Source organism: Tachysurus vachellii, chromosome 21 (genome assembly GCF_030014155.1).
Source record: "Tachysurus vachellii isolate PV-2020 chromosome 21, HZAU_Pvac_v1, whole genome shotgun sequence".
Lineage (NCBI taxonomy): Eukaryota > Metazoa > Chordata > Actinopteri > Siluriformes > Bagridae > Tachysurus > Tachysurus vachellii.
In genome coordinates, this window is record NC_083480.1 from 8836855 (window position 1) to 8972603 (window position 135749).

General features: G+C 38.4%; 3 protein-coding genes across 3 annotated transcripts; 2 read left to right on the forward strand and 1 right to left on the reverse strand.

The window, feature by feature from the left end:
- Positions 1–14328: 14328 nt before the first annotated feature.
- hpcal4 (hippocalcin like 4) lies at positions 14329–32699 on the forward strand. The gene is made up of 4 exons (XM_060857353.1): positions 14329–14447; positions 28527–28698; positions 29094–29309; positions 29449–32699. Exons 2-4 carry the CDS (start codon positions 28537–28539, stop codon positions 29644–29646), a joined length of 576 nt encoding a protein of 191 aa, XP_060713336.1. The 5' UTR covers positions 14329–14447; positions 28527–28536; the 3' UTR covers positions 29647–32699.
- A 4552-nt stretch (positions 32700–37251) lies between these two features.
- On the forward strand, positions 37252–43396 carry ilf2 (interleukin enhancer binding factor 2). The gene is made up of 14 exons (XM_060857167.1): positions 37252–37389; positions 38144–38203; positions 38411–38453; positions 38858–38962; positions 39200–39277; positions 39361–39463; positions 39719–39784; positions 40570–40686; positions 40788–40866; positions 41085–41172; positions 41888–41949; positions 42037–42151; positions 42721–42811; positions 42908–43396. Exons 1-14 carry the CDS (start codon positions 37385–37387, stop codon positions 43057–43059), a joined length of 1164 nt encoding a protein of 387 aa, XP_060713150.1. The 5' UTR covers positions 37252–37384; the 3' UTR covers positions 43060–43396.
- Positions 43397–48355: 4959 nt separating this feature from the next.
- dlgap3 (discs, large (Drosophila) homolog-associated protein 3) lies at positions 48356–100568 on the reverse strand. Its single transcript, XM_060897276.1, has 11 exons — positions 100484–100568; positions 63306–64408; positions 59004–59221; positions 57684–57786; positions 57072–57288; positions 54976–55454; positions 54736–54830; positions 52376–52824; positions 50500–50591; positions 50189–50335; positions 48356–49767 (listed from the first exon to the last, which is right to left on the reverse strand). Exons 2-11 carry the CDS (start codon positions 64335–64337, stop codon positions 49450–49452), a joined length of 3150 nt encoding a protein of 1049 aa, XP_060753259.1. The 5' UTR covers positions 64338–64408; positions 100484–100568; the 3' UTR covers positions 48356–49449.
- Positions 100569–135749: the final 35181 nt, after the last annotated feature.

A 135749-nucleotide genomic window follows, 5' to 3' on the forward strand; every position in this document is an offset into this window, starting at 1 on the left:
AGGAACCAGACCCATACATCTGATATCTCTATACACTAATAGGGGTTCCTCCAGCTGTTCTATAGACAATTTCAGACTCTTAGATGAAACACTTTGAAACACTTTAAGTCAACCAACTAGTTCAAGATTTGACCTTATTTTTCATATCAGTACAAAATAGTGTAGTCGGTAGAACATGACAGAGAGGACACAGTGTAAACACTGATCTCTACCGCCCTCTAGTGCCTTTACAACACATTACCTTTTCTGCTATTCTGTCTGGGGGACAATAGATGACACCATGTCAACCATGTGCAGTGATTTGGCTTTGTGTTTGACATAAATTTATATGTTGTGTTCCTGCTCTTTAGAAAGTCCTATTTCCCAAAAAATAAAGCTTTTATTTGTACTAATAAAAAAAAAAAAAACTTGGACCATTTGAGCAAACCAGTACGTTTTCAGTACTATGATGGGCCTAAAATCCTTAAGTTTTCAAGGATCATGCAGTTTAAGTTTGCCATTCTTGTCTCGCCTCGTCTGCCATTCACTAGATTCCCAACAAATATGAGAACAAATAAATGACAAAGAATAAACAAATAAATAAATAGAAAAAGTACAAATAAATCCTTTTATGTAAAAAACAAACAAACAAAAAAAAAAAACATTTCTACTTGAACCATATTCTATACCTTTGCTTACACACTCTTTCATTTGGTTTATTTAGACAAATGCTCTAAATCATTCTCTCCCCTGATTGGCTGAGAGCTCCTGGGCAGACAGACTTCTTTTTTGCCCAGTTGATTGTGTTGGAGTTTGCTGACCTGGCATCAGACCTGCTGAATCCTTCATGGCACATGACACAGCACTGACTATTAATTAGTACTACATGATTATCAGGAGGACTCACAACACAGGAATATTTTTATATACACAATTGTAGCTCTATTATAATTGTACACGAATGTACATAATTGTACATTATGTTGCTGGGCAGTGAAAGATGTAAGAGGGCTGTATCTACAGCTGTTCACCAGGAGAGGGCAGTATTGTGCAATTGCTTAAACTCAATAATCCCTGTACCAATCAGAGTAAACGAGCCAATTGACGTCACTATCGTAAAATAAAAGTGCTGGTTAGTCACACGAATAATGCATTACTGAATAAATTATTTTGTTCTGCTTTTTTCTGTGTGTTGTGTGCGCAATATGTGTTGTAATGAGTTTGCCCACAGGTCTGTGTGATTGCTCAATGAAGCTATGAAGCGAGGGTTACTATAGCAACCATTGCCACTGATGCTAGAGTGATGCAGAGACATGGGTGAGCATGAATGAGGGAGACAGAGACAAGGAGTGGGAGTCACAGACAAAATATAGAAAGATAGCAGCAGAGAGATTCTTCTCAGGTTTTATGTTGCATCATGGTGCACTGTTGCATCATGCAGTGTCACTAAAGCTGCCAGTGAAACCAAACTCAGTTGAAAACATGGAGAATACATGGCAAGTGCAATGACTACAGATTATCAATAGCAGGGCATTCAGTAATGCAATCAACAGGCTCTTAGACGGTAAGACTGAAATGTTACATAAATGTTTCTGAATGATTATAAACATTATAATAACTAAAATGTTATAAACATGATTATAACTAAAATGTCACTAAAACTGATTAGAAATATTCAGACAATTAATCAGGGGTAATGTTTTAGGAACCGCATGTTTCCAGAATTGTACTATTATTTTGTCCAATTGCTCGTGGTTGAGTTTTACTAAGTAGTAATTATTAATTAAGATTCTTAAACAATCTTTTAAACCACAAAGGAATTAAATGAAAAATAACCCCAGCTGAACACACTGCCTCAAGTACACACAGATGGTGTCTGAGGCACAAAAGATGTGATGTTGTTAAGCATTGGCATTGGTCGATCTTTTCTTGGCCTTGATGAACATTCTTTCATCAGTATTTTTCCTTACTGTGGGAGTGTGGAAGGGAATCACAGTATATCCCACACTGTAATATTTCATTAAGGTTTGTACAAGAACGTGCCGCAGGATTGCAGAAGGTAGCATCCCTGACTTACAGCTGAAGGATCCCTGGATCAATTCTGAGCTCAGTTTGCTGTCTGTATGATGTCTGCCCATGTTCTACTTCTGTCCACAAGGGTTTACTATCTTCCCTAAAACATACAAGTAGGTTGCCCAGCTAAGATAAATCAACTCTAGGTGTTCACATGTTTGTTGAGAAGGGGCCAACACTGCAAGGATCCTGAAGCACAAAGAGATGTACCAGCTTCAGTTGAATTCCGCTTCATGAAGATTTTGAACATTCAAAAAGATGCCAACTACATGTGGTCTTTGAGGACAACAACCTGTCAATCAATACACAATTGTCGGACTTTATATGACTATAGAAAGGACATTTTTCATAATAACATCCTCTGGTGTTTATAACAAATTATAATCACACCCTCTAGTGTCTAAATGAGGATGAAGTTCCCGTTTGAGTCTGGTTTCTCTCAAGGTTTCTTCCACTTCCATTTAAGGGAGTTCTTCCTTACCACCATCATCATCTCAGGATTGCTCATTGGGTATTAATACAAACACATTTAAATATAAGTCTAATATTAATCTTGATATTTTTGTAAAAGCTGCTTTAAGACTATGTCTATTATTAAAAGCACTATACAAATAAACTGAATTGAATTGAATTGAATTGAATGTTTGTGTTTTTGAGTGTATTTGTGCCTCATGCCCAAAACAGATAACCCTGACTCGGATAAAGCATTTGCTGAAAATGAGTTTGAGATTGGATGAAATTACTCTTAAAATTTGGAAAATAATTTAATTCTTAAAAATACACAAAAAATAAAAGTCCCAAATATTTCAATTCAAAGCAACATGCATTGACCTTGGAACATTCACATTTCTTCTGAAATGTTCTATATAAAGTGGGCCACTGTGCTTCAGTGGTTTTAACAGCTGGGTGCCATGCAGCTGCTGTACATGGTGCTATAAAGTCTGTTATTAAATATACGCATATGTGCTGATGCATTCATGTAGAAATCCTTACCCATTCCAGCAGATACAGTGAATGCCTCAGGCCTGACTGTTAAGACTTTAGCACAAATGCACAAACATAATAAACAGGCGAGGCAGTGAAGCTCACGTCATCCAAAGACATACCGTTTTACTCTTATGCTCATTGTTTTCTCTAAATTTCTCTTTTGTCCTTTTTTATCTTCCATTCCAAAACCCATGGACTTGGCCTTCTTCATCCTCCCACTTCTGACTTTCACTCTCCAGCTAAAAATAGGAAATGGTGTTTGAAATTGAGCATTGCTGATATAGGAGCTTTCTCTCCTCTCCCCACTTCATTTCCTCTGCCCCCACCCTTTCTCTTTTTTCCTCTATTTTTTCTAGTTAGCCCAGCCTCACTCCCTCCACCTGTGGTTTATAGATCGATAGCTGAAATGCTCTGACTGCATGATGTATAAAATATTCTCTCAGGTGGATAGCTCTGTGAAGTGGGCTTGTGAGCATGGCATCACCCTGACAACAGTAGTCTGTGTTTGGTCTGGCTTTCCACTGCCATATTGGGACAGAATAAAAAAATAAAAAAATAAAAATGAACAATGAGCAACTTGAACTTTACTGAGTGCCCACATGCCCTTTTTTCTGTTGGCCATGGACTTCTCAAATAATTGTACAGAGTAGGGCTCTCTAGGTCTCTCTGTCTTAATAATAAATAGAAGAGCATGATGTTCTGATGGAGTACACGGTGGCTGAGTCACACGTCTGGATCTGTCGTGACATCCTCTTGGCACAGATTAAGTCCCACTTCTCCCCCACATGGACACATAGGTAGGTAGTTCTGTTTACTGAGGGCTGTATTCATAGTTGAGGTATATGCACATAGGGAGGAGTTTGTGTCGAGATTGCATACATCTGTTTAGACATCAGAATTATCTATGGACTTTCTGTACAAGATTTAACTAAAACAGAATGCCGTCTCAGTTTTTTTTTAAAAAATATACAAACAAATAAATCTTTGAACTTAAGTATTTTTTCCTGTGTCATATCCGTTCAGAAGAAGAGCTATAATAAGTCCAGTGTCACTGTGGAATACCAAATGGCTTTATGAAATAAATATTTGTATTAATTGTCCACTCTATTAATGGACATCTCAATAGCTCCCACAGAGTTTTTGCCTTCTCCTTGACACTACATGCACACCAGCAGCCTCTTATGATTCATATATGTGCTAAATTAATGCTGTGCAGTGTCATTTCCTGACTTTGCATGATTAATCACGTAGACATCATAAAACAGCCCACCAGCAATGAGCACAGAGGCGACAGGGAAGCAGCGCAACATAAAATGTGCAAGAGGACAGATGAGCTAACAGCTGAATAATGCAGAGAAATACACCATATTAGCTGCAACTAGCTGCTGTTTTGAAAGTGAACTATCGTCCATATATTGTTGAGTTCTGCTACAGGGTTATTAAAGAAATACATCGTAACATCCTTGTAGGTTTGTATATACTATTGTTCTACCCTAAATACATTAACTACCTTTCAATGTTCTACCCTAAATACATTAACTACCTTTCAATGTTCTACCCTAAATACATTAATTAGCAACATGAATTTCAGACATTTCTATGACTATGATGACTTCTGTGAGAAATTGTTCCCTTTACCACGAAAACTAGGGAAAGCTGATGTCTCAGGAAAATTCTTGTAATCTGGTGATTGAAGGTGTCTGATCAGAGCCATGTATTTTTATCTGGAGAGTTGCTTAATTATTAATTGTAGCTTACATGCTTACATGAAATGCCACTGCACATCAAAATTGAGCATTGGGAAAAAACAACGATCACACACACACACACACACACACACACACACACACACACAAAAACTGTGTGAGTGTGTGCGTGTTTGTGTGTGTGTGTGTGTGTTAGACTGTGATCGTTGTTTTTGCCCATTACACAGTCAGCTGTTTTGGTGTGTGTGTGAGACATATATGGCTTACTATCTAAGGTCTTATATTGACATAATTCAACTAATTAGCCTAAATTGACACCTTTTTTTAGCTGCTTCAAAAAATAAAAAATCAGCCTCACAGGGTCAGAACTGTCAGATATTGTTATCTTTAAGAGATTCTCATCTCAAGTTTTTAAAGACATAAAAAACTTGCTCCCAATTAACACACACACACACACACACACACACACACACACACACACACACACACACACACACACATATGCATATATTGAGTTGTGTAGGGTTCCTGTGTTGTTGGCCACCTGAGGGGCTTTGAATGCTGAGCTTTAATCTCCACACTGGGCTCCTGTGCCTTTGAAGTGTTAATCTGAGGCACTCATTCTTCTTCGTCATGACACACATACACACAAGCCAAATTTGTGTGAGGCTTGCCCTGAGACAGCTGGTTCCTTCTTGAAAACACACACACTGACACACACACACACACCACTTGTTATTGGCACAGAGAGGAAAACAAACCCAAACCCGTATTACACCTAATGGCCCATTTGAGGATCACTTGTGATTCATCTTATTCAAACTGCTTTGGTTTTTTTTTTGATGACTTGCCTGGAAGCAGAAGTGCTTTGGAATCCTCTAGCACCATTTGTAGTCAGTGCAACGTGTAGGGTTGGAGTATATAGTGTAGGTTTAGAAAACAAACTACAGAACTCTCTCTCTCTATCTCTCTCTCTCTCTTTCTCTCTCTCTCTCTCTCTCTCTCTCTCTCTCTCTCTCTCTCTCTCTCTCTCTCGCTCTCGCTCTCTCTCTCTCTCTCTACTGTGTATTTGTCTGTGTGTGTGTGTCTTTGTCTCTCTGACAATTAAGAGGAAGGAGGATGCGACCTATAGGTTGCTTGTATTGTTGCTATAGCAACTAGGTCACGACTGCCACATCCAGGGAGACAGAATGTGAGTGAGGATGTATCAAGGGAAACATAAAGGTAACGGTAGGACAGAAGGATGAGAGACTGGAAGGAAAGATAAGAGCATGTGTCATTGTGGAATTAGCCATGGGAGGTCAGGTTAAACACATCTGTTGATAACATGCAACACACACACACACACACACACACACACACACACACACACACACACACACACACACACACACACACACTAGTTTCAGCTTAATTAATGGATAAAATGCCACAAACAAGTCCTTCTTTACACTAGGGGAATGTATGGAGAAATAAATACTTATTATCACAAACAAAATTGCTAAACATAGTGAAATAGATTCACTCAAACAAAACGTGTACATTTTAAGCCTCTCTATAACAGGAGGAGAAAATAGTCTAAGTTCTTAAAAAAGCGGAAAAAAAACATTGCAGACCATTTCTGTTTAAGCACGCTACAAAAGGCAACTTATGTTCAGTCATTAATTCATTTTCCATACTGCTTATCCTACACAGGGTTTCAGGAAACCTGGAGCCTATCCCATGTGACTCTGGGACCAAGGCGGATGGACACCCAAGACAATGTGCCAACACATCCTAATGCACAAAAGATGTCAATCAGACTACAATGCATATATTTGTACTGAGAGAGGAAACCAGAATACCCAGAAGAAACCCCTGAAGCATAGTAGAACATGCCAACTGATGTATTTATCCTTAAACATATGCATGTGAATGCTTTAATGCAAAGAAGACCTGTTTTTATTTGGCCCTTGTTTGGTTTCTCATGTTTTCCATGGTTTTCCATACTTTACTTAATGTAGTGTGTGATACACAGAAAAAAGAAAAGCTAAAGTATTGCATTTGGAAAATGCACAGTGGACTCAGCCACACTGAGTCACTATTCTGTACAGAACACTTTCTCCCACCAGTGTTCAACACTGACAAGGATGAATTAGTGCCAACTGCTTGCTACACTGCAAGAAGTATGAGCGGGAGTCAGCTACTAATATTCAGCTACTAAAATGATTATGTTCTGTTTAAACAATCAATTATTCTGACCTGAGCATGTGCAGAAAATGGGGTTGCATAAACAGAAACATTATTCAAAGCAACCTTGAGGCCATAAGGATATTTTTCTGTCCATAAGAATGTTTCTAATATATTTTGCCAGTGGCACTGCAATTTTAGTTGTTTAGTGTAATCCCATGTCATCTTGTTTTAGCAGAACTTTGAACTTTTAATTAAACCATTTCTGATAATGGCAGAATGAAGTCAGCTGTTTTTGGTTGCAAGAGCACTTAATGTTTCTTGCTGGTCATACTACTCTAAGAACGCCCAATATCGTGTCATATTAGAAGCTAACCAGAGGTGGGCCTGGAAAGCACTTGTATGAGAGACCAACTGGGAATACCTGGCGCTGTAAGCTGTTATTGGTAATAATGGTAACTCAACTGTTTAAGGCTCTGAGTTGTTGTTCAGAATGGCAGGGTTCAAACACCAGTGTTGCCATTGCTGGACCCCTGAGTAAGGCCCCAATCCCCTTTGCTCCTGGGGTGCTCCCTCATGGCTAGCCCTGCACACTAACCACAACCTCCAAATATGGGATATGTGAAGTAAGAATTTTACTTTGCTATAATGTATATGAGATAAAACAAAGGCTACTTCTTAAATCAGCTACTGGTGAAGATGTTACTTTATGCATTCTATAAGACCACTAATCTCAACTCCTAACCAAAGACAATGAACATATTTCCACATATGTTTATTAAGTAAAACATGTTGTCATTTTGTTACTTATCACCACTTATCCTAGGAACAGCACAGACATATCAATCAGTTGTAAAGCTGTAAATAAACAGTGGCAGACTGGGTATAATTAGGGTGATGGGATTAGCATCCCTCAAAGAGGAATATCCTGTCTTTCCTGGGATTCACATTAATACCCCTCTGATTGCTGTACATGTTAACTCGTATCATGCTATACATGATAGCCTAATATTGCGCTTATTCTTTTTATAAATATGTCACGTTCATTTCCGGCAAAATTAGTTTTTGTCCTAAAAAATGAGAGCTTGCCATTAGAAACTGCTGTTGGACAATCAAGTCATGAAATTATGTGTCTGGACATGTAATCCAAATGGCAGATGGTGCCAGATAGAGAATAAATGAGCTGCTAACTCTTGAAATTTTGACGTCAGTGTCACTATCTGCAGTCGTCTGGCGCTAAGTAGGAATTGTTTCAATGTCATCAAAATGATTTACTGCTATTGTGTTGTCTGGTTATTTACAACGTGGGTTGGTATGGAATGGTCTAAAAGATTGACCAAATCACTGTACAAATACAACAAATCTATTTAAAGAAAATCATATGAAACACTAAATATGATGCTGTTTACACTTCAAGAGATAATGTTTTAATAACATTACCAATAATAATTTGTAATATTATGCAAAAGGGCTGTTCTCAGAAACTAGCACTACACATCCTCAAAATGCAAAAGCTGCATACAGTAGCATAATATTACACAAAGACAGTAGTAACTAAATGATCTACAGTTGTCTTATACACACGTGGACAAAATTGTTGGTACCCTTCGGTCAATGAAAGAAAAATTCACAATGGTCACAGAAAAAACTTTAATCTGACAAAAGTAATAATAAATAAAAATTCTATGAATGTTAACCAATGAAAGTCAGACATTGCTTTTCAACCATGCTTCAACGGAATTATTTAAAAAAATAAACTCATGGAACACACCTAGACAAAAATGATGGTACCCCTAACTTAATATTTTGTTGCACAACCTTTTGAGGCAATCAATGCAATCAGACGATTCCTGTAACTGTCACTGAGACTTCTGCACCTCTCAGCAGGTATTTTGGCCCACTCCTCATGAGCAAACTGCTCCAGTTGTTTCCGGTTTGAAGGGTGTCTTTTCCAGACGGCATGTTTCAGCTCCTTCCAAAGATGCTCAATAGGATTGAGGTCAGGGCTCATAGAAGGCCACTTTAGAATAGTCCACTGTTTTCCTCTTAGCCATTCTTGGGTGTTTTTAGCTGTGTGCTTTGGGTCATTGTCCTGTTGCAAGACCCATGACCTGTGACTGAGACCAAGCTTTCTGACACTGGCCAGCACATTTCTCACTAGAATCCCTTGATAGTCTTCAGATTTCATTGTTCCCTGCACAGATTCAAGACACCCTGTGCCAGATGCAGCAAGGCAGCCCCAGAACATAACAGACCCTCCTCCATGTTTCACACGTGTTTATCTCATACATTACTGTGTAAAACAAATAAACAATAAATCAATCAATGTGTAAAGAATTCTCTAAATCGAAAATGCCTTAAGAAATAATGCAATTTTAAGTAGGATAATAATAATAATAATAATAATAATAATAATAATAATAATAATAATAATAACAATACTACTACTACTACTACTACTACTACTACTACTACTACTAATAATAATAATAATAATAATAATAATAATATGCAATGTAATAATTAGAAAAAAATTAAAAGAAATAAAGAAAGTAAAATCATAATTTGCTTTTGTTTTTGTGCTAAGAAGAATTTGGTTGGTAGATTCTTTTAGTTTTTTTTGGAGAACTTCCTATTTATTCTCTGCACATAAAATCCCAGACAGCCTCTGTACTGATAAATACAATACAAAAAAGGAGTCCGATTGAATTAATCTTTCCCCTTTCTACCAAAACACTAATGTAGCAATCAGTAAATTAATAGTCAATTACGGCATAATGAATGTGGAAAAGTATATGTTGTTCTAACTGCTATTGTTAGAATAATGCGATTTATATACAATAAATATATAATACAACATGTATCCCAGAATAATTGTTGTGTAAATGGTGTGAAGACATGTCCCAGATAAGCCCTTTAGCAGACATGCATGCCTGTATATTTAGCTATAAGTGTAAGCTATGTCTCATGTTCCCTCTGAAAAATATTGCACAGTAATATTTATTCTCACATTCTTAAGTCTTAAGGTCTTTTGTTAACACCAGAATTATGGTAGAATGATGTTAACACCAGTGTCTTACACAACAATCTATTTACACGGTACAAAAAGCTAAAAGACGTCCATCGGTCCCATTATCTCAATCTCATTCTGTTGCACTGTCCTCATGTGATTAAGAGAGACAGCTCACAGTAATGGTAGAGCCATTCTTCTCTCAAAGACAGGCTGAATTCATTAATGCACTTAATATAGCTCATCATGGTACAGTACTGTATAGAATGGATGTGAACTACAGTCAGTATGTAGCACACTACACCGTGGCTGTCTGTTTCTCACTTACACATGAGTACAGGGCAAATTGTGATTACATGTTTTAGAGTTCTAACACACTAATATAAAAGTACATTATATATGAAAATCTTTCAGTAATGTTTGTTGTACCATACCCAACATACTGTACTGAACTATGATATAATTCAGAAGCTATGAGTTTTTTTCTACATGATAAACAATAGAGACTAATTCTAAATATCATGCATAATCAATAAAATAATTACTCTTTTCTCTTCTAAATTAATTGATTCGTGGTAGTTATAACAAGTAGTAGTTACAACAAGGGAATTGCTCATGATACTACAGAATCCAGAAGACCCGTAATGTTACTTATATTCGTCCAGTTTTCTGACCTTTTTTTGCCCCATCTTATGATTCAACTTAATGTCTTTGTACAGGATTAGACTCACATATCTAGCAATTACTCTGAGATATCAAAGCGTGTGTGTGTGTGTGTGTGTGTGTGTGTGTGTGTGTGTGTGTTGAGAAGAAACCCTAAAATACAGACTTCGGCAAAGTTTCAAAAGGCAAATTGAAAGCAATACATTTCATTGCTTATGTTATACATTGGCTTCTCCAGTTTTCTCCTGCCTTCTAAAACCATGGCAGGCATTGAATGATTACAATGAGTACAATTTTTAAACCATCAGTTTCAATCATCATTCCCAATTTGGGAATTAATTTAATCCTTCATACTTCCACTTTTCTATGTATCTCATGCTACATCACAGGGCAGCTGAACACACTCAGATAAAATCATACTCTGCCTTCAATAATGTGTGTGTAGAACAAAAACATTAAATATGTTCTTTTGATATTATTATTCAATTCTGAATAACCTTTCCTAACGACCTCTAACCAGACCTGGATAGGTTTGAGCTGACATATTTATCATGACGCTGGACAAAATGGCAAACTGTTACTCTGGCAGTAGGGTCAGATGCAGGCATTTGTCCTAAATTGATTAAAAGGACTCTGGTTTGAGATTGAATTCAAACATCTTGAATTATAAAAGGTCAGATAATGGAAGGATGAGAAATACCTCTGGCATCTGTCCAGCTTGGACTCTCTTGTGCATGCTTGTCCTTACTGCACCCATTTAATTATTTCCACTCGGAACAATCCAGCTTTCAAGACTGATTAATTTTCTCTGTTATGGGGACTGTTGCTGTAGGGTGGAAATGGAGCTGTAGCAAGAGAACAGAACAACAGTGAGAGAGGGAGAGAGAGAGAGCGAGAGAGAGAGAGAGAGAGAGAGAGAGAGAGAGAGAGAGAGAGAGAGAGAGAGAGAGAGAGAAATGCACAGAGAGGTCATTTAATCAAGAATACCTTCTTTTGGTCATGGCTTGTTATAGATGGAGACTGTGTAAGATTCTGTATGGAATATGAGATAGATTTTTGACATGGCATTGCAATAAATGACTCACAAGATGGTGCTGAGGCACAGTTTCCATGTTATTTCGTGATACTGTGTGACTTTTTTCTAGATTGTGAATCTAGATTGTTTTTTGTGTTTGGTCCTTCAATCGTGCTTATTTATCCAACAAACTGTTAATATTTATGCTGAAAGTTGTACTGTCACTTTTGTTACTATTATTGCTTTTAAGTCAATGAATCAGGTTAACAACAAATAATAAATACAATCAAATGATACAAATAAAAACACCAAACTTGGGATTACTGAACAATTGGTGTCACCAAGATGAAGATTTTGCCTAAGGAAGAAATTTAAAAGATAAAGCCTAATAAACATTGACATATCATCTAGAGTTTTCTTAGTCTCTGACATTTTGTATTATTGTGTGTTGTTTTTTATAGAAAGGTAATGTCCCATTAGTGGAGACCCTCCCTTCAAAATATATATAGCAGACCAGTGATCTGCATCCACTAGAAATCATATACAGGTAGGCTGTTGGTGTACAAGCTTCAGTATGAATCTAGCAATCTGTAACTGGTGCCATATACTGCAAGACATTAATTTAAGAAAGTATGGAGGACAAAACGCTTTCTACCCAAACAAAAAGTTTCATAAAAATACAGTGTATGTGATCAAGTGAAGCATCTGCTGAAGCTTCAGCAAAGAACAGATGAGCAATGGTCTGGTTACAGAATAATGTCTGTCTCCAAGGCTAAGGTCTCCTTCTACCAAGTGGAATGCAATTGGAGCTAGTTCTATATGTTGCCATATGAAAATGGAAGTCTCTTTCAGTAATTTGCAGTATATCACAGTATGTCTGATGGCCAAGAAAAAAATGGCCAGATTTGACTATTGATAAAGATCATGGGCAAAGTGAAGAACTCTCCATCATAACATGAAAGACTATTTCATGCAGAATAAGATGCAAAACAAGTGTAAAATGCTAAGAATATGTATTATAAGGCATGGAATCTTACTTAATGCAGCCAGTCACGGTCAGAATAATTCCACTTACCCTCTCAGTAGAGATTTATTTTATGATCAGTTTCCAACTGGTTAAATGTTACATTTATTATTCTTCCTATTTATTGGAGCTGTAGAGCTTCTTATTCCTTCTGACAAATCACATTATAATTAAACTGTTCATTACATTCAAGTAGGCGTGTTGTATTTATAGGCCAGATTTCTTTTGAGTTATTGAGTACTAGATAAAACCCATACAATTCATATCAAATAGGCTAATAATTTTAAGAATTCCAAATGAGTGTAAGGAATGGTTTTAATTAAGTAGGAATAATGCTGTATTGGCTTGTCTGAGTGAGGTATGTTACAGTAAGGATATAAAACAGGGTACGATACATAACAAAACATAATGAGACATAAGGAAGTAAAATCCGTCTGAGAAGTAGACATAAAAAACATCACTGCCTTCTCACGATGTGTCATGTTCTGCAATCTCTTCATATTTACTAATAATCCATCTTAATGCCACTCTGTGAAAGGACGCAAAACATAAAGACATATCTGCTAGAACGACACTGCAGAATGTGCATGAAGGTGAGGCCATGAACCAATTACACACTTCCTTTTGCTAACTGGCTCGAAGGACAGTGCAGTAGAAGGGTGACATACAGCACAGAGAGCAGCAGTAATCGATTTTGCACCATTAAATATTACGATTATTTAGTACATTGATCCTGGTGCCAGACTCAAGCAGATAATGTAGTTAGGTCATGTTTATACTATTAGAAAGATCAGGTTCAATGACCAAGAAGTTTTAAATTTATTTTCATAGCTAAAGAAATGGGCAATAACTGCAGAAGACCACATCAGGTTTTACTCAGGAACAGGGATCTGATTCACCTAAACTGTACAGTTGAAGATGAAAGTTCACTGGGATCATATTTTCCCTATTGTGATATTTGATGTACACATATAATGTAAATTAGGATCATACCTGTATCTGCATGTTTTCATGCTTTACTGCCACATAATTGGCTGAATGAGCAACTGCATGGCTTCCTAATAAAGTGGACGATGTGTGCATTTACTATATTGGTAGTGTGTGTATGATTACTATAGAAAAATAAATAAAAATCATAAATATAAAAATAAAATGAAATCACAATGTTTTTATTTATTCTATCTTGTATATTATTATAATAATCGCACCTCTAAAAGGACAAAATTACACATACTGACATCACACATGATACTGATTTTATATATAAAGATTATTTCTTTTGTTTTGCTTTCATCTGTAAAGCAGACAATGTTTTTTTTTTTTTTTTTTCATATTTTAGTTGGTTTTAAGTGGTGTTTAAGTTATATTTACAAGTCTATATTGACGTTAGTGCCAAATTGGTTGATATTACTTGTCCGTGCCTTTTACTTGACAATTGCGATGCAAATATCTAACACATCTGGACACATGTTCACCTGCCGTCATGCTGTTTATCCGCATGGCGGTCTGTTTAGACGCGCTGCACGCTTTTTAGAACCCTCTTTTTGATTGACATTCTGGATCGTCGAATCAAATTTACACAAAAATTAGCCAGCCGCCGAGCCTTGAATGCTGTCCAATCAGAGTAGGCTTTGGGTGTTACCTATGCAAATGTGGTAGCCAGGGAGATGCGTGCGCTCCATTCATTCCGTCCGAAAGAAGAAACGACTGCGCGCGTGCGGCTCCGCGATTCTGCACGGTTCCCCGCCGAGCGCCGTTCACGCGTTTGGCCGTTTACAGGAACACTTTGCGGACACACACACACGCAACACAAACATCTGGGTGAGTCATCCATGCGTCTACTTGCATCTGTACTAGCTTTTATAAAGGTGTGCGTAATGTTGTGATAAACGTAACAACCTTAAAGTGACACCACCTGTATGATTAAACTTGTTTAGATTATTTCCCTCTTATAATAAATGTGTCATTGTCTTCAGGTTGTCAGCAGTCACTTTTTTTTTTATAGAAAACGTCTGAGACCCTACCCAGCTGTTTTTGCTTGTTGTTTGTTGATATGAAAGCCTACAGTAATTTCTGGATTCTTATTTGAATATGAAAATTTGTCCTTGCACTTTTTTAGCCATCACAAACAATCCAGTCACAGCTAATGGTTGTATTTTCTAATCATTAAAATGCATGTCTGATTCCTGACTGCGGTGTTGCGTTGCTCTGCATGAGTGTGGTTATGTTCAGCAGTCTGTCCATGTTGACATGTATATGTGTTTGTGTCCTATTGTGTGTGTGTGTGTTCAAGTGCAACTGTGCAGTGTTGTACTACTCAAGAGAGCAGACTGTATAAGTGGTTTATTTACCCCATGCATGGGCAAATGTGTATCTAGACAAAGCTGTGAGCACCTATCCAGTCTGACTATCTGCAGTGAGATATTGCTGCATAACATCTTTCATCCTCCTCTCATTAGAAAGCTGATACTGGATAGAGTTGTTACAGTGTCAGTTTTGTGTGAGTCAAGTTTTATTGAGCCACTCAGCCATGCAGTGATACAGAGTAAATAAATAACTGTGTTGAGTGAAAGTGGAGAGGGACATGGAGATGATGCTGACCAGACAGACAAACCCTGACCACAGAGAAACTCCCAGAAGAATCTCAAAATCATCAAATAACAAGTATTTTTAGAAATGGTGATGAAATATCTGGTACTTGTGGAAAAGACAGGTGCTGATGTATCCCTAAGTAAACAGCAATTTAAAGTTCCTGTAATATTATTTAATGCATTAATTGTTCCTACAGTTCTCAGTCATTAAAAAGTGAATTGAATGACTATTTTTTCATGCGGTGTGAAACAAAGTTATCATCGTTGGACTGAGCCGGGGTTTTTTTGCTATGTTTATAAAATAAATTTCCTTCATGACAACGCTACTTGATATGGACATACCTCATTATTATTCACGTTATTCCCACAAACTGTCACACTTTAGCCCTCCTGTTAGATATATCACATGAAAGTTTCTTTTTTTCTCCAGTGTTTTCTGGCCCTGTGTTGCTGGTGACTAAATACAGGTGATAAGAATGGAGCCTAAACTCAGTCCCTCTTTGTTCAAACATCCTCCTTAATCTACTCTCCTGACTGAATCTCATGAATGCAAAAACAAAAAAAAAGAAAGAAAAGAAAAAATCCCATTCAAGGAAACACATGGCCACTGTCAGTATTCCGTTTTGTTCTAGACAAAAGAAGCCAGGCAGCGCCAGGTGTATCAAATTGTGCACGCAGAGCCGTTTGATCGATTGCCCACATGCTCTGTTTCTCATGGAGATGGATGGCAGTTCCAAAATGGCTGAACTCAAAAAGCCGTGGACAGTCACAAGCTCCATATCATAACTAATCAGCGCACCTCAAGGGAACTCAATGATTGGAAAACAAAAAGCATGCATGAGCAAAAAATGAGCAAATTACAGTTTTGTTTTTCTTACTTCCAAAAGATGCTATTGGTAGATGCCGTTGGTATTGTTACAGTATATTGTTCTCGTCTAAAAGAACCTGAAGATCCTTTTTATTTGCTTTGCACAACTGCCTGTTCTGAATGTGAATGAGAAATGTGTGTAGTGCTATAATGAGCAAGAAGGCTGTCAAACACATTTAGCAGCTCAAGTCATCGCATGATGCTACAGGCCATGTTTGGACATCACAGAGACATTGTTCCTCATGCTCACCCTAATGTTATAGTATTTGGATCTGACAGAATCTGGTAAATACAGGTTAACATAGCTAATGCAGAGAAATAAGATAATATATCACACCTTGCCAAACTTGCTGCTGGCATGAATTTCCACTGATATGCTACTAAGTCAGGTGGTATTTTCACTAAACCAGTGGGTGGCTTTCAGCTCTCCTTCTATTTACAGCATTTGATCTTTAACAGGAAACGATTTGATTTTGGGAGAGACAATTTCACTGAGAGTTTTATTTTATATAGACAGAAATCACCCACTTATCCTTCAGCTTAGTGCCAGAGATTTATCTTTAAGCAGGCTACTGAGTAGCCTTGGGAGAACTTGGCTATTGCTTCATATATTGAATCTGATGACTATTACTTATAGATTAATCACTATTCAGATATGATTAGTTATACATGGGGAGGTGGTTTAATTTTCAACAGTATTACTGGAAATGGAAACGGAATGTCTTTTTTACAGACTGCATAAGTATGGGTCTTAAAATGACCTATGCCATAAAATGACCAGTAGTAATAACTGTAGGTACTGTAATATATAACCTACCCAAGTTGATATAGATAGGATTCCATTGTTTCCTTCTGGAGACTCTTGACACTCCAGGACACACTCTTTTCTTTTGTCTCCCAGCAAATCCAAATTCTCCTTGTTTAAACTGCAGAAAGAAAACAGACAATGTTTAAAAGGACTTGTCAGAGAAGTGACAGGAAATTTTAAGTAAAGCTTACATGCTTATTAAGGTCAAGTAACCTACTAATGATCAAGTGCAATTTGTGTGGTCACAAGCACTACAGCTAGTGAATTAATGGACATAATAAGCACTTTACACTAAAAACAGGAGATGTGCATTGTACAGTATGCTTGGAGCACTTAGTGTGATGACCATCATTACGACTGTCCTATATCCTGTGCAAATCAATCATAAATGTTAGATACCTCCTCCAGCAATGGTACTAAATGATACGTCTAAAAAAACGCATTTCTTCTGAATACTGCTTTAAAGAAATTTGGAAAACAGCACAATATGTTCAATAAAATATAGGTACTATAAAGTATTGTAATTGCTATATTTATTGATTGATTGTCAAGACTAAGATAAAACTTGATCCAAAAGCAGTACAATGAATGTGTAGTGGCTTGAACATTAAATGTTGATTAAGTCCTAATTACATTACTAAGGCCTCTGAGTCTGAACTCTTTGCCAGAAGGGATTTTATAGTCATCAGGTGCAACCCACCTGTTCACTGAGATGTTATGAAATCATGGATGTTGTGCAAGCTCTCAGGTTAGTAAGTTAATTTAAATAATTATAAAGCACAAGCTGCAGCCACAGTCAGACTTTCCTTGTCTGGTTTTGTTGGTCTGTACAGCTACCCCTTACATTCACAAAATTTGCATTTCTCCAACAAGCAACCTATGCTGAAAGTTTTTCTTATTACCTACAGTCCCAAGGGTAAAACAGGAAGCTTCCTTACCAGTTGTCACCCTTGGGGGTCTGGGCTGTTGATGCAAGGATATCCTCATGAGCAGGTGGAGAATGCCTTGTTTTTTTCCCTGTGTATCTGAGATACTGTAAAAATAAGGCAAACATGTAGTTTTGAATATAAACAAGGCCTTTGAGATTCACACATTCTTAAATCTGTTTAATCCTTTAAATAGAGCACTGCGTTAGAAACACTAATGAATTCAGTACATTAAGGGATGTAGAGATGCACTAGTACAGTTGCTTGGTATCAAACAGAGTTTCCTTCTATACCCTTGGTGCTGCCACATGAGCATAATTTTGCTATAGAAACAACACCTGTTTCAGAGGTTCTCATTCCAAATGGTGCATTGGGACCAGGGCAATACCAAGAAGTCAGAAACTACGTGTGTTTTCTTTTCCATTAACCACAATTTTTCATCAACAAAACATGCAGGAAGGAATCTCTTGTAGCAGCTTCGCTCGAACCTGACTTAAAAAGTGTTCCAGTGGAGTCAGTGGGAGTTATTTGTTGGTTACTTGCTAACATCACTTAAAACCAGAAAAAGCAACCTTTTAATTATCGCTACTAAATTGTCTCTGATGCTTTGGCTTTTGTATGAAACATAAATATAGAGAAATAGAAAAGAGCTAAAATGCACCCAGGCATGCAAAATATTACCATTAGCAGCCATTATTATTGTTATTAGTCAGAACAAATAAATAAAATAATAAAAAATCTATTCTTTCACCTGGACCCAGTCATACATTATTTAGAAGCCCCTTTTGTATTGGGTCTGTCACCCCTAGGCAGTACACAAAAGCACTTCCAGTGGATGATGATGGTGTCTGACAGTTATGGATCTGCCTCTATTCCTTAGATAAGCATGGTTGACCTTTAGTGCTCAACAGCTGCATTATTTATGCCCACTACTGGTTGTTATGCCTTATGTGCCAGTGAGGAATTTAATGACTCACCTGTAATTGAGCAATATTTAAGGGAAAGGTCCCTAAGAAATTTCATATATTGACATTCTTTTGAATACACTGCATATTCCAGGGGAACACCATAGTGTGCAATGAAAAATAAAAGTTAGTTATTACTATTGTACACCATTTTAATTTCATTTTCAAAACTAAACCTACATTTTTTATTAAAATTTCTTGTTGAATGTAATGTTTAATTGATGATCTACCGATGGATGATTATGAAAATTACATTTGATAAAGTACACATCTACAAACAATTTAATAACAACTATTTTAATTGTTAGTAAATTACAACTTCCAACTATTTTAGTTATTAGTCCATGGTTTGAAGCATTAGCACTTTTCAGCAGTTCAATATTGGACCTTCTACTTCATCTGCCATAGTTGTTTGTGTACACATCAATTACTCCATGCACATACACACACACATTTATTAACACATACTTGCTATTTAGTGCATACTAAATGAATTATGAAAATCCATTAGTTCAATACATTAACAGTGCTACAGTGTGGTCTGAAGGCTTGTTTGCAATTTTTTCATTTTTGTTTTCATGTCAACTTCTTTTAGTTCCTCTTGACATGATCTTAAATCAAACAGCAGACAAGAATTAAACATGCAAATAATTGATTGTCTGTAGTAGGCCGTGTAAAAAGAGCAAGGCAGTTTTTACACCAAATTCTCAATAATTTCCAGTCAGTAAGATGCTTCCGCTGAGGTGGTTGGTGAAGCCAACCAAATACATCTTTTGTGAGCTTCTGCCCATGCAGAATCACAAACGCACTTTGGGGAATGGACTATCTGCCCTCTACCATAAACATGAACTCAAAAATGGCCACGATTAACTAGGGTCACTGTGATTGACAGGAAAGAAAGCGTATGACGTCCTGGCCACCTAAAGATTTGCTCCCTTGGCTCCAGGCCACAGATTGCTGTAGCAAAAAGAAAATGCAGTTGGGAGTAAAAAGGAATAAATATGCAACACCTATCTTGTATGTAAAAGCTAATGATGTAAATACGTATGAGTGTAGCTATAACATTTGTACCGATACTGGTGTCATTTTACTTTTTCATGGATTACTTTTTCAACTTAGACTGCATTAACACACACTAGGTTACTTTGGAATTTCCCATTTTGTTTGTGAAGATGCAACAGTAGCAATTTAATATGCCAGTCTTCTATATATCACTCTGTCCCAGTTACTCATTCCAAAGCTAGCTGGAACTTATTCTTCAGGTTAAATCCAATAAAAATCGGCAAACTGAGTCGTCTTGACTTTTATTTTTCAATCATACTCAGTGACTAGCTCAGAGTTCTCCACAAATGACAAAAATGTACTTTTTTTCCCTTTCACTGATCTATTCTTCACATTCCTCTGTCTCTGTCTCCTTTGTGTGTTGGAATTAATCCACTGCAATGTCCCACTGCAGAGTCCAGAGTTCCAGATCTCATTCAGCAGCTCTTAAAAGGACGAGACAGACGTGGCTGGAATGCCAAAGACATCACAGAGACCAGCAGCCTGCCAGCTGTGGTCTATTGATCTATCTGAGTGATAATGATCAGAGAGAGATGGAGGGGAAAAAGTGTAACAGCGATGATATGAAAGCTTAATAAACTGTCATGTGATTTTATCACAGCTTTACCTGGAGAACTCTCGACTGGAAGATCCTGTAAAATGTTGATATGGGCTTTAGACAAGTAGTGGAACATTCTCCAAGTCTATTTATCCCTCTTTCTGCAGTGACATACACCAACGTGCAGGCTTGATTGGGTTTGGGTTTGAGACATCGAAAGTGGGGTGGATCCAAAGAACTCTGGGGAGCTTGAGCTGGACTGCTACAGGGTTGATTAACATAGAGATGGGGAAAGGGCCGAAGTGTGGGGCAAGCTTCCTGTGGGTCGCCCTCAAGGGAAGGTTTCTGGGGATGGCATTTGTGGTTGGTGCAACGGGAGTAACTCTTGGAGACCTTGAATAGCATGGATCAGGCTCTACTCCAGACCCACCGACAGTGCTTGACAAAGGCCAGGATGGATGGGACCAGTGTCTCCAGTAACTGAGGGCAGAACAGTGGGGGCAGAACTCTTTTCAAAAGCGGAACTTTGGTCAGAAACAATGTTTCGGGGAATACATTTATGTATTTATGTGCAGGCGTAAAATATGCTGGAGGAGCTGGGTGGTTTGCTTGGTCAATGTTAACTTGGGTGGCGGTTCACCATGGAAAAAAACACAGTGATGCCAGATGAGGGCACCACTGACAATATCCAGAGCGATGTGAAACCAGGGACAATGGGGAGCTGGGAGAGGACGAAGGTAGCCAGTTGGTGAAGTCTTGGGGCTTTTCTTCTAAGTGCAGACAAGGCATGCCGCCATGAATGGTCCAGGATGGCCTTCTTGAGGTCTGGCTACTAGAATCTCTGCTTTAGGACAGACAATTGTCTCTTTTCTCAATGTCAAGGCGGAGGGCTCAGATGGTGACAGAGGACGAGAGGATGTGGTCTGAGGTGAGTTTCTCTGGGACAGGGCAATCTGGCAAGTTTAGGTGTTATAGGTGTGTAGCTGAGTTGGTAAGAAGGCAGCACACGCCTTGCTGAACACTTGGCTTAAGTCATGATAGGTGGCAGGAACAGAAGTGAGGTTGGTCAAAGGCTTGTCTGTTACTGGTGCTGGTTCAGGAGAGGCTGGTCGATATCCACTCCTGATGTTGCTTGGATCTGATTGGACCTGAGATGCTGTGAGCATTTACTGTGTCCATGTCTGGCCAGATGGTACTGTCAGAAATGGCAGGCAAAGACCCAAATACAGAACACAGATACAATTTTTAAAAATTGGTCTTTTATGAGGACAGGCACATTACAAGAAGGCTGAGCTCAAAGTAACAAACAGTCCAATATTCTAAGTAATGGGTAAACAGGGCAATGCAGGACAGGCAGGAATCAATGTCAAAAAACAGTCAAGTAATCCAAATCACAGGCAAACAGGGCAAAGCAGAGCAGAGAGAAATCAAGTTCTTATACAGTCCAATAATCCGAAACACAGGTAGACAGAACAATACAGGGCAGGCAGAGACAGTAAGGGTAGAACAGGCAGGGTCAATCCAGGCAGAATATGAACAGGAATAAAGGTGGGATGATTTGACAGAAGTGCTAGGCAAACTGAAAAGACAATCTGGCAAAGACAGTGAGTTTATGGTGTGCTGATGTAGTGTCGCATGGTACAAATGTGGCAGATTCTCCGGAAGTGTTTCCCCAAGATGCTCGCCAACACGGAAGTATTGTCAAAAAAGTGCACAAAGCACAAGCTGACAGTCCCTGTCTCCCAGGATGTCTGGATTTGTGTCACTTTTCAAGAAATCAATAATGCTTATCAGCTTAACAACTGACAGCCATCAGTCCTTGCACATGAAGATTTTAAAATGCCACAATTTCTTTGTTTACTTTCACTATTATTTTAAATATGTATTTTTTTTCTACCCAGTATAATCATACCGTGCTTCTTAATCTTAACCACAATTTTCATATACTTTTTTCTATGTTGTATATCTAACTTATATTTGTATTCATTTAATCATTTGTATATGCATAACTATGACTCTATGTACGTATACATGCAGTCAAAAATCATAGTAATCAGATTCTTTTGCCTTGATTGAAATGCCTTCATGTAAACAAATTAGATCCAACTGAACTTGATACAAATGAAATTTCTGATTGAAAGGAGGTGCTGTAAATTTAAAATAATCCGTTATACATAAAAAATAATCATGTAAATGCTTGAATTCAATTGTTTTCTCAGTTTATTTAAAAAAAAACCCTTGGGCTCATAGGCAGTACAGCGGTGTATATGTTTGTTTATGTTTTACGTTCACACAGAGGTTTTGTTCAGAATATATATAATGCACACGATCATGAATATTTTAATCGGTTTGTTGTATTCACGGTACATTTACACAGCACTTTCAGAATCTGCATTTAGATTAAATTCATTTGTATTGAGTTTAAAATGGCTGCATGTAATTAGACCTAGTGAATCTACTGCAGAGCCAAATACAAGCTTTATACCAGCCATGGTGGGGTTTTATGCCTCATCTGGCTTCTGTGCTTAACTTAACTTTTTGTCTAGGAATTATCTAGACAACTATGTCTTTAATTATATAATTATCTAATTATAACAGTATTAAGATTACTGCCCTCATTATTGCAACACAACCACTCACCTTTTCCAATAATAGAACCCACATTTCATTGACTTAATACATCTAATAATAAATTAAAGCAATAGCTACCACCATTAAATTGATAAGTGGGATGAAGCAAGTTTAGCCAACCTTCACTTAATTAAAGAGGGGAATGATATCCTTGCTCAAGGTGATTTTATAGATGTTAAAGCCTGTTTTACTGACTATTTTATTTAACTACACTCCCACTGTGGCAATATTTGTGGCATTCTTCAAGTCTGGCATTCATCTTTCACTGATCAGTGTCATGTTCTAGCAAAAACTAATGTCTCTTAAATAGAATCATAAATCAGAAGAAAAAAGGTTGTACTGCAGCCCATACTGATTTAGAAATGCTATGATACTGCTACAGGTTTGCTTTTTTTAAAAAGCATTGATGAAGAAATCTACTTGGAGATCTGTTAATAAGACCTGTACACATAAATATCTAAAAAGCACTTAGTTTTACTGTAACACGTTTTGAGTTTTGATTTAACTCTAAACAGCCCAAAACTGCTGAATCAGATTCAGAACACAGTACATGGTCTTAAAATCACACCCCAAACAGAAATGTGGTAGAAAACCACCAGAGGAAACCACATGAGAATCAAAGCATATTCTGCTTGGAGAGAAACAGCTAGGATTTTAAAAGAGAGAACCGCGGTGATGATACTGAGCCATCAGTTACAATGATTTGTCTATTTGATCTTATGGAGAAAATACTAGGGAACTTTTTCTTCACATTTTGGGAAAACAGGTATTGGACCTTACATTGAAACTAAAATATCTAAAATTAAATATAGTATATATTATTGGACTGGAGGTCTAAACCTTTCACTCATGAACATAATAATTTTTTTCATTGTTATGAATTGTTTAAGGCAGGGTTTCCCCAATGGAGCCCCAAATTGGTAGCCCTGCATTTTTGTTTTATTCCAGATTTATAATTTTGCAAATTGTTGTAGCAGTGGAACATTTTATCATAAGTAATATATGTGTTCCCTAAATGACAACTACAAACCTTGCAATAGGGATCATATTTAGTGCATATACAAAGACTTATGTAGATGCTCTGTTTAAATCAATTTTTAATTAATCTTTCCACATATATTTGTATTGGTTTTCTGGTCGTCCCACCGAAATGTTGCCAATGTAGATGGATGGAGATATTGTCTGCTTTTTACAAAACACCTTTGCAAGTGCAGTATGTCACCATAGCAAAAAGGAATAAAACACCATAAACACTTGTAATTTAAATGTGTGTTGTTTGAATGTGACTGTGTTGAATGTGTTGTTGGTAACAGTTCAAAATTGTATCCTACAAAAATGTATTCATAATTAATAATATTCCTCATAATCTTTAGTAAAAGAAATTTATTTAAAAAAAAAAAGGCTCCTCTCATAGCTTCATTTGTATTGTGTGACCTTACATGAGGTCACAAACACTAGTTTGGCAATCCCTGGTTTTAAATATCTCACATTTCATTACTGAAATATTTTAAACCAAGGGATTTAAACAAGAAATATTTTTTATTTAGCTGCATGCTTCCATTCTGTGATATTATGTTGGCTATTTTCATGAACCATTCTTTATTATCATAGCAGCTCTGCTGTTCTGCATCTGAAAAGCACTGTTCACACTAAGCAGCCCCCTAAAATACCATTTGCATCTTATACCAAGAGAGCCAAGAGTATTTTTTTTAAATGTATTTTTGTGAAAATATTTTTTTATGGTTGTTGGAATACAATCTATAAAATATATTAGAACAATAGAGTTCATTTTTACTTATATTTACTTGGATGGTGAGGCTGAGGGCCTCAAGGGCCTGTCATCTACTGTATGTAAACTAATAAATGCCTTTGTGTCTGGGCTCTAAGATTTTTATTAATAAAAGATTAAAAAGTCAGGGCATTATTTAATCAACAAAGGATACAGATGTTCTCATACACTGGATACAGTGTTCAAAGGTAAAAATCTACATAACTGGATAACCCTAATTAAATATTTATACTCCTTCAACAGAGTATTTGAGACGGATAAAAGCTGCTTAACTAGATGCTTAACTAGAACTGTTTATTAAATCACTTCAAACAGGAATACTGCCCAAGCCAAATAGAATAAGGGACATAAATAATTTGCAATAGCGCTTTTAGAGAGAACTGCGGAAATGTTGGGAACCTAATCATAACTAATCATAGCTCGTTGGGATCAGATCCAGGGTTTGCAATCTTTAGAATGATGGGAAATAAAATTAGCAGCACAAGTATTACTAAATACAAATAGTTTTGCTACAAGTAAAGATAAATATTGGAAATGAAAAAAGACCCACTGCAGAACAAGGCATTGTTGGTTATTCCAAAAGGACTGATGAATATCTTTCTAGAACTCTCTACACTGAACTACAAAATGGTTCAGAGCGAGCTCAGTGAGGAGACGTTTTTGATTCACAGTGTTGCCAGGTTTGTTTTACCATCATTTTTGTTCAATTCTGTGGTGCTGCCTGTGTCACCAACTGATTTTCTCATCATCCGTAGAACCCCAAATCTCTGGAGCTATTCCTTAACTAGCTATGATTATCCTGTGTCAGTTATAAACATTCATAGAGAAATACATGAAAGTGGCCTGACACAACATCAGAGACAACCCTTACCCCCTCTGCTTTAACACGCTTTTTTTTTTCCTGTCAGAGGAAGCTCTATATTTAAATACTGCATTGTTAAAATAAATTGTGTGGTGGTCCTTGTGTATAATACAATGCATTTTGCAGTGATGGCCATGGTTTTTAAGGTGATTATGGGACATTTATACTTCGAATATTGTTATTTTTGACATGAAAGAGGCACAGATGTCGCATAGCGCATTTGGCAGATGCCCTCATCCAGAGCGATTTACAGTTATAACTCTTTTTTACACAATTGAGCATTTGAGGGTTAAGGGCCTTACTTAAGGGCCCAACAGTGGCAGCTTGGTGAACCTGGGATGAATTTGAACTCATAACCTTCTAACCAGTATGCTAACACCTTAACCTCTGAGCTACCTCAGCCCCTTTGAAAACATTGCCCTTTTTCCCCCATGAAATCCCCCTTTTTTCCCTTGAACATGTTTTTGTTAAAACAACTGCTGCCTTGTGCAGTGCTGTAAGCAACCATGTGATCTTTTAAATGTATATGTCTCAGAAAAGAAATCTTTTTGCTTTTCTGTTTGAAGTATAAGACCAACATAATATCCGCTAAGGCCTTTGATGCTTAGTAGAGCTTGTAGTGGCACACAGGAGATGCTTGGTGCTTGTAACAGTAGTTGTTATCACTAGTGTTTGCTGCTCCTTCAGGGTGGATGAGTTTTAGTAGAGTGGTCTGATTACTGTCCCTTTATAGCAGTACTTTAATGCTAATCACACTCTTGTAAGTGGATTCTTTAGCTAACTATAGTGTACAATTTTAATAAACTTCAGCAGGTGTTGATTAGATCCACAATAAAAAAAGAAAGCTCTTTCAAGAACCCTTTTTATCCCTTATTTTTAGTTCTTTATGTGTAGTCCATAAACCTCTGTGCAGATTACATTATAGTTTTCTTTATTTAGCAACGCATCATGTACAGAAGTGATGTTGGTAATATTAAGTACTCTTACTGTTTCTGTTGCAATTAACGAGGGGATTTGCATCCTGGAGCTGATTTGACAATCATTAGGATGTGTGAGCACCTCTATAAAAGCAGAACTTTTAGGCAGTTTGGTTGTGTGGAATGATTGTTTGTTTCCAGGCCAAAAAGAAATGCCAATCAATATAGGAAGGCCATTTTCACACAATTTGAAAACATAATTCTACTGTGATAAGGTTTATTAAGTGACAAAATAGCTGCCAGTCTGTATAAGAGGGTTTTTCCCATCAAATTCGCCATAAGCTCAGAATGTCTGCTTGCCAAAGAATGTTGAATTCTAAAGTATGTGACACTCAAAAGAAAATTGACTAAACAGATCTTATACAGTATATGGGGTAGCCAAGCACAAGCCTCTGTTTTCCTATAACAACTTGTTACAATGGCCTAAACAAAATCTGAGAAAGTAGAGTGATGTCCATATAAGAGCAAAGTGAATCTCTCTGGTCATGATGCTTAGCTCAGTTTGGGGGAAACCTGGGTCATGCAACAATGATCCCAAGTGAGCCAGCCAAATTACTACACAATGGCAAAAAGAGAGAAAACTGAGTAGGTCAAGGTCCGTACTTCAGCCCCAACAAGGTACCACTGCAAGGAGAGCTATGCATAAGCAAATTCTATTAACTAAAAATAAATTTAATTAACGGCTTTAAAACAGGTTAGTAAATATTACAATATATTACAATACAATACAATACAATACAATACAATACAGATACATGCAATACAATACAAAAGGTAAATAAAGATTAATTGAGGGTACTTAAATTTGACCTGAACAGAAATGCTTATAATGCAAATGATATAATTGAGCAGTGGAGCTGTTCTTGTAAATATTTACTCAGTTTCTCGTTAGAGAAAGTAAGATAATGTTAGGTGTGTGTAATATAGGAAATATGACTCACATTAGGTATGCTTCAATGACCTTTGCATATTGTTAATGGTTTTCTGAGGGCTGTGATGAACACAGGCTAGCATACACTCCTACAAGGTACTAGAATATTTTAAATGCATTTAATATGAATGTGAATCATTTCATTGTCTGAAAAGTATCATGAATCCTATGCCATTAGTTTTAAAGTTCATTAACTGCTCAGATGTTCAATTAAAGCTTCCTGTCTAAAGCCTGCGAATGGGTGTGTTGCCTAGAGGAGCAGAAATTACCTGAAAATTCCAAAAAGGTCAAAGAGAGAGAGAATGAACAGAATAGAGCAAGTGATGGTGAAAGAATGGAGATGGAGATGAATGCTTACCTCTGATTAGTCATCATGATCACACATAAATGGCCTCCTGTCATGAGGAGAGAAATGTGCTGTGGGCGACTGGGCTCCAGCAGCTCTGGTGCATAACCGCTGATGCGTTTAGCCATTATAGCTCCTCGTCAAGTATTTAGACCTTTTAAATATTTAATCAACTTTAATAAGCTAAGAGTCCAGGTTATGACTCATTACAGTGGCACCCCATTTTTCATGTGTACCCAAATAACCATTTTTAAAGCTTATAGAAATGTGCACTTGCCAAATATATCCCAGGCTTCTGGGTGGGCAGATATGTGTCATGTTGTAAAACATAATGTCAGTACCAGGTTGAATAGACACGTTTCGAAGTCTCTAAAAGATCAGAAAGGCTTTAATAAATTGTATTGGCTAATCACTAGTTCTCAAGACATTTCTGAAAGGAATTTTTGGCATGACCCAAATGTCAATTTAAAATCAGAATTAATAATGGTTATCAACTACCATAACTATAGATTTTTTTTTTGCAATGTGGTGAGCATGTTGTTGTAATAACCCCACAGCCATTAATTAATAGCCCATCATTATCTCTCTATTTTTGTCCATAAACAGGCTATTAAACATGGGGAAACACAATAGCAAGCTTGCTCCTGAGGTTCTGGATGACCTGACCAAGAGTACAGAGTTCAATGAGGCAGAGCTGAAGCAATGGTATAAAGGCTTCTTGAAGGACTGTCCCACTGGCATCCTTAACCTGGAAGAGTTTCAGCAGCTTTATGTCAAGGTAAGTCCTTTTGGACAAATAGCACCAGTCAACTAGGACTGTGTTTTTCCCATTAATTATGATATCAAGTTTTCAGCTGTATGGTTTTGTACATGCTTTCATTCTATTCACTGTCACCCTGGTTTGTCAAATTGAGGTTAAATTATCTAGAATTACTGTAGAGCCCCAAGTTTCATTGGTTTCTATTTGGGTCATTTATTTTTTTTAATTTTTAATTTATAAACACCATATAGAACAAAGACAAAAGATAACTATAAAAATGCTTGACTAATCTGCTATATTAAAGTTAACTTTGATTACTTTCTGAACCCACTAAAGAGGATGTTTGTTGCAGACTATTATATGCCAGGTAATATTTCATCCAAAGTGACCCATAGCAATATTGTTTGTTACAGTTTTTCCCCTATGGTGATGCCTCGAAATTTGCTCAGCATGCCTTTCGCACCTTTGACAAAAATGGGGATGGCACAATTGACTTCAGGGAGTTCATCTGTGCCCTGTCCATCACCTCTCGAGGAAGCTTTGAGCAGAAACTCAACTGGGCCTTCAATATGTATGACTTGGATGGAGATGGCAAGATTACACGCATGGAGATGCTTGAAATTATAGAGGTGAGACTTTTATTATATACTTTGACTTGATCAAGCTTGGTCGATCATTAGCATCTTTCTGAGGGGAAAATCATGCTTGAAACTAATTTGTCTGATTTTCATTTGTGTCTATTTACCAACTTTGTGTTTTTTGTCTCAGGCGATTTATAAAATGGTTGGCACGGTAATCATGATGCGCATGAACGAAGATGGCTTGACACCTCAGCAGCGTGTGGACAAGATCTTCAGCAAGATGGACAAAGATCATAATGATGAGATCACACTGGAGGAGTTCAAAGAGGCGGCCAAAAGCGATCCTTCCATTGTCCTCTTACTGCAATGTGACATGCAGAAGTAAGGGAAAAGAGGAGAGAGAGGGTGAGAGAGGGTGGGAGGGTGTAGGTACAGAGCAGGAGCTATGAAGCAACATGTACAGACATTTAGACAGAAGTAGGTTAGTAAGAGTAGAACTATACCACTATGTACATATAGTAGGTTGCAGTTGAATGTGAGAGTTTGCAGGTTTGGGGACAGTTTATAGAATTTGTGGAAAGTGATGAAAACCTGCATCTTTAGTCATGCAGTGAACTGCACTGCTTTTAGACAATTGTTGCTTTCAGGCCCAAGCCTGACAAGATACCATAGAACCTACATTATTTAAAAAGGCCATTTAAATATGTAATATTCCTGATCCTTAGAATTTTGATATAAAGTAGAAACCATGCAAATTTAGTGAACATTTCTGCAAAACTTAGGCAGCTCTCTATTCTTAAGGTATTTGTTTCCTTTAAATTTTGTCTAAGACTAAACATTAAAAACAGCCAATATAATTTTTTTCTAACCAGTGCACACTCTAAACAGTGCAATTTCCTTATTCCTTCCACAGATAAAGGACCATATTCAGAGTTGACTTACATATAAAAACGCGCACATCAGCATTCAAAACTCAAATATAACAACAGACTTGCTCACAACTCAGACGTGGGAGGCGTGTGGCCAAAAACAAATACACGTCTCAAGTACACGCAATTCTTGAAACCTTGAAACTAAGACAATTTTCTCATACAATGTCAGCATGAACGAGGAGCAGTATTGAGTCCAGCATCACTGGCTGACAATTTGATTTAACCACAAAATGTCAGTGATAGGACTGGCTATTATTATTATTATTATTATTATTATTATTATTATTATTATTATTATTTTCTATCTGCTGAATTTGTCAGGTATAAAAGCAAGCAGTTGTGTTTAAAGGCCATTGTCCTTGCATTATTGAAAACCCCAGCACTTCTGCTCATAAATCACAGGTAAATTTAATAATCTAAATGTTTTATCCAGAAAATCAAATTAGGCATCTGACTCGGAATACAGAACATTATCCTCATGTAAATATCAACATTTTTGTAACTTCAGCCTTCAACTCTGAATATGGCCCAAAGGATATAAAGCCTTGTGCATTATGATGGATACTAGACATGCCACCAATAACCTCCAACTATCCCTTATCTGAGACTGATTCATCAGTTGTGATGACAAAATACAGCTCAACCAAGCTGACATAAGCTTAACCACCTTAAATGTCATGGTTTTAAATAGTGAATAATTATTGTCTCACACTTCGGGGTCACTCTCACATATGAAAAAGGAATTTTGCTAGCCTTAACAATTAGAATATATGTATATGTAATTAGTGAAATGTAAATGTTTCATGAGACCTACTTTCATATTTCAACACTGCTGCAAAATACACTCTTTATAGGATATCAGTCTGTATCAATGTGTGAAAGTGTGAAAAATTTAAAGTGGAAATCTGAGGATTTGCATTTGTATGTGCAAACGTGTGTATACCTATTTCTGTAGTAGTTTGTATGTATGCATTTGTGTGTGTGTGTGTGTGTGTGTGTGTGTGTGTGTGTGTAGGTGGGTGCTTTAGGGAAACAATTGCCTCTGTCACTGACTGTCTGATAAAGTAGCTGTCCACACCAGTTTTAAGAGTATTAACGTGATGTTTGTTGTTGCTGGTGTGGTCGTCCCTGGTCTTACTGGTTTTCCAATCAGAGCTACCTTTCTCTGCTGTCTTGATGACATATAATCATTTATGTGTGCCTCAGTGTACAGCCTTATCAGATATCAAATAATCGTAATTGTATTAACATTGTCCGAATGTCTTGCTTTTTTTCCCTTTGGTATAGTCAACGTGAACGCATTCGGAATACAAAAGTCTGTGTTTCCACAATATTCATGCTGCAATACTTAGGAGAATATTGTTGCACTAAGTAGAGGCAAATACTTCTTGTTTTATACTGCCACATAGTGGTGAAATATTTACCATCTTTCAATAGGGCATAGAGTGGGGACTAAAGTGATGAGATTTTTTTTTTCTTCCTCGTACATACAACATAATGGACCAAAATAAATAAAGAAATAAAAATGATAATAAAACGTGAATTCTGTACTTATTGAGATTCCATGGTGCAGAAAACAGCGATTTCTTTCCCCTGTATTTTATTTAATATCTGCCATTTTTTCACACTGAGCTTGTGTTAGTCTAAATTGCAAATTCATGTCAGTGTCTGTTTTATTATAGCTTGTATGTAGAAAACAAATAACATAGATTTCAGCTTCTTAAGAGTAGCCTAAAATATCTTTACTAAGTGGTTTTAGTAGGTGATATAATGTGTCGGCTGTGGTAATGAATTTGCAGTGACTCATAAAGTCACAGCTTCCTGTGCATCATTTCACTCTGTTAATTTAACTGGGATATACTTTCCTTTTGCATTTCATTGCCACATTTATCATATCTGATGGAAGCTTGATTTTAACTTTCCTTTGCTTGTTGAATGTAGAAATGTAGAGGATAATGATGTAGTTGTGTAATGTGTCCAGTTATACCATAAATATTACGGTTGCACAATAACTGAAAACTCAATTATCATCTAATTTAACCAGTTTAGGAATATCTGAACATATTAGGGAAAAAAGGGAATAAAAAAGATTTTCCTTTCAGTTTTTATATTAGACTTATTTCTTTATTAATGTGTATATATTACATTATATGATTAAAACAGGCAGTAGAAATTGAATGCTTATTGAATGAACACTAAGCCAATAAAAGCATGATCATGGCTGAAATAAGATTAACTGAGCAGCTCTAATGAATATTTGAGTATTTGAATTAGAGATATAAAAGTTCACTATGAGCCTCTGTTACATTCAATTCACAGCTTAACAAGATTCTGGATGTTAATGTATATCCCAGATTATAAAGCATATTAGGGAATTATTACGAAGCAGTTGTGCAATACACTTTTAATAATATATCTATTCAGTTCTGTCACATTTTGCTTTTTAATATTGTAACTGTAAAGTTCCCCAAACAAAGATGTGTTATTTTTGGTACGTAGATGAATAAAATTGTGGGTGTCTGCTGAATTTCTTCTGTTGTATCTGTTCATATCTGTTCATTCAAAGACATGACAAGTAACATGTTCAAGTTTCATGAATCATGCAGTGTTGCATCTTTCTTTTACACACAACACCATGTACAGCAACCTGCACAGTATGACTCACTCAGATACTGTGATGTCATGATGAATACGGTTGCCATGGCACTGAAGCGGTGACTGGAACAAAAAACACTCTTAGGTGATCACACTGTTCATATATACTGTATACATAAGCAGGTAAAATGCATTTCTGCAAGAAATATGGACATGCACACACATACTGTACATGTTATTTCCTCAAAAACATGGACACACACACACACACACACACACACACACACAATCATCACCCTCTATGCTTTTTGGGACACAGCAACAGTTAAACATGCTCTCTGATGAATGTCAACACATCTGAACCCACTTTGGCCCTAAGAGACACACCAGACTCCCCTAAAAAACATACATGCAAACCCTTATTTTCATTGGACACAAGAGACCTTTTCTCAATTTTTCAACTAGTGATGCTAAATCTTAAGCAGTATTTAAATCTATGCACCATAAAAAGTGCACTCATCCATCCTGTTTTTGTGTTAGCACCATAACAATGAAACAAGCTTACATAAAAATAAATATTATATTCAGCTATTTTCTGAAATTGAAATCAGATGAAGTCCTTTGTTAGTTGAAATACTGTCTAATTGTTGATTTTAATTCTATCACTTACCTTGTGTCCTATGGATTTACGTGTGTTCCGAAGACAGTCACATTGATTACATTAGTAGGTCTTGTTGTGTTTCAGCTGTGGCAATGAATTTGCAGTGATTTAATTTATCAATAAAACTCATAAACTTATCAATAGACAACATAAAGCACTTTCAAGATGTACCACATCTCGAAGGTGCTCTATTGTATTCAAATCCAGTGACCGTGAAAGCCACTGAAGAACACTGAACTCACTGTCATGTTGATACAGTAAATCCGGGTGTAAATCCAGTTTGAGATGTATTTTGCTTTGTGAAATTATCATGCTGGATGTAGCCATTAGGTCAGTTATGGCTATAAAGGTACGCTCATGGTCAGCAACAATGCTCTAGTCTCTGTATTCAAGTGTTGATCCACTGGTAACAATCCTGAAAAAACCCAAACCTAACAAGCCCAAAAATGCCAAGAACACATTTCCTCAAAACATTACACTTCTTCCATCAGCCTGCACAGTTGACACAAGGCAGGTTGGGTCCATGGATTAATGTTGCTAAATTCTGTGAGCCTCAGCAGAATTCAGGATTCATCAGAACATCAGAACATTTCCAATCTTCAGCTGTCCAGTTTTGATGAGCCTGTGCATACTGTAGCCTCAGCTTTTGGTTACTGGCTGACAGAGTTGGAGCCTGACATGGTCTTCTGCTGTTATAACACATCCACGTCAAGGTTTGACACCTCAAGGTCTTGTGCATTCTGAGATGCTTTTCTGCTCACCACAATTATACAGAGTGGTTATATGAGTTACGTAGCCTTTTTGTCCATTTTTTAAAAAAGAATACATATAAAATTTAATTGGATTTAATCAGCTCAAACCCATCAGGCCATTTTCCATTTCTGTGCACAGAAACGATTTTCCTTTATTGCACCATTCTGAGTAAACTCTTGACTGATTTGCACAAAACTCCCAGGAGGTCAGCAGTTACAGAAATACTCAAACTAGCCCATCTGGTATCAACAATCATGCCACGGACAAAATCACATTTTTCTCCATTCTTAGGGTTGATGTGAACATTAGACGAACTGCTGGTCAGTTTCTACATGATTTTATGTGTTTCACTGCTGCAACCTGATTGGCTGATTAGATAATTGCATGAATGTTTAGTTGTACATATGTTCCTAGTAAAGTGCTTAGTGATAGACTTTATTCAGGAATTATATTTAACCTTGTTGTGATCTTGATCTTATTTGGATCAGTTCCAAAATTATATCAGTACATCTGCTTGGTACAGTGATAACTCCATATAAATCCACATTACACTAATGAAAACGGACAAACACACTGCTCCGATCTCACGTACCTCCACCACCTAGTCACAGAGGCATAAAAAAATGAACAAAGTCTTAGATTTCGTCATCTTTTGAGTAATACTGTATTTTGCATTCTTTCTTACAGTTCCTTCTACTGATGCTGTACATTTAGCCATACTCTGTAAAGATGCAGCTCCTACATCTACATCCTCCTACATACTCCTACATCCTTTATATTTGCTGTGACCTGTGATCATTCTGTTCCCCCGATTAAAATAGTAATAATTATAGCATATATGCTGTCTTATTTGTATATTTTGCTTTCTATAGCATGCATATAGTGCTAGAAACTGTAAAGTATTCCTGAGGGGGAAATGTGTGCTGCTCACTTGACAGCTCAGTGCGCTTGTGCATGGCTGCTGAACTCGGTGTGAAGGGACATTCTGCTGTGGGCACCAGAGGGGTGATGTCTTGCAACATTAAGTGTGTGTGTGTGTGTGTGTGTGTGTGTGTGTGTCTCTGTGTGTGTAACCCTAACCTAGACATTTATCTAGGTTGGGACCGAATGTTCTCACAAGGATAAAGATATCTGACAGTTTTGACCTTGTGGGGACAATTGGCTGCTTTACATGAAGCAAAATGAGGAGAAAAATACCCTAAAAGAGACATAAATTGTTGTAGACCATAATGTGTGAGCCATTTAGCTGCCATGGTTTGGCTCCACTTGTCCCCTTTGAAAGAAGGATCACTGCGAGTCAACACAAACTTGGCAGGAGATAGTGTCAGAGCCATTCTGCCTCTTTTCAGGCAAGAAATCCTGTCTCATCTCAGTCACATGCAGTAATATACGACTGAAACATTGATAATTATAACCAGCAACTTTACTTTATATTAGCTATATAAATGACTGATCTTACAGGTAAAAACATCAGCAATTTGTACAAAGGGATATAAACTAGGAGGATGTGTTTTTTTGTAATCTATGGAAACAGTGTGAAGCTGAGTACACTCAGTATAAAGCTGATGTGCACTACAGAGCTCTGTCAGTACAATTCTACTTTGTTTATCTGATTATGCTCTTTGAGAAACTAACACATCAGTACATTACTGTTCTCCATAATCATTGTATATATTATTCTCAAATCCCAGAGTTTATAAATGCTGAAGTTTGCACTCTATACAGTAAAATTATCAAAGGCAAATCTGACACTGTGTTATGGAGCAGCATTGCAGTTTGTGGGACAGAGCGTATCCAAAATGCAGAGTATCTGGAAGCACAGAGTATCTCAGAGTATCTGGAAGCACACACTCTTGGAAGCAAACTGAGCAATGGATAACTTGAAAAAGAGGCAACAGAGGGATCAGTTAGTGAAGAGAAAATGTGTTGTTTAAAGATCAATAAAATCAAAGCTATTTTTTCTTCCTTTTCATCCTGTCACTTCTGGCTTCAATCAGTGATATACTGGCCTGTGGCCATGTGTGTGTGTATGTGTGTGTGTGTGTGTTTGTGTGTGTGTGTGTGTGTGTGTGTGTGTGTGACTCGAAGCTTGTTTTCTTAGTACATGATAAATTTAAAGCTAAATAGTCTGTGGCATGGGGGGCACGGTGGCTTAGTGGTTAGCACGTTCGCCTCACACCTCCAGGGTTGGGGTTTGATTCCCGCCTCCGCCTTGTGTGTGTGGAGTTCGCATGTTCTCCCCGTGCCTCGGGGGTTTCCTCCGGGTACTCCGGTTTCCTCCCCCGGTCCAAAGACATGCATGGTAGGTTGATTGGCATCTCTGGAAAATTGTCCATAGTGCGTAAGTGAATGAGTGTGTGTGTGTGTGTGTGTGTGTGTGTGTGTGTGCGCGCCCTGCGATGGGTTGGCACTCCGTCCAGGGTGTATCCTGCCTTGATGCCCAGTGACGCCTGAGATAGGCACAGGCTCCCCGTGACCCGAGGTAGTTTGGATAAGCGGTAGAAAATGAGAGAGAGAGAAAGAGTCTGTGGCATGGCATAGTGCAAAGATTTTAATATAATTTGTATCCATTTATGTATTCAACTACATATTGACTTTATCAAATTGAAGCTTATATACTACAATACTAACTAAATAAATAAAACTAAATAATAATAAATAAATAAATAAATAAATAATCTATTTATTAAATCTATCTATTAAATAATACATTTATTAAATAATAATTATCTATTGCACATCTTAATCTGTGGTGATACGGTTGAGCGGTATTCATTATTATTATTATTATTATTATTATTATTATTATTATTATTATTATTATTATCACTGTTAGTGGTGGTGATATTTAATTATTTAACATTGTTGTTTCCTGTTGTTGTATCATTATTGCATAAGTGATACAATAATAATAATAATAATAATAATAATAATAATAATAATAATAATAATAATAATAATAATAATAATAATAATTGTGTTTGTTGTAATAAATAAAGCTGAACAGCTCCTACCTTTATTTTGAAATTCAATCTTCCGGTTCTGTTTTGTAATAATTTCCGGTCTGGTTGCTGACAGGCTTCCCTTGTTCCAGTCCCGAAGCAGCTCACAGCTACACACCGCTTACCGGTGACTCTTCACTTCGTTGTTTTCTCCGTTAATCCGCCAAGACGTCTTACGCAATGAGGTGTGTATTTCGTGTGTGCTAGTTTATGTTATCGTATTTGTTCTGTTTCAGCTTTAATGAACGTGATCGTTGTGGTACGTTGTTTCTATCTAGTTAGCACAATGCTAATTATTTTCATACCTCGCTTTTGCATTGGTTCACTGTAACTAACGTTTGTTTATGGCAGTGTAAGAACTCACATTTCACAGTTAAACGTCACCAAAAACAAACCAAGTCAGTTTTATTACTGTGTTGATTTTGTGAATGAATGAAACTAGTCTGGAAACACATCAAGCTTGTTGTCTTAAATATGCACCGTGTCCAGAATACAGTCTTGTTTACCACAGAAAAAAAAGCTAATAAATAACTTTATTTTAATCTTAATACATCAGTCAAACCCCTGCATCGATTTGTCTTTACTCTACATTCTGTCTAATAATGTTAAGGCTGAAAGCTGTTCATAGTAATAATATTAGGTCCTGACCAGGGTTGCCATGTCTGTAATAAGCAATTATGTTTTTTCACCCTTTTGACTTTAAACATAAAATTTACTACCTGGTTATTAAAGGCTTTTGTATTGTTAGATGCTGTCAGTATTTTTTAAATTCAATACTTCCATATAAGTAACTCGGTGTATTTAAAAAAAATACTCAAATGTCCAAACTGTTTTATTTAATGAATTACTCTGTAAGGCACAGACCTGGAATCCTGGGAAAGATCCATATCGGTTTTATGTTTGTGGTTGAATATTGATTTTTGTTTCTGTTTCACACAGAGGAGATCGGGGCAGGGGCCGTGGTGGCCGTTTTGGCTCCCGTGGTGGTCTGGTACAAGGGTGAGTGTCTAACTTTTATAATCTTACTTCATTCATCAACCTGTATATTTAAACCAGTGTAATGCTTTATACACTCTGAAAGATTTGGAGAATTTACTATGTCATACACTAGGCTTACGTCAGTATAGTTTTATAGATTCTTTGATTACATAAATACACTGCTTTATACACTTCTTTGTCTTTGCTTATGCCTTTTTTTATTTTCAGGTACCGGCCTTTTGTCCCACACATACCATTTGACTTTTATGTCGTAAGTGAATCACCTTTTTTCATTGAATCTATTACCGCTTGCTGTAAGCCACATAAATGCAAAGAATATATCACTAGGACTGACTTATTATAAACAAGGGACTACATTTACATTTGTGCATTTTTGCAGATACCCATATCCAGAGTGAATTACATCTTATTTATACAACCGAACAGTTGATGGTCAAGGGCCTTGCTCAAGGAATAGCAGCTTGGCAATAGTGGGATTTAAACACGGTTCTAGATCACTGTATACTTTATTTGGTTAACCCAGTGTTTACATGAAATACCAATCTTAATGCCTTACTGTAATAAAACATAAGCTGTCATTAGCTAAAGAAAAGGGTTTAGACAACAATCTAAACATTTCTATTACATATAAAATCGTATTTTGCCACATTTCAGTGTGAGATGGCCTTTCCACGGGTGAAGCCAGCCCCTGATGAGACTGCGTTTAGTGAAGCGCTGCTGAAGCGAAACCAAGACCTTAGTCCTTCCTCTGCTGAACAGGTGCCCTTACACTCTGTTAACCGCTCTGCAATTATCAGTTACATAAACGTAGGTCAGAACCTGGAGATTGACGAGTAAACCGATTACCTCCATGGTGTTCTTGCTCGAATAAGAGTAATCACCGATGTCATGACTGTTAGCTATAAGCATTTCATAAACAATGGCTATTTCTGAGTCTTAAAAAGAAAATGAATGGTCTGGGTCGGTGCTGACATTCTGACTTAATTTTTTGTGCAGTCTTCCATATTGTCCTTGGTGACGAAGATCAACAACATTATTGACAATTTAATTGTAGCACCTGGGAACTTTGAAGTGGTGAGTTTTACAATAATATTAACATTAAATTTCAGATCTATTTCAGCAGTTATATAATGTTTGTGCTGATCATAACTTTACAGCAAATCGAGGAGGTGCGGCAAGTGGGTTCCTACAAAAAAGGCACCATGACGACGGGACACAATGTAGCTGACCTTGTAGTTATTCTTAAGATTCTTCCTACATGTAAGTATTTTTAACACAGCACTATTTGGCTGTAGTGTAATGGCTGTGTTTGGGTGTCTCCACTGGATTTGAGTGTAGTGCAAACATGCTCTTTCCAAACTGAACATGATATAGCGAGACATTTTCCTTCAGTGAAAAAAACATTAACAAGGAAATGTCACTGTACCATTTTGGTGCTAGATTGCAGAAAAAAATATATTGATTTTGACTTCAATATTTCAATATTTTGATTTCAATATACCTTGCACCTTCCAGTGGAAGCAGTCGCTGCATTAGGAAACAAAGTAGTAGAGACTCTGCGCACTCAGGATCCCGCTGAGGGTGAGTACTGAGTATAGCCTTTACCACTCAGGCCATCCTTAAAAATATTTTGGTTTGCAGTAACAGTAAAAAAAAAAAAAAAAAAAAAAGGGGGTGGGGGTCGGTAGGTAGGTCTATTTATTTTATTTTTTTTTTTAAGTTTCAATGTGAAAAAAGTACAATTTTGGTGATGGTGATTACGTAGGTATGAATTAAAACAAATTAGCATATCGTGACGTCACTGACTGGGTCTTCATCCCGTGCCTTAGAGCGCATCATTGCAAACCTCATTTTGATGCAGGCTATATAGACCACAACAAATTTGAACGGTGACCGCGAACATTTGGTTTAATGCAGCCGCAGCCATCATTACCAAGCGCGAACCGTTGACTCTGACAGTGAATGAGAGTATGAGACGAAGCGAACGCACAGGCCATAGTGTGACATCCGTTAACCAATAGTGTAAACGTAGATTTTTTTTTATTTAAAAGAAATAACGTAGCCTTCGTTTGTATGTAGGCCTAGGCAATTTATGTATTTACAATACTTACTAAAATATAATTAATATTATTTTATTGCTTTTGTATTAGTTGTTTGAAGAGTAAAAAAAAAAAATTGGTCGGTCTTAACGCAAATTTACAACCGTCAAGTCGGTTGGACTTAAAGCAAAAAAAAAGTCGGTCCTAAATTGACAGGGTCGGTCGGGTTACGGCAAACAAGAATATTTTTAGGATGGCCTCAGGGAATGTTTCGCTGTCATTATTCACAAGATTTCTGTGTTCCATTGCTTTCCTTATCTGATTAAGTGCTGTCTATGTTGACCAACGAGACTGGCTTTGAGATCAGCTCAGCTGATGCTACAGTGAAGATCCTCATCACTACAGTCCCTCCAAACCTGCGCAAACTCGACCCTGAACTCCACCGTAAGCCCCTGAATGAATTTTCTTGCTTTATTTTTTTTTTTTTTTTTTTTTATTGTGGTCATGAAAGTTTGACCAGAGCTTTGTTTGTCTTTTCTCTGAAGTGGACATCAAGGTGCTGCAGAGTGCTCTGGCTGCCATTCGCCATGCTCGCTGGTTCGAGGAGAACGCCTCACACTCAACGTAAGAGCTCCTGTGCCTTCTCATGACCTTCATTGCTTTTCCTGGTTTTGTTGAGTTAAATCCATTTAAAGGAACTATCAAAGCCTGTTGGAATTTTAAAGCATTCCTTTATAAATGTGGAACCTCCACAGACTTTGATACTTTTTTTAAGGTGCTTTAGTGAAGTAGCTTCAAAATATCAGCTGAATGTAAATCCGAGTGTGATGTGTGTTGCTTAGGGTGAAGGTTTTGATCCGCTTGTTGAAGGATCTGAGGGTGCGCTTTCCCGGCTTTGAGCCTCTCACCCCCTGGATTTTGGACCTCCTGGTGAGTCAGGACTCCAAAGTCAGCATTTGCTTCTAGACTCTCGGATGTTCACTTTTCCTCCAAGATCCAATGGATTAGTTCTGGGCCACATTAAGCTTTCTTTTCATAATGGATTTGTTTTAAGCTCATCTAAAATTTGATCAGAAAGATTTTGAAAACATCTGAATTTTTCTTTAAAGATATTTATAAGTATCACAGTTACGACTGTAATCATTATTAATGTATTTCTGGGATTTTTACTCACTACTGGCCAGCTGAAAAGAAAGAATATATAGATGGCATTTACAAGGATGTACACATCTGTAAATTTAGGCACATGCTCTGGCCCTGTGAGCAACTCATGATTAGGTAACATACACGGCCACAAGCCATACAACAAGTGAGTAAGAAGAAAAAAGTTGGTTAATGGCTATTTTCAAGCGGCGGTTGAAGACCTACTTATTCAGGAAACATTTCAACTAGCACTTCTTTCCCTATCTTTTGCATTTAAAAAAAAAATAAAAACTTTGACACTTTTCCATTGTAACTTTGAACAAATGTTCTAAAGTCATGGTATCTTAAGTATGTAACCTAGTGAACCAGCAGTATTCAGTGCTAGAGATTTAAGCACTTATGTATGTCGCTCTGGATAAGGGCGTCTGCCAAATGCTGTAAATGTAATATATTCTAATTTAAGCCTGAGATTTTACTGACTTTAACTGTGTTGTGTAACTAGGGGCACTCGGCTGTAATGAACAATCCCTCCAGACAGCCTCTTTCACTCAACCTTGCTTACAGGTAAGCTATTTATTTTGCTAACAATTTGTCTAGTTTTGTGCTTATTGTTTCAGTTGACATGCATGTGTGTCTACGTGTGTGATGTAGACGCTGTCTCCAGATGCTAGCAGCAGGACTGTTTTTGCCAGGTTCTGTAGGCATCACAGACCCATGTGAGAGCGGCAACTTCCGCATACACACTGTAATGACCCTGGAGCAGCAGGTAAGGACTGTTTAGAATATAGTGGGAACTCTTGTAGATAAGGATTTGTTTTATGATGTGAAGTAAGCACAGGATTCACGTCCTATGTTAAGAATTATGCTGCGTGCAACGAAGCACACACAAATGTAAAAACAACAGCTCTGCCTGCAAGGTACATAACATGGGAAATCGAACAGGATAAATAAAAATCAGAAAAACACGTCATTTTTGTTTTTAATAATAAACGGAAGACATATCTTTAGATCGACGGTATTTTATTTCTAGCTGAATATCGTATACATAAGCCTATATTTAGCAATAATAGCAATGTTTCCTGTTTATTCCAGGAATATAAGGAAAAAACACAAAGTAACTACTTAAAAGGTGCTAGAACTGCATTTCTATATATGACTAATATTATTTCTTACTTATATTTACTTATAACAGTAACACCCCTGGACATGAGTGGTGACACACATTTTTATGATAAGAGCTAGATGGTATTGGAATTATATTAAAATCCCGAATTGTTTTCTTCTAAAAAAAATCTATTAGCAATTGACATAATTAATTTTTAACTGTGTCTGCAGGATATGGTGTGTTTTACGGCTCAGACATTGGTGAGGGTCCTTTCCCATGGTGGCTACAGGAAGATCTTAGGACTTGAAGGAGATGCCAGTTGTAAGTTGTCCACTTTACATAAATCTACAAAATCTTTACTGATGTTTAGTGTTACAATAGCCTCAATTTTCTTCATCATCATGGTTGTGTGTCTAGACCTGGTTTCGGAGATGTCCACATGGGACGGTGTGATTGTCACCCCATCTGAGAAAGCCTATGAGAAACCTCCAGAGCGTAAAGAAGAAGAAGAGGAGGCTTTGGAGGAGGGAGGAGAAGGGGAGGATGAAATTATGGAGACACAGGAGTGAAACTCAAAGGGATCATAGATGAAGCCAGATCCTGTTTTGCTGTTTTTAAATACCGAGACGGAATTTTTACATTGTAGTTTTGGACTGATCTATCCAGAGTCGCGAAAAATTGTGTTTTATTGTTTATTCCTATTTCATTTTTTTTTCTCCCCCAGAATTTGCTGCTCGGTCCTCGTCCCTCTTCCCTACACAAAAACGTATCCCACTATTTGTTGCTTGAACCAACTCCATGTATTTAAACTAGAGTGGGGTCGAGTTCTCCACCTTTATGTTATGTTGTATTGATGTTCTGTATTATTACTTTGTATCCATAATTGATAAAAGGGTTTTTTTTCTACATTGAGTAGAGGCCAGTTTATTTTTTGTGTAAAATTCTGTTGGTCATTTTTCACTTAATTGTACAAAGTCCTACGGTGCTGTGAAAAGGTATTTGCCCCTTCCTAATTTTATTTATTTATTTATTTATTTATTTATTTATTTTTTGCATATTTAACATCTAAATGATCCTGAAAATGAAAATTAACCACGATTAATCACATTTGTGGGGAAGCTGAGTTAAAGTTTACTTGCCACCCCCAGGCTGGGTACAAAAAAAATATTTTTCACAGCACTGTATAAGGTTCAACATCCTATGTATGGCAACTGTCTTTTTTAGGACACACACACACAGAAACAACTGGACAAGGTTGATAGACCTTGCTAAAATAGCTTTATCATTTTAAAAAAAATGTTTACAGCCATTAACAGTGTTACATTCTGTGTTAGGTTAACCACATCACAGTGAGCCTTCTGTCTTTATTTTCAGCTACTGCACATTTAGCTGTACACGTCTATGGCAAGGGAACAATGACTTACTGAATCTAAAACAGCTGTCACAGGCCCTCAGTGGTTAGCTGCAATTCTTTTCCAAAAACAAACTTCAGTAAATGATTTATATTCTACATCAACAGGTTGAAGTATGCTATTGCTGTTTGATCTAGCCTGTAAAAATGGCAAGAAAAAAAAGTATAAAATTAAAAACAATAATTTGCCTTTATTACAATTTAAATAATGAAAACAATGAATGATTGAAATATTTAGTCAAACAGAATGGTGAAATTCAGTGCTATATTCTTTAAACTGGTCCATGAATGAAGAAGGAACAAATAAAGGAGTGTAAACGTAGTTTGCTACATTACAGAATGCCCACTTTTTTTTCTGTCAGAGTAAAAAATGATCAAAAGAAATGTTTTAAATTTAATTTTAAATGATGTAATTCATTATACTTCAGGTGCTATGAACAAGCTGATAACCCATTTAAAAATCTCATCCATAATCTTGCATGCAGCAGCCCTGGTCTAGCAGAATATAGTCTTTACTAAATTTTAAAACATGTATATTCTTCCAGTCCACCTTCTATTTTAGCAGCAAGAAAAAAATGTAATCTAATTAAGGTAGTTCTCTGTACATTATAAATGCTAGTTATGTATGTAAATAAGGTTCTATAAACACCAGATAACTTCCACAGGTTAGAAGAACCTTCAGTTTGTGCACATACATCTTGAGATCTTCCAAAAACATCATTAAATGATGTATGACACAGTTTTTGCAATAAATAGAAGTACATATTACCTGCAGGTTCTGTTTATGCAAATAAATAGATTCTGGTTATTATCTGGGGTTCACAGAGCCATGGTTGCTAGTGTTCTATTTCACCCCTCCTAATGGCCATGGGCTGTGAGAATATTCTATACTACAATGTCATGAGGAGCAGGAAACGGCTTAACATAGGCCCATGTACCAGGCACCATGTACAAGGAATGTTTGGCACCATTAGTGACAGCAGTAGTATAAATTAAGGTCTTGCTGGTCATCTTGTAATAATGAGAAGGTCTCTGTGGCTTAGTTGCTAAATTATGTGCAATTTGGGAAAAGTCATCATTAACAGAGGAAAAGCATAGGGCAGTGCGTCTCCGCCAGGGAGAACCACAATTGTAAATGTTTATGTCCACCTGCACCTTGCGAGACATTTCCCTGATTTGGGTTACCAAATACTCTCAGGCACAATGATAGAGCCCTGGTAGTACAGCTCTGGTTCTCACAGAGCCTAACCATGGGTGGATCAGCTTGTGGGGAATCTGTGCAAGGCTTTCAACATGTTGGTATCAAAATCTTACTGTCATAACATTGTCTCACCGAACCAACCTGTACTGACTTCTCAGATCCAGTAAGTACAATCTGAACGCTAGACAGATGTCTCTATGTTCCTGCTGGTTGATGTTTTCTGATATTAAACTCAGGAGGTCAGTAAGTCCATGTGACCCTAAACTGCTCTCCAGCAAGTAAGGGTTGTGTCTATGGTAACTGTTTCTGTCCAGTGGGGAACTTCTCCCAAGTGGCTATAAAAGTCTTCCACCTCCAAGAAGCTAGAACTTGAGAGCTAGAAGAAGCGTCCCTTTTGCTGATACATTAATACATATCTCTTTGCATTCCAGACTTAGTACTAGAATGATAACCCTCTTCTAAACACTCATAGTTCCAGACTACAAGTATTACCACTGTGGATGCCATGAACAATCCTATCATCCTCAACAGGAGTCCTGAACTACAGGAGGTACTGTGAATATTGACCTCACCAAGTAAAAAGCATATTAATGTTTCCCACACGTTCAGGTGTCAGGGTAGCTTAAATTCGTAGTGAATTCAATAGCCTCAAGAAAATTTAGGGAGTAGAGTTGGAACTGGAGTTTGCATTCTTGCAAAAACCCACATGGGTGATACAGTTGCTGCCCCATGTGCATGCTTCACAACATTGGTGAATGGGCAGTGAGTGATATGGCTAAACAGATAATACAATGGGTGCAGTGATGGGTGAATAAACCCAGCTGATATATCATGCCCACTCAGCAGTGACTATGGAGTGGTATGACCATGGATAACCACTCAACCACATCATATATCCATAGGCATTTTGGTGGGCAAGATGAGGATGGATAAGTAATACTTGGAGGAGATAATGTTAAGGGACAACCCAACCCAGCAGGGAAAGGTGGGTCTACTTATTAATAACAGTACCACAGCACAGACATCCATAGCTTAACAAGAAAGGGTACTTGCAATATATCCAAAATATACTAAGTGAGGTAGAAGACATGAGAGGAGGCTATTAGTAGCTTTGCAGTTTTGTTGTTTACATGTAGTCCAAAGGTGTGCGAGGTGAGAAAAAGTAAAGGAACCATGACTGTTGACAACAATGACAACAGTATTTTATACAAATACTGCTTCATATGTCACTCCGCTTCATATGTTTGAAGGGCTCAGAAAAGATATCCAGCTGATTGTCCCTGGTAGTTAGTAGGGGTGAAATAGAATATACCTTATGCAAATACATATTTTCCATAGTCTAAACATAGAGGTTAAGGAACAACTTTCTGTTTATAATGCGCTAATAATTATTGTCATGATAATCCATATAATACAATAACTTCCAATGCAACAGATATATTTACATAATAGTAAAACAGAGTGAAAGGATATATTTAATTACACAGTAATTGTTTAAAAGTCTATGACCCATGTGATATCCAGTGATTAAGTACTGCACTGATTCATTATAGAGCAGAAAAAAATCTACACCACAGTGCCTTGAACACACACTGCTACAAAGCTTTTCTGTGCTACCAAATATAATCATCATCTGCACAATCTAATGCTAATGATATTATGATGAGGACCAGGCCTGCAGGCTGCTTTTGTACTAGAAGCCCCTAACAGAGATGCGACAGAGAATCCTTGTTATGTGTGTTTTGTTAACTCAAGGCATGGGACAGATACGTGTAGAATAGAAAGTGTGCAGAAAGTGCCATCTGTTCTTCCTCATATTCCATGTACCCCCATATATGGCTGGGTCATGTTTCAGATGCGATAGTTGAGGCAGAGAGGTGTACAGACAACTGCAGCGTGTACGCTTTCGCTGGAAGATTGTCCATCCGTTTTTTCTGGGACACACTTTGCCTAATGGACAAATGTTTTAATCACCGTGAGAAGATGATCCTGTCAGTCTTCCAAACATCCAAACAATGGGTCCATCCAAAATGTAAATGTCTGATGCTTTGAAATAATAATAAATAAATAAATGAATTAAACAACCAATTGAACAAGAGTAGAAGCAAGATTTCATTTTTGTATAAGAAAAAAAATCAAAAATAAAATCAAAGTTCCTTCGGTAAACATTAAAATCATGAGTCTAGAAGGACAACTAGAAATGTGGAGTCCAGTATGCCAAATGTACAGAAGTCCTTCACAGTGGAAAAAGGGAATAGTCTTTTGTGCTTTCCTGTTTTCTGACATGCTGAGCCAGATATTTGATATATTTGACATTCCCCTAATTTTTAGAAGCTGTTTATCTGCAATTTAGAAATACAATAAGGAGATAAAGGCTATATATAAGTGCAGTAATTGCCATTCATACTAATACTAAAAGTGGGTTAGTTAAAAACAAACAAACAAACAAATAAATAAATAAATTAATTAATTATTTAAACAAAATAAAAAAAAATAACCAAATAATTAAATAACAGCATAACTGGCACAATGGATTTACTGAAAAAAAAAGTATAAATAGTTAAACATGAATGTATTAAAATGCATGCATGTTACATAGATTACTGGCTGAAGTGAATATCCAGTAATAGTGTTACAAACTGAATTTTCAGAATTATACCTATTTCATATGAATAACATACTTTATATTGAGTAAAATATCATAGTCAGTTGAAAAGCCACACAAAGTGCTAATTAGGCACAACTAGTCTATACAGGACAACAAAGAGTATAAGTGACTCCTGGATCTTCTTTAATTCAAAATCCACACCAGTAACCTATCAAAGGCTGAGGTCAAGAGTGAGAGAAGAGAAATCGGGCACTTCAAGCAGCAGGCTCCGTATGACTTCATAGAAATATTTAACAACATTTAGGCAACAGTGATATTCCAGATAATGTGACACCACAGAGATATCCTGCCCTTTTCTTTGTTTTCCTTCTTTTCATTTCTAGTAAACTGATTAATACTTAGGGTTAGGGTTAGGGATAGGGATTTCTCTTTTCATATTTAAATCTAAAAATGTCATTTATAAAATATACAATTTCCTATTAAATACTTCTTTAGATAATTTCTTCTAGAGGTGGAAGAAAAACATGTACCTGAACCAAAATGACGTTTGCAAGATGATGAGCAATCGGTGTATGGGCAGCTGCTACCTTGCATTATTTGAACAAAGGAAAACACTGACTTTTTGCACACACGTGCGCACACACACACACACACACACGCGCACACAAACAAAATGTAATAAGGAAATTAAAACAGTGTATTAAGTAAATGAAAACACATCCAGGCAAATCTTCTGAGGTATCAGCAATTTCCTTTGCTGTAAAGGGGCATGGCATATATTCAGCATTTTAAAGACACCTAAAACACAAAAAATTAAGATCACACGTCTAAAGCCAGTGTTTTTTATACTTTTCCACCTAAATATATAAGAGGCTAGTGTTTCTTACTAGGTAATATTGACTTTACTATAGCAGATTTCACACTTTCCTCTATTTCTTTTTCTTTCTTTGTTTTTTCCTCCTTTTTTTTACACTGAAGGTCAAAGGCGACGAGGGGAGACTGACATGCTTCCTGTTCCTAAACTAAATTACCAGGATGGAGATTGTCTCTGTGCGGCTAAAGCAGAAAAAGTATCAGATGAAGAAACTTAGAGCTTGAGAAGTTTACTCTCTATCCACAATGGATCGTATAAATGAAAAATAAATGGGTGCTTTGACTGTAAGGGATTCTCCTGTTAAACACTGGCCATTAACAGTCAGACATCTGACCTGTTGCGCCTAAATGATACTGCAAGTGCAGTTCAAAGGGACGGAGCCCAAATTCATAAAATGCAGGCCTGAGATTTAGGGATGCACTTATCTGAGCTGGCCACAAGAGTGTGCTGCTGTTTCACAGTGAGAGGAGCTACTGTCACCACCCTGGCAAAACTAAATGCAAAGTTTAGATATCAAGACTATATCAAAAGAGAGTCTGCTATTTGTAGCTAAATTTCTAAAATCCTCTCACCAAGACAATGTTGCACCCGTATTCCGCGGAGGCATTTATTGAAAAAGTCCTAAGGTTTTGGGATATTAAATAAGCCTTGTGAAAGAAAAAAATCCCAGTCTCATACCACATGGTTGTGCTGGTGCGAGCCCTTTTAATTAGTGAGGATTACAAGCCAGTGAGCTCTCTTCCAGAAAATACCCATGTTGCCACTTCTCCAACTCATTTGAATCACGCTTGGTACGTGAGCTACGCTGTGGGTCACTCAAAGGGAGAGGAAACTTGCTATATTGGTTTTATGGATCTTGGCTGGCTCACAGTCTGGTCTGGGCCTCAGGGATGTAGATCTCGATGCTATCCCCACTCTCTGTGGCTGAATTCTGACGGAAAGAAGCAGCTCGCTTAGGGCCTGCTTGGAGGAGCCTCCGCCTCGCCTCCAGCCTCTGCCGATCACCCAACTCTAGGGATTTCTCCCGCAATGGCAAGGGTACAGGCATGCTACGACCACGAGAGATCATTAGTGTGCCACCAGTGCTTCCAACTCCTGCCTCTGCCATGCTTTCAGCCCGCAGACTTCCAGTCACTCCACCCACTGGCTTCTTTGGTAATGGAGGAGGAAGCTTTGTCTCTTCCTGACCACGATGTTTGGTGGTAGTGAGGGCACAGAATGAGTAATGAAGAGTGATAGATGTGGATGTGGATGTAGAGCATTTGCAAACATAGGACAAAGGACACCAAATACAAACATACAATACCAAGGGAGTCATGCAGAAGAAGAAGAAAGGCCATGTCATTATAATGCAGATGGAAAAGGAAAAACAGAGAGAAGAGAAATTTACATTAGTTCACGATAGTAATGTTTTAATAATTCAGAAAGAACAGAATGTGTGGCTTGGCAGTGTTCTACATAATAGCTCCATCGCTACTTTGGTGTTTCTTAGGTGGCCGTGGATTGCCAGTTACAGTTATACAAACAGCTCCTCTGCCCACTGAAGATTTGGCTCTTCGGTTGAGCTGGGCATACAGTGGCTCTGAATGACTCTTCAGTCTCACCTTCTTCTCAGGAGGCAGCCTCCAGCCTGATTCCTTGATCCTCTGCAGGTCTTGAAACTTCACACGCACATCCTCAATGGCCAACTGCAGCAGGTCCCAGAAAGCAGCCAGGTCCTGGGTGGTGGGCTGGGGATATGCTGTGGGGTCCTGAGGGGTGGTGTAAGGAGTGAAAACTAGTGCCTCAGATTACAGCAGCATGTTTTCCAAATCTCACAGTAACTAAACAATAATGAAGTTGTAATGCAATTCATCAGTGTTTCCCTAGTGAGAGGAATCAGGCTAGGAGGAGACAGGAAAGGCTTGCTGCTTACCACGCTCTGCTGGCACATGCGGAAGAACTGCTGCACCTTTTGGGACATTAACATCTGTGCACCGCCCACTGCTGCTCTGATCAGCTCCAACACTACAGGAGAGGAGAGAAGAGCTCATAGCAGAAAGCACACTGACTTACTTTAAGACTGAATTCAGACGTTGTATTCACTGCTTGTTGTGTTCTTGATTCAGGACTTTCATTTCTTTAAAATATATAGCACGAGGTGACCTTTTAAGTGTATACTTAGAGATTCAACCTGATAAATAAATGAGTGCAAATAAGGGATGTATACTCTCTCACTCACTCATTTTCTACCGCTTATCCGAACTACCTCGGATCACGGGGAGCCCGTGCCTATCTCAGGCTTCATCGGGCATCAAGGCAGGATACACCCTGGACGGAGTGCCAACCCATCGCACTACCCCGTGACCCGAGGTAGTTCGGATAAGCGGTAGAAAATGAATGAATGAATGAATGAATAAGTATACTAAGCGAGCGATCATCAGTTACCTTTTTTGTAGTAGACAGTGATTTGCATTAACTTTTTCCACTTGTTAGGGGTGTTACACTTAGTTTACCAGCAGTTATGGCCGTTTATTAATTAATGAATGAATTATTTTTTTTAGCATTTTATGGTAGGCATTAGTCCAGCAGTTACCCCACACTACACTGACATAGGAGGCAGCTAGCAAATTTCTCTAGTAAAATTAAAAAAAACAAGCTTTCTATTTTTAAGTATTTATTTAAAACATTAGTAGAACTAAAATCTGCCAGAAAAAAACACCTAGCATATAGATAATAAGCGTCACAAGTCTGTATCCCAAGCTTGAGTTAGTGCTGGCTATACTGTAAGCCAAATAAGCCAAGATAAAACAGACTATGGTGGTAACTGAGCAATGATAACAAAGACTCCAATTAGATGGTAGTTTGATTTGTTAGATAGCTTACATTTTCAGGGTTGCATGGTACAGACATATGTGTGTTAGTTGTTGACCTTCTTATGCCTGATAATCACAATTGGGCACGCACAAACCTTGTAGTAAAATATACTGTAGGTAATGGGGTGTAGTGTCAACATGCAATTTGCAATTGTGAATTACAGGTGCAGACATGGATCATTATCAGCTCATTAGTACTTCAGCTTAGGTTTGCATTTGCATACAAAAGGCACCATCAATTACTGACCTGGATATGGAGTCGTGAACAGGTGAACCACCCACTGTTCAAAGACGCTTGGGTAGCAAATTATATTATATTCTTCATATATTTTAATTTATAACTATTCTATTCTATTCTATTCTATTCTATTCTATTGTAAGCTCATCTGTGTGGGGTCCTGAACATTACTGAGCACTGCTTAAAGCTTTTACTCAGAATGGGGCAATAAAAACAACAAGTAAGCATCAGTTCTGCAGGCAGAAATACCTTGTTGATGAGAGAGGTCAGCTGGTCTGAGCTGCCAGAAAGATGACAGTAACTCAGATAATCATTCTGTACAATTGTGGCGAGCAGATAAGCATCTCAGAATGCACAAGACATCAAATCTTGAGGCTCTACAAAAGCATTCTTTTTGATGCAATAGAAAACTTACATGAATCAAACACAGTGTAGTTGATTGCATTGCACTGCTTTTTACCTTTCATAAATAATGGCCCGTGTCTTTTACTATTGTGTCGAATGGTTGTCACAGATTGAAGAGGCATTACATGTATACATTACAAGATATTACAAGTAGTGGCAGTAATATAAGGCACTGTAAGGAACACCCACTATTGGCTTTAGAGAGAAAATCAATATTTACAGTATATATTCACTGAATAAGTCATAACCTTTGGCATTAGACAGTACCATGCCTTCTTTCTATCTTAACTCACCATCATCTGGCAGCTCATTCTCCTCTGCATCTCGCTCCATGCTTTGACACCATCCCTCCATCCTTTCCACCTCAGTTTGCAGCAGGCGGAGGAAGAACTCCCCGTCTCTGAGGCATGGTGAAGCTCTGCCTGAGTCAGGCAAGCTGCGTGGACCTTCATGCCAACTTGCCACTGCTCGCTCAGTGTGTGTATGGGGCAAGGCTCTCAGCTCCAGAGCACAGGGCTCGGTAGTGTAGGCGCCATGGTAGTGGTCCCTGTATGCCCACTGGCCCTGTGTGTGCACAGTGGAGCGATATTCCGACTCAGGTTCTGAGGAGTGGCGTTGGAAGGAGCAGCCAAATTGTAGCCCCTTGTCCTGTGTCGGCACACTCAGAACCCCGAAACCCTCCATCTCCAGATCAGCCTGCACGCTTGCTGTCACGCTGTTGGAGCGTTTGAATCGTGCACGTCTGCAAAAAGTCACACATTGTATCAACTCCAGGAATATAGTGTTTTCACCAAATCTATTCCATATTAGACATTCAGAGAAGTTGGGAATAAAAAAAGAAACATACAGCTCATAAACTGCCCATTTGCTGATCAAGCCAATCTCAGTACACTATGATTGTGATGTTAATATTCTAAAAAGAATGCTTGATTGACTATTTAATCAGGAACACTTACACACCTTCTGATACAAGCTCTGTGGGACATAATCGGACAAGGTAAAACAGTCTATGCCAAAGATTTACCCCAGCAAATTCATACTGTGTGCCCAGAGGAACAATATGAATCTAATTAGAAAGTAATCACAAAATCAAATTCACTGGAGCTTTAACAACAGCATGAATACAGAAGAATCCAAAGAACTGAGTCCAGTACCAAGAATTACATTAAGTCACTATACTTTATGTCAATAGACATCACTTATGAAACACTCTGTTTGGAATGATCCTTAATCTCAAACAAAATTCCAAAATATTTTCTCTAACATGAAGTGAAAATTATATTATTACATGAAATGCCACATGATTAGCTGATAGTAAAAGATTCATAATTTCATGAATTCTCTTTTTACAACGATGCTGAGTAGAAAAACACTTCAGAAAACACAACATGTTAAACTTTGAAGCAGATAGCCTATAACAGCAGAAAACCACTGCTGACAAGATTCCAGTCTAACAAGATCCAAGATTCAAGAATTTATCTGTCACATATACAGTTATATACAGTATGACTTGAAATGAAAACCTGCCCAACTCCTCCTCCTATACTGCTATCCACCTATCCTCCTCCTATACTGTGCATATAAATAAGCTAAATTAAAAACTAAGTTAAAAATAGAATAAACAGAAATAAGAACGAGATGAAGTTATTGAATATGTTACATGGTACATGTGTAATTATGATACATGTAATAACTGTAGAAAATGTACAAACATTACAGAATGGAAAGTGATGTGCAAAAGGTGCAGGTGAGTTACATGTAGTAACAATAAAACTGCAGTGGGTAGAATGACAATGGAGTAAACAAGTCTTTATGGAATCCTAAGGGATCTGTAAGACAGGGATATGAGACTACTCTGGGCACAACTTACCAAAGCTGGACATAAGATTGGAGGAAAACCAGGCAATGTTTTCCCTGTTTTAGTAAAGTGTATGTATTGTACTGTTTTCACATGATTGGCATAACTGCATGAATGAGCAGGGGTACTAATATCCTATTAAAGGTGCCAGTGATTGTAGAGGACAATAGTCAGTACTATACAAGTCAGTATTTGATGTTGGAATTAATAAAAATTAATACTGTTTGTTGACCAATTAATTAAAAAAATATCTATTGTAACACTTCAAAAAAGAAGCAAATGATTTATGAATAAGGTCTTTGTTAAATAAATATTGCTCATAGATTACAGCATGTGGCAGCACCCAGAGTATGCCATAACATTATACTCTTTCATTAGGGTATATTTAGTATACATTTAATGTGACAGATCCAGTCAAATATGATCTTGTGTTGATGAAAAGAGAGAGAAAAAATACTCTAACTGTGTGACCTCATATCCATAAGCCTGAAGGGGGCTAATGATCCTGTCATATGACACACATGATAATGAGCTCACCAGCCCCGCCTGGATGACTACGACATGTTTTCACACAATGTGGCATGTCATGTAATGCCTAATTACACCCTCTCAACACACACCGTGCTCCTTACACATATAAGTCACAGTACGTATGCGTGTGTGTAGGATTTACACTCCACACAACAGCCCATAAGCTGGTCAATCCAGAATTCTCTGATTAAAGGCACCCACTGGTAGAGTGACAGAAACTGAACTGAAAAAAAAAAAAAAACAAGCAAATGAGAGAACAGATACCTCTTGTCATCCTCCACCTGGACACCGATGGAGTGCACTTCTCTCAGTGCTTTGCCCTCTGTATCTGAGTCTGACAAAGTCTCCGAGCTATCCACCTAAAAACACACAAGTTTTATTGCCTATGTCTTGTGTACTGTATATCTGCACTTTGTTTCTCATTGGTTCCACAGTCACACTCAGTTCAAATGAGTGCAGCATAAAAAAAAATCTGGATAAGCATGCTTTTTACTCTTTACTCACCTGAACAGCTATAGAGGGCCTCCACTTGCGCCCTTTGCCTTCCTGCTTCTGCTCCTCCATGCTTTTAACACTCTTGCTCAGCATGATGCTGGTCTGAGGAAGGGATGCAGATTTGCCCAGGCTGCCTCCAGCACGCTCCCTCACCCCCCTAGGCCCTTCTAGCAGGTTTTCGGCTGAGGCACTGTGCTTGGGCCTCATGGCTCCTGTCCCACCCACATAGCCGGAGTCCCTCAAGGCTCGACCATCCATGCTTACGCTCTCTGTGGAGTTGCTGCTCTGTTTGATGCGCATTGCACCCCCACTTGGGTAGTAACCTCCTCTGGAGCTCTCACTCAGGTCCACGGAATTACTGTGCTGTTTTGGCCGACTCTGAAAGTAGGCATCCTGAGTGGACTCCGTGCTGCTTTGTGCTGTTACTGAGATCATGGGCTTGGACATGCGTGGAGGAAGTGGAGGTGGGCCTTTCCGATATGGGAACACTAGAAGTATGTGATACAAATGTAGACATTATTAATGCTTAGATCATTCATGTAGCTTGAACATGAATTGTCTATAAACATTTCTGAAAGCAAGATGGTACATCTTTATAGAATATATTCATTACAGGGTATTTTATCATCTAATGAATTTCACCTACTGTGTATGTGTATGTGTGTATATTCAAACAACAGTCCATTATTTTTCCTGGACTGACATTTAGTTCACTCACTCACTCTCACTCTCACTCATTTTCTACCGCTTATCCGAACTACCTCGGGTCACTGGGAGCCTGTGCCAACCCATCACAGGGCACACACACTCTCATTCCCATTTAGTTCATTCAAGTTTTATTGTGTTTTATAGAGTTTGTTATTAATAGTAAGTTACACTTTGTCTCACTATTAAGCCAATATTTACAATGTGTTGGTATATATTTATGGAAATTATTTAATAGTAATTACTTAATTGAAATAGACCTCCATTACCTCTCCAAGCTATTCCTTTAAATGTCCAGATTCATTATGTACTGCTTCATAGTTACTGCTAAATTACTGCACGTCTCATGAATTTCAATTCGATTAAGTTCTGGCACTAAAATTTTGGTAAATATTTCTGTCCCAGAAACTGCATTATGACATGGTAATTTCATGAAAACACTTCTTTACTGAGACAATCTTTTTTTGCTTTTGAAAATAAACTCTCTAAGCTCCTCTCCTCCTGTAACCATCTTCTTTATCCTAGACAGCGAGATCACACTGCCTGTCAAAGTGCTTAGTCACATGGGACTATTCATCGCGGCAAGACACATCAAAAGAACAAACATGCAAACACATGCAGAAACATATTTTATTCATGGCCAATTTTTATTTACATCAATCCTAGTGTGTGTTTTTAAAAGAGTTTGTCATCCTATTACTAAACAGTGGGTTCATGGATATCTACTGTGTGTGTGTGTGTGTGTGTGTGTGTGTGTGTGTGTGTGTGTGTGTGTGTGTGTGTGTGTGTGTGTGTGTGCATTTACGTATATATCTTGGTGGGGGAAAAACAAGTAACCTCACAATGAACATGTGAGAGTTCTGGCATTGTGAAAACACTTAACTTGTCATCTTAAATAAAACTGCAGCTTTTAATTAAAAAACAAAAAGAGACTAAATGCTTCATTTTGGTAATAAGGTCAAGGTTAAGTTTAGGGTTGGATGGAGTTAAATCTAATTAGCTACATTAGCAATTACAGCAATAGAATAGTAAAACACATATATGTGTGTGGGTGGCAATAAACATGCTTGACACTTTACTGTGGCTTTAATAAACCTCTAAATAGATTTCCTACTTTAAGCTAAAGAAGTGCGAGAGCATAGATAGGGCATGAATGGACAAGAGAGAGAGAGAGCGAAAAAGAAAGAGAGAGGATGAATTTCCTTTTGATATCTAAAGCCTTGAGCTGTTTCCTCAGCAGTGTCTGGGTGACAGATCCAAAAACTCATTAAGACCCTCGAGTAATCCCTGGTACTGCATAGAGAAAGAGAGAGCCTGAGGCAGAGATATCTATTTACCCAGACTCTCACCCTTACATTCACAATCACACACACACCTGCACCTTCACAAGCAACCCTCACCTGCTCCACCCTTGATGCTCCCCTGAGGGCCAGACATGGAGAAGACGGACAGACAGTCATCATCTTGTGAGCAGCCTGCTTGGATGGCACGTACGTAGCTATGGCTGCGTGTACGAAAGCAGCCGGGCAGATCCAAGGCCTCCACGGCCTGAGACTCTATCTCTCCAAACACACTCTCACACACTGACTCGAACTGACGATTTAGCGTGTCCCCCAGCTACCGATACACAGGTACAATGGAGCAAAAAGGTTATGCTTAAATGCACACCTGAAACATCAATAGCTTAGACTGTAAGAATTACAAGTTAAAAACAAAGACACTCTATTTGCTTTTACTCAGTAGCCTGAGGAAAGAGAAGCACGGAAGCCGGGGCCATTTGTCATGCTTTTCAAAAGTAATGAATGACTATGAATGTAGACACTGGAAGCGGAAATAAAATGACATCAGAGAATCAGGGCTTAGCCTTTGTGTTAGAGCTCTTCTAGAGGCACATTATGTAAAAGCCCAGCCAGATGTAGATAATCAACCTGCACTAATGAGACTTTTATTATTCTTTGGATAGGCACAATATTACTGTCTGGAACAGTGCTATCTGTGAGAGAGTGTGTTACCTGTGAGCTGGTCAGGGAGCGTGTGTAGCTCCGAGAGTGTGCATGTCCTTTTGGTGTTGTACGGCTGTTTGAATAGGAATCTGTACACTGTTTACAAGAGTACCTGGGAAAAGTGATAAACAAGCAAATAAAAAGATAAAAAAAGTCTATATGGACTATATAAAAAACATAAAATACAATAAAGGGGACAAAAGCAGCTTTTTTCTTGCCAGTTCATGTACATGATTTGTCATTGTATCTACCACCTGTAAAACTGTGAAAAAGTCTTGAAACCATGCGACCATTTTCTTGCAATTTGAAAATTATGAAAGAAAACCTCAGCGACCAAATTGCATTTAATAGTATAGTCATCTCTTTGTTTAAAAGCAGTGTAACATACTGGATGAGCAACTTTATGTATTAAATTGATCAATATTTAATTTGTTCTGCTGTACTGTCATGGAAACGAATTCTTATAAAATGGTTGCTTTGCATCACAGATGTACAAATGACCGAATACACTGTGCTTTGCTCTTGTGTTTTTATCTGTCTGTTTCAGTTGGATTCAGTACTTCATTGTTTTTGGAAGATACTGGAACTCAATGTTACTAAAAGATCCTTCTAAATAAATTGTTTTAAATAAATTGTTGTGTGAAGCTGTACTTGATTTCTGTATTTTGATTCAAAGACCTTGTTTTTAAACAGTACATTTTGTACTCACCACTAACGAGTACCATACATTTTAAACTGTAATAGTTATTAAATATTAAGAACAATATTAAATGTTTGTCCTCCTGGTGTGTGTTTAAGATTAAAGACAATGTGAAATGGATATTTGTATGCTTTTGTTTCACAACATGATGCATTTTTAATTGAAATATGTCATGCTGTGGGTGTTATCCACCAAGATTTGATTAGCTTGGTAAAAAGATTTTAAGTTGCCTGCAGTCGATTACGGATGACTACTTGTTTTCCATAACACTTGATGAGATGGAGGCAAACCAAATGCTGCGAATGCTAGAGGCAGAGATAGAGGAAAAAGTTAAAATTTTCTTCTCAGGACTGTAGGTTTAGCTGATAACAGAGGTAGTGACTCAAAGCCAGAGGCCGAAATTGTACTCACCCTCATGAGGAAGTCTAAGAAGAAGAATAGAAATGACCTATTCTCCATTCAGGAGATCAATGAATGTAGTACTCATTATCATACATTTTCAATGCCCATAAAAAGACCAGTCTTTCTAAATGGATAGAATGCATTGCACTGCTGCTTGAGGATTGGCTGATTAGATAATGTTATGTCATGTTATGTTTGTTTGCTTAGAATTATAGTGAGTAGCTCACTTGGTTGTAGAAGAGCGCTGGTCCATGCTGATGGAACGCCGGAAAGCATCTCTTTGAGCAATGAGAGAGCGTTTTGGTGAGGTTTTGGGGCTGGTGTCTGAGTCTGCGCTGTCATCATCACCCATGGCCTTAATGTAGCTGCCACTGCGCATGCGTCTGCACGGGATCTCTCCTCCGGTTTCTGACACTCCCACTCCGCCCCACTCATCAGTGGGAACCTGTTCGAAACAAACAGACCAGAGTTCAGTTACAAACTGGCTGTGACACAGAAAAAGAGGCGATAAACCTCTGCGCTCAAGACAGCTTCTTATAGTTAATTACAACTGAGGTATAAATTCATATCTTTACAAATCAGAAGCAAGCAAAAGTGTGTGATATGACATGAAACCATGAAACCAGAATAAAAAATAACCCATGCTCTTTTAGGGGTAAAAAGACATAATGTGTTTAGAAATTATTTTCTGCTACAAGTCCTGGAATGAGAATAGGAAATTTGTAATTCATAACTACAGCAGCAGCATTTAGAAAAAAAGTCTATATTATCCAGGTGAGATTATTCACTGAAGCAGACCTGGAGAATTTTTTCATAATCAGTTCTTATTGAATCTTTAGGGTATCCATGTAGGACTGTGAACAACACCGGAAGATGAGCCACAAGTGCAAAAAGCTCAAAACGGAGCTAAAACATAATTTTTTCACTCCATCATTGTCACTTTATTCCCATGAGTTTCTTATACACACACCAGTGACACTAGAGCATGACCTCTTTGTCTCCAATATGGAGTTCAGAGAAAGTGCACCATGCCATCATACCTTCTTTAGTACCTTCTGTCAGACACAAGACAAAGCTGACTCACACACATACACACACTCACATATGCTAGTATTTTGAATGCCCAGTCATGGGGTACTTAAAGGTCATTGCTTTCAAGAGGTGATTCAGTTTGATCTCACTGTTCCTGCTCCCTACTCTGCCTCTCAGGGTATAAAACCTCCAAAAGACATCAGTGCCACATTTCATTCCATTGGTCCTTTTGGCTTTTCCTTTTGTCTAAGGGTCTCTCTTTCTTTCTATCCTTTAGGGAAAGAGCACTGGAATCGACAATAGTTAGCCATATTAATAAACAATCTTAGACTTCTCTAACACTTTTTTCATCTTTGCTTTCACACTGGAACTGACACACCCATGCACCCACCCCACCTCACACACTTACTTTTACACTGAAAACTCTATTTCTCCATCCTACCTGCACCTTCTTGTCCATTATTGTTATATTTGCCCCCAGGTTCTGTGAATTCGATCTCATCAGCTCGCTTCCTTTCACTTCTTGTGCTCTCTGTCTTGGAAAATTGCCCAACTCAGTGACTTAGTGCCCCAACCGGCCGGTGAGGGTGAACCCCCTACCCCCACCCCTTCTCGTGTTAACTCTCTCTCTCCTTTGAAGGGTCCAAGAAGAACTGATTTAGCCCTTACACAGTACATGCTGATTCGTAGACCTTGCTTTCATAATGTGAGATTACTAGATATATATTTAAACACTTTATAACTACATTTTGAAGTATTAATTTAAAAATGAACTATTAATGGAACGTAGTAATAAAGACGATAATGTACATAACTAGAGCATCTCTTAACACATTCGATGGACTATTAACAGTGGAGTCTGGATAATGGTTCAGAATGGGCAAGCTCTGAGGGATAAATCTATGAAGACTAGTTAGGTAGTAGCCAGGCTACTAATGTATTTACAGTGGCCTTGCTGTATTTTCCTGGCTTTCTATTCACTGCCTAGCAACTGTTGCCATCTGCCATTACTTTGGTCAAGCTTTCAGCACTTTGGCAAGTGTGCTAGTGTTTCTTGTGGAAATGTTTTAAATTAGAAGCTACAGATAGGGTCATGAGACTTGTAGAGTATTCAGGGCTTGTTTTATATCTAGTTCTAAATAAATAAGCATAGAGTAGAAAATAGAATAAAATGAAATAGACATGTCTACTCAGAGGCACAGTCATTCATTTTGTTGGTTTGTTACAATTTGTGCACTTGAAACGAGTGTAAAGTCAGTGTTTGTTCAGCTAAGACCTTTAACACTGCTTCACTTACATTATAATGCATTAATTTTCAATCATAGAGTACAACAATTTATATTTGCCACAAAGCTGTTCTCCACTTGCTCGTCTCCACTTGCCTCCAAATGTTTTGGCACCCTATGTTTCTGTCCATTTGCCTCCAAAAGAAACACTGACCCTTATGTCCACTCGCCTCCAAAAAGCACCGGCCTTTTCGAATACTTGCCTCGTCAAAGCCAACATCAAAGTTTGAACTTTACAAATCTAGTTACAATTTTGAATTTGCTAATGAATAATGGTTTATAGTTATATTTAATGTTATAGAACATCTGAAACACTTGAGTTTTCACGACAGAGGGTTTGTTTTTTATGGTTGTGATATGCAGGACAGATTTTTTGTCTCATCAGAGAGAAAAATTAAGGTTAATATTAATTAATGTTGATGTTGGATACAACACTATATAGCTACTATAACATAAGTGATAACCAGAACTAACTACCGTGTAAGGAAACTTACATGTACAAAATGCTGAGACTCCTTCCATAAATATTAAATGAAATCTCCTAACAAAAAACTCCAACAATTATATCTTTTTTGTTATATATCATTAGGTTAATGAAGCTTGCCTGGCATGCAAATGCCTTACAAGTCCCTCTGTATGAGCTGTTATAGAAATAAAAAATATATTAGAATGAGTGCAATAATTTAAACATCATAATCTATAAATGTTCACATTCCTGCTGTTACAGAAAATGAATAAATACTTTCTGATTCTGTAATTCATCCTGGCTGTGTTATAATTATTGTAATCAACACACCATGTCTATTAAAATACATTATTATTATTTTGGTGCGAGGTAATAGCTCATGCCAGATATTATATATGCTGTATAAATCTCCAGCATGCCCAATGTAAAATGCGTTCATGCATATCCCTGATCTGTGTGATGATACTATTGTTACTGTGAGTTAGAAATCTCACCAGGAGGAATGGTCTCTCAGTATGAGGTGTGGCCGCAGTTTTATTTAAATTTATTGTTGTGTGCATTTCTGTGTTTGGCATTTTGTCATACAGGTCTGATAAATGAATCAGACTCGACACCTCAAATTAATAACTGATAAATATAATCTCCACATCATTTTTATTCCCCAATGAAGAACTGGCAGTCAGTCCAGCTCAGATAACCTGTTTCTGAACATTGCTTAATTCCTTTTGTCAGGAAGGTGAATCTGCAAGTCAATGAGAGTGGCAGTGTGACTGCGTCTGCCTGCATGCATTGGATTTATCATGAATATTCAAACAGCTGGAGCTAAACAGGGCATTCTGCACTGACTGAAGCTACAGTGATACAGTTTACAATTTAAATGTATTATTTTTTTTTCACTTAAATTGCCATATTATATACATCTGAGCCTTATGATTTGTTCAGGCTATACAACATAATTGATTGAACTTCCATCACAAGGGTGCTTATACCATACAGATGTTCCGTATGTTCTATTATAAATCCCCAATGGTGTTTTTTCTTTTTGTTTGTTTTTCCTCATAAGATTGATCTTTCCAAGTGAGTGCATGAGGCTTCCTACTACCCCATGTGATACCACCCTCACACAGCCTGGTTATAAAAGCTGTGACATCATTTTCCAATCGTGCCAATCATTGTAAGATAATGAGATAATGGTGTCGCAGCTCCATTGTGTCTGTCCATACAAGTCATGCTTTTACCATTATTGTTGCCACACACATTAACACAAATTCTGTAAAATCAATTCATGAAATCAGTCCATAAGCCAATTTGAAATATGCTGGTTTTCTGATATAATACTTTTTAATGGCTAGGGGTTGTTTGGTCTCAACTCAACTACAACTTAAAAACCACACGAAAAGACCTGAAACTAGAAAAAAAACATTGGCAAAGGGACATGCAAGACCTTTTCACTCTTTGTGTTTTACTCAGCTTATTTCTTCAGCTGCAATCTTGTTTTCAACTATTCCAGTTTGGAAGAACAAACAACAACAACAACAAAAATAAAGCAAATGGCAAAGGTATTTCAAGACAAATACTGAATCATGCTGCATGTAACATTCCACTGCTGACTGCTCAATGTGGCAGTAATGGGCTGAACACATGCAGTATGTGTGTCATTAGGGTCTTGCTTACAAAGAGTGTAAAGTGTGTTATAAGATGTGTGTCATTCACAACCAGAAGTGTGCACTCACACACAAACTTGCCTGTAGGTAATGGAGATTACGTTCCTTCAACTTGCCATCCAGAGGCACCAGAGCTTTATCATAACCTCCCCCTCCTCCCCGAGAGACTGGATATGCTTCTCTGGCTTGGTTGACTGTCATGGCTGACCAGGTACTCCTCTTAAGAGAATGCCCACTATCTCCTACCCTGGCCATGGTGCTGCATGCCATGCACTCTCCAGGAGCAGGACCTTTCACCTTCTTCAAGGTTAGCTCCTGGATTGCTGCATCCAGGGTCTCATGACCTGGTGGGTATCCCCGTCCTACCCCCCTGCCTCCAGCCACCAGGAAGCTACTGTCACTATCTAGGTTGTCATCAGAGCTCCACCAGCCAGTTGTCTTGCTGCGGTGGCGTGAAGAGTGCCGGGAATCATGGCGTGAGTCTCCGCTTTTGCTGCGCTCCCGACTCTTGTTGCGGCGGGCCGAGCGTGACTGATGTGTACCCGGGTGATGGTGCCCTGTGCCATCTTCACCTCCACCTCCACTGCGCTGACCTCGCTCTCGGTCACGATCTCTGCATCCATTGAACTCACGTTTAGATGGTGCCTCTAGTGAATGGGACTTGGCAAACAGGCGCTGGACAGAGTTCACCAGGTGACGGATTCGGCTGGGACTCTCGCTGCGCTGTTCCCCACTGGCTGAGCGCTGGTACTGCAGAGTATGAAAGCCATCTGGATGCAAGGGTAGCTGCTTCTCAAACTGATCCAGCAGGTTAGGAGGGATGCGATGCATCTTTGGATGCCCGTGTCCATGCCCATGCACATGTCCATGCCCAGCTGAAGACATACATTCTTCACAGGAGTCAAATGGCTGCTGCTGAGTGGAATGAGAGCGTGGGAAAGTGCCTCCACCAGAAGGGGGCAATGCCAGGGGCTCAGGTGGGCCACCTGGTGGGTAGTACGGATGGTCAGCATGGCGTAAGTAGTCACGCGCGGCCTCAAAGTCCTCAGGTGTGCAGTGGCATGGCCCGGATGAGTGTTGTGACAGGCTGCGGCTCACCTGATAGCCCTTCATTGCTGGGCCATGGTGGGCCGCCCGGGCCGAGAGCGGGCGCTGTGGGCGCGACAGGGCTGCGCTGGAGTCAGCTGTATAAAAAAAAAGAAAAAACATCATGATTAGAATTTTTTTAAAAAATTTAGTTATATCCTACATTTTGCTGATTGTTGATTGTGTTTTATATATTGCATACATTTATATATTTTCAAGTGCTGAAGTAATACATTTTTCTTGTCAGAGGCACACAAAAACCAAAAGGTTGGGACTCAGAGAACTAGCTACAATTAAGAAGAACCAATAACTACTGTACAGAACAAATTCAGACCCTCCTCCTCTGAAAAATATATTTCTTTCATATAACACAAAAGCTATCTCTTATAAACAAGACCCTGTCATTGAGTTTATGCAGTTTCTACCTGTTGCTTAGTCTATTCCATGTGACAAGTACAAAATAATGTGTGTATTTTGTGAGGGTACTGTCAGGATTACACCCACCAGATTTTTCTTTGCAGACTCAAATTGCTTTTAGTAGTTCAGTGAAAGATATACTCTGTAAAAAAGAATTTCTTCACAGACATTTTGAGAATATGTTATTGTTTACCCGGTCTTTTTCCTTTTCCTTTCCAAAGCTTTTTTCAAGGAGGTGAGCCAATAACACATTTATTATTTGCAATATTAAAGCAGCAGTTGACCCCAAGATCCAGTCTCAGCACATTTGAGCTCAGTTCATTTATCTGCAGCAGTGAGTCAGCCCACATCCTCAATAACTGATTCCAAACTCATTTTGAAAAGAAAAGCATATTGTTTCCCTAATTTCCCATAACCCATTTCATGCACATCACACACAATTCCAATGACTTGTCCCTACTCTGTCCATGCTTGGTTTGTGTTAATCTTGATTAGATAAGCACAAGAAAGGAAGACGGTGAGGAGAATGATTTTTTTTTATTGTGTGTTTTGTGTTGTTTTGAACTGTTTGCAGCTCATTGGTGGTGGAAAGTCGTCTTTAAGTGACAGGACATAAATAAATAAATGGAGATAAATAAATAGATAAACAGAGCTAGACTGCAGCCACTACACAGCTCCATCATACACATGCTGGTTCAAAGTTAATTCATATTAAGTGCTCTTTTGTATGTGAGTAATGTATACACAGTTGTATAAAGTAATGAGAGAGAGAGAGAGAGAGAGAGAGAGAGAGAGAGAGAGAGAGAGAGAGAGAGAGAGAGAGAGAAAGGAAGTTGAACAGTACTGTCACACATCATGGATAAATAACACAGTGTGTGATGTGTATGTAATTTAGAAGAGGCTGCTGTCAGTCACTGTCTCTCAGAATTCTTTTAAGTGCCACTTGTCCACAACACTCCTTGTCACATAGCATCACACCTTAGTCACTCACAGGCAAGGACGGAAATAGAGATTAAGTAGAGAGTGGCATAAAATAGCAAAGAGATCAAATGCATCTCAAAGGCATCTCCAGCAGTTCAGGGACATCTTTCGAAATTCTCTTGACATTTCTTCTGTTCTTCCCCTCTCTCCATCTGTCTCTCTCATTCTCTCTCTCTCTCTTTCTCTCTCTCTCTCTCTCTCTCTCTCTCTCTCTCTCTCTCTCTCTCTCTCTCTCTCTCTCTCTCTCCCTCTCCCTCAGCTATTTCTAGATCCTTGCTTCTGACCTACTTCTTTCGCTCCAGTTTATGAGGAACCCTGACAGTCTTTCTAGAGTGTCTGTCTGAACAGACATAGGTCTCTCCTGAATTTTAAATTTACCACTTATCCTTCTGTCTACTCTTACTTACTCATACTCACAACCCGAAACTGCTGCTTTGCTCAACCTGAGCACAAACACCATATGGAGTGATCCAGAGAGAAAACACACACACACACACACACACACACACACACACACACAGCATCACATATTGCACTACATTGTAATGCATTGAAACATCTTGCAATTTAGATTATTTTATGTTGAATCATTGGCTCACTACATTTTATACACCACAGAAAAAGAGGTGACTAATACAGCTGGATAAGAATGAATGAACCAATATGATGAATGCTCAGCAAGATTACATGCAATATTTTTTTCTATCTAAGCAATGACAAAAAAAAAATCCTTATTAAAATGAGTTTAACATGAAATGTGCTAAGAGCTGGAGCACTTTGTAATGAGAATGAACTCAACTAAAACTTTCTGGTATATATCAGGTAATGGCTTCTTCAAACAGCACACGAGTTTTCATAATGTGTCAGTATGTAACAACAATATGTAAGAAGGGATTAATTAGAGGGGGATCAAGGGAGCTTTAGTTTACACTAAATGACAAGAAATGCCATGCTCCTATACTATATTTGGATGGGATTGTAAACAACAGCACTACATCATGGTAAGACAAATATAACCAAATTGACAAATTAAACACTAAATGAAAATTTAGTCTTTGTTCTTTAAGAAGAGAAACAAATATATTTAAAATGGTATGTTCTGTGTTTTACGTTATGGTGGTTGTCTTTGGCATTGCTATGGTATTCCCTTTTGGATGTTTCTGCACCAAGCCATTTAATGGATGTATGCTGATAATTCTCACAAGGGCCAGACCCATAACTTGAATGTGTGTCATCTGCTGTGCCACAGTCACCCGATCATCTACGACAGCAGGTCTGTGCTGATGAGCAGTGGTCACAAAGGACCAGTCAGTAATGTCAACAACAGTCAGAACTGTGGCTTGTTTGGCCAGAATGATGCTATCAAAACAACGATCTGAAGGATGTGGTGCAGTATCATCTGTAACAATGACAGTAGAAGAACAGCAACTGTAGATATAGCCAATCGTACATCAATGAATCCTGCCTCATTTATCACCAGATTGACTTTCACCCTGCCATAGGTGTTCCAAACAATCTGATCCACCTGCTTGTGATTGTGTCAATCCCTGGGCACAGGCATGTCGTGTGGTGAGACAGTGCTCATCCTTCCAAATGTACTGGCTCTCTAGATAGGCAGCTCTTGAAAAAAGAAGTATACATCTGACTATATCCAAAGCTTTTTCACTGTCCAACATCATTTGCAATTTTTTACCCCTTTAGTGGTTGATGTACATGGGTCCCCATTCACATGTTCCAAAAATATGTTGCAGCACATTTCACACAGCTTTCATTTTATGGATGCTGTGGATATGCTCATTTTAAGCTTAATTTTAAATCCCCCCCACCCCACATTAATGATAGGCATCTGATGTTACAGTATGCATCAACAATTTAGGACACAGATTGATGGAGAAACATGGACCGACACTTCACCACTACTGATGCATGAATTTGTGATATGGCTGACACAGCCTGAGCACTCAGCCAACTCTGAAATGGTCTGTGACACAGCATTCCCAGTTTCACTACTGTTTTTGCTGCATCCTACATTCCTGCTACATTTTTCTGCATCCATAAACAAGACAGCTTTTTCTTCCATGGCTCCCAAGTGAAAGACCAGAAAAGCTTTTGTGCTATTATTGCGAGATTGCAAATTAGAATTCCAACTAATTCATGGCCAGAAGCCAAGGTAGCAAATTGGCTGTGTTTTCTAGTTGGAAAGGATGGTATACTCTCTCTCCCCTGTTAATCAGTGTGACACTAGCCTATTGTGGGCATCTGAGAACTTTTTTTTTTTTTCTTATGTGGAAGAGGACAGACAACACTTTCATTTATAAGTTGGTATGATGCCTTGTGATGTGGCAATTTGAAAAATATGTGACTGGCTGGTTTCACTTGTCTCAGAGGAACCATATGTTAGACTTCACTCTCCATGGTTGGTAGCTGACGTATGAAGGGGAGAGCTGGCTGAAAGGTGGGAATTGGAAGATAACCAAATTGAAAAGAAAATTGGAAAAATTAAATAAAAGCTTGAATGGCACTAGGGTTGAGTTTCATGCTGATGATCTGCACAATTGGACTCCTCCCTGATTGACTTTTTATTCCCAGAGCTTTTATATGTGGGGTCATGCTGGCTCATTGCCTGCTGTTAGGACACACAGCTGCCTGTCACCATCCGAATATGCAAGTACTAGGAAACTCTAAAAACATTTTGTGTTTGTTTTTATTTGCCTAACATTTGTCATGTTGTCATCATTAAATAAATGCTACTCTGTGCATGCATTTGTAAAACAAATGGTTAATCTTTTTCTATTTAAATACATTTTAGTGTATATATTGATAGTTGACCTAATTCATACAGTAATGTCACCGTTGGATAATGCAGCTGAGACAATAGCAAAGAAAAAAAATAAGCAGCTCACACTGGTCATGTTTTAAAGCTAGCTATTGTGTTATACAGCAGGAAGTTAATGGAAAAGCCAGCTGTAGTTTTAAACAGATATGTAACGACCTTATCTTACTCCCCATAACACTATATGAGTATACAAATAACCCTGTCAGCATTCAACAAGCAATTATACTGATGTCCCCTGCAACAAAGAATTGACATGCACACTTCTATGTGCCGTAAAGCATACTTTTATGCTTGCCTATTAAAATGAATGTAATCTAGAGTTCACCAGACACCTCTGAGGGTTTGTTGGTTGCTATATTTGGTGGGTTGATGTGGGAACCTGGGTCTTTGCTGGACTGATTGAGTTGACCTTATGTGTCCACCTGCAATGGTAGAGAATATGTAGGATATAGAGATTTAGCTCTTACATAGAATGCTTTGTAGTACCAACACACAGGGCAGCTCTACTGCAAAATAAGGACAGAACAAATGATCAAAGACTTATCTCATCTGTTTGATGTAGACGATAAATGTATGAATGTAATTATGGATTACTGCTGGCTTAGAGATGGTAGAAACACATGTATAGTGTGTTGTCTCTCTAGAGTAGCAACGTTTTTCCGTACCTCTAAGGAAAGGTCCGAAAATGTACCACGTATCATGTTTGTCTATTTTGTTTCAAATTAAAAAGCTACTAATCACATTAGCTCACGGATGAATATAAATAGGTAGAAATGTTTTTTGTTTTTCAGCAAAACTCCAGGAATTACTATTTTAATAGGAAAGGCCACACACTTGTATCAAATTAAGAGGGTTTTTTACTGTCTTTCCTATATACGAAAAAAGAGGAAATCGCGCTCTTCGCCGGGAAAATCATGCCGGGAGACAAAAACGGCGGCGGTTCAGCACCCTGGACAGCGCCGCTGAGGCGCGGAGGAAATCGCTCAGCACCGAGGTCAGCGCCACTGATTCAGAGTGCAAGGCGGGGCGGCAAAATTCCCGCCGAAAAGACGGTGGCCAATCAGGAGAGCCGCTGTGGCACTCACCCTCTGGCAAGAGAACACAGCGGAGAGCTAGGCTCAGCAGCAGAAGGGCGGTAAGGGGGGAGACTATATAACTAAGGGTAACATTCCGCAGACTTCTCGAAAGGAAAGGAAAGGAAAGGAAAGGAAAGGAAAGGAAAGGAAAGGAAAGGAAGTCCGCAAAGGAAACTGTAGAAGGGCCACCTGCTCACCCTGCCGCTGCTGGCTGGACTGCCTACTTCCTTTTTGCCTATTTTGAACTGCCACTATTGCTAAGAGAACACTTAATAAATTCACATTGGTGATTGTTCTGCACTCACATTTCATGGCTATTTTCTGTGTTCTGCTCTCAAAGATCTTACAATACACACACTGGTCACTTTAATAGGAACACCCCTCACTAGATTTTTATTATTATATTTATATTATGTATAAAACAACATCTACTAGAATCTGGAGAGAATGGTGTGCAAAACAAAAAACATCCAGTGAGAGGCAGTTGTGTGAGCAGAAATGCCTTATTTATTAATGAGTGGTTCAAGCTGACAGGAAGGCTACAAGTGGCTATAGAAGTGGCTATATACAAGTGGCTCTTTAGAATGCACAGCATGTCAAACCGAACAGTTGAATCCTGGAAAATCATCATTAATAATACAGTAGGACATTTCTAATGTGAAAATATACAACAGTGTGAGTGTTCATCCTTTCCAGAGCTGGAATATTTTTGCTAACAGATCACACTTTTTAATACCAAAATTGCTCCAAAGTCATTTCTGAAAATCTTTTTAACACCAGTGCCATGGAGTTTTCCCATTTCTCCTGACCATTTCCTTAATTTTATCAATGTTTCCCCCTTTAGATAACAAACTTCTTTCATCTGTTTCCTCTGTTGCAAATAAAGATATAAAGTCATTTTCCAGCAGTAGTTAAAGTCCTTCTATTAGATAAGCCATTCCCCCTAGGTTTTTAGCTCACTTCTACTTTCTGAAGACAAATTTGTTAATTTTCTTTTTGCTTCTAAATAAATATGTTCGGTCAAACTAATGTTACAACCACTGTGTCTTGCTTAGTTAGTTTGGGTGTATATTTTGAGCTAAATAATATCTTACACAGAATATTGGAGGGAACAAAGTGGACATGGGCAGGTGGAGTTTCTAAATCAGACAATCATTATGTAGCTTAAAATGTAGCTTCTGGAAAGGCATATTACTACATTTGAAACAAGCATGATATTTATTTTAAAAAAGTAAGCCTGTAAAGTTGTTAGTATGTTTGACAATCATCCCCACCTAACCCTATCCATTAATATAATTATTGTTTCAAATAGTTCAGGAACGTTTCTTTTATAAAATATGGAACTATGATATGGCTACCATAGAGCACTATAGTAAATTTACATTTACATTATTTGGCAGATGCCCTTATCCAGAGCAACTTACATTTATCTCATTTATACAGCAGAGCAACTGAGCAAGGCCCGGGGATTCGAAATCGCAACCCTCTAATCAGTTGTCCAACACCTTATCATCCAGTGCTACAACTTCCCCACTAGCTAGTACTAGCTACAATTTTAAAAATCTTATAATTAAGAAGATATATTAGTATACCTGTCAGTGTACCAGATCCCTCATAACAAATGTCACTTCACACTAATCATATACTAATCCACTATTCTTTAAAACACAGCTTCATGACAGAGGTATCAAATACCTATGGTGTATTTGTCGAGGGATGGAAACTTTGCCTCTTGACAATTTTCAGACAAGTCTCAACTTGTTACTTCTTTCAGATAGCTTTAAGCACATAATTTCTGCTGAAATCGTTATACCAATTTCCTACATTGTCTGCCCCAGTCTTCACTAGATGTACTTTTTAAAGTCTCCTTGAGAGAAAAATCCATAAATTTCCAAAATGGTCAGTCTTTTTGGTGCTGGTTTATGCTGTCCAAATACATTGTGGCTATTTCATTCAGATATTCACCAACTATAATCTCATCCAATCCTTGTTAAATGTTACAATGTATTATTACGTCAGTCTGGATTATAAATCATGTATGCTACTGTTTAATCCTGAGTAGAACTGATAACACTGTTCAGGAATAATAAAATTATATAAAATATAACTAATAAACCAAATTCATTATATATGAATTATATATATTCATATATATTATCATGTATATTCAAGGTATATTATCAGGTATATTCAATTATCATGTATTGAGTTTAAATGTCCCTATTGAGACTGAAATGACATACAAGATCAAAAGAAAGAAGTTTCCATTCAATTAAAGAAGTCCACAGACTTAACAGAAGAATTCATTTCATTTTAATTCTGCTTGCAATAGATTTCAATACAATTTAAGGTTTGAGAGATTTTATCGATATTCTGCTGAATTCTTTTATTTTATCCCATCCATTCTAATCCCACTGGGCTGCAGGGAACCTGAAGCCTTTCAAAGGAGACGTTAGGCACAAGGCAGGGTACACCCTGGACAGGATGCCAGTCCACAAACGCAAACACACACACACTTAAACACTCCGGACACTTTCGCAATGCCAATCAATCTTCAATACATGTCTTTGGACGGGGAGGAAACTCCGGGAAGAACCCAGAGGAAGCTCTTGAAGCATGGTAGAGGTGAGAATCAAACCCCCAAACCTGGAGATGTGAAGCCACCATGCCCTAATCTTTATTTTATTTGTTTTTTTTCTTGTTAAGATTATTCATTTCTAATTTAATTTAAAAAAAATGTCAGCAATAATCAAAACAGCAGGTCCATGTCAGATAAAATAAAAGCAGGCATATCAGTGCAGTGTCTCATTCTGAAACCTTTTCCTATGGCCTGACAGAAATACATGGCTTGAGCATTTGAGTTAGGGTTTGGTTTTGGGTTTTCCATTCACTATCAGCATAATACCTTTGTGTATATACTCTCACCTCCATACTGAATAAGATATTAAAGAAGAACCCAATGTCCCTTCCCTGTGTATGGGACAAGGGAAGACACCTGTGACCATGTGAGAATGAAAGCTATAATGTATCACACAATGGGAGATGATGTGTGTGAAAATGATGGTGTCCTCATTGATTGTGCTTCAACAGCCTCTCTGGAGAGTGTGTGTCAGAGGTATGACACCACTGGTGACTATGTAAGGTGATTTCCCTCTGATTGTATTGCTCCAATCCGACTGTAATAACAGAAGCTTTTGAGACAAACTGCCATCTCACTGAAAATACTGATAGATGGAGACAATTTTAAATCCACTATCTGCTTCATGAATTGCTATAACCATCAATCAGTTGTATGTATTTCCTACTCATAAATACAACCCCACCACAAACACTTACACATACATAAACATCAATTACAGCATACATATAAGCTTCATACATTAAAGGCTGCTTTTTCTCTTCCTGACATTCACAGGTTAAAAGTGTGATATGATTCTTTCCCAACCTCTCCAAAGATAAACCAGCTCTTCTTCCTTTGCCCTTCTCTTTCTGCCTGAAATCCTCACGGCAAGCAGGATGAGAGATGAATAATAACAGATAAAGCCAGGGATAGACCCTGGGGAGAAACTCTTGCCAAAGCTCTTCTGTGTCTTTCTTCTATCTTGTCTCAATAGGGCAATTTGAGCTCTTTGGATTGGGTCTTGAGACACGGATAAAATGACACTGCAGGGATGCAATAGTTGTGTTAGCCACAAACATTGCAAGGATATTTTTGACATAAAATGTACATGAAGTTAATGTAAGAAATTTCCAAATGTGCAGAATCTGTGCAGCATATACAGCTGGACAATAATTGCCAGTAATGCTTTAAGTACTCTCATAAAAAATAAATAGGGGCTACAGAGTAACAAGGCACTTTAAAAGATGTTTAAGTATGAATCCTATCCATGCCCCAGCCATCTCTAAGCAGAAATGAATGACCCTGCTTTCTCATTAGAAACATTAATTACACTGTCCAGCTCTGAGAATCACCCAATTTTGTGTCTCTACTAACGTATGTACGAGCAAGTGTGTGGTTAGTGCTCTCCTACAAGCATGTTCAGATGGCAGTGCTGCTGCCTCCCCAAAGCCCAAGGGTTTAGAGTTTGATCCAGAGGTCAGGTTAGTGTTTATATCGAGTTTAGCATGTTCTCCTTGGATTTTCATTGTAGACTTTTGCAGAGAGACACCACGCAAAACATCATGCACCCTGTGATGGATTGTTGTCTCATCCAGGCTTTTTTTTTTAATCTCATTCATGTCATTCTGTAATGTATACAGCTCCGTTGTACTGGATGGATTAAAATCTAATATCAAGTAAAAAAAAATTGTGAATAAAAATGCAAATGTATTTCCTTCACTCATTCAAATCAATCAATTTTTCAACTCAATGTAGTAAAGAATGGATATTTATTTAGATTTATATGTCCAACCAGTACATTTACATTTACATTTACATTTACAGCATTTGGCAGACGCCCTTATCCAGAGCGACGTACATAAGTGCTTAAATCTCTAACATTGAATACATTAATGCTGGATCACTAAGTTACATACTTAAGATACCATGAGTTTAAAACATTTGTTCAAAGTTACAATGAAAGTGTCAAAGGTGTGTTTTTTTTTTTTTTTTTTTTTTTTTTTTTTAAATGCAAAAGATAATGAAAGAAGTGCTAGTTGAAGTGTTTCCTGAATAAGTAGGTCTTCAACCGCCGCTTGAAAATAGCCAGTGACTCAGCTGTCCGGACCTCTAGGGGAAGTTCGTTCCACCACCTTGGTGCCAGTACAGAGAAGAGTCTTGTAGTATACTTGCCTCTTACCCTGAGAGATGGTGGAACCAGTCGAGCAGTGCTGGTAGATCGGAGGGTGCGGGGTGCAGTGCGAGGAGTGATGAGGGCTTTGAGGTAAGAGGGAGCTGGTCCATTTTTGGCTTTGTAGGCCAGCATCAGTGTTTTGAATCTGATGCGTGCAGCTACCGGAAGCCAGTGGAGGGATCGCAGCAGCGGGGTGGTATGAGAGAACTTTGGCAGGTTGAAAACAAGCCGGGCAGCTGCATTTTGGATCATTTGCAGAGGACGGATTGCGTTCATAGGTAGACCTGCCAGCAGTGCATTGCAGTAATCCAGTCTAGAAATGACAAGAGACTGAACAAGTACCTGAGCAGCCTGTGTGGACAGAAATGATCGAATCCTTCTAATGTTGTAGAGAAGAAACCGACATGAGCGAGTCACATTAGCAACATGAGAGGAAAAGGACAGTTGATTGTCCATGGTTACCCCAAGGTTGCGAGCTGTGGCTGAAGGGGAGATCAGATCGTTGTGCAAGGATATAGCAAGATCATGACCTGGGGATGAATCACCTGGGATGAAGAGCAGCTCAGTTTTGCTAGGATTAAGCTTTAACTGATGAGCAGTCATCCATGATGAAATTTCTGCCAGACATGCAGAGATCCGGTCAGAAGCTGTGGCATCTGCGGGTGGGAAAGAGAAGATAAGTTGTGTATCATCAGCATAGCAGTGGTAAGAGAACCCATGTGAGGAAATAACTTCACCAAGAGAGTGAGTATACAGGGAGAAAAGAAGAGGACCAAGTACTGAGCCTTGTGGGACGCCAGTGGAGAGTCTGCGTGGAGCAGATGTCACTCCCCTCCATGTTACCTGATATGAGCGTCCTTCCAGGTAGGAAGCGAACCATTCCCAAGCTGATCCGCATATCCCAAGACTCCTGAGGGTGGCTAAGAGAGTCTTATGGTTGACCGTATCAAACGCTGCTGAAAGGTCAAGGAGGATAAGGACAGATGAGAGATTGGCTGATCTAGCAGCATGTAGTTTCTCAGAGACATCTAAAAGGGCTGTCTCTGTGGAATGAGCTGCTTTAAAGCCAGACTGGTTGGGGTCTTGGAGGTTGTTCTGTGAGAGATAGACAGACAGTTGATTAAAGACAATGCGTTCAAGAATTTTTGAAAGAAACGAGAGAAGTGATACCGGTCTGTAGTTACTGATGTCTGATGGATCCAGAGCAGGTTTCTTCAGGATGGGAATAACCCTTGCTCTCTTGAAGGTAGTTGGTACCTGACCAGATGCTATGGATCTATTGGTGATAGTTGTAATGAAGGGCAGAAGGTCTTGCGAGATGGTCTGCAGCAAAGTGGAAGGGAGTGGATCCAATGGGCAGGTGGTAGGATTGCAAGACTGGATGAGTTTTAGAATCTCTTCTGCTGTTACAGTTGAGAAATGTGACAACAAAGGTGTAGGGGAGTCCATACTCTGAGATGTAAGTGCAGTCGGGGCTGAAGTGAAGGTCCGGCAGATTTCCTCAATCTTCTCCTGGTAGAAAGAAGCAAAGTCTTCTGCAGTCAGGGAGGATGAAGAAGGTGGAGCCGGGGGGTTGAGCAGAGAAGAGATGATGTTGTGGAATTTCCGAGGGTCATGTGAGGAAGCTTCAAGCTTTTCCTTGTAGAAGGAAGTCTTGGCAGAAGTCACATCTGAGGAGAACTTGGCCATGAGTGTTCGGTAAGAATCAAGATCTGCATCAAGTTGTGATTTCTTCCACTTTCTCTCTGATGATCTTAGCTCTCTTCGATTGTTGCGCAGCACATCTGAAAGCCAAGGAGCAGAACAAGAAGTTTTCTTGGGTTTAGTGGACATAGGGCAGAGGAAGTCCATAGTTGAGGAAAGAGATGAGAGGAAAGTATCTGTGGCCGAGTCCAAGGGCAGTGAGGAAAAAGACTCAGGATCAGGAAGGGAAGAAAGAGTGCCAGAAGCTACAGAAGAAGGGGAGACAGAGTAAAGGTTGCGGCGGGTTAGAGCGAGGGGGTGAGAGGTAGTTTTAGGTAGGGTAGGGAGAGTGATGGTAAAGGATACCAGGTGATGATCAGAGACGTGTAGTGGGGTAGCAGTCACGTCTGTAGCTGGAGAAGGACGGGTGAAAACCAGGTCCAGCACATTGCCTCCTTTGTGTGTGGGGATGTAGCTGTTGAGTGTGAGTGTGAATGAGTCAAGAAGAGACAGGAGGGAAGAAGAATGTAGCTTGTCAGAGGGGAGGTTGAAGTCACCAAGCACTGTCAGGGGGGAGCTATCAGAAGCGAAAGCACTAAGCAGTGTGTCCATTTCTTCCAAGAAGTCACCTAGGGGACCAGGAGGGCGGTAAACAACAATGATAACAAGGTTAATTGGAGAGGTAACTGAAATGGCATGGAATTCAAAAGAGGAGATGGTTAAATGAGACAAGTGGAGAGGTGTAAAGCACCATTTCTTTGACAGCAATAAACCTGTACCACCACCCCTGCCTGTTTCTCGTGGTGAGTGAGAGAAAGCATAGGCAGAGGATAAAGCAGCTGGTGTAGCAGTGTTCTGTGGGGATATCCAGGTCTCTGTTAGCGCAAGAAAATCAAAGGAGTAATGGGAAGTTAAAGCAGAGATAAAATCAGCTTTTTTCACAGCAGACTGGCAATTCCAGAGCCCACCTACCACCACTGTTTGAGACTTACACAACAGAGGAGGGTAGATGAGGTTACTGGGATTGTGACCTCTGCTCTGTGGACGAGAGTGTCTGCGAGTGTAGGAATTGAGTACAGAGATGGGTTTAAGGCACATATTTGCAGTCAAGAGTGAGAATTAAGGTATGGTAGAATATAGCAAAACAGTATTAGACACAAAGTTTACAATGTGAGAGAGAGAGAGAGAGAGAGAGAGAGAGAGAGAGAGAGAGAGAGAGAGAGAGAGAGAGAGAGAGAGAGAGAGAGATACTTACAAACCGCTACAGACGCTAGCGTCTGTAGCGGAGAACCTTCAATTTAAATAGGTAAGCCCTGCCCCCAATTCACACCTTAAGGTAGACTGAAACTACTCCTGATTAATCAGCTGAGAGAACAACAAGGACCAACACTATAAAAATCAACAATGGTATAGAATATAACAATTCAAATCACACTACTCTAGAACAAAGTGAGTTAAGCAGATAGTATACAAAAGTCAGGAACCTACTTTACCAGAAGACAATATATTCAAATGAAGAGAGTTAAAGCACACTGAAGAGTAGGCTGGTTCACCTTCAATTTAAATAGGTAAGCCCTGCCCCCAATTCACACCTTAAGGTAGACTGAAACTACTCCTGATTAATCAGCTGAGAGAACAACAAGGACCAACACTATAAAAATCAACAATGGTATAGAATATAACAATTCAAATCACACTACTCTAGAACAAAGTGAGTTAAGCAGATAGTATACAAAAGTCAGGAACCTACTTTACCAGAAGACAATATATTCAAATGAAGAGAGTTAAAGCACACTGAAGAGTAGGCTGGTTCACCTTCAATTTAAATAGGTAAGCCCTGCCCCCAATTCACACCTTAAGGTAGACTGAAACTACTCCTGATTAATCAGCTGAGAGAACAACAAGGACCAACACTATAAAAATCAACAATGGTATAGAATATAACAATTCAAATCACACTACTCTAGAACAAAGTGAGTTAAGCAGATAGTATACAAAAGTCAGGAACCTACTTTACCAGAAGACAATATATTCAAATGAAGAGAGTTAAAGCACACTGAAGAGTAGGCTGGTTCACCTTCAATTTAAATAGGTAAGCCCTGCCCCCAATTCACACCTTAAGGTAGACTGAAACTACTCCTGATTAATCAGCTGAGAGAACAACAAGGACCAACACTATAAAAATCAACAATGGTATAGAATATAACAATTCAAATCACACTACTCTAGAACAAAGTGAGTTAAGCAGATAGTATACAAAAGTCAGGAACCTACTTTACCAGAAGACAATATATTCAAATGAAGAGAGTTAAAGCACACTGAAGAGTAGGCTGGTTCACCTTCAATTTAAATAGGTAAGCCCTGCCCCCAATTCACACCTTAAGGTAGACTGAAACTACTCCTGATTAATCAGCTGAGAGAACAACAAGGACCAACACTATAAAAATCAACAATGGTATAGAATATAACAATTCAAATCACACTACTCTAGAACAAAGTGAGTTAAGCAGATAGTATACAAAAGTCAGGAACCTACTTTACCAGAAGACAATATATTCAAATGAAGAGAGTTAAAGCACACTAGGGGTGATGAATAAAAATGTGTAAGACCATGCCCTTATTTTCATTATAGAGTGCTCTACAAAACAAAATAGAGTACAGAGAGTACCTACACCCCACATAAACTTGCCAGAGTGCAAAGACACTTTTAGAATGTTAATGAGAGAGAGAGAGAGAGAGAGAGAGAGAGAGAGAGAGAGAGAGAGAGAGAGAGAGATTTGTCTGCTTGCTCTTTATGTATAAACACGGGGTATGCATAGAGAAATCTATTTGCAATGTTAATTCTTCTAACATGTGCATGTTTGTTCAGCTTAGGGTCAAACAACAACAAAATGCACACACATGCTGTCATTTAGCTGAACTGAACTCCTTATTCCACTTCCCCTTATGCCTTCTTATGTCTATCTCTTTCAGCCATGATGTAAATACATACACAAAGCCCAAAAGCACAAAATGCACAGGTGCTTAAGTGTTAATAGATGCTACACTCTCAGTGCTCATGCAGTGAAACTTTTAGAGAACACCAAGGGGTGGTGAGGGACACAGCAGGGAGCTCTTCTTAGAGTGTTTGCTACGTGCTTTCCAGAGCAAACATGCATTTAGTTCAGCTGGGCTATGGCCATGATTGAAGATTTAAAAGGGATATAAAAAAGTCTGCACACTCCAGTAAATATGGCAGGTCTTTGTTATGTAAGGAAATTAAACAAGATAAATCATGTCAGAAATTTTGCGTACCTCATAAAAATTAAGTGAATACAATCAGAATTTTTTTAGGAAAATAAGGAAAAACAACAACAACACAAGTCGACTAAAATACTAATTTAGTTGTATAAACTAATATTTTGTTGAAAAAACCGACCCCTTCCTGAATAATTTTTTTTTATGAAATGAAATCTCCAGGTCTCAAATCTCACATTGTTTTTGCCTCCTGTAAAGTGACTGGGTGGGGCTAACATGCTGTAAAGTGACTGGGTGGGGCTAACATGCTGTAAAGTGACTGGGTGGGGCTAACATGCTGTAAAGTGACTGGGTGGGGCTGCATGCTATAAAGTGACTGGGTGGGGCTAACATGCTGTAAAGTGACTGGGTGGGTCTAACATGCTATAAAGTGACTGGGTGGGGCTAACATGCTGTTAAGTGACTGGGTTGGGCTAACATGCTGTAAAGTGACTGGGTGGGGCTAACATGCTGTAAAGTGACTGGGTGGGGCTAACATGCTGTAAAGTGACTGGGTTGGGCTAACATGCTGTAAAGTGACTGGGTGGGGCTAACATGCTGTAAAGTGACTGGGTGGGGCTGCATGCTATAAAGTGACTGGGTGGGGCTAACATGCTGTAAAGTGACTGGGTGGGGCTAACATGCTGTAAAGTGACTGGGTGGGGCTAACATGCTATAAAGTGACTGGGTTGGGCTAACATGCTATAAAGTGACTGGGTGGGGCTAACATGCTATAAAGTGACTGGGTGGGTCTAACATGCTGTAAAGTGACTGGGTGGGGCTAACATGCTGTAAAGTGACTGGGTGGGGCTAACATGCTGTAAAGTGACTGGGTGGGGCTAACATGCTGTTAAGTGACTGGGTGGGGCTAACATGCTATAAAGTGACTGGGTGGGGCTAACATGCTATAAAGTGACTGGGTGGGGCTAACATGCTGTAAAGTGACTGGGTGGGGCTAACATGCTGTAAAGTGACTGGGTGGGGCTAACATGCTATAAAGTGACTGGGTGGGGCTAACATGCTGTAAAGTGACTGGGTGGGGCTAACATGCTGTAAAGTGACTGGGTGGGGCTAACATGCTATAAAGTGACTGGGTGGGTCTAACATGCTGTTAAGTGACTGGGTGGGGCTAACATGCTGTTAAGTGACTGGGTGGGTCTAACATGCTATAAAGTGACTGGGTGGGGCTAACATGCTATAAAGTGACTGGGTGGGGCTAACATGCTGTAAAGTGACTGGGTGGGGCTAACATGCTGTAAAGTGACTGGGTGGGGCTAACATGCTGTAAAGTGACTGGGTGGGGCTAACATGCTATAAAGTGACTGGGTGGGGCTAACATGCTATAAAGTGACTGGGTGGGGCTAACATGCTATAAAGTGACTGGGTGGGTCTAACATGCTATAAAGTGACTGGGTGGGGCTAACATGCTGTAAAGTGACTGGGTGGGGCTAACATGCTATAAAGTGACTGGGTGGGGCTAACATGCTATAAAGTGTCATATTTGTGGATAACGTTATAAAGTGTCTGGACAAAAAATAATTATGTTGACATAAAAAACAGTAGCTTAGTTTCTATAACGTGACCTTACACAATGAGGAATGAGGTATTAAAGATATACTTTGAAACTTTACCAAAATTTGCAAACTATTGATATCTTTTAATTCAGAAAATTTATTTCTCAGAAAACTCTATAATAGGGTTCCTTAAACATGGTATCAACACTGAGATAAAAAAAGAAAACAGACTGCTTCTCGAGTGATGCCTATAGGTCTGATCGTGTTGTAGTGTTTCAGTGGTAGTGTGAAAGGGTAAATGAGTCATACATCTTTATGCTTGAATATGTACATGCTCCTTCTAGTATGAGATGTAATAACCAAAAAATGCAATAAGGCTTTTAAAGGTCAGTGCAGGAATCATGACAAATTACTTCACTGGTTTTGGATTCCTGTATAACTGAATCTCAGATGCTGTTTTTTTCTTTGCAGTTATAAGATGGAATATTGTGTTCTGTCATAGAAAATTACACTGATATTAATGCAATTATATTTTTATATTATACAAGTTTCTGTTAATATTATTCACCAGGTTCCTAAAGGTTATTTGAACAGTAAATGTCCATCCAAAAAAATATATACCCAAAGAACTGCCTAGGTTTCTAGATTTAGTTGTTTTATTTTTTCTAAGCACTCCCACCTTATGGTTATATCCATAACTCTCTAGTTCAGTGGACTGTTCATGGAGTCTGTATCAAATATACATAGTTAATGATCATGATCTTTGCCTTCATATCTTCAGTTATACAACTACAGACTTTTAAGAGGGTTTAGAAAGAGGGTTACTAAAATTTTAAGTAATAATCTGCTGGGCTAATCGTATCACTGGCCTGTGGTGTTCCAGATTATACAATTCTGTGATAAAGTCAGCATGAAGGATTTGGAGCAATTCCTAATGCATGTACAGAGTGTAAGCACTGACTCCTAGACTCTTGTGTATACTGCCAGAGCACAGCCCCTCCTTGCTGATTAAAAACCCAGCATGCTCACAAAGGTCATTTGTAGCTCTGGCTGTTAGCTAATTTAACTAATTGTAACAATTTATTTTCGTTTTGATGGAACAGCTCTACAGTCACTCATAATAAGCCAAAATAGCCATTTGTTGTCTTACTGTTTTAATGATTTTTTTTGGATTTATGCACTTAAGTATCCCTCTGCAGAGGAAAGGGAGAGTGTAGGTCCCTCTTTTGTTGCTTTTGCTGTGCAGTTAGCATATTCATCTATTCACAATGGGTCCACCATGGTGCTGCAATTAGCTCAGTGAAATAGGAAATCCCACAAAACACATACATAGGAGTGAATTTTTTTATTTTATATCAGAGAGTAAAAACACTGGAAAAATATCACAAAGCTACAACTGCCAACAGTGTCGCTGTCATAATCTGGGAATTCTGACTTTATTTCTTTATTTATTCAATCTGGAAATTCTACATTATCTCAGTTGATATTTGGTCCTAGAGATGTGCAATGCTATTATTTTTATTAGATTATTATATCGTTATTATAATTTAATTTCTTAAAATATGACTAAACAAGTAATTGAATTTAAACCACAATGAATGTACACTGTAAATTAAGCTCTTTTTGTGTAATGCTACATGATACTAAGACGTCCAATCTAATTGTGTGCGTCCAACTTTGTGGCAAAGTTTTTGGAAGAACCACATATAAGTGTGATGACCATACAGTTTCTGATATTTTTGCCAGTTTGCCTATCTCACTTTGTGTCTGCTAGTGTGATCATAGGGTTGTACATAGGGATGCAATTGTAATTAATTAAATGGAAATGGAAATCAGGCAGTTTATAGTTTACATCAGAGAGTCCATGTGCTTTCCAACTGTCAAACTCCTGAAGCTGTTTTGACATTATGGCAAGCAAAATGTAATATTGAAGCTAGTTCTGAATGAACACAAATGCAAACACACACATGCATATGCACATTCATTCACATACAATCCCTTTTAGAAGAAGTAGGTCACAGCGTCTGTCACACTCAAGTCTGAATTTGGATGTAATGGCTCTACATGCTCCACTTTTTTCTCTCTTCTCCTTACACCTCTGCGTTTCTGTGTGGATACTTGACTTCTCCAGTGCACGCATACACACACACACACACACACACACACACACACACACACACACACACACAAACTAATCTATTAATCAGTAAGGCCTGGAGCATGGAGGCACAAAGGACATTCAAGGAGAAGTGTTAAAGAAAAGATTAAAGCTCTATTGTTCACTGCTGTTTATATATATATATATATATATATATATATATATATATACGTGTATGTATATATATATATATATATATACATACACGTATATATATATATAAATTGGACCTGCAAGCATTTCTGCCAGTCCCCATTTTCTCATTTCTGGCCTTAATCAGTAGCTACATGATATTCTGCCTGAGTGGTAATGAGTTTAATGATGAAACACGAGAGGGCCTGGGAGATTTCTCATTACTGCACTCAGTCTGCAGAGACATGAAGCTCAAACTCTCTGCACCTATTGAAGAGCTCTCTAAACGCATCAGACTGTTCGTCATGTGCAGTAAAAGATAGGTGTTAATTGTGTTAAAAGCATGTGAGGGCAGCACTCAGTGACATGAGTAGCTTATATGTTTAGAGAATAGACAGCAAGAGCACACAAAAAAAAGCAACTCATAAAAATATTTGGCCAGTTTTTTTTTGTGCAGGCTCAAGTGGAATTTATTAATTTGTTTAGTTATAAATACCTGAGACCAACTATATGTGTGTGAGGTGTTAAAGAACAAAATGTGATTTGACACATACGTGAAATCCGCTTGCAAAATGTCTGATATTAACATTCACTTTGCTAAGGCTCTAGCTCATTATGCCATATGCACATGGGACCACCTACTGAATCTGTTCTGCAGGAAGCACAAACTGCACTTCATAAGCTGCTGTGAAATAGTCAAGCACAGAGTCATCAAAAACCTCAAGACTACAGAGGAAATGCAGGTTTAGAAATTAACTCAAATAATGTGTCAAAAATGACATTTTATTTAAATACAGACAAGGGAAGAGAATATTTGATTATTAATTGGTTTATTAATAATAAATACATTTCAGACTGATCGGCCACATTGAGACTAAAAAATGAGGTTCTTGCTGATGTCTTTTGAGACTTTACACTAAATAAATTCTCTGAAAGATCTATACATTAACTCTTCACAATGTACATAAATTGATATTTATAAGAGTTAAAAATAGGTGCTACCTCCTACTGTCTAGTGACTGAGCCATGCCGAGCTAATGTGATGCCTGAATCTCTTAGATTAAGTTGCGGGTCATGTCTTCATTGTGATTGGTTGCTCGGGGACCAATCAGTGAGCAAGTATTATTCATGTCATTAAGCATACCGTTTTATTAGTTTTAGCGTTTGCAGAGTCCAAAGAGGTTTATGAAAATATGACAGATATGAAGATATGTACAGTTAGTTTGTATAGAAGTCTTCTTACTGTCTCACAACTCTTGTGTCCCACGTTCAATCATTTCGTCGCTGTCGGGCGGAATCCTCGTATCTCCAAAACCATTATTTTTCAGGAAATTAAAAAAACGCCGTATTTTTTGAGTTATTAAACATTGTATCTTTAAAGTTGTTATTATACCTTATATTGCTATCATATACTGTTGTGTACCAACATTAACACAACATTTTCTCAAAGTCACGTTTTATCGGAGATACAAGCTTTATGACTTGGGAGCAGGGAGATACGAGATTATGCTGTCATTGATAAGAATGGTACGGACACAGACGTCGCTGCTGCCAGCAGTGTTCAATAAAGTCTGCGGTCACGTTGAGCCTTTTGACAAGAGACAAGGCTTCAATAGTTAACCAAAGCTAATGACTGTAGTTACATACATCTTCCTAAACTCTATTTTAAAGGTTTAAGAGCTATAAGTGATGCAGTACAAAACACGATAAGCTGATTAGGCTGTCTAATAGGTGGAAATTAGTCTAATCTGCTCGCAAACTTACCTTCGTGGCTCACGGGTTTCTTTCTGCACAGAAGCATTCTATCGTTTTTTAACAAAACAGACCTACTCAAATGTATCTAACCTAACTATTTTCACTTGTTAGTGTCCAAAAAACAGTGTTTTACATGCATAGTGCCAAGAGAGGCATTGTCTATAAGTAGGCTGACTTAAAGTCAGTAAAATAATAATAAAAACAATAATTTAATAGTGGTATCCAAAACATTCAATTTAATTCAAATATATTGTAAAAACATTTTAAAATGTCAATGAACATGTATAATAAGAAGTAATAAATAGTAATAAATAGATATTTAAAATACATCAATAACACAGATAAACATAGATAAAATCATAGTTAAAGGAATAGTTCACCCAAAAAATAAAATTAATAAAGGTCAAATTATCGTTTCACTACGTTATACGGCATGTTTACCTATAATAACGAGGCAAAAAGCCAGCCAGTTTGCTTAAAGTGATGAGCATGACGGCAAAGGCAGCTACTTGTTGAACATAACGGTTTGCCTTGACATTGTAAGATACAATCCTATCTTATCTGCAATGCACAGGGTTTAGTCCGCGTTGCAGTGGATTGCCTTGCGCTAAATTCTTGTCCTCAGACGAGCACCAGAACTAGCGGGGTCAAGATTTTTTTTTCTTTGAGCCCCACGAAAATCACTTTAGATATCACTTTAAGACGTGTTGATTCGACTCTTAATCTTGAGGAGAAATATGCCGCGAAGCTCTCCCGTGGAGTGAAGAAGAGATGGAGTTACGAGGTTTCTCAGACAGTTGAAGTGTCCAATGGAGATTTGCGCTCAAGCTATTTTCAAGGCTTTAGATTGGTTAATAACTTGTAAAAATAACTGACCAATAGCATCGATATGTGAAAAAATATGAAATTGACAAAATTTGGACATACGAGGTTTCCGCCCAACAGTGACGATTTGCTTGCATAACTATGTATATGTCAGGGATCAGCGAGGACCTTTGGACACGTGCGAATGTTTTTATTATTGTCACGTGTCTGCCACGCCTTCGTCCGCTCCTCCCTGTCTCCTCACCTGTTTCCCATCCTGTGATTGACTGTGTGTGTGTATTTATGTGAGCCGCATTGCCGATGGCAGGGCGGATTCATTAGTGTATTTAAGTTAGGTTAAGTTACGTTAGTTCCCCGTGTCGTGTGGATGTCTGTTTGTTTCCCTTGTGTATTAAACCCCTATCATTTGAAGCTATCCTGCCGACGGGTCTGTCTCCTTTCCACCGGATCCGGGGGCCTGACAGTATATGAGGTTGCAAATATTCTTCCATGCAAATTATTCTGAGATTCCTTTGGGTTCTCCAGTTTCCTCCCACATTCCAAAAACATGCAGACGGACTTGGTACTTTAAATTCCCTGTAGGTGTAAATGTGAGTATGCACTTGTCGACTCAAGTCCCATTCAGGGTGTTTCTCTGTCTTTTGCACCACTCAGGATATAGCAGTTACTGAAAAATCTGCAGTTCCACAAGATGTCTCTTGTAGTTAACCAAGCTAAGACTTGAAGAATTGACATGTCATAGCAGCCTGGTTTATTGTGTTGAGTTATGTTAATGGATTCCTGGCAACACTGTATACACAGCTCTGAGCTTTGGTGCTAATTTGGTGTTTATACATCCGACAGAATTTTCCCAGCATTTTCCCAGTGAAAGAGAAAATACATTGCTTTTTCTTGGTAGTGATGAGTGGATACCTAACAACCCAGTACTGAGCTAGTAGCAAGAAAAGTTAACTAGCAAAAATTAGTGGTTAGTGTCATGTAACCGAGTAATCTATTGTAAATCACTGTAAATGTTAAGTGTGTGGGGATTTCACACATAGGTGTCATTTAACTGCTTTCATTTATTGTTTATTAGTTTCACAAGACTAATATAGAAAACCGGTTTAGTTAACATGCCTAGATACAAAGATTTTTTATTTTCATTCATTTCAGTATATAATGAGGGAGCCAAATTTTTTGACACAGTCAACAGTGAAGAAATGGTCAACAGTGACAATTGGCAGTCTTAAGGATGCATCAAGGTGTAATTTTAGATTGTTTGCATCTAAATTAGAGCTTGGTGTGTGTGTGTGTGTGTGTGTTTGTGTGTGTGTGTGTGTTTGTGTGTGTTTCTAAACTCTCTTAAAAGTTGAGCTTGCCTTTTATTGTCAATGAAAATACAACATGCGTCAACACTTACAGTATTCTTATTCAGTACGTGTGCTATAATAAATACATCCCTTAATCCATGTGTGTAGACATATGAGAATGGAAGATGGAGAAAAGAAGAGTGAGAGAATGGCTATACAGGGCACAGATGTATATGTGAGTGTGAATTTTAATGTTACAACAGCAGGTCACTTTTTGTTTATTGTTGTCTCACTGTCTGCTAGCTCCACATTATAAATCTGTGTCAACTGCACAATCAGTGTAGAAAAACCCCCACTGCACTGCAGGAAGGAGGGAGAGATCCTTCGCACTCAGTGTACTCTAAAACAGAAACAGATGTCTTGCAGCATGACCAAATCAAACATTTGATTATTCCTTTATTTCTTCAAGTCATTCTCTTACTTTAAGTGCCCTGGATTAGCATGAAACTCTATTTGAAAAGCAATGATTCCATTGATCAGAGAGCGGCAAAATTACCGGAGATTGCTACGAGTCAAAAGGATGTAGTACCCGCTAACTGTAAGGTACGCTGAGCTGCATCTTAATGCAGAACATGCGGAAAAGCACTGAGAGTCATGTGCTGAACGTGGGAGGTGGTGGAAAAAGTATAATTTGTCCAGCTTTGGATCTCAGAGATGTTAGTTCTGCCTTTCATGGGGAAGTGATTTCTAATCAGACCAAACAGCTTGTCACCATGCATTCATAATAATCTAATTAATGGCAATCAAAATAATAATGACATTAGCCTCTCTGATTGCATAGGAATAAACACTCAGGAGAGCACTGGTGTCAAGGGTGTCATGGCGCATCTCCGGCATTTCACATTATTCAGAGTGACTGACCGTGACAGACTTGTTTCAGGTTTAACCTTTGTTGAGGACTTGAGCATCCCAACCTTGGTTTCTCTCTCTAACATGGTTGGAGGTATCACTTTACCGGTGTTCCTTTGATTTTACCTGTTCAACCCTAGGCCTATTTTGGAGCCTCTTGCTTGAAAAGAACATGCTCAATTTAATATGAGTATATCTTAAAAACTACAAGGAGGATTTGAATAATTCTGGTACTTAGAATGTCAGAAGGTCAGAGTTAGAGAAGATGAAGCACAGCAATGGTTAATAAAAAGTGACTTTTTTGCTTCTGGTTCTGAGTTTTGGTCACAGAGTGCTCATCCTTATTGGTCACAGAGTTCTCATCCTTATACCATTAGAATCTGCAGAACCTGGTTGTGTAACATGTAATGGCCGATTTTTGTTGCGTGCGCAATGTTCACGCATTTCCTCTGTCTGTTCATTTAGCCTCTTATTTTTTTGAATAGTGTTTTGTTTTAGGTGGAAATGGAAAACTTTGTCATCTTATAGCTGAGCTTCTTTCTGTACTTCTGCTATGCTGCGTGTGTAGATACATTCAGACTTTGCATGCTTAAGAAAGGATTTATAATGTCTGTCCTAGCTCGCCCTGGTACCGGTTCTGTGCTAGGATAGAAGGGGTTAAATAGCAGCTTTTTATAAAATATGTTTCCTTTTAGTTACTGAGGTTAGATATAGATTTATACATTATCTGATAACTATGATATCGTGCCTACTTACTGTATACTACTATAACGGTAGTAAGACAAACATTTTTAACACTTTTAACACACCATGGGCTCTTTTTCAAACACAAGCAAGACTTTGAATTCTAGTATATTGCTGTATATATGTCAATAGTTCCTTTTAATAGTCAGCTATAGATGTATAAAGTATGTGCTAGTATAAATAGTGAGATCTATCAATTTATAATTTAATAACTAGATTAGCATTTAATAACTAGAGCTGATGCAAAGCTAAACTTATGTATTTCTGACTTAAAGCCCTATTCAGTTTCCACTAACACTATTTATGTCTTTCCATTTAAATACAAATGTGCTACATCATTCATTTACTAAATACATTTGCTAGTAAATTACGACAAACAGCTCAGCTGTGTCTATTAAAATAAGAGTTGACACATACAGACTAGAGGAATGGTGCGTCATATATTTAACCGAATCAATAAAATGAACTAAATACGACGCTTGGTAAATTGATTGCACTCATAGAAATGAAAAAGCACAGAGAAAAACACAAAATACATCAAATTTATTTTTGATTTTTGAAATTTTAAATAAAAGAAATGTCATCATTAAATCTGCGGAATCTTATTGTATATTAAATGTCATTGCACAGTGCATGCTCAGTTTTGAAAATAAATGAGGGAGCTGATTTGATTACCTACTGCTCATGAAGCAGGAATATACTAATATTTAGAGGCCTTATAGGATCTGACAGTCCTGTGACTTTTAAGATTTCCAACCAAATACACAGATGAGTATTCCAGCAATGGAAATATGTGTTTTCATTCTAAAATGATATTTATCGCACTAATAAACATTATAAGCATTATGCAAAACAACAGTCTGCCAGTGTTATAATTAGAGATGATATTTTCCTTTTTACCCGTGTAAAGCTTTGTTATTCTCCTCCAGTCAAAATCTAAACTTTAACATTTACAATCTATTTTTTGACCCATACAGCATGTTTATGGCAGACGCCCTTATCCAGACCGACTTGCATTTACATATTTCCATATAACTGAGCCGTTGAGGACTTACGCACCTCGCTCAATAGCCCAACAGTGACAGCTTTGTCATCCTGAACTTACAACCTTCCAGCCAGTAGTTCACTAGCTCAATGTTGAAATCTAGTGATAACTAAGTTAAGAATGAATAATAATCCTGGCTTTAAATACTCTTTGTGGCTTTTTCATGAAATCATGTGATTAATCATGTTTAATTTTTTTTAAAATACATTTAAACGATATTTTGGATAAAAAATAAATTGCATACAAATAACATGATGATTGCATCTCCCAAAAATATTTAGAATCCTCGCAATTCAAATTCATCTGCCGCACCTATATATGCATCGTGCCATATTTTTGCATTTCTATTATGATCACAGATTCAGGGCTTTACTGAAAGATCATTGTTGTTTAGAAGTGAGAAGAATGATCTGTAGAAATATGAGCCATAAATTCAGCTCTGTCTTCACCTTGACTGCACCGAGGGTGGACTTGATAGCATTAGTCCTCTTGTTTAGTTATTCTTCTAATCCACAAATTTAAGGCAGACACACGAACTGGTGAACTCATTACATTTTATCCTCCTTAAATTGAACTAACCTTGAACGCTAACAAAACAGCAAGGTAAAAATTAGCTCTGGTGTTTTTGAAGAAAGCGCTTTCCCAAATGCAGCAGAAATGAACATGACACAGTTATTCTGTCTATTATGTTCACTGGTGCCATAGATGTAGTGCTTCTGTCACTTTACTGAGTCCAGCCTTTAGACAGGGTCAATGAGAGAAACCCTGCCTATTGTAACAATACGAAGCCTTTTCAAAGATCTCACCTTCATTCAATTAAAAGGTAATTGACTTTGATAGCGGTTACCCAGTTGTATAATAACCATGATGGAAAATTTAAAAAGAACATATTATTGGTGGTATGATTTAGAGCACAGTGATAATCGTGAAGAAATTTCTTTACCATCTTATTATCCAGAAGACCTAACCTGAGACTTTGAGACGCAGTCCTAATTAAAAGATATTGGGATCTTTGTTGACTGATCTTTATATAAACAGTTGTATAGTATCTGAAATAAATTACAGAATATTGAAATTTTACAGAACTTCACAGATTTAGAACAGTTGAACAGAAATGAGGTGTCAGAAACGACATCTCTGCAGGAAAAAATGCTGTTGAAATCCAGACATGCCTGAAAGGTTACACGTCTAAATATCACACTGAAAAAAATAGACTCTTATGGCAACCAAAGTGTGTCTTTTAAAAAGGCCAAACAGAAAATCTTTACCAATGTGCAGGTAATTATTACTTGACTGCAAACACACAGACAAACATGGGGAAAAACAGACACATATGACATGTCTACACGTGAAGCAATTGGAAAGTGTTGATTCATAGGCACATAGAACGCATATCATTTTTTAAAGTCTTTCTAAATAAACAAAAAAAAAAAAAATGTTCAGCTGTTGCTGCAGGACAAGCACAGACATACAACTACTACACAGTAAATAACACATTGCAATTTCACACTGCTGGTGTTTCCACAGTATCATGTTGTTTTTTTTTATTGATTTCCCAGCTATCACGGTTTTAGTACATTAAATGGCTAGATGTGTAAAATATATTAACTTTTCAGGACTATGTGGCAAATAATTCAACATTCTTTAAGCCAGAAATTACTAAAAAAAATCACTAAAAAAAAACTCACTGAATCACACAATCATCCTGATTGAACTGAGCAGCATTAACACAACTAGCTTTGTACAACTGATATGTTTTGAGTGTATATTGTCAAAGCCCTGAATTAAACTGAACACCAAGTGCACATCAGAGCCCTGAACCTAAGAAATTATTGTTTTGTAACAGACCCGTTACCACCGTGTCATTCTACCATGCATGCTTTAACTGTGTAAATTTAACACTAAGGTTGTAGTTCCTGTCAGTGCTGACATCTCTGGAGGTTTCACAGTGTAATTGTTTTACTTTAATACTACGTGAATACACAAACCTTGTATTGCCAGACTACAGGGTGCCTTAAGAGACATTTGAGATGCTCTTATTTTTCTACGTGATTTTGTCAATCGGAAGGTTGTGAGATCGATTCCTACGTCCACCAAGCTGCCACTGCTGGGCCCCTGAGCAAGGCCCTTAACCCTTAATTGCTCAGTTGTATAAAAATGAGATAAATTGTAAGTCGCTCTGGATAAGGGCGTCTGCTAAATGCTGTAAATGTAAATGTAAATGTAATGAAAATCACTCTATATCATACAGTCTCGTAATTAAGAAACAAGTTAGACTCAGTTTAGTATAAGCAATACATTCAGGTTTGTTGGAGTAATAGTTTTCTGTAAATCTGACTGACACATATCCCTTTTTTCGTGTATTTCTAAACATACAGTATACAGACCATTATGTGCATTTATAAGAATGTCCACATGCATTTTTGAAGAAGAAATTAAATAAATTAAGTTTAGACATGTTTGATTACATGTACAGTATGTCTAACTCTGGACTTGCACAGCACAGTGCCACTTTATACACTATTTACACACCATGCTGCACCTGGACACTTTAAGGACAATCTCTAAATACACATTTATGCATATGTATATACACTATTTCTTCATCTATATTTTCATATTTTTTATGTAGTTTTCTTATATAGTTTATACTTTTTATTATTTTATTCTTATACTGGACAGTTGCATAAAGCATTTCACTGCATATTGTACCCTGTATTTATGTGTATGTGACAAATAAAATTTGATTTGATTTTGATTTGATTTGATTACTGGTTTTAGTAAGCCACACAACAATTCTATGCTATCCAGATAATAATCCTATCCAGAAAAATATTTAAATATCTATCATTTGTGGTTGAAAAGTGTCACGTGAGCACTGGAAAGCTGATCCTATATTAACACGGGTCCAACTTCTTGCCTTATTGTAAGCCTTTCTTTGCTTTCCTTTCTTTCTTTGTTTTTATCCTCCATGTCAATGCTAAAACTGCTTTCTGCTAATGTCACACATGCGCACTGAACTCTCTCTCCGCCGCACATTGACAAGACACGCCCCTTTCTGCTCATTGGCTACACGTTTGATTTTTGTTTTGATTTTTAGTTTGTCGTTCCGACTCAGTTTTCTGAAGCATTTCTCAAACATCGGAGACCCTACCTTTAAGTGTAGGATATACGCCAAAGAAATCCATGAAATCACAGTTATGCTTTCTACATGCTGTGAACGGTTAGTGTGAGTGAATAGCTCAAAAAATAATCTCATGAGAAGTGCAGAAAGAGAATAAAACAGAAGCAGTGGTACAGACGCACTTCCCAGCCCACTTCAGGTGATGGCTTTGGTGCTTGTGATTTTGTATATTAATTTCACAAGCATATACCTTACGCTCCTTTTATTTTCAAGAGATCAAAGACTAATTAGACTGTGTAAACTGGCACAACTAATGACAAATTTTGTTTCAATCTTACTTCTATTTTTTAATGTTTCCTGGGGTTTCAAAAAAGCCTACAGTATGTCTGCCAAACCTGCACAATGAAATGCATCTAAAGGGCTTTTGTTCCCTGTTGCTTTTATCACAAGGCCAGTTTGATCTACTTATCATACACAGCCAGTTGATGCCTGAATAATAAGAGTGGAAAATCACATGAGCTGTTTTCTGCTTAACAAACATGTACACACACACACAAAAAGGCCTAGGGACATCTCCACAAGTGACAGAATGGTTCTCCCCTTACCCAGCAGACTTTGGGGGAGCTTCTGGCATAGGAGGCTCCTCATATCTACAGCTGGTGATCTAGTTTTACATGTGCAAGCATATGGGATCCCTCCATTATTAATATTCAGCCTTGTAAGTGACCAATCAGAAACCATGCTCATGTTTGGTTAATGTCATTATGAAGGTTGGAAGCTTATTTTATTTTGGTTCCTGACTGACTCGGTGCCCTGGATAGTCCTCATCTATTAGGAACACTCAACAATTCTAATTATCTTAAAAAAAGATTTTTTTAAATCCTGAGTTTGTATATGAGGCATTTGTCAAAATTACGATTCAGTATCTTAGAATAATGAGAACAGTATTACACTGTACATTATATTATAAAGGTTTTTATTAGATACACCATGACACCTTCACTGCTAATATCATTTAAGCAGAGCATGTGAAAAGGTTTTCATACATGTACCGTATCAACAGAATACATATTCATGTCCAAGCTTCATATTTACTTTGCTTTCATATTGAAGTTTAAGTTTTGCAATGTCACTGCTTTTAAAGTTCATGTTTTCTGTAGTAGGAGAGCATCAATAATGTGTGCATCAATAAACACAAGTTTTACATTGAAGAATTTTAGCGTGAAATGATAGTTTCAACTTCCGGAAAAGATTTTTAGGAACCAATTATTTATATGTACATTTCATTTGTCCTCGATTTACTATCATTGTAAATGTGCAGATACACATGTAAATCTCAATATGAATAAAAAATAAGTGCATAAAGACAAAAGTGTGTGTTCTATAGATTTGTTGAATTGGCAAACAAAGTGGAATTTTGGGAAACCATCTCATTTCTGAGATTCCCAATTTCTTTTAATTCTCAATTTCTCATAAGCCTTCTTGCTATTAAGAGATTTATTTTAAACAGATTAAGTGGTGCAAGTGGGCATCCGTAATCTAAATATTGGGTGGTTGATAATCCAGTGGTGGAAACCAGAGCTTCTGTTTAATAGATTTAGCAGGATATGTTTAGAAAGAGAAAAATAAGAGCATCTCAAATGTCTCTTAAGGCACCCTGTAGTCTGGAAATACAAGGCTTGTCTAGTCTTGCTGATTCATATATGCTGAGCTTACACATACTGTACCTACTTCAGGACTAATACAAAAGGGTTCAGAGGGAATTAAAACATTACCGATGCTCCTTAAAAAAATTGTAGTCTTTATGCACTGAACCATGAATCACTATGCAAGAAAGGGACAGAAAGGGGATGCAACGTTGCTTTGTTTGCTCTGAACTATGATGTCACCCAGACTAAATGTAGCTGTATTTTCCTCATCCTTCAGATCACCGTCTACATCACAGAATCTTCACTTGCACCCTCTAAGGATGCTTCGGCAGAGAGAAGCAAAAAGCCTCTCCAGCTATTTTAAACCCTATTTTGCGCAGTAGATTTTGGGATTAATGTTAACCGAAATGTGGTCTGAAGCAGCACCCACTTGCCCGTTACTTCCTTTATTCCTGTTTACACTGCGTCATATTTGCATCATGTCAGTTTTGGTTCCTATTTTCTGTCACACTTTCTCTCCTTACGCACTACAGTACATCATCTGGCGTGTGAATCACTGTGCAATTTAGCACCTCAAATGGCCACGTAAGCTCTCAGATTGAGAACACTTAATGTCTCAGATTGAGAACAAATGCCATTTTCACAGCATGATCTGTGGAAAAGAGTCATCTGTGATTGGAGATCTCAGCATATGACACCATGTGACTCAGTCAGGCAGAGAGAATCTTGTTGATGCAAATCGGTTTACGGCTAAATCCTGGTATAATTGGCAGGTCAATCTTATGTGTTAGTAAACCTGCCATTCCCCTTTCCAAACTGTCTTATCCTAAAACAATTATCATCAAAGAGGCATCAGCAATGTGCACAGGACAGACTGTGTCATACCCATGTAATCTCTTTGGTAAATGAAATTTTATTGGCCGCTGTTTAATCAATAAGCTTCAAAAATATTTATAAAAAGATTCTTTGTGTAATCCTAGCATTTGAGTCATGTGAATCTGTTGTGGTCGTCATGTTTGGGACCAAATTTCTGGCAAAATACTAACATAACTAAAGGTAAACGGTGGCTAAATGGTGCTTTACCAAAGCTGTTAAACTGTAATCCTTAAGAACTCATTCATTCACTCATCTTCTACCGATTATCCGAACTACCTCGGGTCACGGGGAGCCTGTGCCTATCTCAGGCGTCATCAGGCATCAAGGCAGGATACACCCTGGACGGAGTGCCAACCCATCGCAGGGCACACACACACTCTCATTCACTCACGTACTCACACAGTACAGACAATTTTCCAGAGATGCCAATCAACCTACCATGCATTTCTTTGGACCGGGGGAGGAAACCGGAGTACCCGGAGGAAACCCCCAAGGCACGGGGAGAACATGCAAACTCCACACACACAAGGCGGAATCGAACCCCCAACCCTGGAGGTGTGAGGCAAACGTGCTAACCACTAAGCCACCGTGCCCCCCCTCCTTAAGAACTTCCACCACAAAAGCAAATTGACAGAAATGTTACCAAATTTGTGTTTTCTTTACATATACAATACACAATCCAGCTCATACTACCCCCATTCCCCTTCTGCTAAATTCCTTAAAGTATTCAATATTACAAAAGTCTAGCAGCTCATCATGCTTGAGTGAATAAAGGGTTACTAGAGTGTTTCATCAGGAAGAGAAATGCCTCTTAATCATTACAGGGAGGGTAAGTTGATATCAGATAACCAACAAAATTTTGCACATGCTCAAGTTACTTAGCAGTTCTTACTGAGATATACTTCATAGATGTCCCATAACATAGCTATCTAGTTTGAACCTGAAAGCTCTGACTGCAAATTATTGTTACAGAGTGACTCACAGCTGCCCAGGAACATTATGCTTAGAGCATTTTTTTCTTCCTGACTCTATAATAATATGTTTTATTTTTGACAAAATCCTATGCATCTGGCTTTATCTACAAGTTAATTATAGTTAAATGCTTCAAAATTTAAAATGTCCTGACTTTGTGGGTGTGTCAGACTGAGCTGTGATTGGCGGCAGCAAAGTAAACAACCTGACAGTGAAGACAGTGTGGGGAAAGCTGCAAAAATGTATTCATTTCAAGTCAAAAAACATTAATGGGGTGTATTTTGTACATAGGTTTATGGAAGTAATGTTTACATCAAGCAGCAGAAATAGGATAAAACTTGTCCATGTGGATTGCTGGTGCTTTCTTTGCAAACTGATTTAAAATCTACAATAATTAGTAAGTGTGAAAATGACAGTTGATGCTTTAATATCCAAGTGTAGTGTGAGGGATGACAGAACTGATGCACTGAGCAGACGATGTGTTGTAAGACCCACCCGGTTTCTTGATTGCCAGTTGGCTTAGTTTGCTGAAAAGGAGAGGCTTGCCGGTGATGGTGTAGCGTATTGATCAAGGACCAATCCAAGTTGAGTGGGTTGAGGTTGGCTGGTTACTACTGCAGCAGTTTGTGACGTCAGTGCAACAGCTGCGGTTAAAAGTGAATGGGAATCATCTTGTCGGTCGTGCATGACGTTTTGGGCGTTTCAGCAGAATAAAACACCAGTCAGGTGTAGTGGTCCAGAGAACACTGTTTGTTTCACTCCGTTAGGATATTTTTGTGTTTTCTGGTTGGTTGTTTTTCTACTTTATCATTTTGCTGATGTGTTTTTTGTCATATCGATTTTCTTTGTCACAGTGACTTTTCTATTGCAGAAACGGCTAATTGTCTAAAACTAAAACCTGTGTAAAAAAATCTAAAACCTGTCTCAAGAACCAATTTGTGAAATTAGAGGAAAAATTGTTGACTACACCACCTAGGGACTTGCACCCCGGGAGCTCAATATAAGCACAGGCTCTCCACAAAGACTCAGGTTTGTTATTGGACAAGATAAGAGAGTTGGCCAGATGCGTTAGCCAGATGCGTAATACAACCCAAAATTTGATATTGAGCACAAGCACTTAACTGCTTACTGTCACACACAGTGCCAAGAAATGGTTAATTAGCTACCGAACTTAATGTCTTTTACAGGCATACAGTAGACAGCTATGGAGCATAATGTATACAGAATTATGCACATAGAGATTGGCTTCACAAAAGCAACAACAACAAAAACACAAAATTTTACATGCATTTCTAAATCTAATTACTCTATAAAAAGTCTCTTTACTTCCTCTTCACACTTTGCTTCACTTTCAAGTAATTACTGTGTTGCCCAGCTTCACTGGCTAAATGACTTTCTGAAATTTCTAAACCGAAAAGAGAAAACCATTATTCTTTCACTAGCAAATTTAGCTAACCATGAAAAAGAGTTGACAAGATCTCTATATTTCTTGGTGGATGCTAAAACACACTTAATCTGCCACAATACATTAACATCTATTTTACTTTGGGATACAATATATGGCCAGAATTACATGGATACCTAACCATCACACCTACTGAATATGTGCTTGATGGATTTTCCATTCCAACACCAATGGAATTTACGTAATCCAAAAAGACACAGGATTACAATAAATGTGTGCATGTATTAACTGATACCTGATACCCACAACTTAATTATTAATCAGCAACTAATATGTCCACTAATAAAGGTTGTCAGTTTTTAGAAACATAAATAGTTGTTATTCCAGTCTGCACAGAGTTAATTTGTATTTATATCTTACTTCTCAGTCAGTCAGTGTCCTCCTGTTCAGTCTCTCCTGGTGGATAATGTTGTAATGTGTCCAGTCTCCTGCACCCTTGTACTACCCCCACTTTTGTTATTAGCATTTGTAACAGCATTGAACACTGCTATGAGAATTTGTTCCCATTTAGTTTACTTTTTGATGTTAGGCACTGATGTTTGATGAGAAAACCTGGCTCACATTCATCTTTCATATCATTCTAAAGGTATTCAGTGGGGTTGAGGTCAGTGTTTGCTGAAAGCCACTGGAGTTCCTCCACACCACACATATCAAACCATATCTTTATAGACCATTTTTTGTGAAACGGACTGAAACAATAATAGTCCTTCCCCCAAATTGTTCCCCCAGGTTCCGAATATATAACTCTTTAAGATGTAGCATGAAGATGACCCTTCACTGGTACCAGTCCCATACCATGACATACTGTACAGTCCCAAACCATTGGGGACAGGGCAGAAATCTCACCAACTGACTTGTGGCAAAGGTAGTATCATATAGCAATACAATGTTTAAAGTCTCTGAGACCCATCCGTGTTTGTGAATGGAAACTGTATGGCTATGTGCTTGATTTTATGTACCTGTTAGGAATTGGTGTGGCTGGAACACCTGAAAGAAAAAATTAGGAGAGGTGTCCACATTCCTTTAGCATAGCATGTGTATGTGTGGTGAGCCATAGTCGCCAATGAGGTGGGTGAAAGAATCATAAATAAAAAGAATAGGAGGATGGGAGGACACAAGGGTAAAAATAAATACATAAAATAAAACAAACTAAAAAAAGTTATGTGCATATTCGTGTGACAGCGATAGAGAGAGAGAGAGAGAGAGAGAGAGAGAGAGAGAGAGAGAGAGGCAGGAAGTGAGTGGAGGTTGTAGAGCACTCATGGGTGGATGGTGGGTGGTGGTGATGGAAATGAGCTCATAATAATCCTTGTACTCTATTGTCTCTTTCTTTCAAACTCATCTCCGCTTTCATAAAAGAAGCTAATGAGAGAGCAGAGCTTTTGGCTGTAAGGGCACACGCAGGACAGCTGGACAGGGAGAGATAACAAGAACAAGAGAAAGAGAAAGGAGAGCACAGCGCAGCACGGGGAGGGAGAGATGCTGAAAACTGCACGGTGATGAGAAGTGATTGATGGAGTACCATTAAATCCTGCTCTTCAAATTTCCTGCCTACTATACCTGTCCTCTGCCATTCATGCTCGATTTGGCCTTGTAGGGATGCACCAGTACATCATTTAACTCAGAATGTGAAGGCAAACAATGTATGAGTAAGAGAGAAAGCGCCGACAACTCGGGGTAGTTCAGTAAGTAGTAACTCACGGCACAGTCAGCTGATGACAAGCTGCTTTGTGACAATGTCTATTGTTAAATAAAGAAAAAAAACTATTATTAGAAACAGTGCAATAACTACTACTCAGCCACAAAGAAACACTGCAGTTAAGTCATGAGATACTAAGCAAGTTATGTTGTTCCTCACACAGTAAATGCCCTCTCCAGACTACATGTCATCCTTTTGGTGTTCAGCAACTTCAGCCATAGTTACTCTTTTGTTGTTGTTGTTGTTGTTGTTGTTGTTGTTGTCCTTCAGCTGCTCCCTGTTCAAAGGTCGCCACAGTGGATCATCAGATCTGCATATTTTGATTTTGTACAGGCTTTTACATCAGATGCCCTTCCTGATGCAACCTTCCAATTTTATCCAGGCTTGAGACTGGCACGGAGAGTTAACCCTTAATTGGCTGGGCTGGTTGAACCTGAGCTGTAGCGGTAAGAGTGCAGGATCCTACTGCTGGACTAGAATGGACAAGAATATAAAACCCCACCCAGACATTAAGTCAAGTGCAGGGTTAAACCAGGAGTAGCAAGGTGGCAAAGCTACCCACTACATGGCCACATCACCCTATTGATGACTAAAATTCAATAGAACATAAATAGACAATATTCATGGTGATATCAATGTATCACTGTATGTCAGTGCTGAAATGATTTTGAGACTCATACAATCATCCTGTAAGGTGAAGTCGGAGGCAGACAGAGTAGAATCCATATGTGGTGGTTATTAAACACAGAGAAAAGAAATCCAAAACATGAGCAAAGGCAAACTAAAAAAAAGAGTCCAATAGCACAAAATAGACAGGCTGCATAGCAAACAAAACCACAAGACAAGATAAACACTAGTCAATGTAACGAACAATAATGAACAATGAAGCAATAAACGGCTCGGGATGCAGAAACTAATCGCAATACGTTGCGCTGGAGTTAAGAAGTTTACAAACCTGGAAGTTGCCCTTGACCGGGAAGTCGCTCAATATTTGGGTGAAGGCTCCCTCTGACGGTGTGGAGGGGGAGTGGCAGATTTACTTATTACACTAACACTTAAGAAAACTCCTAGGAATTGATTCACCATGATCCAACATATCAGGCACTGATTTGTCTGCGGTTAGTGGGCATATTGCAGGTTTATTTACGTCCCAAGCTCCTGTTAGTAAATCATTAGCCTATTTTTTGTAGATAATAATGTTGCACCTGTTTTTAACCACAAACATTTAGTAAATCATAGAGTCAGTTGTAAGAAAAGCCCCTTCTGTGAGCATGGCTTCAGGCTTCTCCACCCAATCCCTGCACCATACTGTTTTACATTCACACTGCATCTCTGCTTACACACACATACACACTGGCCTTAGCCAAGTGGAGCTGAGTCCAGAATCAGTCAAAAAAAAAACATAGAACATGGTGCTGAGGCTATTGCACAAAATCTAATCTGTTCTGAAAATGTAATCATTGTAACCATGAATCACTCTGCACTGTTAGCCAATGGCATCGTAATGTAGTGTGTGAAGCATAGGAAAATAGTGAGGAGGAGGAGTCATGCATTATTCACATCATTCTAACAGTATTTTCGGATCACACTGACAGGAACATGACAGAGCTTTTTACAGGCCCACGTTAACACACACTCATGCATACAAACACACATTCGAGAAACTGTAGACACTGAGGAACCTCCCACAAATACAGCACAACACAAAGAGTATATATGAAATGACGTCCACTTTTTACAACATACAATGTTATCTGCTTTAGAAAATGCTTGGAATCATAGAGGTTCATAGTACAGTATGTACTTAGACATTTTAAGGCAGAAAAAGCATAGACTGCATGAAAGGGACAAGTGTTGGCTTGTGGCGTGTGTGTGTGTGTGTGTGTGTGTGTGGGCACTACTGTTGGCCACTATGAAAAAATCAATGTGCACAGTGACAAAAACGTGCCAGCATCTGTGTCACTTAGGACGGACAACCGTTCATGTGGCAACAAACTAGGATAGAGACCGCACTCATGCTTGTGCGACGTGTAATAATGCATAACTGACTGAGTGCAAAGCATTGTGCCAAATCAGTGGCTGCAGACTCCATTACTGCTGCCTGACTGCAAATCCCAGATCTAGTTTTCAAACTTCTTGTTATTCGAGGCAACTTTCAGAAGAATTTCTTCTTATTAAATTGTTTGAAGTGTAGTCAGGAGATGTTTCTCCTGATTGTTTTGCTTGGTGACTTATGAATATCTTGCGCAGTTCAGCAAAATGATGCGCAACACTGATTGTGTTTACAAGCATATAAATGTGCAAATGCATGTATATAAATATGCAAATGTAAATATTTTATTTATTATGAATTATGATTCTCAATGCACTGTTTACATGAATGGTAAACTCAAAGCTCTGTCAATCTGTTTCCATGAATTCGAAACATGAACCTCTGTCAAAAATCCGTTGACGTGCCTTAATTTCTAAACTTTGACAGAACCTGTTTACCTATAACTCAAACCTCTTTCATCATCAAATCTCTCATAAATATCTTCACAAATCCCCTGAACTCTTCTGTTGAAAATCTGTTTAGATGAACCCTGAACACTGACAAAATCCATTTACATGTAACTCCAAACTCTGCTTACATGAATGCTTTCCACTCAAACCACATCTATGCTCACATGAATAACTGCATTCATTATCACTAACTCACTCACTCACTCACTCACTCACTCACTCACTCACTCATTTTCTACCACTTATCCGAACTATTAACTACCTTAACTACCTCGGGTCACAGGGAGCCTGTGCCTATCTCAGGCGTCATCGGGCATCAAGGCAGGATACACCCTGGACGGAGTGCCAACCCATCGCTGGGCACACACACAGTCTCATTCACTCACACAATCACACACTACGGACAATTTTCCAGAGATGCCAATCAACCTACCATGCATGTCTTTGGACCGGGGGAGGAAACCGGAGTACCCGGAGGAAACCCCCGAGGCACGGGGAGAACATGCAAACTCCACACACACAAGGCGGAGGCAGGAATCGAACCCCCAAACCTGGAGGTGTGAGGCGAACGTGCTAACCACTAAGCCAATGTGCCCCCCTAATCATTATCAATATTATCATAAAAAAAACAAAAAAACAACAATATAAGCATCAGCTTATTGTTCTGAGTATTCTACTGCATGTTTAACATCTTACTCGGAATGCTTGTCTTCAATTGTCAGTCTCATAGAGCAAATCTTCTCAAAATATTCTTATTAAAGGAAAAAGACATAATCTCCTTGAGCATTCTCCTTCATCTAACTTCTTTTTGATGATTAAAAAAAAAAAAGTGTATGATTAAACATAGGAGCTGTTTTTAAAGCCACTATATTGATCATCTTGCAGTGGGACACAAGTGCACATGCCCAGAATGTAGAAGATTAGGACATTAAAGGCTATTCAATCATATGTTGGTCTTAAATACACCTACTGGTCTCCTGAGCAGCTCCAGAAAGAGAAAAAAGGCCCCTCACCTGCTCTGGCTTTCCTTCACTGGCTACCATTCAAATACAGGATTGACTTTGAGGTTTTATTATTTGTTTTAAAAAAATCTCTCCATGGCTTTGCACCATGCTACTACATCTCTGAACTTTTGTGAACCTGTTCTGTCTCTGGAGCTCTGCGATCATTTAAACAGCTGCTTTAAACTATTCAGTATATCGGTGAACGGGGTTTAATGGAGACCAGGGATTTTCTGTTGAAGCTCTTTGGTTATGGAGCAGCTTACCCTTTGTATATAAAGGAATCCCTTACAACTGACATGTTGAAATAAAGAAATAAATAAAAAAATAAAGAAAAAAAAGAAAATGAAGAAAAGGAAGTAGTAGTAGTAGTAGTAGTAGAAGAAGAAGAAGAAGAAGAAGAAGAAGAAGAAGAAGAAGAAGAAACATTTGTTCTTCCAGGCATTTGAGTCTGTTTTTATGTGGTTGACGTTTCGTCATTGTATTGCTTCATTTATGTGTAAATGCATACGTTGTATTTTAACATTTTTATATATTTATTTCTCTTTGTCATTACATGATTGACTTTTGATAGGACAGAGGTTTGAGGTTGTTTTATGTCAATGTGAAGTCCATTGTAGTCAGTGCAGTCATGTATAATTACTTTAGAGAAGAAACAAAGAGTCCAAAGAGTACAGAGAGATGAATGCACCCTGCATGCTAATTTAAAAAAAATAAAATGAATATTGACTGCTTTGTAAACATCCTCGTTCATTAATATACCATAAATTAAGTCAGTGTGATTTTGTGTGACACTTATCTTTGATTTTCAGCTGCAATATGCAATCATGACTCAATTGAAGAGCATGGTTATCTCTCACTTATTCATTCGCTCATAATTTCAACAGCTAATGACTCTAATGACTGGCACTGGGCTTTGTCAAAGTGAGCCTCTGGTGAATCTACACTATGCTTATTGCTTTCCCTGCAGTCTCCCCTGTAATAAATAATCAGTCAGATTAATAACTTTACTGAAGGCTCAAGAGAACAGATTTTACAAATTGCTCCATATTTCAGTGACACATCATACCAATCTGGAGAGAGCAAGCTCTTCCTGGAAAGCAAGTCATTAGTGAAATGTTTATTACAGTCCTTTAATGTTTATGAGAAAAATCGATGTTTGATCTGCAGAGTTCTTAGAAAAAATTCAATTAAAAAGTTTGAAATGCATTTAAACCTTCATAAATGGAACCTTTATTTAACACAGTGTCCTTATTCTACTGCTACACAAAGGAATATGTCACATACAGTACACTGATCATCCGTAATGTCAAAATCCCACTGCCATCAAGACACTTCTGACTTATCAAGGCAAGGACTCCACAAGACTTCTGAAGGTGTGCTGTGGTTTCTGGTACCAAGAGGTTTGCAGTTAAGAGGTAGGGCCTCCGTGTGCCTCCAGCATATCCCACAGAGGCTTGATCAGATTAAGATATGGAGAATCAGGAGTCCAAGTGAACCCTTTGAACTCTGTCATGTTCCTCAAACCATTCCTGAACAATTTTCGCAGCATGGCAGGGTGCAATATTCTGCTGAAAGAGGCCACTGCCATTACCTTTGTCATTACCTTGCAGTGAAGGGGTATACTTTGTCTGTAACAATGTTTAGGTTGGTGGTACAAGTTGAAGAAACATCCACGTAAATGCCAGGACCCAGAATAACATTGCCTAGAGCATCACACTGCCTCCACCGACATGCCTTTTTCCCATCCCGGTGCTGTCACACACTCAGCCATCCACTTGATTTAAAAGAAAACATGATTTATCAAAAACAGGTCTCTGCCATCCATTGATCCATTTCTGATGTTCACACGCTCTCTTGAGGTGCTTACCGCAGTGAACAGAGGTCAGCATGGCCACTCTGTCTGCTCAGACCCATACAAAGAACTTTGTGTTCTGACACCTTTCTATCATAGCCAGCATTCATTTTTTAACTTTTAACTTTTGTCCACGTTTTGTAGGTATTAACCACTGCATCCCAGGTCACCGCTCAAGACTGTTGTGCTGACGCTGTGTCCCAGTCATATAGCCATCACAGTTAGGTCCTTTTTTAAATTCACTCAGATACTTAAAATGTTCCTGCTCCCAATACATCCACTTTAAGAACTGATTGTTTATTAGACTTTAATCTTAAAGTGATTGTTTATTTCCTACATAATGTATCCTGGTTTTGATGTTATGGCTGATTGGTGTATAACTAATTTGATGACCTCTGATATTTCTAGGAACAGTTTTTGATTATTTTGTCTCCCTACAACAATAAGACAGTAACCTGAAATGCACAACAGTTTATACGCTTCCTCCAATATGTCCAATAATACTTTCCCTGTGCAGATTGCAAGGTTCTGAATAAATCTATGCACAACAGTAATTGCTTATCACAAAAAATGCAAAACGTGCCCTTCGAACAAACTCGGGAGGTGTCATGTACAAATTGTAGTATGCATGAGAGACACATTATAAGTTCAAGGATAAGAGTGAAAGCTAAAGTGCACAAATGAAATTGCCCACTTACTTCTATATTTACACTAAAATTGAAATCTTAAGAACATTATTTCCCAGACAATATTAAGGGGGCCTTCCACACAGAATAGCCACACTACACTGTTTCAAAAGAGGAATCAACACTTTTTAAATACTAGAAATAAAAATGAACCCAGTCATTACGTGGGCACTAGTTGACAACTATCAGAAATTAAAACAAATTCCCTGTTCCCCCTGTAGCCTCAGAGTACAAAAAGTGGAACCCATTGTGGTCTAATGCTGTTGTAGTCCACCCATGTCCAAGTTTCCTGTCAGCTCCAGTCTGACCATTCTCCTCCAGACCACTATTATCAACAAGATGTTTTGTTTTCTTAACATTCTGTGTTAACACTAGATACTGTTAAAGATACAAAAAAGAAAAGGAAAGATTTAGCAAGTTCTGAAAGATTAGCAGTTTCTGAATTACTCAGACTAGCTTGTGTGGCACCAATAACCATGCCACAGTAATATCATATATTTTCCTCACACCGACATTTAAGTAAACCAAAACCATTTACTGTATCTACATGATTGGATGGATGGATAAATAGATAGATAGATAGATAGATAGATAGATAGATAGATAGATAGATAGATAGATAGATACTTTATTGATACTGAAGGAAATTCTAATATACTGTACAAATATGATGACATTTACGATTTCACTGTTGCTACACAATCAGCTAGTTGGATAACTGTGAGTGTGTGTACATAAATGTATAGAATTACTTTTAACAAGCACTATAGCGTTATATACCATGTAAATTGAATGTATCTTCAAATAACCAATACTTTCATCACAGCTCACTGAGCAAATGTTTCTGATATTTAAAATCCCAAACACCCAAAACAAAAAAGAAAACTCTCCAAGCAATGCTTGAAGCCAGTAGATTACCATAGTACTACCATAGCACAGATTAACAGTTAGTAATAGATGCCTTGAGGCACTTGCTAAATTTGGCACAGGGTTGAAGGTGTTTAAACAGGACTTCATAATGAGAATGACATTTATCTTGTATATTTAGTATATCAAGCAATTTATAATTTATTATTTAAAAATGGCTTTCAACAAATATTTCATGTCAGATGATATTATGTGCTCTTAGAACATCATCAGCATATTTTGCCAAATGTCCCATTTCTTTTTTTTTTGTCTGAAGTCATTTAAGAACTCGCAGTCGTACAACAAATGTGTACAGCACACAAGAAGAAGTGTGCAGCCTGGTGGAGCGGACTGCAACATGGCATGATGGATGTTGAGGAGCTGATACATGTCAAGCTCAAGAGACAGACATAAATCATTGCAGAGAGGGTGAAATGACTAAGAAAGAAAGATCAGAGATTGATATGAACTAAAGGAAAGATACAGCAAGTCTATTAATTCATAATCACATGACCAGAGTGAGAAAATGGAAATAGCAGAAAAAACGATAGATCATGCCAAATACATAAAAGGCCATATTCAAAGTTTAGCTGGAGTATTCTATATGGTGGTGAATCATTTTGCTGGATCCTGTTAAATTAAGAACAAATTGTGGTATTTACTTACAACAACAACAATAATAATAATAATAATAATAATAATAATAATAATAATAATAATAATAATAATAATAATAATAATAATAATAATGGGGCTGCACGGTGGCTTAGTGGTTAGCACGTTCGCCTCACACCTCCAGGGTTGGGGGTTCGATTCCCGCCTCCGCCTTGTGTGTGTAGTTTGCATGTTCTCCCCGTGCCCCGTGAATGAGAGTGTGTGTGTGCCCTGCGATGGGTTGGCACTCTGTCCAGGGTGTATCCTATCATTGATGCCCAATGACGCCTGAGATAGGCACAGGCTCCCCGTGACCCGAGGTAGTTCGGATAAGCGGTAGAAAATGAATGAATGAATGAATGAATGAATGAATGATTCATAATAATAATAATAATAATAATAATAATAATAATAATAATAATAATAATAATAATAATCAATAAAAACAATTGTTCATGCAGCAATATTTTCGAGTTTTATTGAATGTATTTTATGTTCTTTTAAATGCTCATCATCTAATTTATATATCGTCATAATAAGCTGTCACTCTTTTTAAATTTTTAAATTGTCTTTTGTCTTTTGCAGCTGACAACAAAAATCATGATCTGCTTCTCCAGTCAGCATTTTCTATCCCTGATCCATTTTTTTTTCTTAGTTTTTAAAGTGCTTGTGTTTCAAGGCAGTGCTATTAAGATTGAAATGTGAACTACATGCAGCTCATTTTAATAATCAAAATGGAGTAACCAGAAAATCAGCTTAAGCACCACTCAAGTAATTTAAAACACATTCCAGGGATAAATGTTAACAAAACATTTCACCTAAGCTCACCTAATCTTCACAGGAATTAAATTAAATATGAGAAAAGTGGGAGAAAATGGTTAATACAAGAAAGCAATGCAAACTGGACAAAAACCTAGAATAATGTGCAAAGCTAATTTTATACTGCTTTTCACACCGGTCATTGATAAGACAACTGCAAAGATAATCTGGAAGAACAATCAATACTTGTCCTTTTGCACTTCTTTCTGCTATCACAGCAGTTTGAATAGAGTCATCACTGTTTAGAAAATCTTTTTTTTCCCTCTCTTCATCAATTCATCCATTTGTACTATCTCCATGTTTTACAGATAAGGAGGCACAATGTATTTGTCATTAAAAAAGAGACTATGAGTTAAAAAAAAAAAATCTGGAGGAGATAAATAAGAGAAGTAGCGAAAAGAAAGAGAGAAAGAAAAGAAAGAGAGAGAGGAAGACAGCTCCCTAGGCAGATTTTTTTCTCCAGTTAAGCAGGTCCAGAAGTGAATCGTAAAGCAGTCACTTTTTACAGATACAAATGAGTACATTAGCATAGCAGAGTCTGCCCTTTGGAAAACAGACAGCAGATTATTTATCCACCTCCTTTCATCTTTATACTGCACTGCGATGTGTATGCTTTTGTGTAATTGTTTTTTTGGAAATGTGAAATAGTGAGTGAAATTTCATGTCCCCAAATTTTACCTTATCCCGAGACATAATATGATTTCACAGAGAAATTAAATAAAAGATAAAGAGATTTGTCCTAGGCACTACATGCATGAAGGCATCTTGCTGATAGAGCTTTTCTGTTAAACAATCATGGCTCACAGTATTCACTGCAGTGTAACATATTCAAATGCAAAAGCAATATGCCACAAGTATAAGGACATTGAAGCATGATTTTCTAGACTTTCTAACCCTATCCCTCACCCTAGCACCAAGACAGTCGAAAATCCAAAAACAAACAAAAAACATAGCCATAAAAATAGCAGCTGATGTAATCATAATGTGATGTGTGGCACAGAAATCGGTCTATTTATCCACGGGGCAAAGCAGGTCGAAATTGAGCATCTCCTCCTCCAGTGACACAGGGTGAATTCACTCTGATAGACTATGATTTTTTTCTCCAGAAGCAGAAAATAATGTTCAACAAACAAATTTAGTAGCTAAGCCATATTTTTATGATCATGACACAAGGATAAAAACGAGGCTCAAGATCACACTACTGGTATGTTTAACTGAGCCAACAGAATATTCTTGATATTTTTGCAATAGGTCACCTGTTAATTAGTGGTGTAGTTGCAAAAAAGTGTTTGGTGTACAAGGAATAAATTATCTGGTATGGCTCCTTTCGTATCTAATCAAATGAGCTTCTCTCATTACCGTATTTTGTAATGAAATACAAATGTACTCACCGCTTAGAGATCTAAATGCTTTTGAGGGAGTTCACTCATGTGAGAGTCACTAGGACTTTATATTTGGTGACTGTGGTATACAACTCACTCACCCACTCTCAGTCATTTTCTACCGCTTATCCGAACTACCTCGGGTCACGGGGAGCCTGTGCCTATCTCAGGCGTCATTGGGCATCAAGGCAGGATACACCCTGGACGGAGTGCCAACCCATCGCAGGGCACACACACACTCTCATTCACTCACACACTACGGACAATTTTCCAGAGTTGCCAAGCAACCTACCATGCATGTCTTTGGACCGGGGGAGGAAACCGGAGTACCCGGAGGAAACCCCCGAGGCACGGGGAGAACTGGCAAACTCTGAGGCGAATGTGCTAATGGTATATAACTGCATAGTAAAATAGATTAATTATAAAAAAATCGCATAGTTCATGCAACTGTGGAGTCCTTGCTAAGTTCTACAGAACATTATCGAGACCATAGATTAACATAATTATTTCATTTTTTGAGAAATGTTCAATAGTAATTGTGTAAGGCTCTGCTCTGCTAGGATTGATTTGAATGTGGTGTCCAAATGTGGTTTCCCAATGTCAGCATAATTTGGATAATAATTGCGGTCCAGACACCGGTTTTATGAAGATATGGCATAAATCATTGGACACTTTGCTTGGATCCCTGAAAAGAACGCTCGACAATGCTGATTCTGATGTAACACAATGTATTAATGTAATGAAGTAGACAGGACAATGAAGGGTGTGGATAAAACACACCACACACACACACACACAAAAATATACAAACACACACACTGCTGAGACTTCTGTAGGTGGGCAGTTATCTATGAAATTCTGTGTTGATATTCAAAAGGTCTTCTGCAGTCCTGAAGTGGTTCACTTTACTTAGTAAATGCTATTTCATTTTGTCTATTTATTATTCAAGAAAACATTGTGTAAAACCAAGGCAAATTCAATCTATGTAAAGATTTTGTAAAGGTCCCGTACTGAAGGGTAGTGCATTTTCCCGATACTCTTATCAGCCCAATAACTGACATAAACTAACACAAACACAACCCAGATCTCATAAAAGTACCACCTTACCGAACTCTCCAGAGAACTCAGCTTTGGACAAGGGCCATTTGATATGGTTAAGTTTAACAGATAAGCAGTGTTTGTGACAATAGTGGATTTTCATCATGACAGCACAGGTCTCCAAAACAATGTGCCATACTCATTTGCTCCAAAAGATTACAACATGCTCTCTCTCTTATATTATATTATATTATATTATATTATATTATATTATATTATATTATATTATATTATATTATATTATATTATATTATATTATATTATATTATATGAGGGAGAGAGATAGAGAGAGAGATGGATAGACATAGATAATCCTGAATCTGAATCTAATATAATTCCCTGCTTACGCCTTTGTACTATAGCTGAGGTGTGACTCACAATTTTGTATCCAAGTTAGAATACACTGCATTGGTAGAAAGCCTTTATTCATAATTACTTGTGGTGTCAACAGAAATCCCTGGATTAGTCATTACAAGACTGTCTTACAGGCAATTCTGATCATTCAACTGTGCGAATACACTATATAAATACGTTAATATATTATGCCATGTAGACTCTTTCAAAAAAATTTTCTACAAATCAGTTATAAGAACATACGCATGTGCAGTCTATACCCAGCACTTGATCCTCTGCCATTGCCTGCCAAATTCAGCCATTTTACTATAGCAAGTGACTTGGTTAATTGTCTTGGTTACCAAGGTGATCTGTTTCACCTCAAGCTTCAGACTCAGATGCTGTACAATTCTCTTGAAGAAGGAATGACACAAGACAAGAAAACGCAAGAGGAAAAGAGGTATCTTCAGCAAAAAACTGAAATAGAAACATGATTAAGAAAAGTAAATGAGTCAATGAAAGGAAAATGTCAGCCATTATTCACCTTTGTGTGGTATTTTTCACCACCATGACTTCATGCTACAGGGTTCATGCTATTACAAGCTCTCAGTAGAAGAAATGAAGTGTTTTTTTTTTTATTTATTTTAGTTAACCATTTTTATATTACAAATGAACGATATTTCATATTACAAAAGTAAGTGCTCTACAAAGCTTATACACTGTAAGTCGTGTGTGGTTTATGAAGCAAATGTCACGTAAATACATATGTGACTGTGGTGCTATGAACAAGCAATCAAGCAAACAAGATACTAGTCACAGTGACAGTCATGAGGTGACAAAATGATATAATATTTTCCAGAGTAAATTGTTGTCATACATCCGTCATTCCCTAGGACTTTCTCACCAAGTCCCCGCTACACTGACACTGCTTCCAAACTGTCAGTTACCCAGTTTTCATTGAACTATAGTTTGTGTTACTAGCATTTAGTTTCAGCCCTCCAACATAGCAGACTAGTACACCTACACCACTGAGAGAGGTAATGTTAACCTTGAAGAAGGTTCACTGTGACACTCGAGTAGCAGCCTCTAATTAATAACGATAACTAATGATGATCAAATCACCACAGTTCAGCCAATGAAGAACCATGGTGCATGTACCATGGGCCATAACAACAAACCCTCAGCAGGTTGCTTTTCACAGAATACTGCAAGGACTACTGATTAAAAAAAAACACAGGTTTAAACAGCCAACAATATCTGTGAAGCAAGATTATTGCTAGGGCAGGTAAATTTTCCACACATTTTGTTTGAACTGATGACTAACAAAAAGCAGACTTTAGAGTATTCTGACTGGGCTCCACATAAGAGAAGGTTTTAGAGGATTTTGATGAAACAGACAGTTTTTGGTGCCAAGTGGAAAGTAGTTTTCTAGTTTCACCGAAACTTTCGCCCTTTACTCCAGGGCTCTCTTTGACAATGCCCAAAGAGCTACTCATAGGGTAGGGTACACAAGCAGGGTAGGTGTCCAGCAGCATAGATTATGCAGACCATAGTTGGCACGATCTTTAAACCATACTTGTGGCAAGAGTCTTTGTATCCCAGCCTAGATGTCCAACTGCCAAGAACAAGGCTTCAGCCAGCTCCATCACAGAGAGGTTGATAGCTGCATAAGATGAATTTCTGGAAGCTGCTAGAGCCAGAGTGTCGTACACCTAGTAAGAGACTCTGATCAATTTCAGTTTCTTATTCTACTTATCAGTCCTATCTTATTCTACATTCAAGATTAGCAAAAGGTTGCTTGGCTGTGGCTCAGACTGCCATATGTTTATACAGAGGTATAAACAGCTGAGTAGGGACCACTTCAGCTCCAGCTCTGCCTAATGTACTAGGCTATCTCTGAGAAACATCTCAAACCCCATTAGCCATTCTAGCTACAGCCCCAATTTTCAGGAGTCTGTGGAGCTGTGGAGTCTAAATTTGCAAGGTCAGTGGTGAGCCAGTCGATCATAGTAGCAACACATACTCTCAATCCAGAGGGTCACCAGGTGACTGGCAATGTGAAAAACATGAAAGCATTAAGGGAAGACAGACACTGCAAGAGTATGAAAGGTGACTGCCGTACTAAGCAACAGCTTGTAGCTATCTAATGGAGAGGTCATGAGAAATAAGCATAATTAACAAGACTAGCAAACTACCAAGAAATCCCATCTGAAGCTTGTAGCCACAGGGTTCTGCATGGATCCAAAATGTATGAAATAAATTCACACTGGATGTGAAAACCAGAAAGGAGCCGGTGGGTCGGCTACCAGCTTTGGAGCAGCTAACTGCAGTTACAAGCTGATATACAGGCAGCCTAAGGTGTACATGAGGTCTGATGTTAGATGAGAAAAAAGGGAACAATAGTGTACAGCGAGTATGCGTGAATGGTCTATGTATGCATGCACAAGAAGGCATCCGGGTAATTCTCACTACCCGAGGTAGTGAAATTGAATCATGGAAAATCTATATGTAAATGTGTGTGCATTTGCTTACAGTAAATACAGGATATTTTACAAATATATTGATTCATTTTGATTAAATTCTCTCTCAACATAGACCCAAAGAGAAAAACTTTGACCAAATGGTTTTGTCAGGTCCTAATAAATTAAACAATGCAAATTATAATTCATACCATAGCCTTATACAAAATAATCACAAAAGTCTCTCTCAACTTTCTTAATAAGCATGCATTGTTGGTAAGAAATTATACCAAAGTAATACAATTTAGCCAACAGACTTTCATAAAGTATGTACACATGTGGGCAGCAGTTTGCTTTTAAATTGCAGTTAATTACGGTTATTTTAGTCTCAAGCATTCTCTCACAAACAAACACACACACACACACACACACACACACACATATACGCAAATACAAACAAGGCTGTTGGGGTTAGGCATGGGTCCTATTCAGGATGTTGCAAATTGCAAATGAAAAAGTACATAAAGCATATTATTTGATATAGCAGGGGCAATCACAAGCCTCAGAAAGAAAGATTGTATATCACCTTTCTGCGGATGAAAAATGTTGCTTATGCATATCTGCAATAGAAGTCTTCTTATTTCTTCATTTCTTTTTATGGATTTTACAGTATGTGTGTGCAATCTATTACCCAAATTACAGTCAGAAAACCTGCAATGGTGTGAAATCCCTCAATGAAAATGTAACGTATTGTAGCACGGGTTTTATGAGTGCATATAAGATGTGTCAATATTCAGTCCATAGTTTGTTGAGAAAAGGCTCCAGTATTGTGCACGGGGATGCTATACTGCATTTTGTTTGGCCTCTCCAAAGGTTTCTGGCAGAAATCAATGAAAATTGCACTGGCCAACGAATCGACTGATGAGCCACTCATCACCACTCTCTCAATGAAGAGGTTCCAATGTTCCTTAGAAACCCTTTACCAGCTGCCTGTGCCAAATCTTTCAGCAAAGCACAGTCAGCCATTGCTTACATCATCCCAATCAATCTTTAGAATGTGCCTTTAATATGATTTTACTTTACATTTCATCTAAATCACCTGTCTGTTCCTTGTTGCGAGCACCATAGTGAGTAATTACTGTCAATTATGCTGAAGTGATTGACAGTATGTGTGATAGGAGCTTCTCGTAATCAGTTTAACTATGATTACACTTTTCTGCACTAGGCGTTTCTGCATACACGTGCTCAGGAGTTCTTCTAAATATACACACAAGAATAACTTGATAAGTCACACTGGCCTAGGAATAGTTAGCACACAATACTGTATGTATGGAAGGCTGAAACCACAAAAGAACAGTTTCCTGACTAGAGAAACCACTCAAATTCTTGGCCAAGTTCTAATCATTTCCACACTTGCCCACCATGCCTCTCTACCTCCATTCATATGCCTTGTCCACTGAGCGTTCATGCTGCTGCTTATCTAACTCATAACATCTTATTCTCTCATGTATCTACACAACTCAGGTCACTTCACAAGCTTCTTTCACAATCAACTATTGTCCAAAACCTCCAGTGATCTCATCTGGTTGTACTTTTAAAATGGCAATGGATAGAGTGTCTGCTAAAATACTAAATGTAAATGTAAATAGAGAAAATCCAGCAGTAAGATAAGACACATAGGCTAGCAGTAATAGATTGACACAAGCATCGTATGACATCACATAACATGATCTAAGTTCTCACAGAATAGTCAGTTAGCCAAAGGGAAAAGGCTATTGATTCTCAAGATGACCACTAATGATATTAACTTGCCATCATCAGCTAATTATAGTAGTAATGCTGGGAACACTCTCAGACCTTGGTGGATAGATGGACAGGTGGATGGGTGAATAGATAACGAGGAGATTAAAACAAAGATGACATTACTGCCACTTAGACATGGATGAATGGATGGATGGATTGATGGATAGATGGATTGATGGAAATGAATATTAATATACAGATAACATTAAACCACTTAGACCCACTTAGACCTACTTAGAAAGACATTTAAGTCATTTGGCAGATGCTTTTATCCAAAGTGACAGAACACAGCTGAACAGATGAGAGTTAAGACTCAAAATTGGCATTTTGGCATTAGTAGGATTCAAACTCCTTCCCAGAGCCCTGACCGCTGATCCACCACTGTCTAGATGGATGAATAGATGGTAAACGAATGGATTAATAGATATTATTATTAATAGAGAAACATTAAAGCCATGCAGATGGGAATGGATGGAAAGATGAATACATTACTGACTTTATAGCCACTTAGAACTTTTGTTGTCTCTGTACAGCATTAAAGAAAGGTGACATCCAGACAAATATGCTACCGCAACACAGGCTATCAAGCTGTGCTGCAACTGATGAAGAGCTCTTGAAGTGTAAGGTTTGATTGTAATCTAACAAATTAGTGAGAGTGTCTATGTGTTTGCAACAAAGAGCGAGAGAGAAAGAGAGAGAAGGGGGGGATGATGATGATGATGTGAGTGATGACAATTAGAAGTGGAATGCGCAAAGTAGGTCAAGCATCTCCTTAACTTGACTAATAAAAGACATTTCTTAATTCAGGAAAAAAAAAAGTGAGATTCTTATTGGTTTAAAGGGGCTATAATGCTGGTACAGACTTACACCCACTTACCTATCCTAAAATTCACTAATGAGCTCAATCACTGCACCTTTTCAGAGCAGCTGTCTGGCAACATCTCAAATTAAATTACACTGTCAGTCCACCGGGGAATAAACAAAGTGCACGCTAATTCACAATAGCTTAGATTCCAGCTGTCATGTGTTCTGCAACAGTGTTGGACAGTAAAACAACTCTATATTAGTATATTATACTGGCTTACATTCAGTAAACTAAATTTAGTCCAGAAAGAATCAAGGACCTTAGCTGTGGAGTCTTTGTGAAAAATATGTCATTTTGTTAGGATGTGAACATTTATGGTGCATTTAGCCAAACAGTTAACATACAGTGCTTAGGAATTATCAATATAGTACTAATAATTCAGCTATAGTTTCTATAAATAATTCAGAGCCATCCACAGTAACCGTAGTAATAATTAGACAATGAAGTGTCATTTCACAGACTCCCTGCTTGGAGGGAAAATGAGAAAAGCAAGGTGACAAGGACATGGGCTTGGTTTCAACAGGAAAATGCAAAAACATTATTTTTGGCAGCATCTATGACAATATTTGAGTATGTGCTAAGAGCTTTTGGTCCTGATTAAAAAATAATTAGCACTTGTTAGCTACTTTGAATAAATGGATTGCATAGGACTGTGGAAACTCTATATGTGTTGACATTATGGCCTGCGTATTCATATTTGCGTAACCTAAAAGGTGATGAAGCTTTAACAGATAAGCTTTGCTCACAGCCAGGTGTTACTTGTGTGTTTGTATGACTTACAAAAGGGGATGTGGAATCACTGCAAACTTCTATTTCAAATACATATATGTGTGTGTGTGTGTGTGTATGGGTGGTCAAGGGAGCCTACAGACTTTACAACAAGTACAGAATCTCCTCAGCTGCACAACTTTGTCAAACCAGTATTAAGCCCTTCAGCCTGTAACAGAGCTTTAAGATTCATACATTAAATACAGATAATTGAGATAAAGTTACAAATGGCCTTGAATAGCCTTCTGAAGGCAAACAACTTAAAAAGACACGAAACAAACAGGGAAGATTTTAGCAGTTCGTAGCCTGGAGCTCTGAAGACAAGAGAAGAAAAAACTACTCACTGCTTCCTCATCTGCAAACTGTGTTTCATTACCAGCACTGGGAGACTCTTCTCTGTAGACCAACCAATGCTCCTGCAGTTGGAATTCACTCGCAGGAATCTGAAACTGAGGGACTAGAGTGAGTGAGAGAGAGAGAGAGAGAGAGAGAGAGAGAGAGAGAGAGAGAGGGAGAGAGAGAGAAAGAGCAAGAGAGAAAGAGTAAACTAACTCAGTTGCCCCAGCTCTGCTGTAATGGTGTAAAAAAATATATTTTTTCTGTTCTCCATTATGCAAGATAATCATTTACAGTTTCAATCAATCAATCAATCAATCAATCAATCAATCAATCTATCTATCTATCTATCTATCTATCTATCTATCTATCTATCTATCTATCATCTATCTATCTATCTATCTATCTATCTATCTATCTATCTATCTATCTATCTATCTATCTATCTATCTGGGATGTGGTGGCCTAATGGTTAAGGTGCTGGACTACCAGTCAAAAGGTTGTGAGTTTGATTTCCATATCCACAAGGTTGCCCCTGCTGGGCCCCTGAGCAAGGCCCTTAACCCTCAATTGCTCAGTGTATAAAATGAGATACAAATGTAAGCCGCTCTGGATAAGGGCATCTGCTAAATGCTGTAACTGTATCTATCTAATCTATCTATCATGTTTTCAGTTTAATGTTATTCTCTGTAAGTACAGTATTATACAACACAGGAGTGTAATTGGACATAATAAAGGAGTATGTGAGACTTAGATGAACAAAATATATCCTACAATACATATATCTATAACATACCTTATACAAGTGCAATTATATGTCCTGAACTTAAAAGGGTTTATAACAGAATGTTGTGTTTTCCCATATGAGTTACATTTAAAAGGGTAATAGAACTTTTGATGGGTTTTATTGGGGTTCAGCAATCTTACAGGAGTCTGGTCATCTTAAAAGGATCATCTGGTCATAATTATTCTTGATGTAATAGACAGTTTTTTTTAAATAAAGATCAGATTCTTTACAGATATCACAAGGACTATTGGAGTTTTTTTAAACCACAGTTTTACATCAGTTTTGCACTTCAGAATGTCTGCAAGGAAACAGAAAATGGTACACTTTATCATATCATTACATCCTGATGAGAACGTGTTTCATGTAAACTTATTAAGCTAATTGGTATAAAGATGTAAAGCGATATCTCTTTTATTTTTTTCAAAAGAAGTTTGTTTTGTTTTCCATCAAATTTGCCCTGGAAATGGCTAAGGGTTTAACGATTTCTGTTCCCCCACCACAAAGTAGGAGCATGTATGAAATGTTTATTGGGTTCCTTTTATAGAAACATACACTGCAGTTCTGATAAAACAAACAGCGCTCATTAGCACTACTTAAGCTGCCCTGCCCTAAAATCTGCAACATTCACATCTCCGTCCACTTGAGCTGAGCCACAAAACGCACAACTCTCCCTTAATAAGCTGAAAATGGAAAATATCCCAGTGAAAAGAGTTAAAACGTGTCACATATTTCATAATACAGCAATAACACAGCAACATTGCGATGTCGCTCATCTAAAGTATGCTCTTAGCAATGCTGCGGTAATGAAATATTAGGTAACAGTTCCTACTGATTTTGCGCTACAGCTAGAGGTAGAATAATTAGAACACAACTTTGCTATTCTTCCCACTGGGCAGAAAAGCAACTGAAATATAAGAATATGGGTCATGATAGATAGAAACATAGAGAGTCACCAGTAAGCTAATTTCAGAACTAATTACAAATTCAGATTGCAAGAAAGCAATTAAGAATTCAGAAGTGCTTGTGTGGGTTTGTGTCTGAGTGTTAAGACTACACATGTGTCAGAGTCTTTGTGTGCATATGTATGTGTAGAATGAACCCAAATGGATCAGTGAGCCACTTTGTGTGTACATCTCCTATGAATAAGACTGAGCCAGGTCGTTGCATCATTAATACTGAATTAATTTCCTAGTCTCATAATTATCCGGCTATGATACTGATTACTTTTGACACAAGGAACAGCGTTTGTCACAGTCAACAGCTTACGCACAACAACAAAAAGTTACCGAACAAAGTGCAGTCCTCTCGTGCCCTTCTCCTTGTTCACCTCTCACTGACGGACTCCAAGCCTATCCCTAATTTAAATACAATGTCCTTGACTAGTTCTCTGAGATAACACCACACACCACAACCTCTCTCCCTCTCCTGCATGCTATTCACTGTGTCTGGCAGAGTGCAGCTGAGGATTATTGCTCTTTGCTGTCCAAACCTGCCATGGCTTGGAAATTAAATGTCAAACCCTTTTCATCCACTGCAGTTGAAGATGAATAATAATAAAGAATAAAGAGCAAGAACAATTATTAGTACTGTATCATTTATTGTATTAGTGTAGAGTGTATGGTGTGCTTACATTTTATAGGTGTCACAAAATGCCAGTGTATCTGTATATAAATAAGTGCTTATGGCCTAAACTAGAAGGAAACATGGAGAAAACAGAGGTAGAAATATGCATTTTCTGCATGGATTGTGAATCCTGTTCTAATTTCAGAAATGGCAGTTATTATTTTTGTTCAGAGCTGCCTATAATATTTCTGAACACATTTAGCTGTTACTATTTCCTAAAATATACAGTATAACAAACTAGGAGCCTAAAAACCACCATCAAACTACCATGACCCTTACCAGGCAGAGACTAAGGATGAGTAAATGAGCACTGTAAATGCATGTTAATAGCTGTAGTTTTTGTTCTGTATGTCTTGAGTGCTTTATATCTGTCAGCTCGCTTACACCCTCATGCTAGTACAAACCGCCTTCTCCCTCGCGCAACATTTAGTCTCAACCAAATACAAATAAAAAGCAAACAGCAAATCAGTTTAGAACTCATTATCTGTTCGGTCTGAATGAAGTACTTCTTAATCAATTTAATGCCTAATATATGTCAGTACGTTTGAATAAAAAAAGGAAAAAAAAAAAAGAGATCAAAGTACTGAACTAGGGCAGTATACAGTAACTCATTCCTGTTCTGCAGGAAGCACCAATTGTTTCTCTATTACAGCTGCATAAATTATACATTTTCTTCTCAATTAAATGTCTGGTCAGAGACAAAATGGTGGTCTATGTAGCTCGCTAAATCTTGCAAATGAAAGACATCCAAACATTCAGGACAAGGACTAGCTTTCAGACTTCTAGCCGAGGCAACATGCATACTTAAGCTGTAGTTGTCTTTATTTCAAAACACCTAGCTAGCTAACAACAAAATGAGTAGCTGTACCAGGCATCTTGATTGATGGATGTAGAAATAGTATTTTTCCTGCAGTCATGCTTCCTATTTTGTGTCAAAAATAACATATATCAGAAAAAAAATATTTAGTGAATAAGAAAATACAGGGCACGGTGGCTTAGTGGTTAGCACGTTTGCCTCACACCTCCAGGGTTGGGGGTTCGATTCCCACCTCCGCCTTGTGTGTGTGGAGTTTGCATGTTCTCCCCGTGCCTCGGGGGTTTCCTCCGGGTACTCCGGTTTCCTCCCCCGGTCCAAAGACATGCATGGTAGGTTGATTGGCATCTCTGGAAAATTGTCCGTAGTGTGTGATTGCGTGAGTGAATGAGAGTGTGTGTGTGCCCTGCAATGGGTTGGCACTCCGTCCAGGGTGTATCCTGCCTTGATGCCCGATGACACCTGAGACACAGGCTCCCCGTGACCCAAGGTAGGTCGGATAACCGGTAGAAAATGAATGAGAGTGAGAGTAAGAGTAAGAAAATACTGACTTAACACATAAAATTGCAGTAACTTATCTAAATAAATACTCTGATAAACAGACAGTGATAGATACTGTATCTCATTCTTGCTGTCATATAAGTTAAAGTTTAGATTTGTTTGGAATTTAAATCAACTACTGCTGTTAAAGCTAAAATCCTTCAGATTTATGATTATACACAAATGTGTGGCGTGGCGTCTGAAATTGTAGTTTTGAAAACGCTTTTTTCTTTTGTTAGTATTAGGTGAAAAAAAGCTCATTTGTATTTTGTTACTTCCCCGTGCTGCTGCTAGGAAATAAAATACACAACTCCTTCACTTTTCTTCTGGTTGTAATTTAATGGACTGGTTCCCAGTGGCTCTTTTTCTCATTGGAGTAAAATGTTTACCTTAAATCTGGTTCAATAAATATGTGAATCTGTCATTCTCTTTATCACCGCTGCTGAAACATTCACATTTCTCATGAATAAAGCTACTTAAATTGTTTTTTTTTTTCTTTTTTACACATACCTTTTCACTCTTAAGCTGGTTTTAAATTTTGTTTTATTTTGTCCCAATTTTGGCAAAAACTGCACATTGTAGAAGAATGATTTGTTTATGATGTGAAATTGAATGCATATTTGTTAGAATGCTTAATGTGACATGCGCATCAGCAGCTGATTTAGTGCCGTTATGACCAACGACAGCGACGACTAAGTTTTGACAGCTTCAGAAGTTTTTCGTTAAGAATCTGCATAATTGGCTTGATAGTAATAATGACTATTTTAGGTTTAATTCTTTTTATTTTAAAATGTAAATGTATTTTTACTCAAATATTGTTTTGACCATTACTCCCGTCTCTGTATAAGTCAGAGTACAATGAAGCAGTGGCATGATATGTGGCCTTGACCTACTCTTACACACACACACACACACACACACACACACACACACACACACACACACTTGCTCTTTTCAGGTTGGATTGCAGCTCTTTATGCTAATATGATCGATAGCCCAGGTTTTTTTTTTAAACCCTGTCTCCCTGTCCATTTTGCAGGTTGACGGAGTTCTAATCAGGAACTGCAGAGCTACTAATTACGGGCCAGCTATACTACAGGGATTTCCCACAAGCCCTGCTAAACATCTAACAGAGAGGCTTTAACCCACACACAAAGACAGTGCACTTTACATGTATTCTGGGAGGTATATCATTAACAATCTCACTACTCTCTCTCTCTCTCTCTCTCTTTCACTCTCTCTCTCTTATACACAGGCTCTCTAATTGACCCTGCATGCATATGCATGAATAAAACATATTATAGACCTGGATGAGCCAGGCCATTTCTATAATGTAGGAGCTCTTCGCTTCATCTGCCATTCAGCTTACATGTACAGCTTGTTTTAAACAGCTGGGTCACAATGTCCAGGAGACAAAGACAGAACGCTTCGTTCCCTTTCGATACTCCACTCATACTGCGTATGGGGAAAAGCTCCTTTTTTCCTCAATACTGAAGCCTTTTTCAATAACGCAGTGCAACTGCACTGCCATTGGTTTAATCTGTAAACTTTTTTAAACCAATAACGGCGCTGCATAGCTGCGTGAGCCTGTTGCAATGCAGCGCGCCAAAGCCCGCTAAAAAGGGGCGGGGCGTATAGCTATATAAGCAGGCAAATCGCCAGAGGAAATCAGATCTTACTCCTTCAGCGACGACTTCACTTCGCTGAATTTCCTCTGAACACCTTCGCTGGATTTTCGCCGTTGAACAGGCACCGCAGCGGACCAGCTGAGACCGCCGACCGCTTGCCGTTCTCGGGCCGCCAGCTTCCTGCTTGCAGCCGCTTCTCAGCGATCTCAAAAAGAGCTTTCCAGCGGTTTTCACCGCTCTAAAAGAGCATTTCCGAACAAACGCCATTTTAACGGCAGCGGCCATGCCGCGTCACAACTGTGGCACGTGCAGAGTCCCTCTGCACGACAATGACGGCCATGAGGAGTGCGTTTCCTGCCTGGGTAAATCCCACACTGAAACTGCACTCACTGAGTCTTCATGCTGCTTCTGTGAGAGCATGAGTCTCGCCTCTCTGCGCTCGCGGCTTGCGGATCGCTTTCTTTAATGAAATCCCCCGAGGAGCCGACGCACAGCAGGCTGGACGAGTGGTTCCTGCCGGGAAGCCGCCAGGCCCCCCGCCAGCGTTCTGCCCCGTTCTTCCCTGAGGTGCACGATGAGCTCACAAAGTCGTGGTGCGCCCCCTATTCGGCCCGCCTACGCACTTCCTCTGCAGCTCTCGGCGCAGTAGATGGCTCTCAGGAGAAGGGCTATGAGCAATTGCCGCCCCTGGACGAGGCCGTGGCTGCTCATCTCTCATGGCTGGCAGAGCCTACACTTCTGTGGGCCAAGCCGCTTCAGCACTACACACCATGGCCATTCTACAGGTGTTCCAGGCAAAGCTTCTCCGTTCCCTGGATGAGTCAAGCCCTAGTGAACCTGCTTTTTGCGACCTCCGCAGCGCCACAGATCTGGCCCTGCGTGCCACAAAAACCACGGCCCAAGCCATTGGACGATCCATGGCCAACTTGGTTGTGCTGGAGCGCCACCTCTGGCTTAATCTCACTGAGATTAAGGAGAGCGACAAGGTGGCCTTTCTAGATGCCCCAGTCTCTCCATACGGTCTCTTCGGGCCGGCCGTAGAAGGGTTTACGGAGCGCTTCACCGCAGCACAGAAGTCGTCCCAGGCTATGCGGCACTTCCTGCCCAAGCGCTCCACCTCTGCCCCGAGTTGCCCCAGGACTGCGCCGACTCAGCGCCAGAGCAAACCTGTCCCTTCTGCCCCCCAGGTGGCGCCCCCTAAGGAGAAGCACCCAGCTCGCCCCACTAAGCGCGCTAAACCGCCTGGACGTCAGGGCCCCCGGCAGAGGATTGTGCTGGACCCGACGCCCTCTAAATCCTCCTGATCATTGGGGAAGGAAGAGGAAAGAGCAAAGTCCCGCCATGGCTGGACCACCCCAGAAGCTCTCTCGTCTGCCGGCTATGCGACCTGGGCCCACCGTTGTTGCGTCCACGCAAAGCACTGTTGTTATGGCAAACACAATAAAGATTTCACATTTTCTAAAAGAGAGCAATTTTCCTCTACCACACTCGTCAGTGTTCAGGCCCCTAATCAGTGGCCTGCCATTCGACACTGTCCAGCCCCTTGTCACGCGGGCCGAGGCCTGGCAGGCCATCCCCGGAGTGTCCAAGTGGGTGTTGGGGATAATAAAATACGGCTACTCACTGCAGTTTGCCCGGAGACCCCCGCGTTTTCGCGGGGTGATTCCCACTTTGGTAGAGCCAAAGTCATAGAGATGGTTCCTCCCTCAGAAAGCGGGTCGGGGTTCTACAGCCGTTATTTCCTTGTCCCCAAGGAAGATGCCGGTCTCAGACCCATCTCGCGGCCTCTGTCAGGAACAAAGCCTGTTTCCCTCTGAAGTTCTTTCACAGGATGCTAGAGCTGATGGCTTCCGCCTCCCCAGTTTTACAGCTTGGCCTCCTACGAATGCGGCCCCTGCAATACTGGCTGAAACTCCAGGGTCCCACCTCACGCTTGGCGGCACGGCTGCTTTTGCATCAGAGTCAACCAGGCCTGTCTAGCAGCCCTGGAGCCTTGGATGAACCCTGTTTGGTTCAGCCGTGGAGTACCCCTACAGGCGGTTTCCAGAAGGACGATGGTCTCAACAGATGCGTCCAACCTGGGTTGGGGCGCTCTGTGCGAGGGCAGACCAGCCTTCGGCTCGTGGTCGCACGAGGACAGCCATCTCCATATCAACTGCCTCGAGATGCTGACGGTAGAATGAGCCCTTCGATCTTTTCAGGCGATCCTGGAAGGGCGCCATGTCCTAGTCCAGTCGGACAGCATGACAGTGGTGTCCTACATAAATCACCAAGGTGGCCTTTCGTCCAGCCGCCTCTACATGCTGGCAAAGCGCCTCTTGGAATGGGCATTACCCAGGTTGCAATCGCTCAAGGCGACACACATACCTGGCAAGTCGAATCTGGGAGCAGACATGCTTTCGCGGAGCAACGTCCCCTCGGACGAGTGGATGCTCCATCCCCAGACTCCGTCATCCGGGGAGCTTGCTCCCTCTTAGCAGTGTTGCGTCAAGGGTTCGACGGCTCCGGCCCTCTCACTTATCCTCTGGGCCCCAGGGTGTTCAAGATAAGTCTTATCGTTCCCTACCGTGGCACGGCGCGGTTGAATTCGTTCCCCATACGCAGTATGAGTGGAGTATCGAAAGGGAACGTACTCGGTTACGAACGTAACCTCGGTTCCCTGAGATACGGAACGAGTACTGCGTTATATGCCGTGCCACGAGGCTGCGGCTTCAGTGTCGTCGCTTCAGTCGTATGACCTGATTTCCTCTGGCGATTTGCCTGCTTATATAGCTATATGCCCCGCCCCTTTTTAGCAGGCTTTGGCGCGCTGCATCGCCACAGGCTCGCGCAGCTGCGCAGCGCCGTCATTGGTTTAAAAAAGTTTACAGATTAAACCAATGGCAGTGCAGTTGCACTGCATTATTGAAAAAGGCTTCAGTATTGAGGAAAAAAGGAGCTTTTCCCCATACGCAGTACTCGTTCCGTATCTCAGGGAACCGAGGTTACGTTCGTAACCGAGTACGTTTTTGTGGTTATAACGTTACACCTCAGTATAAGTGCTACCATCTCGCATGCAGAAGAAAAGCACTGAGATTTAATGCAATCGATTAGATACACGCTCTGAGCATCGGACAAGACAAAGACACATGAATACCAAATAGTCTTCCCTTCTAAACAAAATGCAGATATTGAGCAAGATCACCCAGATTACAGCAAACAAATACATCAGCCAATATCTTTCAACAGTTAAGTGTGTCCCAAAATCATGTTTCGTGTTTTCCACAGTCACTTAAAGTAACACACAAATATATACTTGTGAGACCTACAGATGTTACTACAATCTACAATGTGCAATATATCATAATCATAATTGAATCATTTTTGTTTTTTTATTCATGACTAAATCATACTGTAAATCATGATAACTGAATTTTGATCTCTAGGTATAAAACTGACCAATTAACAGAATATAAATGTGAACAAGACAAAATAGAAATAATATAACATTGAGGTAGGCTTCACATATGAAAACATTTTGAACTTATAAAATGTGTGCGTAAGAAACGTGTCTTAGATGTATTTTAAGAATTGAGTTAGAGTTGAGAACTGAGTAGAGAAAGACAGAGCAGAATACATTTTCTGTCGTCACAATGACATTAGATTTGCTTCTCCCATTGTTATAAGAATAGAAAATATGTTTCAGGTAATAGAAATACATCAATACAACACATGATATTATACTATGTCTATTACTTCCATACACTATTACTATGACATGTAAAACACTTTTTGACATCCATTTAAAATAAAGAACACAAAAACAAAATACAATTTTTTTTGCCTCGTATGATTAACGATGGCAAAACAATGGATAAATTCTAGCTAGCTATGATGGTTTATATAATGTAATATTTATTATTAAATTAAAGCTAAAACAGGTTGCCGTAAGCCTTTCTTCATCTTTTTTATATTACACACTAACAACTAAACCTACACACAAGGATTAACCACTAAGGAGTAATACTGTGGATACTGTGTCTGGGAGTCATGTATCACGATACCGATACCATCCTTCATACTAACATAATGAATAACATACAGTAAACAGTATACATATGTTAAAGCAGTGTGCCATTTTGAACTGTATTTTAGTCATATTTCACGTCCAACACACATGCCTTCGATCAAGCGTGTTTCTCTGTTTTCTGCAGGTATTTGAGCTAATGAGATTATGTGGTAATGTAAAACATTCAGTCACATATAAACGTGCAGTGTAGACATTGCTGCAGAGGAATTGGTACATTTGCATACATGAATCTGCAGGCAAGGCCATAGCCTGTATATACAGTATATTCACATGGTTTTGTTTTCCTTATCAGCTTAACTATAGATGACTGCTCTCTCTCTCTCTCTCTCTCTCTCTCTCTCTCTCTCTCTCTCTCTCACTGTTCTCTCTCTGTTCTCTCTCTCTCTCTCTCTCTCTCTCTCTCTCTCTCTCTCTCTCTCTCTCTCTCTCTCTCTCTCTCTCTCTCTCTCTCTCTCTCTTCCCAGCTGCCCACTAATGCAAGTGAAGCATCAAGCACATACTATAATTTCAATATTCTACAATTTCAAGACTCTGTGTTGTTATTTTAAAGGTGATTGCAAAAAGAAGTAGAAAATCGGAGGCCTGTAAAAAAAAAAAAAAAAAAAAAAGCTAAGCGAAATTAATCAAAACCATAATTCATTCTGCTGTCAAAATCTCCTCCTGCTGCTTTTGCGTTCTAAGGCAGGCAACTGAAGAAATGACAAAGCAACGATTTATTAATTTCTCTTTGCACCACTGAGTGCACCCCTGTGTTGGCTCAGGCTGCTGCTTGAGTAGAAACGTATGTATTTCATGTGAATTCAATTTTTAAGTAGAGACTGAATTGCAGAAACCAGCACATTTAATTTGCTCCCAAAATGAGCTACTTGCTTGAATAATGTTGATAAACATAAAATCTCTGAAACTTATTTAAGACTCTCTGTCTATTTCCCTGCACGTATGACAAAGTGCGATTTGGAACCGAAGCAGTCAGCAGTGGTCATTTAATCAGAAGTCAGGATGGTTATTTAACAAACTGATCACATGTGCATTAATAGCAGATGTCTAAGGGATATTGGAAACCTGACAAAAGCTCTGAGCTGTTGAGTGCTCGACTTGCCATGCTGCAAAAGGTTAATGGGTTGAAGGAGTGTAAAATTACATCTCATCTTTAGTGCACTCTCTCAACAGTCGAGAATGGATTCTGACACAGAGGATCTATCAGTAGGAAGCGTCCATCTTGGATTTTTATAGGGTCATGGACTGAATTAATGTAATTTTAAAGTACGTTTTGCTAAAAGGAGCTCTTACTGCTGACATTCAATGCCAAGACCTTGATAAAAAAGCCACAGATTCAACAAAACACATCGCATATTTTACATCAGAGCACTAAAGGCAGATACGAGTTGCGACTGAAGAGATCTTTTGAACAGAATGTGATGAAAAGTAAAAATGGGGCTTTACTTTAGAACATTTTTAAGAATGAGATTTATTATTATTAATGGGAAATTACAGGGAATGTCATGGATGCCTTACGCTTCACCCTTAATCTTTGTGTTCATTACTTCCTTCACCTTTGTCTTTGTTGCTACATAAATAACATGTGCACAAATATTGTCTCTGACTGTACGTGGCAAAATCTCACATGCCGTCACTGCTTCTGATTCATACTTCTCATGTAGCTAGTTTCCAAGAGCCTTGATTTCCCTGCTCATGATCATGTGCTTTCTCACTGTGTATTTCAAACAATTCTGCCCACATCAACTGTGATGCATCAAATGGCGCTGTAATAAAGCTTGTATGCATTGTACAGTTTTCTTTGACTTCCATTTGTCACATTAGAGAAGTTTAATTATGTAAAGCCTGCCATCATGCTCATTCAAACTCCTACAGCTGTCCCCTTCTAGCGCTCTCACCTGAAAATCTGTCATGCTCCACTGAAAGCTGCCCAGCCCGCTCCTCTCTGATTTGTGTATTTGCATATGTTTGTGTGGCTAATTACAGCGTGGCTAATCTTGGCTTTGGAAAGAACTGATTAAATTTTGGAGTTATTTACTCGCAGCAGTCTCTTTGAATCAGCTACTTCACTTTAAGGCTGTTGATAGAAATATCGGAAGAAAAGCAAGCATACAACTGCATACTGTAAATTTCACAGTAAAAATACAGGAGTATTTTTATTATTTTAACCTGTTAAACTGTTGTGTAAATTTTCTTACTTACAAAGGTCTGAAAACCTAACTAATACAATCTAACTGTTACAACAGTTCGCTTTTAATGCTTAACCATTAACGATTATTTCATGACTACAATCGAGACAAGACAAAGTGGTTATATTTTGTTTTGCAGAAATGCTTCACGTTCCCACTTTTTGTCTAGCGACTCTAAAATATAGATGTGCGTGTAAAATCCTAATGGCTTAATTTTGTCAAAGTGCACACCTCTATTCTGAACAGATGACTCACTTCAAACATGTGTTTGAAATAAATAATAGAATAATAATGAGAATAAATGCAGACTTGTCTGTGGTAATGAGGAGTCATAAGGCTGGTGATCCATTTGCAGCGTTTTAATGGAAGCTCGTAACAGACAGGCAATATCGTAGGGCAGGCAAAATCAGACACGAAAAGACAGGTAGAAGGTCAGTGCAGGCAGCAAACAATCAAAAACCAGAATACAGAAATGGGATCAAAACCGGAACTAAGGCAAACTAGAAAATGCTCAGAATGATTGCTAACGCAAATCGAGACTTCGCACTGAGGTCAAGTTCAAGTTTGTATTTATAGGCGCTGGCTGATAGGGATCAGGTGGCGAAGCAATCAGTCTTCGTGATGGGTGATGGGAGGTGTAGTCCGGAAGCGACTAATATTCTGGAGACGCTGCTCTATGTTGACGGTCGGGGAGCGGTGCAGGTGATCTGTTTGTTCATTTATTGTCATTTGACTGATCAGACTGGAAACAAATCAAACAAGTAACAAAAAAATAATCCTTTCTGACCTCTCTAACTCATTTAATGTAAATGTATTTGATTAGATAAGCTGAAACAGAGGATCTGCTACAGAAACCACACAGGTTCATTTTTTAGAAAACTGGAGTCACTCGGCAAGTGTTTTTTCATATATTGATCAGCACTACCACAGTATTTTTCACCTGCTCATTTCAGTCCAGTGAAATACTTGGGTCTGTCAGTTGAGCTGTCTTGAAATATATTGGTACTTAAAAAATTAAAAACAGTCCAGCCATTCATCAGGGAGCTGTCAGGAAGTAATGGGGTTATTGCAATGCTGCTGAAGAAGTGAATGTTGAAACAGATCCATTACTTCAGTATCTTTCTGTTTTTCAGTTAGACTACAACTTCTAACTTTATTCCTGTGCAAAAGACGGTAGTCTGTTAAAGGAAATATGACGACCTGAGCAATATAAAAACCTGAGCAAAAGATCCTAAATGACTTCCAACAAAGAAAATTGGAAGCACAGAACAGCAACAGAGCTTCATATTGTACCTGACTGTCTTCAGCATGCTGCGTTTACTGACTATAGAAGACGAAGAAGTCTCATGGGGTTGCTCAACATATCCATATCACTTCACTGAAATATAGTTTAAAGTTTCACAAATTACTTTGCTTAAAAAACTGTTCTTTGAATTCATAATTCTTGCAAAAGTTTCTTTTTTTAATGGTATTGACAGATTCATCCTCTCTTAAAAACATCTTGGTATTATTGAATATACTAGAACTTGTTATTGGGTGTCAGCAGGCTGTGTGCATGTGAGTGTGTGTGCGTCTGTGTGTGCGCACTGGCAGATTCAAAGCCTCATCAACTAGGCTATAAGCAAGAACACTCAGGATGGATTACCCTCTTCAGGGCGATGTCATCTCATCCTGTCAACCATAAGACCTGAGGATGAAGCAAAACAGCGAGGCGACTCACTGCAAAGGGCAAAATTAAATATTCATTCAATGCGCGTTCTTTCTATATTTCCAAAAAGCAGGTTTAGAATTAAAATGAGTTGAAAACAGTCTGCCAAAAAATGTCTAGCTAACTACAAGAATGTGGTCAGAAATTTTATGATTTACAGTCTATAAAGCTATAAGATGGAACAATGAGGCAGCTCACAAAGACATTTATGCTTCACTGTCTTCATTAAAATATCACACATCTCCATGATACACACATCTCGATATCGTCATAGTGCATACCGTTACCATTAAATGAAAACAAACAAACAAACAAACAAACAAATAAATAAATAAAACAAAACAAACAAACAACAAATAAAATATGTGTTTCCACTGATGTATGAGTACAGAGCGGTGGACAAACTGAGCAAAACAACAGAAGGACCATTTTTGGTAAGAGACATTACAGTGGACCCTTTCCCTTCTTTTGAGATATTTTAGGTTTTTAATTGTATGTTACTAGGATTTTTTGCTCAAATAATACAGATAATACAGATTAAACACAGATATACTGCTGCATTAGCCATGCATTAGCGATGCTGCTTGATCATTCAGTCACATTAGACAGTTAACTGGGTGATGATAGCTAAAACACAATCTCTTGTTAAAGTGAAGCATCACCTAAGGGTGTTTTTAGACAGACTGCAGATAATTAAATCCTTAGCATCACAAGTACTTTTTGTTCTTCCTTTGAAATTATCATGCAACGGCATGTTTCTGTTTTTATTCAATAGTCACGTAGCCTTGTCTAAAATAGCAATAAGGAAATGAGAGAAATGATGTTGAACGCTTCCTGTTTCAGTGAAACGCATCACTCTTGAGTCGAAGTGTGAGATATTTTTTCATATTAGTTCAGTGTTAATTAGTGCCTAGGAAAGAAATGACCTCTTTGCTGGACTTGGAGAGAAGGAAATGCCATGACCTATCTCCATGTGACACTCATTAATTAATCCCTGTTAGCTCTTCTCTGGATACAGGTGTTTATAAAAGAACCTATAGCTAACACCAACAGAGCCGCGACATCATCAATTTGAGATCCATGAGAATCTTACAATGTACTGCTGAGAGGAATATACCCAGTGGCCATTTTAATGGCGACACCTGTACATGTACAAATTCATGCAATTATCCAATCAACCAATTGTTCGCATCATGTGGCTTAATGTTCGCATCATATATTAGAATTTGGAGCCACTGATTTTGAAGAAATGTTTATTTAATCTTTTAACTCAATGTTAAGTGCAAAGTGCATTCTGAGATGTATTGTTTTATCTTGTCACAGATGTAAAAATTGGCTATTTTAGCAGAGTAACTCAGACATGGTGTTTTGAGTACAGCCCTTCTCATCATTTCATCTTGCAGGATTGATGCTCGCTGAATGATTTTTTTTTAGTTTTCATACCATTTTGTTTTCCAAACTCATTTTGTTAAGGTTGTAGCTGAACATCCTGACAGTTTCTCAAACACTCAAACAAGCTCGTCTGGCACCGACCGCCATCACATGGTTAATGTCACATATTTCCCCAGTCTAAAGTTGATGTGAACATTAACATTTAATCTGCTAGGTTCATGACCTGCAGGATTTCATGCATTGTTGTGGTGCCACATGATAGATATTAGGATCCTAAAAAAGTGGCCAGTAAATGTATGTGCGCTGTTCTCAGAATAAAAGAAAATATAACACATGTAATAACATATCAGTAAAATGTGTCTCCAGATCACTGCAAAGAGGTCCCATGACAAACTTCACAGTTATTTTTTTTTTTTCCAACAGGTACACGTTTTCTCACTCACACTTCATGGTACCTTTGCTACAGTATGTGCTTTCATTCCACTCACACCTCTTCTGCTCATACACGCTAACAGGAACATGAACGCAGGGGAGAATTCGGTTTCCATCAAGCATATTAAAAGCATTAAATTTAACAAAGGAAATAAAAGCTGAATAGCGATTTTTTAAATCTGCTTTTATAAAACCACCTATACATCTCACATTCGTAATATTCTCTAGAATACTTTAGGCAGTATTTGGGAAAAATAATCCTCAGGATTATGTAAGCCTGTCTTGGCTGAGTGGAGTAGTCTGGATTTGATGTAATGCCTCAAGAGATCAGAAAGATATGCCATAACTAGGCCATTAAGAGCTTTAAATGGCAAAAGTAAGACCTTGTAGTAAATGTAACAGGAAGCCAATATGAATCAAATAAGACGTGTTCAATTTTCATTAAAAAGCAATACTCACTGACTTCCTGGAATGATACGAATCTTATTTAGAAACACAGCAGGACACGTTGCCAGATATGAACGCAGACCCAGGTTTTCCAGCATCATGTAGGATTAGTATACGATGTATTATCATAAGTAACCATATACAGTGTCTTTAACTGTATTTAGCATGTATTATTTTGTATAATTGTGTCTAATTGGTAACATAAAAATACTTAAATTACAATAACAGTACATACAATATGAATAACCCTGCATTAATACCTAAATTAATACTCACTTAAATATAACTAACGATGAGTTAAGAAAAAAATAGTAAAAAAAAGGTAAAGAATAAACATACATCTGACGAATTCCTTCAACTGAACGACATTAGTACATTTTTGTTATCACGTCAAGGTAAACTAAATTAAAGAAGTTCTATAAGAAAGAATATGAATTAAATATACACGAATTACTCTGATCGTCCTTATCGAACGTAGAAAGATGCACTTATAATAAAGACAATAATTTGATCTCAACCTGTTTTGCGTCATGATACATTTCTTCAAATCTCACTGTAGTATTATTACAGTACATGCTCTGGGTGGCTCGGGCCCGGAGTGTTGATCCTTACCCACATGTGGGAACAATTTAAAATGATGCATATTTGATTAATGTTCTTTCATTTAGAGCATATGTATAGAGCTACAAAAAAAACCTACACTTACAAAAAACATACTTACGATGGTCATTATTCACTCAAGAATTCATCAGATACATGTCACAGTTAATGTTAGCTCTTCTTTAGTTCTTTAACTCATTATTAGCTTAGATTTATGTCAGTAATAATTCAGGTATTAGTGCAGGATTATTCAGGGTCTGTTACGATGTTGTGTAACCTTGTTCATGTTAGGTAACATACTAAAAAATATTTGATTAGCTTATTAAACATAGCACATGGTAGTAAGAGATCAACAACCTTTGCTCTAACATAAAAAAAACATTGTTAGGATCCCAGATTTACCGTGGATCACAATTACAACTATTTAAATACTATGTTGTTACTATTTTGTTATTATTACTTTGATAAACGAGTTAATCATTGAGAGGCTGGTCAACTGACATGTGTGTGTCGTCACTTCATCAGATCGCTATGCTCCAACAGCTAGTTGGCTGAAGTGGTAAATCACTTTGATGAAAAGAAACTGAGAAATAAATAAATGTAACATTAATGAGTAGAAATGCAGCTGTTTTATGTCAAAAACTACTAATATTACGAACAGGAAAATTCTATGAAATATACAATAATATGAAATGCATTTGTTTTCTTATACATGTGTGTGCCAGGCTATGCTAATCTACATTCTAACCCCTGAGGTAAGTAATAAAGTGTAGAGAGAGTGGATTAGAGTGATTAATTGAGCTACATGATAACCAGGATGTAGTCTAACTTGCTGTTCCGCCGCTGTTCATTCATTTTTGTTCTCATTAGCTCCTTCTCAGCTGCTCGTATTTCCTGTCAGGCCTAATTAAAAGTGCAAAGAACAAACTCTTCCTACCACATCATCCTGTGAACGCAGTTTTTATCCAATCACAGCCTCACACTGTAATGGCTGTCATATCCTCCGCCACTGCCCTACCCACTCACCCTCACCCCCACCCCCGCCTTCTCTATAAAATCCAAATTTCGTTAATTACTTTTAATTGAAGAGGTTTATTATGGGCCATTTATAAAATACTAGGGCCTGTGTATTTGGAAAATATTCAATAATGGGGATTTGTGAAGTTTATTTTAAAACAAAGAAGCAACAAATAAGCAAATGAACAAAGAATCCCGAGCGTGTCTTGAATGTTTTATTCCTCTTATACCACAGCAATTTGCCAATGATTACAAAATGTGTTTACCTGAGTCTTTCATTTTTTCGAGGCTGAATCTGCACATTTGTACACACATATATATATATATAGTATCGTTGTAACTGTCAAAATTCTGCCAAAAGCTAGTTAATAGTGGCGGATATTATGCGAATCCTGACTCATGTAAACAAAACACACACAGCCATCTTAGAATTTAACTTTGACCTAAAATCAGTCTAAGCAAAAACATGCCCATGTCACCTAATATCCATGTGGATAATTTCATCTAAATGATCTATAACTTGTACCTTAAAACTGCCTCACAATAAACCCATACTAAACATCCTTTTAGCAACTTTCAACTGACTGACTTCTCCAACTGTAGAACTGTAGTAATGAGACCTTGTATCTGGTGCCACTGTGAAGACGATGGCTTCTCTTTTTGAGTCTGTGTCAGGGAGGTTTTTCCTTACCGCTGTCACCTTTGGCTCCTCGTTACGAATCTAAATCTACACCATTGTACAATTAATTAAGCAAGGAATTTGAGCTTGGTTGTTCAGCTCTCATTGTGCTTACAGACATCAAAAACTGAGTTAGAAATATCATATGAACTGGAGGGTAGAATAAAAATAAAATACAAATATTCCACAGAATGTTATTGCATTTTAAACACAAAATGCGGTCTGTTACACAGTCATAATGTTTGTGATGTAATGAAGTGATCGATAGATCGAATAAAGTTATGAGGAAAAAAAGCTTTTTTTGTTGTCAGGGGCCAGAAAATGGGATTATAAAGAAAAGGTCAATGTCTGTAGTTAAAGGTCTTATACAATCTCCTCAGTGGCACAACAGAAAAGTGTCTTATCATCTGGAAAACATGTTCGAATTCCAACCATGTCATAGCCATCCATGGACAGATGTCCTGTTGTCCCCTGCCTCATTATTCTTGTTGTGGAGACTGACCTGGCTCACATGACACTTCAAAATTACAAAACTGTCCTGGGTGTCCAGATACATATCTACAATGCTGTATGCACGAAAGCATCCTCTGTTGAAGGACATTTTAGGCAAACAAGCAATTACTAACAATCCATCACCATGCTGATCTCCAGAGGCTCTATTAAAATCTCTCGACTTGCCTCACTTGCCTCTCAATGTCTCACAGTTTTACAAAAAAACCTCAGAAGAGTGCACTGTGTGCAAATGACATCCATATTTCATTATGATGTTCCTCAGTGTTTGTTCACTTAGTTCTCGTACAAGACGTATTCGTGTTTCCACGACCACCGATCT

Excerpts from the sequence above, each read along its gene's own strand:
- hpcal4 (XM_060857353.1), top strand. The coding sequence starts at position 28,537 with ATGGGGAAACACAATAGCAAGCTTGCTCCTGAGGTTCTGGATGACCTG. Across the intron at positions 28,699-29,093 it reads TTCAGCAGCTTTATGTCAAG|TTTTTCCCCTATGGTGATGC; the intron begins GTAAGTCCTTTT and ends TGTTTGTTACAG. Across the intron at positions 29,310-29,448 it reads AGATGCTTGAAATTATAGAG|GCGATTTATAAAATGGTTGG; the intron begins GTGAGACTTTTA and ends TTTTTGTCTCAG.
- ilf2 (XM_060857167.1), top strand. Across the intron at positions 39,785-40,569 it reads CACTCAGGATCCCGCTGAGG|TGCTGTCTATGTTGACCAAC; the intron begins GTGAGTACTGAG and ends TATCTGATTAAG. Across the intron at positions 40,687-40,787 it reads ACTCGACCCTGAACTCCACC|TGGACATCAAGGTGCTGCAG; the intron begins GTAAGCCCCTGA and ends TTTTCTCTGAAG.
- dlgap3 (XM_060897276.1), bottom strand. The coding sequence starts at position 64,337 with ATGAAGGGCTATCAGGTGAGCCGCAGCCTGTCACAACACTCATCCGGG. Across the intron at positions 52,825-54,735 it reads CAGGTGGAGGATGACAAGAG|ACGTGCACGATTCAAACGCT; the intron begins GTATCTGTTCTC and ends GACTTTTTGCAG. Across the intron at positions 50,592-52,375 it reads GAATGAGCTGCCAGATGATG|TGTTGGAGCTGATCAGAGCA; the intron begins GTGAGTTAAGAT and ends CCTCTCCTGTAG.